This window comes from Oncorhynchus clarkii, chromosome 20 (assembly GCF_045791955.1).
Source record: "Oncorhynchus clarkii lewisi isolate Uvic-CL-2024 chromosome 20, UVic_Ocla_1.0, whole genome shotgun sequence".
In the NCBI taxonomy this organism is placed as follows: domain Eukaryota; kingdom Metazoa; phylum Chordata; class Actinopteri; order Salmoniformes; family Salmonidae; genus Oncorhynchus; species Oncorhynchus clarkii.
The window spans coordinates 40027981-40130910 of NC_092166.1; the positions used below are offsets into that span (position 1 = coordinate 40027981).

The 102930-nt window shown below is 43.7% G+C and overlaps 3 protein-coding genes across 4 annotated transcripts in view; 2 read left to right on the plus strand and 1 right to left on the minus strand.

The window, feature by feature from the left end:
* Window positions 1–3134, plus strand: part of LOC139377082 (acyl-coenzyme A synthetase ACSM3, mitochondrial-like) — a 15869-nt gene extending 12735 nt beyond the window's left edge. The window contains exons 2-8 of the mRNA XM_071120125.1: window positions 1073–1143; window positions 1315–1355; window positions 1511–1621; window positions 1753–1896; window positions 2095–2188; window positions 2447–2527; window positions 3027–3134. Of these exons, the coding sequence (XP_070976226.1) occupies window positions 1073–1143; window positions 1315–1355; window positions 1511–1621; window positions 1753–1896; window positions 2095–2188; window positions 2447–2527; window positions 3027–3134 (650 nt within the window). The remainder of the gene's footprint in view (window positions 1–1072; window positions 1144–1314; window positions 1356–1510; window positions 1622–1752; window positions 1897–2094; window positions 2189–2446; window positions 2528–3026) is intronic.
* Window positions 3135–17613: 14479 nt separating this feature from the next.
* LOC139377425 (MAP6 domain-containing protein 1-like) lies at window positions 17614–24823 on the plus strand. The gene is made up of 3 exons (XM_071120456.1): window positions 17614–18308; window positions 19232–19598; window positions 24392–24823. Exons 1-3 carry the CDS (start codon window positions 17779–17781, stop codon window positions 24467–24469), a joined length of 975 nt encoding a protein of 324 aa, XP_070976557.1. The 5' UTR covers window positions 17614–17778; the 3' UTR covers window positions 24470–24823.
* Window positions 24824–27934: 3111 nt separating this feature from the next.
* On the minus strand, window positions 27935–100984 carry LOC139376351 (YEATS domain-containing protein 2-like). Of its 2 annotated transcripts, XM_071118786.1 has the most exons (30): window positions 100706–100984; window positions 99768–99873; window positions 99502–99599; window positions 95258–95350; window positions 94929–95162; window positions 94515–94648; window positions 90863–91024; window positions 83639–83750; window positions 83006–83050; window positions 82619–82817; window positions 81764–82006; window positions 81208–81369; window positions 75863–75957; window positions 67104–67298; window positions 66188–66416; window positions 65885–66046; window positions 53567–53685; window positions 52303–52452; window positions 44829–45014; window positions 43883–44327; window positions 43558–43692; window positions 43085–43234; window positions 37181–37355; window positions 36763–36839; window positions 36224–36303; window positions 34604–34814; window positions 33472–33707; window positions 31500–31574; window positions 31224–31297; window positions 27935–31101 (listed from the first exon to the last, which is right to left on the minus strand). In XM_071118786.1, exons 2-30 carry the CDS (start codon window positions 99865–99867, stop codon window positions 30993–30995), a joined length of 4485 nt encoding a protein of 1494 aa, XP_070974887.1. In that variant the 5' UTR covers window positions 99868–99873; window positions 100706–100984; the 3' UTR covers window positions 27935–30992. The 2 variants fall into 2 exon arrangements, with proteins under 2 accessions (XP_070974887.1, XP_070974888.1); XM_071118787.1 differs by lacking the exon at window positions 43085–43234 and having other exon boundaries at window positions 100706–100977.
* Window positions 100985–102930: the final 1946 nt, after the last annotated feature.

Consider the following 102930-nt stretch of genomic DNA (forward strand, 5'->3'; position numbering starts at 1 on the left):
GTCCCACTTGTTGTTGATTCTTCACAAAAAAATACATGATGACTTGAGGGGATCTTGGAGACCTGAGAGGTGTTGAATGGGGTTTAAACTTCATAAGACTTTCATGTATCAACTTTATAAATTCTGCCCAGTGTGTACTCAATTTTTCTTCTGTATACATGTACAAGTCCCCCACAAAATGTATTTTATTATTTTATCAAGTTAATACGAAAGTAGTGTTTTCTTTCTCCTTTGCGCAATGGCCACTGGGAAACTTTCCTTTCAACTGAACTCTCAGCATATTCCCAAATGACTTTAAATATCAGATCTGTGTACATAGGGTATATCCTTCTCAAAACCTCACTGACTATGAGAATGTCAAACAACAATAATATCCTCAGACCTGTGAACTTCAACTTTGCAAAATATGTGATATGTGCTTGATGTGTGGGCAAAGAAATAAAAGGATGCTTTCTCATTTAGCCGACAACTTCCCTCGCATGAATATAAGTTGTTATGGAGGAATGAACCAATTTTAACACTTGATTTTGAATCTGACATAGTTGTTATAACAGTTGTTTTAACTCCTAATGACATGCGTTATTATGTCAGTGTTATGACAACATCATCATGATGGCCTTAGGTAGGAGAGCTTACATATCATTCATATTGGCAGAAGGCATTAATTCACAGTTTCAGATTAACCAAAATTGTTCTTTCAGTAGCGTTCTTTAATTATTTCAGGAGTCTGTGGTCTCAACCAGCAGGACACGGTGTCATCAATGTGGTCCATCTCAGAACAGGTGAGCTGGGAAAGATCTAATAGATCAATATTATTGAACAGAGTACAAGAGTACATTGATAGGACCATTGTGGTCCAAATGCATGGCACATGTTGTACAGAAAATGTTTTGAGATGTGTTGCAAAGAAACAGTTATGCATTTTTGGTGCAATACAATACTATGTTTAAGCTTTGTAAGAAAAACACTTTTACTTTCAATGCTGGTATTATCTGATTGTTTCATGTTTCCGCTTCTTTATTTGTCTGTACTTATTACAAGTCCCTAAGACCATAGTTTTGTCCCCTCACAGGTACAGTCCTGCTACCATGCACCTCTCAGCTGACAACCAGGGCCATTCTCCACCGGCTGCAGAGGCCCACTGTGTTATCACAGACGAGTCCCTGGCCTCCCTACCATGCACCTCTCAGCTGACAACCAGGGTCATCCTCCTCCGGCTGCAGAGGTCCACTGTGTTATCACAGACGAGTCCCTGGCCTCCCTACCATGCACCTCTCAGCTGACAACCAGGGTCATCCTCCACCGACTGCAGAGGCCCACTGTGTTATCACAGACGAGTCCCTGGCCTCCCTGCCGTGGCCTCTCAGCTGACAACCAGGGTCATCCTCCACCGACTGCAGAGGCCCACTGTGTTATCACAGACGAGTCCCTGGCCTCCCTACCATGCACCTCTCAGCTGACAACCAGGGTCATCCTCCACCGGCTGCAGAGGCCCACTGTGTTATCACAGACGAGTCCCTGGCCTCCCTGCCGTGGCCTCTCAGTGCTCCAGCCTGCAGCACAAACTGCTGGTGTCCCCCACCAAGAGAGAGGGATGGATGACATTTGGAGATCTGGTGAGGTAATGATACTGAGAGTTTTATCGTAATGGCTCCAATTCACTTTGTCTGATCTATTGGTTGATCTACTCCTTTGATTGCTTGTTACTATCATCATTTCGTCCCAACTTAAAATAACTTTGTCTCGCCATAGAAATGCGTCTAGCGACCATGTGTGTGTGGAGACTCGCAAATATGATCCTATGACCATCTTCTTCACCAGTGGGACCATAGGGTCACCTAAGATGACCCAACACAGCCGCAGCAGCTATGGGATAGGTCTCACTGTCAACGGAAGGTAGTCCCTCCATCATAATCCTAACCATAACTTTAACTACAGCCAATACCCAACCACAACCAGAACACAACCATAAGATGGGTTGAACTTAGATTGCACTGGCACTAATGGCTTTGGACTAAAACCCATTTAAATTAACCCTAATTGAGGTTTGTCTCTATCACCCTCCTTCCCTCCCTCTCTCCTGTCTGTGTGGAGGTACTGGTCGGGCCTGACGGAGAGGGATGTCCTGTGGAACATGTCAGATACATGCTGGGCCAAGTCTGCCTGGAGCAGTGTCTACGCTCCCTGGGTGTCTTCATCCATACAATGCCCCGCCTCAACGTCCTACTGTACTAGAGGTGTGTGTGTGCTTGTGTGTTCATACACCATACGGTCTGAAAACACTTGTTCCCTTACATTACCTCTTTGATGTCAGCACATCTTAGGGAAATATATTACTTCAGATCTGCAGGCACTGGATTTTACCACTAGAGAGCCCTGCAAGACATGTTTTAAAATGTTGCACAAAAAGCATGGTGTCTTAGCTACTCTGTCATTTCACTTCCAGGTATTGATAGCAGGTACCTTTAAGGGCACAAAGATCAAAGCCGGGTCTTTCGGGAAGGCTTCACCAGCGTATGATATGCAGGTAGGTGCAGTCGACCAACCACAGTGTGTCTGTGGCACAGCAACAGTGTTGGAGATGATCAAAGTCATTCATTCATTCATGTGATGTGTGCTAGACCATCAACAAATAATCAATGGGAATGCAATAAAGTTGCCACTTTTTGATACAAAATGCAGACATTGGTGACATGTGTTCCTATCTCAGGTGGTAGATGAAGCTGGTAGTGTCTTGGCCAATGGAGTGGAGGGGAACCTTTTCCCTCTTTACTGAATACACAGTACGAAGGACCACTTCACTGCAAGTCCACTAGATGCCACTACGTCTCCCTGTCTGTTTTCTTCCAATAGGGATGTATTAAACATCCCCAGGATTGATTGACGGGTTATTTGATTGATTGATTGATTGATTGGTCCTTCTATTTGAAATTGATCTGAACTTTCTGAAAAGCATTATGAGATTCAGTGTTGGTTTGTTTCCTTGTAGCTTAATGTTGTAATATTTTGTGTACACATCCATGCAGTGTGACCCTGTGCGGACAGAAGAGTGCTACATTGGGGACTTTGGGGTCGTAATGGATGAGGATGGCTACCTGGGGTTTGTGGGTCGGGCTAATAACGCCACCTCTTAGCTGGGTAATACACTATGGTTGAGTTCCTGCCCGACTACATGTGCAGGCTTTGCATTGCATCAACCAATGATTGTGTGCCATGTTATCTATCGGCTGTGCAGTCGGGCATCAGATTTCTATGTCATCTGATGTGGTTAGTGGATTATGTTAAATACCAACCTAGGCGTTGCAAGAGTTGGCATCTGTCTGGAATGTAGTCAGACAGGAACTCAACATGTCACGACTTCCGCCGAAGTCGGTCCCTCTCCTTGTTCGGGCGGTGTTCGGTGATGTCGGTCCCTCTCCTTGTTCGGGCGGTGTTCGGTGGTCGACATCACCGACCTTCTAGCAATCACTGATCCATTTTTCATTTTCCATTGGTTTTGTCTTGTCTTCCATCACACCTGGTTCCAATCCCATCAATTACTTGTTGTGTATTTAACCCTCTGTTTCCCCTCATGTCCTTGTCGGAGATTGTTTGATTGTATGTGATTGTTCTAGTATATGTTGGTGTGCGACAGGTTTTGTACCCACTTTTGTTATTTTGGTTTTTGGAGTTTTGTCAGCACTTATTAAACGACTCTGTTTATACCAAGTTTGTTCTCCTGCGCCTGACTTCTCTGCCACCAACACGCACCCTTTACACAACCTATATCTGTGGGGAACAAATGTAAATTCTAAATTCTTCTCAGTCCATGTAGAAGGTCAATCTGAGTCTGGGAAACCGAATGAAAATGTTTAGTTGACTATGTCTGGGTTGGTTGTTTAGGTACCATATTGGTCCATTTGATTGAACACCAGGCTGTTGCTGAGTCAGCCGTGGTCTGCAGCCCTAACCCTATCAGAGGTGAAACTGTCACATCCTTTTGCAATATTACAACAACAAAGAAATTACTTCAATCGATGAACAATGTTTTTTTCACTTGTAAATATAAATCAGTGATTTATATAAACAAATTAACTTCACAAAGCAGTGATAGTACTTGGAACATGAAAATCTATTTCTATTAAAAAAATTATAAGGCCACTATAGTATCTACTATATAAACATACAAACCTGTGTGTGCATTTGTGTGTGTGTGCCCCATCTTTCACAATCCATTCAGTTACCCCATGTTCCTCTGAGGTCTTCAACTGAAGTCTACCACTTTTCATGTTCTTCTTCTTCACACGCTTGTTGGAGTTGATGACAGTGTGTACCCAGTCCAGTTATTGTGTGACGGCTGTATAGAACCCTGGGAACTGGACCATCTGACAGCCCACACTCCAGGACACCACCTCCAACAGCACGGTAACACCAGTCACCCCAGCGAAGATAGAATAGTTTAAAATGATATACATTTTTTTTCTCTAGTCATGTTGCTAATCTGTAGGTGATTAAGTGGAAGCAAGATTTCCAACCTTGTCTCAATCAGTCCATCCCTCTCATGGGCCATTGACACATGTATTTCCAACCTTGTCTCAATCAGTCCATCCCTCTCATGGGCCATTGACACATGTATTTCCAACCTTGTCTCAATCAGTCCATCCCTCTCATGGGCCATTGACACATGTATTTCCAACCTTGTCTCAATCAGTCCATCCCTCTCATGGGCCATTGACACATGTATTTCCAACCTTGTCTCAATCAGTCCATCCCTCTCATGGGCCATTGACACATGTATTTCCAACCTTGTCTCAATCAGTCCATCCCTCTCATGGGCCATTGACACATGTATTTCCAACCTTGTCTCAATCAGTCCATCCCTCTCATGGGCCATTGACACATGTATTTCCAACCTTGTCTCAATCAGTCCATCCCTCTCATGGGCCATTGACACATGTATTTGTAACTTGTGACACTGTCTTTTGTGTGTATTCTGTATCTTTCTGTAATGTTTTATGGACACGCTGCTATTTTCCTTGTTTTGCCTTCTTACCAGGTCACCCTCGCAAAAGAGGTTAACAACCTCAATGGGCCTTACCTGATTAAATAAAGGTTCAATAAAAAATAAAATCAAGTAGTGGCAATTTTACGTTTTGAGTAGCAAGTTCTAATTTCTCCCAGCAGAGGGAGACCTCGACACATTCTACTACCACTTTTGCAATGTTAATTTGATATCTGAGTGAGTGACTAACAAAATCTATGGGAGACCCCACGGTCTGTAATTCAACCATGTTTAGATAGCTGGCTAGACTAACTTACCAATTTATTTGAGTGACTGTCAGTGACTGACATAAGAGATAAAAACTGCTGATGCAAAACCAAATTTCAAATTGCACCTTATGTATCAAACTATTCAAACTCTCAACAGTAAGTTGAGACCGTGACTGAGTTGCTAAAAGAATATGTGTGGCTCTAAGCGGTTGCTTATGTCGCTTATGCCCAGGGCCAGCCCTGGTCCCCGGAACAGAACATCATGTGTGTGATAATTCCTTCATAGGAGCTGTTACTGTGTCCTGTAGGTGAAGTTAGCAGCCCTCAGCAGCCCATGTAAGAGGAGCCCCTTCTCTGGTTAGACCGAACCCAGACACCATGCAGTTCTGGCCAACCTCGGCCCTGTCAGAAGGCCCTGGGAAATCCACCAATCCCACCCTGTCCCCTAGCATCGCCTGCCGGATCAGCTGTGACAGAGGCGGGAGCTCTTCAATCAGTGCCTTGCAAAAGTATTCACCCACCTTGGTGTTTTTCCTGTTTTGTTGCATTACAACCTGTCATTTAAATATATTTTTATTTGGATTTCAAGTAATGGACATACACAAAATTGTCCAAATTTGTGAAGTGAAATGAAAAAAATAACTTGTTTAAAAAATAAAAAAAAATGAAAAGTGGTGCGTGCATATGTATTCACCCCCTTTGCTATGATGCCTCTAAATAAGATCTGGTGCAACCAATTACCTTCAGAAGTCACATAATTAGTTAAATAAAGTCCACCTGTGTGCAATCTAAGTGTCACATGATCTGTCACATGATCTCAGTATATATACTGTTCTAAAAGGCCCCAGAGTCTGCTAAACCACTAAGCAAGCGGCACCATGAAGACCAAGGGGCTCTCCAAACAGGTCAGGGACAAAGTTGTGGAGAAGTACAGATCAGGGTTGGGTTATAAAAAAATATCTGAAACTTTAAACATCCCACGGAGCACCATTGAATCCATTAAAAAAATGGAAAGAATATGGCAACATGACAAACCTGCCGAAATAGGGCTGTTGACCAAAACTCACGGACCAGGCAAAGAGGGCATTAATCAGAGAGGCAGCAAAGAGACCAAGGATAACCCTGAAGGAGCTGCAAAGCTCCACAGTGGAGATTGTAGTATCTGTCCATGGGACCACTTTAAGCCATACACTCCATAGAGCTGGGCTTTACGGAAGAGTGGCCAGAAAAGTCATTGCTTAAAGAAAATGGTTAACGAGATACGTGATGCTCCATACACATTACATATTGTAAAATGGAAAGCCTCGCAATCAATTTTCCAACTAACCAGTTCTTGGCGATTCTTTCTTTGTTCTAGATTCTGTAAAAGTGTGTCTTATAAATGTCCATGCCCAGTTGCAGATTGTTCTCCAAAAACCATAGCACATTCAGAAAGATAATAAATCCATGTTTTGTGTAGAGTGAGAAACGCCTCTTGCATGTGTGTAGATGTTTGTTTTGGTGTGACATGCTGTCATCTACAGTAACAGTCAAAAGTTTGGACACCTACTCATTCAAGTTTTTTTTACTATTTTCTACATTGTAGAATAATAGTGAAGACATCATCACTATGAAATAACACACATGGAATCATTTGGTAACCAAAAAAGTGTTAAACAAATCCAAATATATTTTGTATTTGACATTCTTCAAAGTAGTCACCCTTGCCTTGATGACAGCTTTGCACACTCTTGGCATTATCTCAACCAGCTTCATGTGGTAGTCACCTGGAATGCAATTAACAGGTGTGCCTTGTTAAAAGTTCATTTGTAGAATTTCCTTCTTCCCTTAATGCGTTTGAGCCAATCAGTTGTGTTGTGACAAGGTAGGGGTGGTATACAGAAGATAGCCCTATTTGGTAAAGACCAAGTCCATATTATGGCAAGAACAGCTCAAATAAGCAAAGAGAAACAACAGTCCATCATTACTTTAAGACATAAAGGTCAGTCAATTTGGAACATTTCAAGAACTTTGAAAGTGTGGTCGCAGAAACCATCAAGCGTTATGATGAAACTGGCTCTCATGAGGACCGCCACAGGAAAGGAAGACCCAGAGTTACCTCTGCTGCAGAAGATACGTTCATTGGAGTTACCAGCCTCAGAAATTGCAGCCCAAATAAATGCTTCACAGAGTTCAAGTAACAGACACATATCAACATCAACTTTTCAGAGGAGACTGCGTGAATCAGGCGTTCATGGTCGAATTGCTGCAAAGAAACCACTACTAAAGAACACCAATAAGAAGAAGAAACACGAGCAATGGACATTAGACCGGTGGAAATCTGTCCTTTGGTCTGATGAGTCCAACCGCCGTGTCTTTGTGATATTCAGAGTAGGTGAACGGATGATCTCTGCATGTGTGGTTCCCACCGTGAAGCATGGAGGAGGAGGTGTGATGGTGCTTTGTTGGTGACACTGTGTGAAAACTTACAGAAAACGTTTGACCTCTGTCATTGCCAACAAAGGGTATATAACAAAGTATTGAGATAAACTTTTGTTATTGACCAAATACTTATTTTCCACCATAATTTGCAAATAAATTCATTAAAAATCCTACAATGTGATCTGGATTTTTTTTCTAATTTTGTCTGTCATAGTTTAAGTGTACCTATGATGGAAATTACAGGCCTCTCTCATCTATTGAAGTGGGAGAACTTGCACAATTGGTGGCTGACTAAATACTTTTTTGCCCCACTGTATATATACAATTCAAGTCGGAGGTTTACATACACCTTATCCAAATACATTTAAACTCAGTTTTTCACAATTCCTGACATTTCATCCTGATAAAAATTCCCTGTTTTAGGTCACTTAGGATCACCACTTTATTTTAAGAATGTGAAATGTCAGAATATTAGGAGAGACAATTATTTATTTCAGTTTTTTTTTCTTTCATCACATTCCCAGTGAGTCAGAAGTTTACATACACTCAATTAGTATTTGGTAGCATTGCCTTTAAATTGTTTAACTTGTGTCAACTGTTTTGGGTAGCCTTCCACAAGCTTCCCACAATAAGTCTGGTGAATTTTGGCCCATTCCTCCTGACAGAGCTGGTGTAACTGAGTCAGGTTTGTAGGCCTCCTTGCTCGCACACGCTTTTTCAGTTTATGGCTTTGTGATGCCACTCCAATACCTTGACTTTGTTGTCCTTAAGCCATTTTGCCACAACTTTGGAAATATGCTTGGGGTCATTGTCCATTTGGAAGACCCATTTTCGACCAAGCTTTAACTTTTAACTGATGTCTTGAGATGTTGCTTCAATATATCCACATAATTTTCCTACATCATGATGCCATCTATTTTGTGAAGTGCACCAGTCCCTCGTGCAGCAAAGCACCCCCACAACATGATGCTGCCACCCCCGTGCTTCACGGTTGGGATGGTGTTCTTCGGCTTGCAAGCCTCCCCCTTTTTCCTCCAAACATAACAGTGGTCATTATGGCCAAACAGTTCTATTTTTGTTTCATCAGACCAGAGGACATTTCTCCAAAAAGTACGATCTTTGTACCCATGTGCAGTTGCAAACCTTAGTCTGGCTTTTTTATGACGGTTTTGGAGCAGTGGCTTCTTCCTTGCTGAGCGGCTTTTTAAGTTATGTCGATATAAGACTCGTTTTACTGTGGATATAGATACTTTGTACCTGTTTCCTCCAGTATCTTCACAAGGTCCTTTGTGGTTGTTCTGGGATTGATTTGCACTTTTTGCACGAAAGTACGTTCATCTCTAGGAGACAGAACGCATCTCCTTCCTGAGCGATATGACAGCTGCGTTGTCCCATGGTGTTTATACTTGCGCACTATTGTTTGTACAGATGATCGTGGTACCTTCAAGCGTTTGAAAATGGCTCCCAAGGATGAACCAGACTTGTGGAAGTCTACCATTTTTTTCTGAGGTCTTGGATTATTTCTTTTGATTTTCTCATGATGTCAAGCAGAGGCACTGAGTTTGAAAGTAGGCCTTGAAATACATCCACAGGTACACCTCCAATTGACTCAGATGATGTCAATTAGCCAATCAGAAGCTTCTAAAACCATGACATTTTCTGGAATTTTCCAAGCTGTTTAAAGGCACAGTTAACTTAGTGTGTGTACACTTCTGACCCACTGCAATTGTGATACAGTGAATTATAAGTGAAATAATCTGTCTGTAAACAATTGTTGGAAAAATTACTTGTGTCATGCACAAAGTAGATGTCCTAACCGACTTGCTAAAACTATAGTTTGTTAACAAGAAATTTGTGGAGTGGTTGAAAACGAGTTTTAATTGCTCCAACCTAAGTGTATGTAAACTTCCGACTTCAACTGTACATTGCAGTCAATAGGAAAATATGAGTGTCACAGGGTACTTATCAAGAGAACACGTGGTCATCCCTACTGCCTATGCTCTGGCGGACTCACTCAACAGAAAAGTGTGTCCCAGGCTATCCATGCATTTTAAAAACAAGAACATGGTGCCGTCCACTTTGCTTAATATAAGGAATTTGAAATTATTAATTATTTTACTTTTGATACTTAAGTATATTTTAGCAATTCAATTTACTTTTGATACTTAAGTATATTTAAAACCAAATACTTTTAGACTTCTTCTCAAGCAGTATTTTACTGGGTGACTTCCACTTTTTACTTGTGTAACTTTCTATTAAGGTATCTACATTTTTACTCAAGTATGAAAAATTGGTACTTTTTCCACCATTGGCAGTCAATGCGAAAATATGAGTTTCACAGAGTTTATGTTTTTCTCAATATATTGCAGTCAATGGGAAAAGATGAGTGTCACAGGGTTGATGTTTTTCTCATTCAGCTCATGTCTGTCTCTCCTTCACTCTCTACCTTCTCTTTTTCCCCCCTCATTCTCTTCTCTCTCCCAACCTTATTTCACCCCCTCCACCCTCTCTCACCCTGTCCATTTCGCTCTCACCCTCTCTCCCCCTCCCTCACTCTCCACCTTCTCTCTCACTCTCCCTCCCCCCTCCTCCCCCTCCATTCTCTTCCCCTCCTTCTTCCCTCCCTCCCTCCACCTCCGCTCAAGTCTCTTTCCCTCTCCCTGTACCTCCTTCACCCTATTCCCTTCTCTCTCCCTTTCACTCACTCTCCCCCTTCTCTCTCTCCCTCTTCACACCTCCATTCTCTCTCCCTCCTTCTTTCCATGCCTCACCCTCCTCTAATTTCTCTCGCTCCCTCTCCCTCCTCTCTCTCTCCTCTCTCCCACCTGTCTGTCTATTGACTCTCTCTCTCTCTCTCCCCTCCCTTCTCTTTCTCCCCTCTCTCCTTCACCCTCTCCCTCTCTATCTCCCCTCTCTCCTTCACCCTCTCCCTCTCTATCTCCCCTCCCTCACTCTCCCTCTTCTCTCTCTCTCCTTCTTCCCCCTCCATTCTCCCTCTTTCATTCCCTCTCTCCCCTCCTCTCCCCCTCCCCTCTCTCTCACATCCCTCCTTCACCCTCCCCCCTTACTCTCCCCATTTTCTCTCTCTCTTTCCCCCTAAACTGTTTTAAACTTCCAAACTGCCCCCATGACCCCCAATTACTTCACTTCCTGTAATCACAGGAAGCTGAAATTCAATGTACGGCTTTCTGGGGACACTCTTGAACGATGCCCTGAGTTTTAATGTTCAGATTTGGCCAATCAACAGAGGATGGGAGACAGTTGTTTTGTGTAACTGCAGGGAGAGAATGAAGGACCATGTTGAGGATGAATTAAGACACTTCTTGTTGCCACAAGAAGCTGAACCTCAACACAGGGCATCCCTATGAGGTTACAGTTGGTTGTGTGCAAGGACGCTTCGTCATGGTTGCGCACAACCAATCACAACTAGCCTCAACCATTCTGCCAGTGTCACTCAAAAGTATTAACTATAGGTCAAGCTTCAAGTGAGGCCACCTTTCTGTCATGTAGTGGGGGAGGGGCTCATTAATGACTTGTTAGTTGGATTAAGGCTAGGGTTATGTCTAGGGTTGAAGCCCTAACCCTAACCCTAGCTTCATGTCCACTCCCAGCTCAACTCTTTCTCTCAGCATAAACCTAATTTTAGCTTCATATAAACTCCCAGCTCAACCCTAACTCTAACCCTGACCCTAACCCTCACTTAATTTCCACATGTTGACTCAACCCTTCTGCCGATGTCACTCAAAAACACTAATTCAGGCTTCAAGTGAGGCCTACCTTTCTTCCATGTGGTGGGGGAGGGGCACATGAAATAATTGTTAATTGGGTAAAGGTTAGGATTATGTCTAAGGTTGAGGACCTAACCCTAGCTTTATGTCCACATCCCGGCTGAACCCTAAACCTAGCCTCAACTCGAACCCTAACCCAAGCTTCATATCACATCCCAGCTGAACGCTAAACCTAGCCTCAACTCTAACCCTAACCCAAGCTTCATATCACATCCCGGCTGAACCCTAAACCTAGCCTCAACTCTAACCCTAACCCAAGCTTCATATCACATCCCGGCTGAACCCTAAACCTAGCCTCAACTCTAACCCTAACCCAAGCTTCATATCACATCCCGGCTGAACCCTAAACCTAGCCTCAACTCTAACCTAACCCAAGCTTCATATCACATCCCGGCTGAACCCTAAACCTAGCCTCAACTCTAACCCTAACCCAAGCTTCATATCACATCCCGGCTGAACCCTAAACCTAGCCTCAACTCTAACCCTAACCCAAGCTTCATATCACATCCCGGCTGAACCCTAAACCTAGCCTCAACTCTAACCCTAACCAAACTTCATATCACATCCCGGGCTGAACTCTAAACCTAGCCTCAACTCTAACCCTAACCCAAGCTTCATATCACATCCCGGCTGAACCCTAAACTTAGCCTCAACTCTAACCCTAACCCAAGCTTCATATCACATCCCGGCTGAACCCTAAACCTAGCCTGAACTCTAACCCTAACCCAAGCTTCATATCACATCCCGGCTGAACCCTAAACCTAGCCTCAACTCTAACCCTAACCCAAGCTTCATATCACATCCCGGCTGAACCCTAAACCTAGCCTCAACTTTAACCCTAACCCAAGCTTCATATCACATCCCGGCTAGACCCTAAACCTAGCCTCAACTCTAACCCTAACCCAAGCTTCATATCACATCCCGGCTGAACCCTAAACCTAGCCTCAACTCTAACCTAACCCAAGCTTCATATCACATCCCGGCTGAACCCTAAACCTAGCCTCAACTCTAACCCTAACCCAAGCTTCATATCACATCCCGGCTGAACCCTAAACCTAGCCTCAACCCTAACCCAAGCTTCATATCACATCCTGGCTGAACCCTAAACCTAGCCTCAACTCTAACCCAAGCTTCATATCACATCCCGGCTGAACCCTAAACTTAGCCTCAACTCTAACCCTAACCCAAGCTTCATATCACATCCCGGCTGAACCCTAAACCTAGCCTCAACTCTAACCCTAACCCAAGCTTCATATCACATCCCGGCTGAACCCTAAACCTAGCCTGAACTCTAACCCTAACCCAAGCTTCATATCACATCCCGGCTGAACCCTAAACCTAGCCTCAACCCTAACCCTAACCCAAGCTTCATATCACATCCCGGCTGAACCTTAAACCTAGCCTCAACTCTAACCCTAACCCAAGCTTCATATCACATCCCGGCTGAACCCTAAACCTAGCCTCAACTCTAACCCTAACCCAAGCTTCATATCACATCCCGGCTGAACCCCAAACCTAGCCTCAACTCTAACCCAAGCTTCATATCACATCCCGGCTGAACCCTAAACCTAGCCTCAACTCTAACCCTAACCCAAGCTTCATATCACATCCCGGCTGAACCCTAAACCTAGCCTCAACTCTAACCCAAGCTTCATATCACATCCCGGCTGAACCCTAAACATAGCCTCAACTCTAACCCTAACCCAAGCTTCATATCACATCCCCGGCTGAACCCTAAACCTAGCCTCAACTCTAACCCTAACCCAAGCTTCATATCACATCCCGGCTGAACCCTAAACCTAGCCTCAACTCTAACCCTAACCCAAGCTTCATATCACATCCCGGCTGAACCCTAAACCTAGCCTCAACTCTAACCCTAACCCAAGCTTCATATCACATCCCGGCTGAACCCTAAACCTAGCCTCAACTCTAACCCTAACCCAAGCTTCATATCACATCCCGGCTGAACCCTAAACCTAGCCTCAACTCTAACCCTAACCCAAGCTTCATATCACATCCCGGCTGAACCCTAAACCTAGCCTCAACTTTAACCCTAACCCAAGCGTCATACAGTGCCTTGCGAAAGTATTCGGCCCCCTTGAACTTTGCGACCTTTTGCCACATTTCAGGCTTCAAAGATAAAGATATAAAACTGTATTTTTTTGTGAAGAATCAACAACAAGTGGGACACAATCATGAAGTGGAACGACATTTATTGGATATTTCAAACTTTTTTAACAAATCAAAAACTGAAAAATGGGGCGTGCAAAATTATTCAGCACCTTTACTTTCAGTGCAGCAAACTCTCTCCAGAAGTTCAATGAGGATCTCTGAATGATCCAATGTTGACCTAAATGACTAATGATGATAAATACAATCCACCTGTGTGTAATCAAGTCTCCGTATAAATGCACCTGCACTGTGATAGTCTCAGAGGTCCGTTAAAAGCGCAGAGAGCATCATGAAGAACAAGGAACACACCAGGCAGGTCCGAGATACTGTTGTGAAGAAGTTTAAAGCCGGATTTGGATACAAAAAGATTTAAACATCCCAAGGAGCACTGTGCAAGCGATAATATTGAAATGGAAGGAGTATCAGACCACTGCAAATCTACCAAGACCTGGCCGTCCCTCTAAACTTTCAGCTCATACAAGGAGAAGACTGATCAGAGATGCAGCCAAGAGGCCCATGATCACTCTGGATGAACTGCAGAGATCTACAGCTGAGGTGGGAGACTCTGTCCATAGGACAACAATCAGTCGTATATTGCACAAATCTGGCCTTTATGGAAGAGTGGCAAGAAGAAAGACATTTCTTAAAGATATCCATAAAAAGTGTTGTTTAAAGTTTGCCACAGGCCACCTGGGAGACACACCAAACATGTGGAAGAAGGTGCTCTGGTCAGATGAAACCAAAATTTAACTTTTTGGCAACAATGCAAAACGTTATGTTTGGCGTAAAAGCAACACAGCTGAACACACCATCCCCACTGTCAAACATGGTGGTGGCAGCATCATGGTTTGGGCCTGCTTTTCTTCAGCAGGGACAGGGAAGATGGTTAAAATTGATGGGAAGATGGATGGAGCCAAATACAGGACCATTCTGGAAGAAAACCTGATGGAGTCTGCAAAAGACCTGAGACTGGGACGGAGATTTGTCTTCCAACAAGACAATGATCCAAAACATAAAGCAAAATCTACAATGGAATGGTTCAAAAATAAACATATCCAGGTGTTAGAATGGCCAAGTCAAAGTCCAGACCTGAATCCAATCGAGAATCTGTGGAAAGAACTGAAAACTGCTGTTCACAAATGCTCTCCATCCAACCTCACTGAGCTCGAGCTGTTTTGCAAGGAGGAATGGGAAAAAATGTCAGTCTCTCGATGTGCAAAACTGATAGAGACATACCCGAAGCGACTTCTACAAAGTATTAACTTAAGGGGGCTGAATAATTTTGCACGCCCAATTTTTCAGTTTTTTATTTGTTAAAAAAGTTTGAAATATCCAATAAATGTCGTTCCACTTCATGATTGTGTCCCACTTGTTGTTGATTCTTCACCAAAAAATACAGTTTTTTATATCTTTATGTTTGAAGCCTGAAATGTGGCAAAAGGTCGCAAAGTTCAAGGGGGCTGAATACTTTCGCAAGGCACTGTATCACATCCCGGCTGAACCCTAAACCTAGCCTCAACTCTAACCCTAACCCAAGCTTCATATCACCTCCTGGCTGAACCCTCAACTCTTACTGTCCATCTGTGTGTGGATATGTCTGTCTGAGTATTTCATCAACTTACCCATTTCAGCTCTGTCACAAACTTTTTTGCCTTGAATGCAATGTATTGACTTATGCACCAAAATACTGTCTGTGGAGATGGGAAAGTGGAGAGAGGGGTGGGGGAAAGAGAGAGAGAGAGGAGGGAGAAAGAGAGTTTAGGGTGTCGTGTATGTGATGCCTTTTTCTATGCGTCCATACAGTGAAGGTAATCTTACCCCATTGAATGCGATGTATTACCTTATCCATCAACCCTGTGACACTAATCTTTCCCATTGACTGCAATTTATTGACGTAAGATTGAATTGTTTGACACCTATCTTTTCCAATTGACTGCTATGTATTGACATAAGAATCAGCCCTGTGACACTCCTCTTTTCCCATTGACTGCATCAGCTACTCTGACATTTGACCTTGACCCCATTATTTCCCTATTCATTTGTCACATAGGAATGGCTTAATGAACCAGAGGTAACGCATTTCCGGTTTTTAGGACCTCTGTTAAGCTCCCTTCCTCCCATGCCAGCACGCCATCTATAATTGACAAAACAAAAACACATCTCTCCATCTTCAAGTGTATCTAGAGACTTATTTACTGGGTAGTTTCGTTTTATAAGCAATTCAGTCATGATTTTTTTAAATCTCTGGACAGAATGCTGAGAGGTAGCCTAATCACAAGAAACAAGAATGAATTGGGTTTTCTATAGCTACACTGAACAAAAATATAAACGTGTGGTGCTGGTCCCATGTTTCATGGGCTGAAATAAAAGATACCAGAAATGTTCCATACGCACAAAAATAGTATTTATCAAAAATGTTGTGCACAAATGTGTTTACATCCCTGTTAGTGAGCATTTCTCCTTTGCCAAGATAATCCATCCACCTGACAGGTGTAGCATATCAAGAAGCTGATTAAACAGCATGATCATTGAAATGAAAAAAATGGGGAGGCAGGGTAGCCTAGTGGTTAGAGCAGCAACCGGAAGGTTGCAAGTTCAAATCCCCGAGCTGACAAGGTACAAATCTGTAGTTCTGCCCCTGAACAGGCAGTTAACCCACTGTTCCTAGGCCGTCATTGAAAATAAGAATTTGTTCGTAACTGACTTGCCTAGTTAAATAAAGATAAAAAATTTAAAATTACACAGGTGCACCTTGTTCTGAGTAAAATAAAAGGCAGTTTTGTCACGCAACACAATGCCACAGATTTCTCAAGTTTTGAGGGAGCATCTAATTCGCATGCTGACTGCAGGAATGTCAACCAGAGCTGTTGCCAGAGAACTGAATGTTAATTTCTCTACCAATGTCGTTTTAGAGAATTTGGCCGTAGGTCCAACCTGCCCCACAGCTTCTTCGTCTGCAGGGTTGTCAGAGGGGGGAGGTGGGGTGCTGAGGAGTATTTCTGTCTTTAAGAAAGCCCTTTTGTGGGGAAAACCGATTTTGAACTGCATTGTTGGTTAAAGGCTAGTAATTAAGCATTTCACGGTTAGGTAAACAAACACCTATTGTATTCGGTGCATGTGACAAATAACATGTGATTTGATTTGAAAAATGTATTCGGATTGGTTGGGCCTGGCTCCCCAGTGGATGTGACTATGCCCTACCAAGCCCACCAATGGCTGTGCCCCTGCCTAGTCATGTGAAATCCATAGATTAGGGCCTAATGGATTTATTTCAATTGACTGGTTTTCTTATATGAACTGTAACTCAGCAAAAGCTTTGAAATTGTTGCATGTTGCGTTTATATTTTTGTTTAGTATAATTGGTTAATTGACTGGATCTTCAAGCTTCCCTGGTTTATTACATGGATGCCTTTATCTGGGAAAATATGACAACTACCAGAGTATAGAGTCAACAGTTTATTTGCCTGTGGTAACCAGAGGCAACATGAGCAAGAGCTGTCTCATGGCAGCCATGTGGAGGGTTTCACACAAATGCAGATGACTGCAATTACTCCTTATAAAGCCTTGTCAGAGCCATGATGTGATTGACCTCTCAAGTATTATTTTTATACTTCAAGTTTAGACCATATAGCCTCAGCCTAATGTCAGTTTCAGATTTATGTTCAGAGAGCATAGGCTACCATGAGTTTGATTACTTGGCTAATAATGGGTTGTGCATGATCGGCCCATTGTGTTTGATGCAGTTTTGGAATGACAGAGAATAACATATTCTTGCTGAATGTGTAATGGAATAACTTGACCCGAATAGCAATCGCAAAGCTTTGCTCTCTGTTGGACTTCAGATTAATCATTTGCTATAGATTTCTCTGCATCAACTCGAAGCCTTCAGTACCACGTGAGAAGAATGTGCAATGACAGCTTTACGAGCGGCTCCGCTCCCATCTTGGCATTCCAGAGCGGTGGCGTGGAGACAGCACGCTGGCGAAGGTTTGCAGGAATGGGCGCATACACACGGCGGCACTTCTGAATGTAGCTAACGTTTGATAAATATATATATCTTTTTTTTTCAATTTTCCTTATTTTCTTTAATTTGTTCCCCCTTTTCTTTGATTAGCATATTATTATTTTTTATTCGAACCAAATCGCCATGGCTTGGCCGTGCATAAGCAGAGTGTGCTGTCTGGCTCGGTTCTGGAACCAGTTTGATAAATCCGATCTTTCAGTGCCACTGACCATACAGAACTACTCGGACATCACCGACCAAGAGGTACAATCCGTCACCAGGCAGGTACCGACGGACCGGGTTCTGAGGCACAACTATTCCACCACGGAACATCGCGGATCCCCCCAGACACCGGGAGATGCCCCGGGGACCCAGAGGTCATTGAGGGGCCGGAGGGAGCCCAACTTCAAACCCCAGGAGGACTACCAACAAACCGGTGTGCCTTTCTCCACTGTCACCCAGTACAAGCAGGATTACAAACCCTGGCCTATTCCGAAGAAGGAGAATTTCCCCTGGATTAGCAATGTCGGAAAAGGGGGTGAAGTTGGTTCGGATAGCCCCGTGAACAGGAACCCCAATGCGAGCCAGACTAGAGGGGACATGGGGGAGAGAGAGGAGCGGGGCAGACAGAGGTGGGGGGAGCAGGGGACGGTAACCGCCAAAAGCTCTTACAGGTAGGTTCCATCACTCTGACGTCCTTTCAAAACCGCTGTGTTTCTTTCATTTCAGCACCTGGAGCTCTTCACTCACTAAAAAAACATTGATAACCCATTGCGCTCAAACCTAACGATTCCATTCGTGTGCTTCAAGTTTGCTTTAATTTATTAGCTATGCACGCGCTGAAATTCGTTAAATCATTTGGTTGGATTATGTACAGTGGGGCATTGTCCTGAATGTAATCTGCAGTATGCATAATCATGTAATATCCTTTTCAACGGAAATTGCTATCAGGCTAGGTCTTTGTGTTCCGTGTGTGTATGTTTGCGCGAAAAAAATTGGATACATTAAGTGTCATGCTACAGAAATAATCAATAGCTTTAATCTGTAAAATTGGCTGCTGCTGAAGTAGAAACACAGCAAAACGCTTTCGATTATTCATAAACTCACACACTTGTTATAACCCCCCCCCCCCCCCCCATGTTGGACACACTTTTTTATTTTTAAATCCATCATTAAAAAACAAGTTGAAGCTATTCTGCCTGAGATCCTGATGCAATGATAATCCGATGCGGCAGCTAACTTTGAATAATACTGTTGTTTTTTAATTTGATGACAGCATGCCACCATCCTCATTCCCTAGATGCACTAAACTGAAAACGTTTGCCCCATTAACAGAACCCACCTGAGCCCCTCTACCCACTATGCTGTAGCCCCAATCATGTCATTACCATTCAATGATAAGCCTATGTCATTAGGCCTTACCTTGCTCTCTGATTGGTTCCTTCATCATTTGGTTGGTTCGATCGCTAAATGTTCTATGTTAAATAGCCTAGAGTTTAAAGAGCAAAAAGCTAAAGGACAAAACGTTTGTAAAATAAAACTACTTTTGCAGACCGTGAGCGCTCTCTCTTACCCTTCCATCCTCTCCTCCTCGTAGACAGGAGTACAGGCCGTGGACAGGGGCAAGACCAGCCAAGACCACCAGGAAACAACGCCCCCCTGCCCCGTATGCCAGTCCCGGGTCGGGGGTCTCCCACCTCCCTAATGAGACCAGCTACCAAGCCGCCTACAACGGAGGCGGGGAGGCTTTCAGACACACAGAGCTTCACCAGAGGGACCATACTCCCAGCTCCTCCACTGCTGACCTGCTGACCCCCACCTCCATCTCCACCGTCCCCCAAAACACCATAACCCCACTCCAGCCCTACTCCATTGCCACTACCACCCCTATCACCACCACCGCCGGCCTCCAGCAGAGCAGCCTGCCAGAGAGACCTGACCTCAGTATAGGAACCATGGGAGAGGTTAGAGGACCCCTGTTTTTTTGTGTTTCACAGTGTGTTTCAGGGCACAAATCCTGTTTTTCGATGCTATTTCAAATGGGCCGAATCCTTGATGTGAGCAAAGTGGTAGTGTCTCGTCCTATAGAAGTCATTGTATACATCTCTGATGATTTCCTATTCCTTAGATAGTACTATTTCTGGCTAAAGATAAGGCACGTGAAAGACATAGACACTGGATGGGGAAAATAGGGTAAAGATATGGTTTGGGATATAGCTATTGTTCCAGCTAGGTACCAGGTGTTCCCAGTGGAGCTGAGGCATCTCTATGAGCAGCCCATTATTAGCCTGAAAAGGTCATCCTGACACGTTTTTGCAGAAAGTTAAAATGTCACAGTAGCTAATGTTTTTCTCAATACATTGCAGTCAAGGGGAGTAAATTAGGTGATGCAGCATCCCGTCCTGTCCTAAATCTGCTCAAAGTGACCCAGCTGTTTCGGATGATTATGTAACACCCGAACACGGCCAGGCTTATGACATTGACCTGGTTAGAACAGGCATTACATGAGGAGAAAAGAAAGTCAATCATATTCAGACATCTGGTCAATTGGATATGGAGACTCAATCACTGAGATGGTGTGTCAAAGTGGGTTCAGGTGTGGAGAGAGGGAGGGAGTGGGGGGGGGGGGCGGACAGAGATTGAAATGCATATAGACAGAGAGAGAAAGAGCAGTATTATAATTATTCTCCTGTTTTGATCCTAGCGTGACAGGGAGTGGAACTCTTTGGGGAATCTCCAGGGGTTTAGTGCCATCCCCCCGCCCACGCTCCTCTGTGCCATCTGCCAGCGCAGAGTAGGGGAGAACGGTGCTGGCCCTGGCTGGCCTGGACTTACTCGGCTTTTCCGCTTTCACTCGTTGTCATCTATGCCAGAGAGATTAGAGAAAGAAGAAACTCCTGCACACTGCTTGCTAGGAATGTTTCAGTTGTCAATTTAATAACAAGTTGAAATAAACATATTTTTGGCCAATCACATGGGAGAACATGTTTTAGTGTATAGTCTTTCTGTTGTAGCAGTAGCGTAGCCAGACAAAACAGCTAACTTCCTGCAATTCTACACATTTTGCCATGAGGCTGAGAGAAAATGTTGCTGTTTTAAGCTAATTTCCTGCAATTCTACATATTTTGCCATAGGGGAGAGAGGAAAATGTGCAGTTTTATAGATAATCTCATGCTATGTTACACATTTTGCGATGAGGCTGAGAAAACATTTTGCATTTTTAATGCTAAGTAAAGCTAAAAATCTAGGTGTGTTGACTGTGATAAAGGTAGTGGATTGTGAGCTGTTTTATTCACTAAATGAACAAATGAAGTGGGCAGTGGCATGGTGCATATAGCTGTACAAGCACAGTGACATATGCCTCAATGCAGTCATATTTGTGGGGGGTGTGGCTTTCAGTTAGTTATTGTTGGCCACCCATCCCATGAGACTGAATGTCTTTCCAGTGCACCGCTTGCTATTCATTCGATCTGATGCCGTTTGCACGTTTAGGGAAAAAGACAAATAATGTCCCGTTTGGAACACTGACAAGTAGAGAGCATAAAAATAAAAGAACACTTGTTTTTCTGTTCAATCTGATTGGGTGGGGCTGTGCCTTCGCGGCTGTGTTGTAGAAGGCCAGTCCAACAGTGTTTGACAGGCCACAGGATTTAATATGAGATATGTCATCTGTAGGTCATAGTCTATTAATAACCATGGCCCAGAAAACAGGGTGAGATGTGTGTGTGTTCAGGGTCCATGCAGGGAAAGGTACAACACCACAGTAGGCTACAATGTAAGCGCTGTTGTACAAATTGGGTGCAGAGGATTTAACCCCGTCTCCTGCCCAGAAAAGTAGACATCAGATACCAACTACAGGCTATTGTCGTCATATTGGACCCTCTCTCTGTACACCCCCTAACCCATCAATCAACTTCTACTTCAGTAATACCTCCCCTCTAACCCCAAACAACGACCTAGTGCTCCATCCTTTTTATCGGTCACCGAGCAATCTGCCAACACGACGCAAAAGCCATTGGATCTATATTAAACAATCCGGTCCAGTCCCAGCCCCCACACACTGCCAAGTCATTATTGACACCCCAACCCACTAAGCTCTCTGACCACACACACACACACACACACACACACACACACACACACACACACACACACACACACACACACACACACACACACACACACACACACACACACACACACACACACCTCAGGGTATTGTCCATCGACATGATGGGTCAATGGAAACATTTTTCATTGACTCCTCAAGGTCATGGATAGACAAAAGCACAGCTGTGTAACGTTTCCCCGGGTTGTGGGCAACACTAGAGCATAGTGCACAGAGCCATGCATACAGGTAGTGAGTGGTTAGTACCATTACAGTGTGTGCTGATGAACCTCTGAGAAGTTGATCCGCTTTCATAGCATTCACCCACCCATCAAGGGAATTAATTCTGTCGTCCTCATTATGCTTCTGGAACCAAAATCAATAAACTTGATTATGAGAGGGAGTGATTCAAAATGTATATATATATATATATATTTTTTTTTTTTTCAAATTAGCAGTACCCTTACAGTTGAGAAAGAGGCGACAAGCCATTTATTTCTGAAACACATGCAAGCTTTCTGAGTGCTCCATGAATGTTTCTGGTAAACACTTAGACATAAAACTCTGTTCCCATCAATGCGTCTACTGAGAGTGTTTTCTCCCATGAGACATTAAGAATCTTGTTTTTAGCACTGGTGGAGAACATTGCCTGAGCTTTTAAATGTGATATAAAGAGTTTTTTCCCCACTTTGTACCAAAACAGATAAACAGGGGAGAAATGAGGATGTGGTTTACAATGGGCTGCATAAAGAGGATCAAACTGTGCAGACACAAAGCATCCTGCAAATCACCTCCCTTTGCACCCCTTTCCTCACTCTCATCATCTCTCCTTTCGCCCTCCCTCCAGTCCCGCTCCTCTTTTTCTCTCTTCTTTCCTGTTTCCCTGTTCGGTTGAATTGGAACTTTTCCCTTTTCCCACGATGTGTCTGACAACAGCCACTGTCATGAGCCAAACCAGCATGGTTATATCAAGGGAGGGAGGGAGGGAGAAAAAAACAGAGAGTGAGGGATGGAAAGGGTGAGAGGAAGAGAGAGCGATAAAGTGAGCAATAATGAATTATTTGCCATTTTGCCAGTGTGATGCGATGCAGTGGCTTGCAGTCATTTCAGCGTGAATCTCATTTAGGAGAGAGGCAGACCTGGCTGCTATACTGAGTGGAAAAGAGTGTGTGTGGGAGGTGAACATACACACAGATACACAAACACATATGCAAACAGACTGAAGCACACACACACACACACACACACTTTTTTCGAAGCTGCAGTTAGACAAATTTCACGTACAGACACAGCCTCACATCCAGCAAATACAGTAGTAGTCGTATCCTATTTGTCATTGGCTGAAGAGACTGCTACTGAGACCACAGACTATGACTCTGCCAAACAAACCTTCCGTTTGGCCATTGTACCACTACTAATCAGCTGCATTGGAACAGGCAGATCCATATCTAATCATCATATCAAGCCTGGAACACGCTACTTGATGGATGCAGCATGCATACTTCATTTCAGGGTTGAGTGAAGTTCCATTCATGTAGGTTCCGACTGGATGTTCTTTCAGAAAGTAGCATCAGTAGCTTTTGCTGTGATTAATTATGTCTACCCGTCCACTGACAGGAGGGCTGATGCACTATGACTGCACAACCAAACAAGTCACCTCTCATATTATCGTACCATCAGTGCCCAGTTTATTTGGTACACCCATCTAGTACCGGCCGGATCCCCTTTGCCTCCAGAACAGCCTGAATTGTTCGGGGGGGGGGGGTGAATTTCACAAGGTGTGGCGTTCAAAAATTGCTCAGTTGGTATCAAGGGACTTAACGTGTGCTAGGAAAACATTCCGCACACTATTACACCAGCCTGTACCGTTGACACCAGAAAGGGTGGGTCCATGGAGTCATGCTGTTTACGGCAAATCCTGACTCTGCCATCAGCATGACGCATCAGGAACCGGGATTCGTTGGACCAGGCAATGTTTTTCCACTCCTCAATTGCCCAGTGTTGGGGACCGCGTGCCCACTGGAGCCACTTCTTCTTGATTTTGGCTAACGGGTGGAACCCGGTGTGGACGTCTGCTGCAATAGCCCATCCATGACAAGAACCAAAGATTTGTGCGTTTCGAGATGCCGTTCTGCACACCACTGTTGTAATTCGTCATTATTTGCCTGTTGGTGGCCCGCCTGTTAGCTTGCACGTTTCTTGACATTCTCCTTCAACCTCTCCCATCGTTGAGCTGGTTTCGTCCACAGGACTGCCGCTGACTGGATGTGTTTTGTTGGTCGCCCCGTTCTCTGTAAACCCTAGACACTGTCGTGCAGGAAAAGCCCAGGAGGCCGGCCGTTTCTGAGATACTGGAACCGGCACGCCTGTCACCGACGATCATACCACGCTCAAAGTCGCTTAAGTAATTAGTTTGGCCTATTCTAATGTTCAATCGAACAGTAACTGAATGCCTCTATGCCTGCTTTATATAGCAAGCCATGGCCACATGACTCACTGTCTGTACGAGCGAACCATTTTCGTGAACAGGGTGGTGTACCTAATAAACTGGCCTCTGAGTGTATATCACATATCCAATCTGAACAGCACAAGACCTGCATTGCTTGTGATCATCTTTGAATAACCCATGTGTTGTTTGTCTTTTTACAGGAGCAGTTGGTTAGGACTAAGCTCTCTCCCAACCCCTCTGCGGTTTTTCAAAGCGGATCCAGAATCTTCAACATATGACAGGCTCTCCAAATCCTTCTACTGGTTACGGGGGTGTCCAAAGAACCAATTAGGGAATGTTCTCTGTCCATTCCACACTATAACAAAATCTATGCAAAGGAATGTACATCTTCTTAATGTAACCAGAAAGGAAAAGTTAGCTTACAGTATAGTAAATCAGAGATGAGAGTGAATGAGAAACTAGATGTCATAAAACAAGATAAATCATTTTACAATTCTGTTCTATTGCTATGAAAACGTCATTTGCATGAAACAAACTAGTTTGAAATCAGGCTTTTTTGCCGTTGGACACTCCAAGAGAACACGGCTGCTCTGTAATGTGTGTTTGTGTGTACTGTATGTACAGGTATGTGTGTGCACCTGTTGACTTGGAATGATTTAAGTTAATAAATACTTTTTGTACATACTGTTGGATCTATTGAAATGACAAGAAATGTATGCTCAAACTACACTTTGTCCAGAAAGTGTGTTGATTTTTGTTAACGGAAACAAACAAAAAATATTTATTTCATTTCTATTCAATTACTGGTAGGTAACTATTGAGAAAATAGTTGTTTCTGGTGTATACGTTCATTTTGTAAATCTGCTTCAGAAAATAAACAGTGAAATATGATATAATGTACAGTATATTACAATAAAAGAATATTAGGTTATTACCTTCTGTTTGTCCAATTGATGTGGATGTTTCTGCTACACCCATCTTATATCTACAGTATCTATATGATGAACTGTTTTATTTGATCAGGAGCCGTATTCATAAAGCATCTCAGAGTAGGATTGCTGATCTGGGATCCCCCCATATAATCTCACTCATCATGATCTCAAAGCAGATCAGCACTCCTACTCTGGAGATGCCAGATTCATTCTTAAGATAGTGAACCAATATCCAACAGGGTGAACATGAGGGGGTTAGACACATTATCCAACAGGGTGAACATGAGGGGGTTAGACACATTATCCAACAGGGTGAACATGAGAGGGTTAGACACATTATCCAACAGGGCGAACATGAGGGGGTTAGACACATTGTGATGTGAGTGCTATAACACCTTTGATGTGATGGAGCTGAATCTGAGTGAACATGCTGAGAGAGCAGCCTGCATCTCCATAAGTGTAATGATGATTAAAAAAATGGTCATCTATTTAACGTGGCAAGTCAGTTAAGAACAAAATATTATTTACAATGACGGCCTACCCCGGCCAAACCCTCCCCTAACCGGACGACACTGGGCCAATTGATGGGAGTCCCATAGGGTGGCGCACAAGGCCGGTTGTGATACAGCCCAGGATTGAACCAGGGTATGTAGTGACACCTCGAGCACTGCCTTTGACTGCGGCGCCCCTCGGGAGCCCTCGAGTGGCACACCATGTTTTCTTTGTTCCCCTTTTATGTAACATCTTACAACAGTGGAGGAGCACCATGAGGTGTGTGTGGTTTTGCATGCACAAGCAGTTCATGACAAAATCTATGCTCACAGCAACTAAATCAGAAGCAATAATGACTCATTTCCCTGGTCCATCAACATGATCCACAGAATGAAACAACACAACACATAATACTACAGTACATTGTATGACTGAATTCGGTGCCTGTTGGAAATTATACACACGGTCCACAGGATCAGATGCACAACCCCTTTTTCAGATCAGTCCCTTTATCCCAGCCCTAACCTTACAGTAACCAAACCTTACAGTAACCAAACCTAATCTAATCTGGGGCGGCAGGTAGCCTAGTGGTTAGAGCGTTGGGCCAATAACCGAAAGGTTACTAGATAGAATCCCTGAGCTGACAAGGTAAAAAGCGGTCGTTCTGCCCCTGAACAAGGCAGTTAACCCACTGTTCCCCTGAACAAGGCAGTTAACCCACTGTTCCCCTGAACAAGGCAGTTAACCCACTGTTCCCCTGAACAAGGCAGTTAACCCACTGTTCCCCTGAACAAGGCAGTTAACCCACTGTTCCCCTGAACAAGGGAGTTAACCCACTGTTCCCCTGAACAAGGTAGTTAACCCACTGTTCCCCTGAACAAGGCAGTTAACCCACTGTTCCCCTGAACAAGGCAGTTAACCCACTGTTCCCCTGAACAAGGCAGTTAACCCACTGTTCCCCTGAACAAGGCAGTTAACCCACTGTTCCCCTGAACAAGGCAGTTAACCCACTGTTCCCCTGAACAAGGCAGTTCACCCACTGTTCCCCTGAACAAGGCAGTTAACCCACTGTTCCCCTGAACAAGGCAGTTAACCCACTGTTCCCCTGAACAAGGTAGTTAACCCACTGTTCCTAGGCCGTCGTTGTGGATAAGAATGTGTTCTTTAACTGATTTGCCTAGTGAAATATATAATCTAACCTGACCAAAATGTAAAGTTAACTAACATTAACCTGATCTAAGAGTAATGAGCAAAACACTATTGGAACAAATGTGTGCCAGTCAGGGATGCTGAACATGACCATATTATGTCACACAGCTCTGATACCATCACAGAACATGATAACAAGGAGCATCTGTTGACAAACATGGCTCTCTCTGATGTTTGCATGTCGGGTCATTCTGGCTAGTACATGGAAACCTGGCTGTCTCTATCCCTGCCTAGATATCTAAAACAAATACTGCCTCTGATGTTTCCAAAGGTGGGCTCTGTCAGTGACCTTTGTGTTTCTGGCTTCTAGAATAGTAAGTGATATTCGAGGGTCAAAGAAGGCCACTACTTAAGAGTTTAATCCCTCAATGAACCAGATCCTTTGCCATCCTTTCGGGTATAAAAAAAAGGGAGCGAGGCATGGGAGTTGAGCCACACTGAGAATGTAAAGTACTACCATCTGATTCTACCATCCCACCAAAGCCTCCTCAGTCCAGCACCCTGTAATCTCTCAAAATCTACTGCAGCCCTATCACACAGGCTGTGCTAAAAGGAGAGATGGAGAGGTGGAGAAAATGTGGCCCAGTTGGTAGAGCATGGCACTTGCAGCGCCAAGGGCTATGAGTTTGATTCCAACTGGGGCCAACCGTATGATATCATATGCATGCATAGCTGGATGGAATTTTGGATTAAAGCATCCGCTAAATATGATTATTATTAGAAAATGAATGGAACGGGCTGTTACTGCAATTTCAGCTAAAAATGTCAATGCATTTCAGCTGCTTCAAAAACATTGCTCTGCTATTACCATTTATACTGTCGGAATGTTGGCTCAACGAAGCAATTATGTTTACTGTGGGCTGATTCAAGGGCGGCGATGGTCGGACGAGTGTCCTGCTCTACTTCCAGAGGAAGCGGGCGAGATGTAGCAAGTAGGCAAGTTTACATTTGAGTATAATGAGTAGCCGACTGTATTTTTTTTTTAAGTGTGAAGAAGTTCTCAGAGAAAGAGAGATAGAGGAAGGAAGAGGTAGTGAGGGAATCGGGAAAGGGCATCCTGGGGCGGAGGGGGGATAACAAGACGCTAAGTCACTTCAAAAACAACCACAGTTTTATAAACAAGTTTTCCATTTTAATACAAGAATATTGATCATATTTTTGGTGTGCACTGGAAAATGAAAATATAATGGTCAATTGATATTATTTCTACAATACATAAAGTTTGGTCAAACGGGCAAGGTGACCACTCAGTTTAGAGTGAGCACACCACACACTTACCAGATTCATACTGAAACATAACACCTATCATCTTCAATCCTACACAAGCTAAATGTCCACCAACAACCATGTACACACAACATCCAAAATGCATCATATTCAAAGATATTTTCATTAATTCACCTTAACTTTCTCTCACTCTCGTATACAGGTACACAGTACACCCATATTCACACCACATTTACCCCAACACACACACACTAACACAAAAAACATAAATAATGCACACAAACACATTCTAACACACCATAGTAATGACTTTGCTGGTAGCGGGGCTTGATATGAAGTGAACAAACAAAAACAGTCAGTCATACACACAATGTACACAAATACACAGTCATAGTGGTAGGGACATACATACTGTATCGAAAACATAACATTACAAATGCACTTTACCAACAATTGACGGTCAACCCTACTCCAGAGGGGAGTGGACCAAGTAAAAAACACAACGTTAATCTTGGACTCACACAGATGTGGGCCCTCCATTCCTACTGTCCAACACTTCAAGTTATAGCACTCCTTCATTGACATATCCATCTAGCCTGGTCCCAGATCTGTATGTGCATGTTCAGCTCGACTCCTCTGGCTATTGTTGTCATTGCATACATGCTTAGTCGGCTGAAACACACACAGATCTGTGACCAGGCTGATATGTGACACTTGAGAACAGTCTAGACACAAACACAACAGTCAGGATTGGGCCCTGTTGCATTTCAACTCAGTCAATTCAGGACAAGTTTTTTTAATAATCTGTGAGTCTAAAATCCCTCATGGAATAGAATTGAACCAATTGCATTTCTAAATCTTGAATTGACTGAATGAAAAGAACACTGTTTCCCAGAAGAGTACAATGGTATTAAGACTGTTATTGGGGGGGGTCATCGTCTGGTCTGATGTACAGTAGGTCTGTAAGCCACTTTACTCTCCTCCCTGTGACTGTCAGACAGACAATACTTTAATGGCCGAGGCTGCGGATCGGACTTCTCTGGATCTTTCTTCACGACAGCTAAAGGTCCCGAAGCAGAATTCACTACTCTACACAGTCTCTGCTCTACTTGTGCATTTCTCACTGTCGATCGTGAATTATCATTCTTCAAGTTTTACTGGTGACACTTCCACGCGGCATTTGCATCCCGACCATTTGATGTCAACGGAGTTTCAGGAGGATATGCATTTACATCTTCTTGAGTTATAGGGTACAGTTTCAAAGGAACCTACACTGTTGCTTTGAATTAGGCCAGCGAGCAAATTCTCGAGCAGATGGCGTTAACAAACTAGCACAGCCTACATGTGTTTAGTTTCAATCAAAGCACATATTTGGCCTAGTGGCGTGCATTGTTGTGGCCATTTGAGAGAAAAATTCAACCATTTGATTCACACATAATCCTGTTAAAAGGTGAGAGAGAGGACACCAGACACACTGTCCCATAGACATCTATTTTGAAGCATTCGACAATGTTTAAGACCCACAATGTATATAAGGTTTACAAGGTTTATCTCACATTGTGTGGTGCTTTAAAGGGACCAGACTGAGCCCAGCTGTGATTAAGTCAGTGGATACAGTACATTAGTCTGACTGTCCGGTAAACCAGTTATACAATCTAAAACAGATTATGAAAGAAACGGTTAAGCCAGGTATGTTATGATTGATCCCGGGGTCGCATTCAGTAGGGCACAGCGTTATATAAATACTGTTTATTGAGTAGAACAGATATACTGATCTGTCGTCATATAGAGTAAAGCAACGGTATTCCAACGGGGACCCCATTTTCTATCACTAAAATGTCAGGGGAGTGGGGACCCCATAACAAAATAAAGCTAATTCAGAGTCCACAGACGCAGAGACGCGATAGTCCTGCGGCCCACTGTGACACATCTGGATCTACGACCACCATCCGCAGGGGATGCACAGCCTGACTGCGCACCTCCCCCAAATTCCCAACAAACATGGCTCCAGCTATTCATTTGAACTTGGCGACGGTTGGAGAAATAGCCTGAGCAGCGCTGAGAATTGGAAAACGATGAAAGCCAACGGTCCAGTATTCTAGAACTATTGGAGGAAATGTACACGTTTTGGACTCTGCTAAGGGTTTAGAGATCATGTCATATCTTAATGTTCAGAAGGTTGTGGAGTCCTGAATTCCACCCAGGTGTTTGGTGTTGTCTGTGTTCTTGATTCTACTTTATGATACTGAGATATGAAAAGTAGCTGACTAATGGTTTAAAATGTCGGTTGGTGAGATGGTCTTCCAGGGGAGGTCGGAGCATTCCTGCAGCGCTCGGACTGTTTCTCTGTTGTGTTCTTCTGCCGGCCCGACAGTTCAGTTTAACCCCAGAGGCAGGTCCATATGCTCGTTCTGCAGCTCTTACTGCCCGTCTCTCAGCTAGTGAGACTGATGTGAGTAGCCAGTAGTGATGGGGGAAATATCGATACAGTTACATATTGGGACATTATTTCTGATGATATATCGTATCGTTTTGACAATTTCGCAATATTATTATTGCGCTAGCTGTCTGTAACCTGCACCAAAACTCCTTCAAAGTTTGTTCTTCATTTTCTTTTTAAATAGGGAGCCAATTTGTTTTCATCACTTTTATTTCCATGATAAAAACTCATTCTCATGGCTCTCTCTTGTCCCTCGGCAGCAGACATGTGGTGAGCAATATGTTTGGAACATCAAATCGCAATGAAATCACAGTATTGAATTGCAATACATATAGAATTGTGAGAATCGCAATACATATCGTATCGGCGCGTAAGTATCATGATAAATATTGTATCGTGAGGTCCCTGGTAATTCCCAGCCCTAGTAGCCAGTGTGCATGTATCTCTCTCAGTCTGAGTGGCCGTTGTTCTTAGTTAGGTTGTGTATAAGGTTGTGTGTAATCAGTCCTCCTTGGTCATGTAGCCCATGTGTGTGTTGGTGAGGAAGTCACATGTGGGGATGCTGCTGGACGCCTGGTGAATGTTTATGGCTGTGATCTCTCTGGGAGCCCTGAGGACACATCAGGAAGATATTCATTGACCTAATAGTGTATTTAATAGGGACAAATATAATACATTCTCAGTGGTTACTATACCAGCTCAGTGTGTAATGGGAAAATGAGGTTGTCTCACCTGTTCTGGTGGGATTTTACGTGGGCTCCAGCCAGAGCTTCTCTCAGGATGTCACTAGCAAACTGCTCTGTCGCCTACAAAAGACAGAAACACTTATCATACCCTACAATCTACACAACATCTTATATGAGAACAAGAACAAAGACTGGTGCACAGAGGGACACAGGAAAAATGTATTGTCAATCTCGTGAATGATGCCTATCTTTACGTGAGGCCGACTTTCATTCTCATTGTTCATTATGCTGTGTTGTGTTTGAGGCATCTGGAGTAACTAACCTTGAGAATCATGGCCTCGATCACTGGAGCAAAAACATTCTTCTCCACCTCCACCTGCTGAAAGGCCACACCAATCTGATAGAGATGGAGAAAGGAGAGGGTTAGGGGAGAAGGGAGAGCGAAAGAGTGAGACTTAAGTTAGGAGATGCTGTGTCTTGTTACCAGAAGATACTTTACACAGTTGTGCTGATGCTAGGAGTGTATATTTTTACACTCTTTTTCCAGGATTATCCTCATCCCACAATCCTCTAGCATCTTAATACAGCACTGTGAAAGCTGCCGATTTTTAGGTGCTTATCAACTTTCATAGCCAACCTCTAGTCTGCAAAGGACAATTGTCCACTGAGGATTGAATTTCACTGCAAAGTGCACATACTTGGTTTCCTCCCAGGTCTAAATCGGTATACTTATATGGCAAGAAGAAAAGCCAGCACACACTGTGGCCATGGAGGATCAAAGTTGTGCAATCCTAAGTAAGGGTCAACTTCGACCAACTCCCTTATTTGTCGGTGCTGACCAGATACAGTGCCTTGCATAACTATTCACCCCCCCAAAGACAATACTTTGTAGTGCCACCTTTTGCAGCAATTACAGCTGCAAGTCTCTTGGGATATGTCTCTATAAGTTTGGTACATCGAGCCACTGGGATTTTTGCCCATTCTTTAAGGCAAAACTGCTCCAGCTCCTTCAAGTTGGATGGCTTCCTGCTGGTGTACAGCAATCATTAAGTCATACCACAGATTCTAAATTGGATTGAGGTCTGGGCTTTGACTAGGTCATTCCAAGACATTTAAATGTTTCCCTTTAAACCACTCGAGTGTTGCTTTAGCAGTATGCTTAGGGTCATTGTCCTGCTGGAATGTGAATCTCTGTCCAAGTCTCAAATCTCTGGAAGACTGAAACAGGTTTCAGTCAGGAATTTCCCTGTATTTAGCACCATCCATCATTCCTTGAAATCTGACCAGTTTCCCAGTCCCTCCCAATGAAAAACATCCCCACATCATGCTTCCACCAACATGCTTCAATGTGGGGATGGCGTTCTCGGGGTGATGAGAGGTGTTGGGTTTGCGCCAGACATAGCGTTCTCCTTGATGGCTAAAAAGCCCCATTTTAGTCTCATCTGACCCAGAGTACCTTCTTGCATATGTTTGGGGACTCTCCCACATGCCTTTTGGCGAACACGTTTGCCTATGTTTTTCTCTAAGCAATGTATTTTTTCTGGTCACTTCAGTAAAGCCCAGCTCTGTGGAGTGTACGGCTTAAAGTGGTCCTGTGGACAGATACTCCAATCTCCGCTGTGGAGCTTTGCAGCTCCTTCAGGGTTGTCCTTGGTCTCTTTGCTGCCTCTCTGATTAATGCCCTCCTTGCCTGGTCCGTCAGTTTTGGTGGGCGGCCCTCTCTTGGCAGGTTTGTTGTGGTGCCATATTCTTTCCATTTTTAATAATGGATTTAATGGTGCTCTCTGGGATGTTCATAGTTTCTGATATTTTTCTATAACCCAGCCCTGATCTGTAGTTCTCCACAACTTTGTCTCTGACCTGTTTGGAGAGCTCATTGGTCTTCGTGGTGCCACTTGCTTGGTGGTGCCCCTTGATTTTTGGTGTTGCAGACTCTGGGGCCTTTCAGAACAGGTGTATATATACTGAGATCATGTGACAGATCATGTGACACTTAGATTGCACACATGTGGACTTTATCGAATTAATTATATGACTTCTGAAGGTAATTGGTTGTACCAGATCTTATTTAGGGGCTTCATAGCAAAGGGGGTGAATACATATGCACGCACCTGTTAATTTTTTTAAATAAGTTTTTTTTTTCTTCAATTTACTTCATGAATTTGGACAATTTTGTGTATGTCCATTACATGAAATCCAAATAAAAATCAATTTAAATTACAGGTTGTAATGCAACAATATAGGAAAAACGCCAAGGGAGGTGAATACTTTTGCAAGGCACTGTAGCTCCTCACCTGTTGGGCTGTTTCGCTGACAAACTGGGCCGAGGGGCATGGGGCCAGGAAGTACTTGGGCTCGGGGTCCGTTTCCTGTTCCTCTTCTTTGACCTTTAACTTCTGAGAGGGCGGGGTCACACTGACGATGTCTAGGACTTCATCATCATCATCCTCTGGCTCAGTCTTCAGCAGGGTCTGCAGCTGCTCCAACCGCTGGACCAACTCCTCACAGCTACCCAGGGTAGAGGGGCACTCTAAACAATGATGTATACACACAAGTTAACACACACACAAAGGTAGAGGTTCCAAAAACCGAGAATGTACTCTATCTATGTTCTCTATCCGTACACCCTCTGGACGGCACACATACACAATCCATGTCTCAATTGTTATCTCTCAGATAAAAAAAAATAATTATCCCCCTCTTCATCTACACTGATTAAATAAGGGATCATAGCTTTCACCTGGTCAGTCATTTTGTACACAGTGTATATTGCTCTGTACTCCATAGAAGGAGTTGAAGGACAGAGGTTGAATCAATATAAATGGACAATTTAGAGAAATGTAAATAAACAACTTTGGTGTACCGTAAATAAAGACTTCCTTGCTCTTTATATGAATTACATCTTGAAAATAACCATCAGAAAATAGGCTAACAGGTGAGAGCTTTAAACAGGTGAGAGCTTTAAACAGGTGAGAGCTTTAAACAGGTGAGAGCTTTAAACAGGTGAGAGCTTTAAACAGGTGTAAAGGCTGAGCACATCTGTTCCTAACTTTGTATTTAGACATGCAGAGAAAGACAGTGAGAGTGAGTGAGGTAGAGAGAGTGTGTGAAAGAGAGAGAGCCAAAGAGTGTGTGCATTTGGGCCATAGCGATCAGAGCAAAGAACAGAGCTAGGCTGTTTGGGCTCTCAGCCTGGTGTGTGACTCATCAGGCTAGAGGCCTCCTTTTTCCTCCACGCAGGAACAGGAACAATAGACAGAATTAATTAGGACTGCCTGTGAATACCAGGCAGGCCTGCATACTAGCACTAATAACACAGTACATTGACAAAGGTTACAAAATGCCACATAATAGAGTTAGAGGCATGCGCTCTCGCTCTCTCTCTCTCACACACACAACAGCCCTCTTCACCTTCCCCCACCCTACCTGGTTCGTTGTCTATCTGTGTGAGGATGTCCTCTATGGTTCCTTCGTCAGGCCTGCTGCTGCGTAGGGGCTCGGGGTCCGGGGGTGTGTAGCCTCTCTGTCGGCACCACTGGACCACCTCTCTGGTCTTAGGGGGGGTGAGGGCCTGCAGGCGGGGGCAGCGCTCCAATACATCCTGGACCACACGCTTCACTGCTACCGCACGCTGGAGCTACAATGAGACAACCATATCAACTTTATTTCAAGTGCACTCAAATCAACACACAGGTACTTGCCAAAATAATGGAAAAACTTGTGTAAATGAGGGATACAAAGTATTTTGAAAGCAGGTGCTTCCACACAGATGTGGTTCCTGGGTTAATTATGCAATTAACATCCCATAATGCTTAGGGTCATGTATAAAAATGCTGAGCAGGCCATTATTTTGGCTACCATGGCTATGCTCCCATAGGATGACAATGCCCCCATTCACAGGATAGAAGTGGTCACTGAATGGTTGGATGAGCATGAAAACAATGTAAACCATATGCCATGTGATCAAGTCAATAGATATTAACCCAATTGAACACTTATGGGAGATTCTGGAGCGGTACCTGAGAGAGTTTTCCATCAAATAAAACACAAAATTATGGAATTTCGAGGAAGAATGGTGTCACATCACTCCAGTAGAGTTCCAGACACTTGTAGAACCTATGCCAAGATGCATTGAAGCTGTTCTGGTTTGTGGTGGCCCAACGTCCTATTAAGACACTTTATGATGGCGTTTCCTTTATTTTGGCAGTTACGTGTATATACATACTAAATACAAAACAGTCAACACACTTTGCACATTATAATGGAGATAGCTCTGATTGCTTTTTTCTTTCATAATGTCTTTATTAATGACAATCACAATGTAAAACATGGGTCAGAAGACATAGTACAATATAATTAATAGACGAATGACAGCTCTGATTCCTCACAATTCTCAGAAATCACCCTTTATTCTCTTTCAGCACCTGTCACTCAAATATTATTTAGCATATTAATCACATGGAGTCTGTTGATATGGACTAAACAGAGGATTTTAACAAATTGGATTTTAGCTAGACAGCACAGAGCCAGCCCTCTCCAGGGTGTCTTCGGGCATTACTCCCTCTGAACCTCCTTTATGAGTTCATAGGAGATATGAGTTACCATAACAGAGTCAGTAGTAAGCCTCGGGTGGACCATTAACCTCATAATCATCATACTATTTTCCTGGGTAGAATAAGTCTGGGCTCTGGGGCAGGCAGCATAGAACACTGCTGTCTGAGAGACTGACTGTCAGATAGAGAGAAGAAAACCAGTCTAGACTGTCTCCATAGATAATGGGTTTACAGGGGCTCTAGGCAGCATCTGGGGTAAACGTGTGTGTGTGTGTGTATTTTGTAGAGATGAAAGAGGAGGATGATGACGGAGCAAAAATAGAGAGAGAGAAGAATCCGACTGGACAGGGAGACATGAGGTAAGCAGAAAATATGCAGAATCAAAGTCACGTGTAAACACATGCATAAACAACACTAATGAACACTGTTGTACATGTTGTACACAGCCAGACTAACAAACACACAGCCAACAACACAAACAAACAATCTTTACCTCTGCTGCCCTGCGTTTCCCAATGTTCCAGGAGTAATACTGCTCAGTAGACACTGCACAGAACGGATGGGAGTCCTCGGCTGAACAATACAACACAATATTAACCAGACAACACACAGCATACACTATCTACATAATAATAATACTAAGAGATTGGATTTATATAGCGCCATTCTACCAACTAAGGCACTCAAAGCACTTTACATCGTAAGGGGGAAACTCACCCCATCCACCACCAATGTGTGGCAACCACTCGGGTGATGCACCGACGACCATTATGTGCCCGAACGCTCACCACACATTAGATAGTATGGTGGAGAGGTGAGGAGTGATACGCCAATTAAGAATGAGAAATGGGACCAGGTTGGGACTTTTAAACACCCCATGTCTTGCGATAAGTGGCATGGGATTTTTAATGACCACCGGTTTAACATCCCATCCGTCTCACTCAAGCTTTATTTACATGGCACCTGGTCTAAGAAGAATGGATGTAAAGAGAATCAGGAGTGAGAACAAAGACAATGAGGAAGGGAGCTTACTCTTCTCTGGTACGATGAGGGGGGATTTCTTCACCACGGCGGTGAGCAGCTGCATGAGGGTCTCTATGTGTTCCGTGCTGAGGAGCCAGGAGAGGCACAAACACATTACCACTAGCAGGACACCAACAGACTCTCAAGAAAACCCATAGGTCTGGGTGTAGTGCCCAAACCATCCACATCCAATAACCCACTTTGCTTCTGTGGTGTAGAACAATGCTAGTGCTGCTATGCTAACGGTTTGGTGCTTCGTTGTTCGCCAATAGCCCGTCCTTTTCATAGCATATACTGTTTTGTCTGAGATATATCTAAGTAGTCCCTGCTTGTTAGCCAAAGGCCAACGCCATTTATAGTGTAACTGATGTGGTATGAGCTTAGTTCAGGTTTGTAATAACTCATATTGCACCCGAGTTGTCCTTACTTGATGACCTCGACGTGCTGGTGTGAGCTGGTGTCGGCCCCCTGCTCCTGTTTGACTGAGGCGAAGGCAGTGGGAGGAGCAGCTACATGGGTGGAGAAGGCAACAGGGGTTGTTACAGGGGGCGACGGGGCAGGTGTAGCAGAGACGGGTGTACAGACTCCTGGCTCTGTCTTCACTGTAGAGGAGACGGGAGATACAGAGAACGAGATGGGGCTCAAAACACAAACAAGACAAAATGCAACCTTTACAAGGAAGAAGGGGGAGAGAGTGGAAGAGAGAGGTTGAAAGTGTAAAAAGTGGAGGAATTGTTAAGTGGTAGAAACGTGAGGTGAAAAGGAGAGATGGAGAGCTGAATGTGTGGAGGAAAGAGAAAGGAAGGCTAAGGGGCGTCCGGGCGATTCCCAGCCGAAACCGCTTGTAACAGCTTGTGTGTATATCCTTTTTTATTTATTTATATTTAACCTTTATTTAACCATTTATGACAACATTTTGTGACGTTTTTGTTCGTTTTGGACTTTGGCAAGGGTTCTTCGGCAAGCCGAAGTCTACGACCCCTCATTGGCGATTGGTCAACAGTAGGGATTAGTCAATTAAGTAAAAGGGAGGGAGGGAGAGACATTGCTGCATGTGAGCTCTCGCGTTTTTCAACATGTTTTTTTTTTACAAAAAGATAGATTTGGAGTTAGATAAACTTGGATTTTTCGGCAGGGACATACAGGATGCTACCCTCCACAGCATAACCTTCACTCCAGATCAAAACTCCAAACCTGCAACCTAATTTTGGACAAAATTACCTGGAAGGATTACTACTACCAAAGATTCATTTTTCCAAGCTATACAGAGGGTGCTCTGGCAAACAAACAGCAGAGACCAGAGGACACCATCCAACCTGGAACTGAGAAAGACCAGATATAACTTCCAGTAGAACTGAGGTGTGAAGTGAGAGGTGTTGAAGCCTTTGAGCCCAAAAAATGGCAGGAGTCTCACAGGCTACCCCACCCAAATCCAGAGACCTTTGAAGAATGTTCAGTGACCATCCACTGGCATTTTCTATAAGAATTCTGTCTCTAGAAATAAAAGCATCTCCCAAGTGCGTGTGACACCTACTCCCATTGCCTGCTGCACTGCTGCTTGGATTCCACCTGGTGATCTGTTCACCGTCTGCCCTGGCCTGTCTTCCCCTGTCTGGTACAGGTACCCCCATAACACTCTCCCCTCTCTGTTCACCGTCTGCCCTGGTTGTCTCCTCCTGTCTGGTACAGGTACCCCCACCACACTCCCCCCTCTCTGTTCACCATCTGCCCTGGTTGTCTCCCCTTGTCTGGTACAGGTACGCCCACCACACTCCCCCCTCTCTGTTCACCGTCTGCCCTGGTTGTCTCCCCTTGTCTGGTACAGGTACCCCCACCACACTCCCCCCTCTCTCCCGAGCTTTCGCTCGCCTCCAGCACACAGGCACTGTTGGGGCGAGTGACTATAAACTTACAATGGATGTCCCCAAGTCGTAATATATATTTTTTCTTGTGCATTTTGCAATTTGCCCCATGACTCCAGCATGCTTTGTTAACTATGAACTTTCATGTTCACCCAACCGTGGGAAAGACTGTGTTTGTTCCCACACTCGGGATTCTGACTCTTGGCCTCCCATCCCATCCCATTCTAACCACCTCTCGCTGGCTTTGTATTCATGTTACCTGATGAAGTTGCAGTACAATATGATCTTGTTGCCATCTAATGCACATTCAATTGTCATAAACCTACACTGCAGAGCTCTCCCTGTCCTCTGCTGTGCCTTGATTGTTAATGATATCCTGAAATGTGAATGTACACACCGGCCCATCTACTGTTGCCAGCCCCAATTTGGACATGCTTTAACCACCTGACCAAGTCCTAAAGCAATGGGACTCCCTAAATCTTTCTCAGATTATTACCAATCCCACAAGGTATGACTCCAACCACCCAGAAAAGGCTACTCTCCTCAATGTTATCCTCATAAATAATCTTGATAGGTATCGGTCTGGTGTTTTCTGTAATGACTTCAGAAATCACTGCTTTACAGCCTCTGTTCTTAATGGCTGCTCAGTGAAATTACCTGTCCTGATTTGTCATAGACGCTTGCTAAATGTTTTTAATGAGCAAGCCTTCCTTCATGACCTGACGTCTGTAAATTGGTATAGAATCAGCTTGATCCCCTTTGTCGAAGACGCTTGGACCTTATTTTTTTCATATTTTCAGTGGTATTGTTAACAAACATGTCCCCACAAAGAAAATGAAAAACAGGTTCAGGTCCTGGTTCGACCGTTTTTTTGCAGAGTTACACCACCTCAAGAATTGCATTTGGCGAAAGGCTTGCATACTCAGCTGACTGAGTCTTGTTCAGGCTAATGAGAAATAAGTGCACTCAGGCTAACCGGAAGGCCAAAGTTAGTTACTTTAAGGAGCAGTTCTCTCTCTGTGGGTCTAACCCCATGGGGTTCTGGAAAATGGTTAAAGACCTGGAGAATAAACCCTCCTCCTCACAGCTGCCCATGTCCCTTTAAATTGATGATGTGGTTGTTACCGACAAGATGGCTGAGCTCTTTAATCACCACTTCATTAAGTCAGGATTCCTATTTGACTCAGCCATGCCTCCTTGCCTGTCCAACATTTCCTCATCTCCCACCCCTTCTAATGCGATTAGCCCTGATGCCTCTCCCTCTTTTTCCCCTGCCCCGCTACAAAGTTTCTCCCTGCAGGCGGTCACTGAGTCTGAGGTGCTAAAGGAGCTCCTTAAACTTGACCCCAAAAAAACATCTGGGTCAGATGGTTTAGACCCTTTCTTCTTTAAAGTTACTGCCCCTGTCATCACCAAGCCTCTCTCTGACCTTTTAAACCTGTCTCTCCTCTCTGTGTAGGTTCCCATTGCTTGGAAGGCAGCCACGGTTCATCCTTTATTTAAAGGGGGAGATCAAGCTGATCCTTACTGTTATAGGCCTTCTATTTTGCCCCGTTTATCAAAAGTGCTGGAAAAACTTGTCAATTATCAAATGACTGGCTTTCTTGATGTCTATAGTATTCTCTCTGGTATGCAATCTGGTTTCCGCTCAGTTTACGGATATGTCACTGCAACCTTAAAAGGTTCTCAATGATGTCACTATTGCCCTTCTAAGCAATGTTGTGCTGCTACTTTTATTGAATTGTCCAAAGCTTTTGATACGGTAGACCACTCCATTCTTGTGGGAGAAGTATTGGTGTCTCTGAGGGGTCTTTGGCCTGGTTTGCTAACTATCTCTCCCTCAAAGAGTGCAGTGTATAATGTCAGAACATCTGCTGTCTCAGCCAATGCCTGTCACCAAGGGTGTACCCCAAGGCTCGATCCTAGGCCCCACGCTCTTCTTAATTTACATCAACAACATAGCTCAGGCAGTAGGATGCGCTCTCATCCATTTATATGCAGATTATACAGTCTTATACTCAGCTCCCCGGATTTTGTGTTAAACGCTCTACAACAAAGCCTTCTTAGCGTCCAACAAGCTTTCTCTACTCTTAATCTTGTTCTGAACACCTCCAAAACAAAGGGCATGTGGTTTGGTAAGAAGAACGCCCCTCTCCGGTGTGATCACTACCTCTGAGGGTTTACAGCTTGAGGTAGTCACCTCATACAAGCACTTGGGAGTATGGCTAGACAGTACACTGTCCTTCTCTCAACACATATCAAAGCTTCAGGCTAAGTTAAATATAGACTTGGTTCCCTAAATCGTAATCACTCCTCTTTTACCCCAGCTGCCAAACTAACCTTGATTCAGAAGATTACGGAGACGTAAGTTATAGATCGGCAGGTAAGGGTGCTCACGAGCGGCTAGATGTTCTTTATCATTCGGCCAACAGATTTGCCACCAATGCTCCTTATAGGACACATCACTGCACTCTATACTAGAGGTCAACCGATTAATCGGAATGGCTGATTAATTAGGGCCGATTTTTGGGCGCCGACTTTAAAAAATATATATATATATTTTTGTACCTTTATTTAACTAGGCAAGTCAGTTAAGAACACATTCTTATTTTCAATGATGGCCTAGGAACGGTGGATTAACTGCCTTGTTCAGGGGCAGAACGACAGATTTTCACCTTGTCAGCTCGGGGGATCCAATCTTGCAAACTTACAGTTAACTAGTCCAACGCAATAACGACCTGCCTCTCTGTCGTTGCACTCCACAAGGTGACTGCCTGTTACGCGAATGCAGTAAGCCAAGGTAAGTTGCTAGCTAGCATTAAACTTATCTTATAAAAAACAATCAATCATAATCACTAGTTAACTACACATGGTTGATGATATTACTAGATATTATCTAGCGTGTCCTGCATTGCATATAATCTGACTGAGCATACAAGCATACAAGCATCTAAGTATTTGACTGAGCGGTGGTAGGCAGAAGCAGGCGCGTAAACATTCATTCAAACAGCACTTTCGTGCGTTTTGCCAGCAGCTCTTAGTTGTGCGTCAAGCATTGCACTGATTATGACTTCAAGCCTATCAACTCCCGAGATGAGGCTAATGTAACAAGGAACAGCAAGGAACTGAAACGTTAGCTTTCTTACATAGCACATATTGCACTTTTACTTTCTTTTCCAACACTTTGTTTTTGCTTTTTTAAACCAAATTGAACGTTTCATTATTTACCTGAGGCTAAATTCATATTATTGATGTATTATATTAAGTTAAAATAAGTGTTCATTCAGTATTGTTGCAATTGTCATTATTACAAATAAATAAATACAAAATTGGCCGATTAATCGGTATCGGCTGTTTTGGTCTTCCAATAATCGGTATCTGTGTATAAAAATCATAATCAGTCGACCTCTACTCTATACTGGTCATCTCTGTATACCAGTCGCAAGATCCACCGGTTGATGCTTATTTATAAAACCCTCTTAGACCTCACCCCCCCTATCTGAGATATCTACTGCAGCCCTCATCCTCAACATACAACACCCATTCTGCCAGTCACATTCTGTTAAAGGTCCCCAAAGCACACACATCCCTGGGTCGGTCCTCTTTTTAGTTCGCTGCAGCTAGCGACTGGAACGAGCTGCAACAAACACTCAAACTGGACAGTTTAATCTCAATCTCTTCATTCAAAGACTCAATCATGGACACTTACTGACAGTTGTGGCTGCTTTGTGTGATGTATTGTTGTCTCTACCTTCTTGCCCTTTGTGCTGTTGTCTGTGCCCAATAATGTTTGTACCACGTTTTGTGCTGCTACCATGTCGTGCTGCTGCCATGTTGTGGTCATGTGTTGCTACCATGCTGTGTTGTCATGTGTTGCTGCCTTGCTATGTTGTCATCTTAGGTCTCTATTTATGTAGTGTTGTCTCTTGTCATGATGCGTGTTTTGTCCTATATTTTGAATTATATTTATTATTAATCCCAGCCCCTGTCCCGGCAGGAGGCCTTTTGGTAGGCAATCATTGTAAATAAGAATTTGTTCTTAACTGACTTGCCTAGTTAAATAAAAGTGAAATAAAATAAAAATACAAAATAAAAGTGCCTGAGACGACTCGCCCGCATGCACATTTTTTCACTTGAGAAATACTACCCTAAACATCCTAGTCAATTGCCAAATTTCGTTACTAAGATCTCCTCGACAAAAACGTTGAAAATCATGACAGATTTCTTGAGTCATCTTAGATTACTTCTGAGTGTATGCTGGCTACGGCGTCTCAAAATGGACAAACAGAAGTATTGCCACTTTTTTCTCGTTTTTCAAGCGAAGGTCTTTTACGGGAGTATGCGAGAACTTGTTCGGCTCACCTAGCCGAAACATTAAGGGAGGGCCACCCACAGAGAGGAATGAAGGAGGGACAGGAGGATGTTGAAGGAGAGGCAAGAGAGAGGGAGGCGAATGGTGCTCCTCTCACCTTGGGCCAGGGGCAGGGAGGGGGAAGGCGAGGCCTGGGCAGCAGCAGCAGGACTGGGGGAGAATCCAGCTGCAGCCACTCCTGCTCCAGGGGAGGGAGTGGAACTACTACTGGGAGCTGGCCCTTTAGACACATAGCTGGACTGGACTACTACACAGCACGCACGCACGCACACACACACACACACACACGCACACACACACACACGAGGGGACAACAAGAACAAACTCACACATGAATACTGAATGTATAATGAATAAAACAGTGACTTTAGCTGTGAAGGTGACTGCTTTTCTGGCTTTCATGACTACGCTCCAAAACCTCTATATTCACACATGTAGGCCTGGAGCTCAGCTGATGGCTAGACCTCCTCCTCAGTACACAGTGTGTGAGCCAGTTCGTTTAAAGCCCAGGTGCACTGTGTGTGTGTGTGTCTGTGTGCGAGGGGTTTTAATATCGCAACACACACTTACCTCTGTTGACGGGCATGTGTATGGTCTGTACACCTCCTGTGCCCGTGCCCACCCCCAGTTGTTTGGGCTGGTTGGCAGGGACAGTCAGCACTGTCTGCTGGGAGCTGGACCCGCCAGAGTGGATCTTCAGCATACCTGGACAAGACCAGAACACAGGAGACAACTCTTAGCCTGGATGGGGCATTTGGCCACTTAAAGTATCTATTTATCTTAAATCTATGCTTTGTTTTTACACAGGTGATCCCACTGAGAGAAAAAGAGAGACCTGTCCCAAAATAGCAGCAATGCACTTTCTCAAACAACATAATAGATATTCTCTTCCTACCTGATAGGGTAGCAGCAGTCTTTCCTCCCCCAGCCACCATCCCACTGAACAGCGATGCCGCACTGACCAATGACGTGCTGGCGCTCTTGGGCACACCCACTACCATAGAACCCGCCCCTTTGGCCATGCTGATGACGTGCATGTTGGTAATGCTCTTAGCAACGGTAACAACGGTGCCAGAGGTGGTGGGACCCTTTGCCAAGGTGACAGTTGGCGCCGTGGCGCCCTTCTGCATGGTTACCAAACCAGCGGCGCTCTTTGCCATGGTAACAACGGAGGTTGCCGTGGATTTCTTTGCCATGGTAATGGCAGCCGTGGTGTTCCTTGCCATGGTAACGGCGTTAGCGGCGCTGGCGTTCTTTGCGGCGTTGATGACTGCTGCCTGGTTGGCTGCCACCAGGACAGCGTGGGATACAGGTTTGGCCTGAACGGACACCTCCGCTACCTGGAACCAAACAACCACAAACAGCTGGCATTCGTGAAGATGTAGTTACACAGACACAAACAGACAGATTCACACAGTTTTATTGCCAGAAATATCACCACATGGTTTCAGTCTGTGCATGAAATAAATACACTGAGAAAAAACATTTTTTTAGAGAGAAAGAATAATACAGGCTACGGGTAATACACCTTTCTAGTTTCATAACTCTTTCATAATATGTTAGGGTCCACCGCCCTGTGCTCCCCTTCAATGATAAATCCCATTCATTGAAATTAAGAGGCGGACTGATAAAGCTAGGCCATTGGGTTTAGGGAGTTCTAGCTGAAACAAAGGAACGCATTTCTCTCTGGCAAGACGCTAACATTCTAATGAACAGTTCTGGAAGAGCAGAGTTTCAAAATGGGGATCAGGAAGAGAAGCTTCTTGGTTCCATAAAGGACCAGATAATCTTGTTCTGATACAGGGTCTATTCAGAGGTAACCCCAAACTCCTCCCACTCACCGGTTGACTGGCAGTTGCCGTGGCAGCGGCGGTGGAGACAGCACTGGGGGTGGAGCTAGTGGCTGTGATAACTCCGCCCGTCATCCTAAGCATGGTCGTGGCCGGCTTGGACAGGTGGGCCGCTGTCGCCGTGCTTACAGTCTTCACTGAGCCATCAGACAGCTTCACCTGGGACCCGCCCAGCGCCTGTCAATCAACATACAGTCCACACAAATAAATTAGATATAAGAATCAAGAATCAATAAAGTTATAACTTACAGGAAATGCCCTGTATAGCATATAGGAAAAGGTGCAGGACAATATTATCAATGCTTATGCAGAAAATAGACAATGCCTAATTAGAGACAATCTTTCAATAGTAAATTCCACAAGTTCTCCTGCTCTACATTGAGAGAGATCTATGTGATCTACACCGTGCTTCTCTGATGTTTCTGACTGACCCACATGAGGCAGATATGTCCTCAAACGAACTGCACTTAGCGTGACCAAACACACCCGACACAAAGCTCTAGCATGCACTCAAAACCTTTTGTAATAGAATCCAGAGAATTTAGAGCATTGAGCCCCAGTATTATGACGCCACATGATGTGAATACCCAGGCAGGCAGGCCAAGGCCCCAAGGGAACAGAGCGAGGAGCTCAGGACAGGAGGGTCATTTGGGAGAGAGGTGAAAATGGCTATTGTGGTTATGTAAGCTGAAACAGAGTGAACGGTGAGAGTGTCAGACTCTTCTCCTGTAGCTAACAGCAGCACGGATTGGCGCGCGCACAAACACACTGTCCTAGACTGATAGTCTCACACACACTAATACAGTTGTCTCTCACCCAATACTGTCGGTAGATATGCTTCTTAGTACAAAGTTGAACAAGCCATTACACTGTGGACATCATGACATTTCATTATTATCACAAACCCAGAGGCTGCGGTCAATCGATGGCAGCGGCATATATTCTTCAACAAGATCACATCGTGAAAATAGCATTTTATTCATATTAAATAGATCCAGACAGGTTGATTTAGCAAACTTTCTGAATGGAAATATAGGCCTACGGTGGGGCAAAAAAGTATTTAGTCAGCCACCAATTGTGCAAGTTCTCCCACTTAAAAAGATGAGATAGGCCTGTAATTGTCATCATAGGTACACTTCAACTATGACAGACAAAATGAGAAAATGTTTTCCAGAAAATCACATTGTAGGATTTTTTATGAATTTATTTGCAAATTATGGTGGAAAATGAGTATTTGGTCAAAAACAAAAGTTTCTCAATACTTTGTTATATACCCTTTGTTGGCAATGACAGAGGTCAAACGTTTTCTTTAAGTCTTCACAAGGTTTTCACACACTGTTGCTGGTATTTTGGCCCATTCCTCCATGCAGATCTCCTCTACAGCAGTGATGTTTTGGGGCTGTTGCTGGGCAACACGGACTTTCAACTTCCTCCAAAGATGTTCTATGGGGTTGAGATCTGGAGACTGGCTAGGCCACCCCAGGACCTTGAAATGCTTCTTACGAAGCCACTCCTTCATTGCCCGGGCGGTGTGTTTGGGATCATTGTCATGCTGAAAGACCCAGCCACGTTTCATCTTCAATGCCCTTGTTGATGGAAGGAGGTTTTCACTCAAAATCTCACGATACATGGCCCCATTCATTCTTTCCTTTACACGGATCAGTCCTGGTCCCTTTGCAGAAAAATAGCCCCAAAGCATGATGTTTCCACCCCCATGCTTCACAGTAGGTATGGTGTTCTTTGGATGCAACTCAGCATTCTTTGTCCTCCAAACACGACGAGTTTTTACCAAAAAGTTATATTTTGGTTTCATCTGATCATATGACATTCTCCCAATCTTCTTCTGGATCATCCAAATGCTCTCTAGCAAACTTCAGACGGGCCTGGACATGTACTGGCTTAAGCAGGGGGACACGTCTGGCACTGCAGGATTTGAGTCCCTGGCGGCGTAGTGTGTTACTGATGGTAGGCTTTGTTACTTTGGTCCCAGCTTCCTGCAGGTCATTCACTAGATCCCCCTGTGTGGTTCTGGGATTTTTGCTCACCGTTCTTGTGATCATTTTGACCCCACGGGGTGAGATCTTGCGTGGAGCCCCAGATCGAGGGAGATTATCAGTGGTCTTGTATGTCTTCCATTTCCTAATAATTGCTCCCACAGTTGATTTCTTCAAACCAAGCTGCTTACCTATTGCAGATTCAGTCTTCCCAGCCTGGTGCAGGTCTACAATTTTGTTTCTGGTGTCCTTTGACAGCTCTTTGGTCTTGGCCATAGTGGAGTTTGGAGTGTGACTGTTTGAGGTTGTGGACAGGTGTCTTTTAAACTGATAACAAGTTCAAACAGGTGTCATTAATACAGGTAACGAGTGGAGGACAGAGGAGCCTCTTAAAGAAGAAGTTACAGGTCTGTGAGAGTCAGAAATCTTGCTTGTTTGTAGGTGACCAAATACTTATTTTCAACCATAATTTGCAAATAAATGCATTAAAAATCCTACAATGTGATTTTCTGGATTTTTTTCCTAATTTTGTCTGTCATAGTTGAAGTGTACCTATGATGAACATTACAGGCCTCTCTCATCTTTTTAAGTGGGAGAACTTGCACAATTGGTGGCTGACTAAATACTTTTTTTGCCCCACTGTATAGAGAGAATCAGCCAACTCACACACACACACCGCCGGTAAAAGCAACCCTCAATCAAATCTATCAGCGTATGTCAGACATAAGAGCAGATCTTACTTCTTTCCTTAAAACATATGAAAAAAAAACAGGGCCTAACTTGAGGCTTTCCAAAAGTAGGCTATGAGATAATGAATTGACTAGGAAAGTATGAAGGGGACAGCTATGCTATAGTATGAAAATGAAATTGACAATCATTAAAATAGAAACAAATGCATCTATAGCCTATTTATCAGAGACGTTGATTAGAGGGGGAGAGGATTATCAAATACTAAAATAACAAATAAAGACTTTGTTGACTGATAAAATGAATGACAAGCCCAGCTGGGCACTTTCCTACATTTGACATTCGCGAGAAGCAGGTACTTCTATGCGTTCTCAAGGGCGCGCGCTCCGTCAACAGCAGACACATTGCTCATTGCTCACATGGAGCGCGTAAATTATGGTATGAAATGAACCCAAACTTGTTTCTCACAAGCGTTAACAGGTTGTGAACTCTGCAACCAATGTTTCCACTCCGAGAATGAGAATAGTAAATTACTGTAATTAATACATGCATTAACAGAAATGTATGCAACCAAATGAAAGGGATTAGCAGTAAAATGCCTGTTTTACAAACGGTAGACCACCACACGGGCATTCATAATAGTGCATTGCGGGCCGATACTGTATAGCCAAGGCTACTATTCTACTTTGCGGGGATAGAAGGGCGGCAATTTGTGTTTGTCCCGCCTAAGGCGCATTGTCTACTTCACACAACATTAGCGCATTATAGGCCTCAGAGCCAGAACAACCTTGTCGACTGCTGTTGAATAATTAATGAAGTCAGACACATCCAAGCTTTTTTTTTAAAGAACGCCGATGAACTTATTTACCAGCAAGCTATGAAAATGTGCATTGGTTTATATTTACATTTTAAAAAGTCCACACATCAAAGATTTGATTACCGAAGTGCCGTAGCCTATAGCGCTCTACCCCACACATCTAGCAGATTAGCTGCTGGAGCATCAAAGGAAAGTTGTAAAGAGGAGCTGGAGAACGTTTAGTAGACGGATGAAGTTAGCAAAACAAGCTCTTATAATCATTAGTAAACACTCCTGTTATTAGGTCAAGTTTATCTACATGAACCTACAATCAATGGAGGCCTATTGAAACGGTGTTGATGGTTGTTTTATTTTGACTGTCTTCATCCATAACCGTCAGTTAGAGGGTTATTCAATCACTGTCACAGCCCTAACGGTTGGCCTCTGAAAAGGCACTTAGAGTCAATTACTAGCTCAGTTTAGTAGTATTTGCACCTGCTGTTTTGAAGAAGGACTAATCCATAAAAGGAGAAAGAGAAGTTCAACTATATATCCATAGAGGACATAACTACTGCCTGACTCCATACTAAATAGCTTAATCAATTCAGACCACGGCAATGATAAAATATACTGGCAGAGGAGAGGATGAGAGAATGTTTGCAATTAAACGGAGGGAGACACAGAAAGAGAGACAGAGAGAGAAATAATTAGCCAAAGTTAAAGCTCAGACGTCTGCCAAAGGCATAATTATTAGCACTAATCATATAGTCAGGGCAAACAAAAAAAACAGACAACACACACACACATAGGAAAACACACAAGAAATGCCTTTTTTTTTTTAAATGCCTTTTTAAAGCCCACTCAATGAGTCCAATTTATTTTTAGGATACCTACTGGAGAAACACACATTTAATAACATGGTATAGTGTTCTATATCTATGCAAATTATGGCTTAAATCCCTGCCTTTATATCCTCTTGAAGCTACTAGATTAAATGACCATTACTACGATGGTATAATAATGCCTTTAGTGCACCAATGTTGTGCTACAGTGTGTTTGTGCCTGTGTGAGGATAGACGGATATAGAAAAGTTGGCTGGCTATAGATTTATCCCCCAGAACATGCATGGTGTGACCTAGATACAACAAGGCAGTGGGTATCTGTGTGTGTACTGTGTACCCACTGCAACTCACAAAAAGTTGGCAGAGTCTGCCGTTATTTCATGCTTCAAATGCAGTCTGGGCGAGTACCTTATATCATAGCTAGCCATAAAATACAAAAATAAATCCATCGCCCCTCTCAACGATGACATATACAGGGCCTTCAGAAAGAATTCACACCCCTGACTTATTCCACATTTTGTTGTGTTACAGCCTGAATTCAAAATGGATTCCATTGAGATTTGTTTTGTCACTGACGTACACACAATACCATATAATGTCAAAGTGTTGTGTTTTTAGACATTTTTACAAACGAATAGCTGAGGCAATAAGTATTGAGGCAATAAGTATTTAACGTATTATTTTCCCCCTCATCAATCTACACACCATACCCCATAATGACAAAGAGTAGAACTGAAATGTCACATTTAACTAAGTATTCAGACCCTTTACTCAGTACTTTGTTGAAGCACCTTTGGCAGGGATTCATTTTCTTGGTTATGACGAGTTTCTGGGGAGTTTCTCCCATTCTTCTCAGCAGATCCTCTCAAGCTCTGTCAGGTTGGATGGGGAGCATCGCTGCACAGCTATTTTCAGGTCTCTCTAGAGATGTTCGATCGGGTTATTTGGGCACTGGCTGGGCCACTCAAGGACAATCAGAGACTTGTTTAGAGACACTCGTGCGTTGTCTTGGCTGTGTGTTTAGGGTCGTTGTTCTGTTGGAAGGTGAACCGTCGCCCCAGTCTGAGGTCCTGAGCGCTCTGGAGCAGGTTTTCATCAAGGATCTCTCTGTACTTCGCTCTGTTCATCTTTCTCTTGATCCTGACTAGTCTCCCAGTCCCTGCTGCTGAAAAACATCCCCAAAACATGATGCTACCATCACCATGTTTCACAGTAGGGATGGTACCAGGTTTCCTCTAGACGTGACGCTTGGCATTCATGACAAAGAGTTCAACCTTTTACCAGACCAGAGAATCTTGTTTCTCATGGTCTGAGAGTCTTTAGGTGCCTTTTGGCAAACTCTCAAGCGGGCTGTCATGTGCTTTTTACTGAGGAGTGGCTTCCCTCTGGCCACTCCACCATAAAGGCCTGATTGGTGGAGAGCTGCATCTGAAATGTTCTCCACAGAGGAACTCTGGAGCTCTGTCAGAGTGACCATTGGGTTCTTGGTTACCTTCCTGACTAAGGCACTTCTACCCCGATTGCTCAGTTTTGCCGGGTGGCCAGCTCTAGGAAGATTCTTGGTGGTTTCAAACTTCTTCCATTGAAGAATGATGGAGGGGACCTAGTGGACCTTCAACGCTGCCAACATACTTTATGGTACTTCTCCCCAGATCTGTGCCTCAACAAAATCCTGTCTCGGAGCTCTAAGGATAATTTCTTCGACCTCATGGCTTGGTTTTAGCTCTGACGTGCGCTGTCAACTGTGGGACCCTATATAGACAGGTGTGTGCCTTTCCAAATCATGTCCAATCAATTGAATTTACCGCAGGTGGACTACAACAGAGTTGAAAAATAAATTAGCAAAGAATCAGGGAATGCCAAGAGTGTGCAAAGCTGTCATCAAGGCAAAGGTTGGCTACTTTGAGGAATCTCAAATATAAAATATATTTGGATTTGTTTAACACTTTTTTTGGCTACTGGATGATTCCATGTGTGTTATTTCATCGTTTTGATGTCTTCACTACTATTCTACAATGTATAAAATATTAAAAATAAAGAAAAGCCCTTGAATGAGTAGGTGTGTCCAAACTATTGACTGGAACTGTACATGTTTGAGAGAGAGTCTCACCTTTCCACAGAGGGGTCAGTGTGTAGCTCAAACTGCTCAGACGCTACAGACAGAAGTTGGCAGATCGCCTGTACCGACTTCAGAGTCCCAAGACGCTTGTGGGGGTCATAGAACAAAACGGAGAACCCTATTGTGTTCGTGAGAGTAGTTTGTTTGGAGGCCAAACCATTCGGACGCTACAGACGACTTTGTGAGAAGACCAATTTTTGAGATGTCTCATGGTCTGACAAACAACGCTCTAGCTCTGTCATCTTTCACCGCAGATGCGGGAAGTGCGACATAGGCGGATGCGGTGGACTGAGACGCTTAAAAAAAGGCTCTCTCTAGCTTACTTCTATGGGGATTTGTGTATTATGCTAATTGGATTTCCGTGGGGGCTCGGACATCGATCTCCAGAAATGAGCCCATTAAGATGAAAGGCAATATCTTTAGGCCCTGTACATGGTTGGTATCAGGCAGGTGTGCTATGCATCATCACCTGTCTGATGCAGCATGGTGGCTACTTGGCTGAAGCATGGGGTTGCTCCTCTGCATTGTTTACCACAAAGGGCTAATCGTTAGCTAGATCACAGACTCTAAATATCATCGTTGCTTGTTTAATGTCCTAAAAAATATATACTGGCAAGTTTATGCTTTTGATTGGCCGACGCGCTACCCGCAGTAATCTTTTATATTGTCATGCCAGACACAGAGATTGTAAAAACGATGCCAATTGCGCAAACATTTCAGTTGATAAAGAAATCTAACAGCACTTAAAAGTGGGATACCTACTGCTCTTTTCAATAATTGTCATCAAAACTGTTGTCTTTTCCCCGAGACTGAATTTAGGAATGTTGCGCAGTGGCTGGCCTTATTAGAACACATGTGTCTCTGCACAGCAATCAGCAGTGTGAGGGGTTGAGCACTCTTTACAGCCGACAGTTGATATTCAGCTCATAAATAAACAACATAGCTCATTAAGAGCATCTTCCCAGAAGTAACTATGGCTATAGTGTAAGTAACTATGGCCACCATTTTGTGTCTAGACAGTACTGACCTGAGCCAGGATGGCAGCCTTCTGACCCGCTGTGACCCGGATGGCCTGCTGGGTGACGGTCGCAGGGGACGACACTACGTGACCTGTGGAACTGGCCGCGCCCTGTTTCCCCACGCCCTGCGACGCCGGCTGGCCAACCAGAAACGTGCCCTGGAAAAGATCAATCAGAAACAGCTTTGTCGATACGACACTAAAAGATAATATCAACAGCAATGGGTTTTACCATACCATCTGAGAGTTTTTGTTAGAGCTTTTCTTGAAGAGTTTATAAGTATGGACCGGGTTGGTAACATGTATTTGTTGTTTATTAATTGGTTTATTCAACAGTTTGGTAATAAGGGTTGGTGGGATGAATGGGTGGCACATTGTGGTTGATAAATTTGAACATCCTCTTTGGCACAATTAGTCAGCAGTTAGGGAGGAAGATAACAGGGGCGGGTGATTTCTTTAGTTAGGCTGTTTAAGGATGGAGGAGGGGTGTGTGTGTTTGTGTACACAAACACTCGCAAATGTGTGCATGAGCAAGTGTGTGGTTGGCCACATGAATTTGCTGCCACCGACCAGTGGAACGGTGGAAAGGAAGAGGATGTCTAAATGTGTCCGTACTCTCTGCAGGCACACCGATGGCAACGGCTAAAGATTTTCCCAAAGGTTGGACTGACGTGAGAGTGAGAACAGCGAGCGGTGACATGAAATGATCTCTGCCCCAGATTTAGGTTTTCAGGTGGGAGGAAGAGAGGACGCACATACTTCATTAGGAGTTGTTGGAGACGGTATTGTTCTGGAGTTAAGAGCTGGATCAACGGCTCGATAATGAATGAATCTACTTCAGGGATATAGGAAGCAGCAGGCTCAATCACTACTGAAATGCTAAAGATAAGCTTTACTAAAGTAAATTACCCACAGAGAATGTACTTTATAAAGGGAAAAGTCTTCAAATAATCACTACCGGAATACTAAAGACAGACTTTACAAAATGAAAATCCCAGCCTTCATGAACACAAAACAGCAAAAATGTATTCTTTACGAAGAACAAAATCCGCTAGCAAGTAGTCTTTAAAATGAACAGGTGTGATGGATTTCAGAGACTGAAGAGAGTACTTTTATTCTACTCTGAGCACGACATGAGACTCTCCACAAGAATAAGACATGAAAGACAGCAGCTTGTTTCACTCAAAGATGAATCGAAGAGGATACAAGGGTGAACAGAGAGAGAGTGAGAAGATGTGATTATCAGTGTGTGTGTGTGTGTGTGTGTGTGTACCTGTGGGGTCTGTTTGAGGATGTATGATGTGTAGGAGAGGTTAGAGGGCAGGCTGCTGGATGAGGAGGTGGGGGTCTGGGAGCCAGAGCCTGTAGAGGAGCTGCCCTGGGACTGCTGACCTACACACACACAAACACAGAGAGAGACATGGTTCAGCATAATACAACATAAAAGGGTTTAGGTGGTGGGCACGGACGGACCGGCTATAGAGAACATTTCCTGTAATTCTACACATTTTGCCATGCAACTGAGAGAAAATGAAGCTAATTCCCTGCAATTCCATGCATTTTGCCATGGCTAATGCTTTATACTGCTAAATTCCTTGTTTTGGTTATTGTCAATTCTCCCTGGATGTCTAGCTTTTATTTTGGTGATTGAGAATTCTCAAAGATAAATAAAAAATGTATAGGTCCATTATCTTTTCAACATACTTTATATCTTATTTCTCAGCGGGAATTGCGTATACTCACTTCTGAATCCCCACAATGTGTATCAAAGTAGTGTAGTGGAGGTATACGCCGTATCAACTATTAAGGCTGATGGAAAATATCAGAATGTTTAGCTTAAAATTATGATAAACTATCATCTTTTCACATTTTAAGAGCAGCAATGTGCACACAGCGGTAGGCCTACGGGCGAATGCTCCAAAATACAATTTGCTCACTGCAAATGAGTGCGGCCACATGGACAGAGATGGAAATATCCGTTTGAAATTGGTGAGATCTAAAGATGCAACATCATGGGATGCTAATATGACTACGATAAAGCCTTTGGCTGCTAGAAAGTGAAAGAAAGAAAGCCAATAGAACAGGAGAACATTTGAGGAAGTCTTTCTAAAATAATTGCCTCCGTGTTTCTATGGTGGGATTTTGGCTACAGGGTACTTTGAAGCAAGGTAAGACACACCTCATAATATGAAGTAAAACATCCAGGTTTAAAAAAATGAAGGAACAGGAGAAATATAGCGATGCTAACGATAGGCCTATCCGTCTTCTGGTAGATGGAAAGGACGTTCCCAAAAACCTTCTCTATTAAATGTTAACTAGCCTATGCCTACCTGGCAGAATGATGATATGATTACTTGCATCAATCCAGTGGCCATTTGTTTTGCAAAGTCGTGTGCTAAAGAAACGTCGCTTACCAAACAGCAGTGTTCTGTGCCTGCCCACTTCAATTGAATGGTAACTACACTAAAAAAAATCCACTTTTATTAGATTTGTCCCAGACCTCAAAAGTGGTCTCCTGATATGGTTCAAGCATTGCTGTGCATTTTCTTTTTTTTTATGTAATGGAAAAGCAGAAACCTGTGACTTTCTTACTCAGTTGACAGCATCATTTATCCGTTTCAATAGTAGGCCTAGTATTAGTCAGTACAGCTTGGGTTGACCCGACTGTGAAAGACGAAAATGGGATTTATCATTTTAGGTCATTCAGAGTTTATGTCACTGTTTCTCATAGAATTTTTCTACACAGGGTGAAATGCGGAAGACACATTCCAGTTGAATACATTCAGTTGGACAACTCACTAGTTATCCCCCTTTCCCCTTCCCACGCCGGGGGGGGGGGGGGGGGGGGGAGTGCAGTTTGAGTATACCCACTTCTCCGGCACTGCACCACAGGTTTTAGTCGCTTTAGTTAACACTAAAATCATATTTCCAGCCCCCCCAAAGATTTCAATGGCAGAAATATCCCTGATAATACACCCAGAGACCCAAAGATTTTGGGCGGACACATGTTCCAGGACACAGAGAGACATGCTTCAGCATAATACGCCTAGAGCAGGGCTCTCCAACCCTGTTCCTGGACACAGAGAGACATGCTTCAGCATAACACGCCTAGAGCAGGGCTCTCCAACCCTGTTCCTGGACACAGAGAGACATGCTTCAGCATAATACGCCTAGAGCAGGGCTCTCCAACCCTGTTCCTGGACACAGAGAGACATGCTTCAGCATAATACACCTAGAGCAGGGCTCTCCAACCCTGTTCCTGGACACAGAGATACATGCTTCAGCATAATACGCCTAGAGCAGGGCTCTCCAACCCTGTTCTTGGACACAGAGAGACATGCGTCAGCATAATACAACCCTGTTCCTGGACACAGAGACCATCTTCAGCATAATACGCCTAGAGCAGGGCTCTCCAACCCTGTTCCTGGACACAGAGAGACATGCTTCAGCATAATACAAAAAGAGCAGGGCTCTCCAACCCTGTTCCTGAACACAGAGAGACATGCTTCAGCATAATACACCTAGAACAGGGCTCTCCAACCCTGTTCCTGGACACAGAGAGACATGCTTCAGCATAATACACCTAGATCAGGGCTCTCCAAACCTGTTCCTGGACACAGAGAGACATGCATCAGCATAATACGCCTAGAGCAGGGCTCTCCAACCCTGTTCCTGGACACATAGAGACATGCTTCAGCATAATACGCCTAGAGTAGGGCTCTCCAACCCTGTTCCTGAACACAGAGAGACATGCATCAGCATAATACGCCTAGAGAAGGGCTCTCCAACCCTGTTCCTGGACACAGAGAGACATGCTTCAGCATAATATGCCTAGAGCAGGGCTCTCCAACCCTGTTCCTGGACACAGAGAGACATGCGTCAGCATAATACAACCCTGTTCCTGAACACAGAGAGACATGCTTCAGCATAATACGCCTAGAGCAGGGCTCTCCAACCCTGTTCCTGGACACAGAGAGACATGCTTCAGCATAATACGCCTAGAGCAGGGCTCTCCAACCCTGTTCCTGGACACAGAGAGACATGCTTCAGCATAATACGCCTAGAGCAGGGCTCTCCAACCCTGTTCCTGGACACAGAGAGACATGCTTCAGCATAGTATGCCTAGAGCAGGGCTCTCCAACCCTGTTCCTGGACACAGAGAGACATGCTTGTTACGGATACCATTATCCTGTGTGTGTGTGTATCCTGTGTGTTTCTTTTCTCTCCGTCTCCCCTCACAGGTGAAAATCATCACTCCCCAATCAGTCAACAATCCAATCAACAATCTGAAGACACACCTCCTCCTGTTTCCTACCCTATCACAGTTCCTTCCCCATGGTTTAAAAACCCCATCATTTGTTGCTCTAGAGCTCAATCTCTTTGTAAATGCCATGTTGGTAGATCTCTGTTCTTCATAGATTTCAGTAGCTCAATCTCTTTGTAAATGCCATGTATGTAGATCTCTGTGTTTCACTCTCTCGTTGTGTCTTAAACCTCTCTTTTGTTTGAGCACCTCCAAATCACTTTGTCATCTCCTGTGAGTATTGTTTTGGTTATGGTGTTTGTTTGATGCTGGTGGGAAAAGGGGGAAACCAAGACAAGTCGCCCATGGGCATACACTACCCGTAGGTAAACTTTGTTAAACACACTAGTTAGAACTGGGCGGACCACCCACTGTATTTTTGGTTAGTTAGTTAGCTGTTGTTAAAGTAGGCTAGTCTAGCTTAGGGGTGTTTTTGCATATTTGTTTCTTTCCTTGGGTCCAGCTCTGCCCTTTTTCCTGCTCCCCCCCATTACCGTGTGTTTATCAAATAAACCTTGAGTTTGACGGTAGATTTCAGTTGTCCTGGTTATTACGTTCACACTTTTACTTTGTCACAATTATAATTTACATGAGTTATGTTACGGGTCTCATTACCATCCCCCCTAGACTGTCGGGCCAAAAGGGATTCGTAACATAAGTGGGGGCTCATCCGGGATCTGTCTTTACTGACACCCATGCCATAGTGGTATAGTTCAGTGTTGAACGTCATAGCTGAAGTAGCATTAGTGTTTGCTATTTTCGTTGGCTCTTGTGAAGTAGTGTAAGATGGCTACTTTTGATTTGAAGTCCTTTTTGGATAACCCTTCGTGGGAGGTTTTTGACAAATTTCGTAGAGTTGATTTAGTGACCTTGGCTGACCATTATTCAGTATCGATTCCACAGAATGTAGTTAAGTCGGAGGTTAAACAGCTAGTGTTAAATGTATTGTTGGAAGAGCAAGTGCTTGTGTTACCGCTGCCTGAGCATACTACCCCTATAGGGGATGTTGCTGCTCCTGTAAGCCCATTGGTGTCTGATAATGAGGCTAAAACACCAGCCACATTGTCCCATTTTGATCCACGCTCCCCACTGTCAAACGGTGATGCCAGGGGGGATGTCCGTTTAGCACAGTTACAACTAGAGGTGGAAGAGAGAGCCCAAATTAGGCGAGAGACTCTCCAGTTGGAGATGTGTAAAATTGAGGCAGAAAAAGAACGAGAACGAGAACAGAGGCAGATGACGTTTAAAATGCGCCAGATGGAACTGGAGGCAGAGACAGAAAGGCTAGCCTTCGTTCCTGCTGTCACTGTTAGTGAGTCGTCCTCACCAGCTGTGTCCTCAAACACGTTTGACATAAGTAGGCAGATTGCCTTAGTACCTTTGTTCAGAGAGTCGGAGGTTGACTCCTATTTTTGTGTATTTGAGTGTATAGCCGTAGCATTGAAGTGGCCTGAAGAGGTATGGTGTCTATTACTTCAGTGTAAATTAACTGGTAAAGCCCAAGAGGTTTTGTCAGCGCTACCTCTAGAGGACAGTTTGAATTATGAAGTGGTCAAAGCTACTGTTCTTCGTGCCTATGAGCTTGTGCCTGAGGCATACCGACAGAGATTTAGGTCTCATAGAAAGTCTTTTAGTAAGACTTATGTGGAATTTGCTAGAGACAAGGGAAATCTGTTTGATAAATGGCATGCTGCTAGTAAGGTAACTGATTTCAACTCTCTCCGGGAGTTAATCTTGTTGGAAGAGTTAAAAAATTGCTTACCCGAACGCATTGTAGTTTACCTAAACGAACAGAAAGTATCCTCCCTGGCAGAAGCGTCTGTGTTGGCAGACGAGTTTGTGTTGACGCACAAGAGTGTGTTTTCGGCTCAAACTGAGAGTAGAACCACTGAGTTTCCTACCTTGAGCCCTAGTCGACCAGCAGTGGTATATCAAGCACGCCAGAAGACTGAGCGTTCCTGTTTCTATTGTCATAAAGTGGGACATATGATTAATGATTGCTTCCTGCTTAAACGCAAACAAGGGATGCCTCTTCGTGCCAAGCCACCAACAGGTGTTGCTCTAATTCGTACGGTTGTGAGGTCTGCAACAAAACAGGTGCCTCAGGGTAACTGCAGTTTGAAAGACCCAGTCCCCGACCGCAGTTATGAACCATTCATTTCCGAGGGGTTTGTGTCCCTAACGAATGACGAAGCGTCTCAGCGTCCGGTTAAAATCCTTAGAGATACTGGTGCGGCGCAGTCGTTTATATTGTCTGATGTGTTGCCCTTATCTGACGATACATACTGTGGTTCCAGTGTGTTAGTGCAGGGTATTGAAATGGGTTTTGTCCCAGTGCTGTTGCACTTTGTGAAAGTACACTCTGAGTTAATCAGTGGAATATTCAGAGTGGGGGTACGTCCTAAGTTGCCAGTGAAAGGTGTGACCTTTATAATGGGTAACGATATTGCCGGAGGAAAGGTAGTACCCGTATTGGAAGTATTGGATAAAAGTGACCACTCTCTCTCGAATGAGTTGGCACAGAGTTATCCACATGTGTTCCCCGCTTGTGCTGTCACTCGTGCTCAGGTACTACAAGAGGGTGACGTGATAGATTTGTCGAACACTGTTCTGTTCAAAGAGGATGATCAAGAGGATGGATTGTGTGATACCTCTGAGAAGCTGATCACCTCTGACAAACAGCCCAGGAAAGAATTAAAGAACGTTGAACTTATTGCTGATGCAATACAGTTACCAGTCACTCGTGAGCAGCTGATTGCTAACCAAAAGGTTGACAACAAACTTGTTAAATGTTTTTCTAGTGTTGTCTCGTTAGAAGAGGTGAAGAAGAAGAATGTGGCTTACTTCATTGATGGTAATCTCCTCATGCGTAAATGGAAATCCCATGTTGACGCGGGTGGAGATTGGAATGCTGTTTACCAAATAGTGATTCCTACAGCCTTTCGACAAAATGTGTTATCCCTTGCTCATGATCACCAGTGGTCTGGTCATTTAGGAATTACAAAGACGTATGATCGGATCCTTCGACATTTCTTTTGGCCGGGTTTAAAACAAGATGTGGCTCAGTTCTGTCGGACATGCCACACCTGTCAGATAACAGGAAAACCAAATCAGGTTATTCCTCCTGCTCCTCTTTGTCCTATACCTGTCATAGGTGAACCATTTGAGAATGTGGTGGTTGATTGTGTCGGACCGTTACCGAAGACAAAATCGGGTAACCAGTTTTTGTTAACGATAATGTGTATGGCTACAAGATACCCCGAGGCTATTCCTCTGAGAAGGATTACAGCCCCGGTAGTGAGTAAAGCCTTAATAAAATGCTTCACGACATTCGGGTTACCTAAGGTGGTACAAAGCGATCAAGGTACCAATTTCCTATCCAAGCTCTTCAAGCAGGTGTTGAAATCCTTATCAATTACGCACCGTGTGTCAAGCGCCTATCACCCAGAGTCTCAGGGTGCGCTTGAAAGATGGCATCAGACACTGAAGTCTATGCTACGTAAATATTGTTTGGAATCTGAGAAAGATTGGGATGAGGGAGTTCCTCTAGTTTTGTTTGCTGCTCGTGAAACTGTGCAGGAGTCCCTAGGTTTCAGCCCGGCTGAACTAGTGTTTGGTCACACAGTAAGAGGACCAATGAAAGTCCTTAAAGAACAGTTCTTGTCCCAAGAGTTGTGTACCAGAGATGAGAATGTGTTGGACTATGTTAGTCGCTTTCGTGAGCGCCTACACCAAGCTTGTGCTCTTGCAAAGGAAGCTCTGTCTTCCTCACAGAGGAGCATGAAAAGACACTATGATAAAGAGGCTGTTTCTCGTCCACTACAGCCCGGTGACCAAGTACTGGTGTTATTACCTGTTCCAGGATCTTCACTGTCAGCTCGTTCCTCTGGTCCTTATTTAATTGAAAAGAAAATAAGTGAAACTGACTATGTGCTTCAAACTCCTGATAGACAACGGCAATCTCGTGTGTGTCACATTAACATGTTGAAAGCTTACCACACCCGACCCATCACACAGTTAGATAGTTCAAAAACTGAGGAAGGTACTGCAGTCTCCTCTGCTACTACTGCGATGATAGTGGACTGTCATATTGATGATGTAGATGGATTGGAGTTGCGCAATACTCAACAGCAGTGTGTTAGATTGCCCAACTCAGAAATGCTGCTGTCTATCCAGTCAGGTCTGGTTCATTTAACGGATGGACAGGCTAATGATATTGTGAGGCTACTACACAGTTTTCCATGTCTCTTTAATGACGTTCCTACTCGCACAAATGTGTTGGAACATGACATTAATGTTGGAAATGCTACACCTATCAAGCAACACCCATATCGTATCAACGCTTCCAAGAGGAAGATAATGAGGGATGAGGTGAGATATTTGTTGGAGAATGACCTGGCTAAGCCAAGTTCAAGCCCTTGGAGTTCTCCTTGCATTCTGGTTCCTAAACCTGATGGTACGTCCAGGTTATGTACGGATTATCGAAAGGTAAATTCTGTCACAATGCCAGATTCGTTCCCGTTACCCAGACTGGACGACTGTATCGACACTATTGGTGCTGCTAAGTATGTAACCAAGTTGGACCTCTTAAAAGGTTACTGGCAGGTTCCGTTAACTTCACGTGCTTCTGAGATTTCTGCCTTTGTGACCCCAGACAACTTCCTACAGTACTCAGTCATGGCTTTTGGGATGCGAAATGCACCAGCCACTTTCCAACGACTGGTTAACTCCGTATTAGCTGGCGTTCCTAATTGTAGTGCATACCTTGATGACCTAGTGATTTATTCGTCTGAGAGATCATGTTGACTCGCTAAGGGTAGTATGTGAACGGTTGGCAGCTGCTTCTCTAACCCTGAACTTGGCAAAGTGTGAGTTTGGGAAGGCTACTGTTACCTATCTCGGTAAAGAGGTTGGCCATGGACAGGTGTGCCCTGTTGATGCCAAGGTCTTGGCTATAACTGCATTACCTGCACCTACCACCAGACGAGAGCTACGCCGCTTTTTAGGGATGGTTGGCTACTACCGTAGCTTCTGTAAAAATGTCTCTGCGGTAGTTGCTCCATTGACTGATTTGCTCAGTCCGGCTAGATCATTTGTGTGGTCCCCTGATTGTAAGAGAGCTTTTGAATCTGCGAAAGCACTCTTATGTAGTACCCCTGTACTTGCTGCTCCGGATTTTGAACAACCGTTCAAGCTTGAGGTAGATGCTAGTGCCAGAGGTGCTGGTGCTGTTCTACTGCAGCAGGACAAGAGTGGAGTGGATCATCCCGTTTGTTATTTTTCACGTAAATTTAATAAATGTCAAACAACCTATGCGACAATAGAACAAGAAGCTCTTGCTTTGTTGTTGGCTCTGCAATACTTTGAAGTATACATTGGTTCCAGTGCCCTATCAGTGATTGTGTATACTGACCATAACCCCTTAGTTTTTCTCCACCGAATGTACAACCAGAACCAGCGCCTTATGCGTTGGGCGCTGATTGTACAAAATTATAATTTGGAGATCCGCCACAAAAAGGGTTCTGATAATGTGTTGGCAGATGCTTTGTCTCGTGTGTAAAAATTATTTTTGTATGTTTTGGCAAGGTTGACTTAGTTATTATTGTGAGTATTAATTGTAATACTGTGATCGCAATCCCCCCTGGGGTTGTTCTTTTAAGGGTGGGAGTGTTACGGATACCATTATCCTGTGTGTGTGTGTATCCTGTGTGTTTATTTTCTCTCCGTCTCCCCTCACAGGTGAAAATCATCACTCCCCAATCAGTCAACAATCCAATCAACAATCTGAAGACACACCTCCTCCTGTTTCCTACCCTATCACAGTTCCTTCCCCATGGTTTAAAAACCCCATCATTTGTTTGCTCTAGAGCTCAATCTCTTTGTAAATGCCATGTTGGTAGATCTCTGTTCTTCATAGATTTCAGTAGCTCAATCTCTTTGTAAATGCCATGTATGTAGATCTCTGTGTTTCACTCTCTCGTTGTGTCTTAAACCTCTCTTTTGTTTGAGCACCTCCAAATCACTTTGTCATCTCCTGTGAGTATTGTTTTGGTTATGGTGTTTGTTTGATGCTGGTGGGAAAAGGGGGAAACCAAGACAAGTCGCCCATGGGCATACACTACCCGTAGGTAAACTTTGTTAAACACACTAGTTAGAACTGGGCGGACCACCCACTGTATTTTTGGTTAGTTAGTTAGCTGTTGTTAAAGTAGGCTAGTCTAGCTTAGGGGTGTTTTTGCATATTTGTTTCTTTCCTTGGGTCCAGCTCAGCCCCTTTTCCTGCTCCCCCCCCCCATTACCGTGTGTTTATCAAATAAACCTTGAGTTTGACGGTAGATTTCAGTTGTCCTGGTTATTACGTTCACACTTTTACTTTGTCACAATTATAATTTACATGAGTTATGTTACGGGTCTCATTACCATCCCCCCTAGACTGTCGGGCCAAAAGGGATTCGTAACATGCTTCAGCATAATACACCTAGAGCAGGGCTCTCCAACCCTGTTCCTGGACACAGAGAGACATGCGTCAGCATAATACAACCCTGTTCCTGGACACAGAGAGACATGCTTCAGCATAATATGCCTAGAACAGGGCTCTCCAACCCTGTTCCTGGACACAGAGAGACATGCATCAGCATAATACACATAGAGCAGGGCTCTCCAACCCTGTTCCTGGACACAGAGAGACATGCTTCAGCATAATACGCCTAGAGCAGGGCTCTCCAACCCTGTTCCTGAACACAGAGAGACTTGCATCAGCATAATACGCCTAGAGCAGGGCTCTCCAACCCTGTTCCTGGACACAGAGAGACATGCTTCAGCATAATACGCCTAGAGCAGGGCTCGTCAACCCTGTTCCTGGACACAGAGAGACATGCTTCAGCATAATACGCCTAGAGCAGGGCTCTCCAACCCTGTTCCTGGACACAGAGAGACATGCTTCAGCATAATACGCCTAGAGCAGGGCTCTCCAACCCTGTTCCTGGACACAGAGAGACATGCTTCAGCATAATACGCCTAGAGCAGGGCTCTCCAACCCTGTTCCTGGACACAGAGAGACAAGCTTCAGCATAATACACCTAGAGCAGGGCTCTCCAACCCTGTTCCTGCACACAGAGAGACATGCGTCAGCATAATACAACCCTGTTCCTGGACACAGAGAGACATGCTTCAGCATAATACGCCTAGAGCAGGGCTCTCCAACCCTGTTCCTGGACACAGAGAGACATACTTCAGCATAGTACGCCTAGAGCAGGGCTCTCCAACCCTGTTCCTGGACACAGAGAGACATGCTTCAGCATAATACGCCTAGAGCAGGGCTCTCCAACCCTGTTCCTGGACACAGAGAGACATGCTTCAGCATAATACGCCTAGAGCAGGGCTCTCCAACCCTGTTCCTGGACACAGAGAGACATGCTTCAGCATAATACGCCTAGAGCAGGGCTCTCCAACCCTGTTCCTGGACACAGAGAGACATGCTTCAGCATAGTATGCCTAGAGCAGGGCTCTCCAACCCTGTTCTTGGACACAGAGAGACATACTTCAGCATAATACAACCCTGTTCCTGGAGAGCTACCATCCTGTAGGTTCAACCCTGTTCCTGGAGAGCTACCATCCTTTAGGTTCAAGCCTGTTCCTGGAGAGCTACCATCCTGTAGGTTCACAACATCCCTGTTCCTGGAGAGCTACCATCCTGTAGGTTCAACCCTGTTCCTGGAGAGCTATCATCCTGTAGGTTCACTCCAACCCTGTTCCTGGAGAGCTACTATCCTGTAGGTTCAACCCTGTTCCTGGAGAGCTACTATCCTGTAGGTTCACTCCAACCCTGCCCCTGGAGAGCTACCATCCTGTAGGTTCACTCCAATCCGGTTCCTGGAGAGTTACCATCCTGTAGGTTCAACCCTGTCCCTGGAGAGCTACCATCATGTAGGTTCACTCCAACCCTGTTCCTGGAGAGCTACCATCCTGTAGGTTCAACCCTGTTCCTGGAGAGCTACCATCCTGTAGGTTCACTCCAACACTGTTCCTGGAGAGCTACCATCCTGTAGGTTCAACCCTGTTCCTGGAGAGCTACCATACTGTAGGTTCACCCCAACCCTGTTCCTGGAGAGCTACCATCCTGTAGGTACAATCCAACCCTGTTCCTGGGGAGCTACTATCCTGTAGGTCCAACCCAACCCTGTTCCTGGGGAGCTACTATCCTGTAGGTCCAACCCTGTTCCTGGAGAGCTACCATTAAGTAGGTTCACTCTAACCCTGTTCCCGGAGAGCTACTATCATGTAGGTTCACTCCAACCCTGTTCCTGGAGAGCTACCATCCTGTAGGTCCAACCCTGTTCATGGAGAGCTACCATCCTGTAGGTTCACTCCAACCCTGTTCCTGGAGAGCTACCATCCTGTAGGTACAACCCTGTTCCTGGAGAGCTACCATCCTGTAGGTTCATTCCAACCCTGTTCCTGGAGAGCTACCATCCTGTAGGTTCAACCCTGTTCCTGGAGAGCTACCATTCTGTAGGTTCACTCCAACCCTGTTCCTGGGGAGCTACTATCCTGTAGGTCCAACCCTGTTCCTGGAGAGCTACCATCCTGTAGGTTCACTCCAACCCTGTTCCTGGAGAGCTACCATTCTGTAGGTCCAACCCTGTTCCTGGAGAGCTACCATCCTGTAGGTTCACTCCAACCCTGTTCCTGGAGAGCTACCATCCTGTAGGTTCAACCCTGTTCCTGGAGAGCTACCATCCTGTAGGTTCAAATCTGTTCCTGGCGAGCTACCATCCTGTAGGTTCAACCCTGTTCCTGGAGAGCTACTATCCTGTAGGTTCACTCCAACCCTGTTCATGGAGAGCTACCATCCTGTAGGTTCAACCCTGTTCCTGGAGAGCTACCATCCTGTAGGTTCAACTCTGTCCCTGGAGAGCTGCCATCCTGTAGGTTTTCACTCCAACCGTAATCTAGCACACCTGATTCTAATAATAAACTGGTTGATCAGTTGAGCCAGCTAAGTTACAACTGGGGATGGAGTAAAACCTACATATGGGTAGCTCTCCAGGAACAGGGTTGGAAAACCCTGACCTAGAGACTGCTATCCTATACAGACATAAACACCTAAATAAACCTGCATTCATACACCAAAGAGGTGAAAAACCCCATGGCATATTCACTATTCAGTGGGGGTTTGTTTATGTGACAAACTGGATTGGATACAAGGATAGGGTAGGAGAGGAAGAAGAAAATAGGAAATGAAAGGAGAGGAGTTGGTGAGGATAATGAGGTGTGTGTGTGTGTTACCTGCTGAGTTGGAAGCTCTGAGGATGGCTCCCTGGGGAATGAGAAGCAGCTTGCCCTTCCCTGATGGGTTCTTGCTGTTGGTGGTGAGGTACAGCTTGGTGCCCGGGGGCAGGTTGGCAAGGTTTGCCAGGTTGTTGGCTGGCAGCTGGAGGGTAGCCATCACTGTGGAGAGAGAGAGGGGGGAGAGAGTTTGTCTGTCAAGAGTGTTTGTTTGTGTTTACGTGTCTGCATGTCTCAAATAAACAGGCGCCTTTTCCCAATGTTTGTATGCGTGTGAACGAACAAAAGTGAAGTGACCCTCACCTCCGCTCTTTCCTGTTCCCCCTGCGGCCCCCGTTGCCTTAGCAACAACCTGCTGACCCACGATGCTACCAGCCGCTCCGCTGACGATGGCCTTGGCGACCCCCTGGGCGACCACCTGCTTCCCGCCGATCACCTTGGAAACGGAGGGGTTGCCCTTGGCGACCAGGATCTGTCCACTGCTGATGGCCACCTGCTTCACCGCTGCCTGGAGGGCAGGGATACCCAGAACCTGGAGAGGGGGAACATTGGAAATTTAGTTTTACAGTTCAAAGCCTTTGCTCTCTGATACCGTGCTCACTGGCTGTGTGTGTGTGTGCATGTCAAATCAAAATTATGCTTATTGTTCACGTACACATTTTAGCAGATGTTAAAGCGGGTGCAAATAAATGATTATGTTATTTGAGCCAAACAAAGCAGTACAATATCAAACAAGTACATAAACAAAATACAAAAAATGTAGAAATCAATAAATGTCGGTATGAATACAATTAACAACCCAAATAGCACTGTTAGAGTAATCTAAATGCAATCTACACGTATCTACACAGGGTGAATTTACACTAGAAATACTAAGAATGATATGTACAGCAGTAGATATAGAGTGAGCTATTATATTATACATTTGCGGTGAGTATAAACAGTATCATTAAATGCAATGTACAGTAGTAGAAATATTAGAATGAGCTATGTCGAGAATACAGTATTTAAATATACAGTACAAAACCACATGGCAAAATGGATAGAATTCCAGGAATTCTTCCGGACCAGAGTCTGGAATATAAATATATGTATTTAAGTGGTGCGTATAGACAGTATGTGAATAGTAAAGGTGTGTATAGCAGTAGTTACATAGGATGAGCCATGACTAGAAGTTCAAGTGTGTGTGTGTATATGTGTCCGTGTGTGTGTCTGATACCTTGCTGGGTGGGGCCCCTGCCCCGCTGGCCCCTCCTGTCTGTTTCTGTGGCGACATGGAGATCACATGACCTCCCTTCACTGCGACAAATTGCTGCGTTGCTGCGGCGGCGGTCTGCTGGGCTGCCGTTACCGAGGAAACCATTTGCTGCTGGTGCTGAGTGGGAACCTCCCCCGGCTCCTGCTTGATAATGACCTGCAGAAGTCAGAGAAAGAACATTACCACAAGGACTACCAGTGCTAGAAGCAACCTTTTAAAAATTATTCACACCCCTTGACTTCTCCACATTTTGTTGTGTTACAGCCTGAATTTCAAAATGGATACAACTTAGATTTTTCTTGTCACTAGCCTACACACACAATACCCCATAAAGTCAAAGTGGAATTATGGTTTTTACTAATTTTTGTACAAATTAATTAAAAATGAAATGCTGAAATGTCTTGAGTCAATAAGTATTCATTCCCTTTGTTGTGGCAAGCCTAAATAAGTTAATGAGTACACATTTGCTAAACAAGTCACATAAGTTGCATGGACTCAATAATGCAATAACAGTGTTTAACATGATTTTTGAATGACTACCTCATCTCTGTACCTCACACATACAATTATCTTTAAAAGTCCCTCAGTCGAGCAGTGAATTTCAAACACAGATTCAAACCACAAAGACCAGGAAGGTTGTCCAACGCCTCACAAAGGGCACCTATTGGAATATAGGTCAAAATAAAGCAGACATTGAATATCTCTTTGAGCATGGTGAAGTTAAATTAAATGGTGTATTGATGGTGTATCAATACAAGCAGTCACTACAAAGATACAGGGGTCCTAACTCAGTTGCCGCAGAGGAAGGAAACTGCTCAGGGATTTCACCATGAGGCCAATGGTGACTTTAAGACAGATACAGAGTTTAATGACTGTGGATGAATCACAAACATTGCAGAAAGGGTGGCTACTTTGAAGAATCTATAATATAAAATATATTTGGATTTGTTTAACACTTTTTTGGTTATTACATGATTCCATATGTGTTATTTCATAGTTGTGATGTATTCACTATTATTCTACAATGTAGAATATAGTAAAAATAAAGAAAAACCCTTGAATGAGTAGGTGTGTCCAAACTTTTGACTGGTACTGTATATATACTACAACTATTGCAAGACCTGAAAATGGTTGTCTAACAATGATCAAGAACCAATTTCACAGTTTGAAGCATTTTTTAAAAAGAATAAATGGACAAATGCTGGTGTGGAAAGCACTTAGAGACTTACCCAGAAAGACTCACAGATGTAATTGCTTCAAAAATATATATTTTTTAACCCACTTTGAATTCAGGCTGTAAACAGAACAAAATGTGGAATAAGTCAAGAGGTATTAAAATTCTGTCCCCTTCAAAACAGGATAGAAAAAAACAGTAAAGCAAAAAAGAGTGAGCACTCACCATTGGTTAGTTAATACAATAAGTCAATATCATTGTTGTGATTAGGCATTGGTTTTAATAACAGCGACTGACAGATCACAAAGGACCCTGCTTTATTTTCAGCCCCCGCAGAGAGAGAAGGCTTGAGTTTGAGTTTGAGTTTATTTTATTTTTACAGGGACAGTGCACATTAATAAACGTTTTTAGCCAGCCGGCTAAAACGGTTTTAGCCAGCCGGCTAATTTTCAACCGCAGTCCCTGGGCAGGTTATTAAAAACAATTACAATATAGACAATAGCAGCATAGAACAAGCAACACATAGCAACATAGGACAAGCAAGACATAGCATACAGACAGAGCAACATAGGACAAGCAAGACGTATCATACAGACAGAGCAACATAAAACAAAAAGCAGCAAGACAAAATTCATAAAAGCAACAAAGTGTTTCCACACCTCACAAGCTACAGACAACAGACAACATGGAAAGCGGCAACACACAGCTAGGGACCATGTTCACAAATCTGATTGACCTTTAGCCATGTCTTCAAGCATTTTGTGAAAGTGTGATATGTGGTGCAGTTATGTGTGTCTGATGGCAGTGTATTCCAGACATGGGAAGCTCTCACAGAGAATGCAGATTTACTAAAGGTGCTTTTCCTTAGGGGAACTATACAGTCACCTCTCATGGCAGACCTTGTGGATCTGCTGCCATATGTCTGGGTTTTCTGTTTAACAAAAATATTGAGTGGAGGGGGAGCCAGGCCATTAAGGATCTTGAATACAAGACATGCGTCGGTGTATTGCACAAGATTTTGCCAACTCAAGAGCACATGCTTTCTAAGGATGTGACAATGATGATGGCTATTGGGCTTCCTATCAAGCACTTTGAGAGCCTGTTTGTAGACAGACTGAATAGGTCTTAATGTTGTACAGCAAGCTTGGGCCCAACTAGTCAAGCAGTAAGTTAAGTGGGGGAGTATCATAGATTTGAAGTACAGTTTTGCTACCTCTGTAGTCAAACAATTTCGTATAAATCGGAAATTAGCTAGGTTGAATTTGGTTATTTGAATGACCTTTTTCACATGCTTTTTAAAAGAGAGGTTGGAATCAAGTATGATGCCAAGGTACTTAAAATCGGATACCACCTGGAGCTTCTCCCCTGACACATAGACATCTGGCTCAGTAGCATCTGTTGCCCTCTTTGTGAAGAACATGCAAACAGTTTTTTTCACATTGAGATGCAAACACGAGTCACTGAGCCACTTTGTAACCTGGACCATTACAGTAGTGAGTTCTTGTGCAGCTTGTTGTTTGCTCTTTGCATGCACATATATCACAGTATCATCTGCATACATTTGAACTTCAGACCCAGTACAGACAGAAGGCAGATCATTAATGTACAGGCTGAACAGGAGGGGCTTGGTGCTTGGGGGCTTGGTGCTGCCCAGCAGAGAAAGAAACAGTGCTGTGGGTTCAGGTTTGATGCTGAGTATCACAGCAGCACCACGTTCCTGCCTACAGTACTGTCGGAATTCATCTGCCCTGAAATTGGGTTTCATCATCTGTGGAGAGTTTGGGGAGTGGGTTGATTTTATTACAGGGGTTTGACACCATCTCTGTGTGTTTTTTTGGGGTTTTACTATCCTTGTGGGGACCAGAAGTCCTCAAAAGAATAGTACAAGGAACATTCCGACCTGTGGGTCCCCACAAGGAAAAAGGCTATTTCAGGCTTAGGAGTTAGGGATACAATTAGGGTTAGGTTTAAGTTAGGTTAAGGGTTACATTTAGGGGTTAGGGAAACAATTAGGGTTAGGTATAAGTTAGGTTAAGGGTTACATTTAGGGGTTAGGGAAACAATTAGGGTTAGGTTTAAGTTAGGTTAAGGGTTACATTTAGGGGTTAGGGAAACAATTAGGGTTAGGTTTAAGTTAGGTTAAGGGTTACATTTAGGGGTTAGGGAAAGTATAATTTTTAATGGGAATCAATTGTTTGGTCCCCACAAGGAGAGCAAAACAAACACGTGTGTTTAGATATAGAACCTTGCAGTTATTCCCTCTGCAATGCAATTCCCTTTTAGAATGATGTCCCAGTTAAATATCTTGCCAAGTGGCTGCCTACAGCTGCTGAAGATAGCACCCTGGCAGACTGGCACACTATTAATAATACACAGAGCGAGAGAGCGAGAAAGAGAGCGAGAGAGAGAGAGAGAGTGTTGTTCAAGGGAGGGAGTGTCTACAGAGACAGGAAGTCACTATACCACACAGACTGCTGGGTTGGCTCTGACATAAATCTCCTGGAAGCTCAACACTGTTAGGTCTGAACGAGTTCTATGAAAAGTACTCATGACAGGTTAAGACTTTGGTTATCAAAGTCATTCATGGAAGACTCCTGTGTATTCAGGGTTTAAAATGGAAAGGGGCAATCTGCAGTTTAAATAATAACAAGGCATATCCCACCACTTGGGTAAAAAGCTAAGGGGTTGGTGCTGGAGAAATGTAACCACTCTCATACTCATAGACATTGCCAAAAGTATGTGGACACCTGCCTGTCGAACATCACAGTCCAAAATCATGGGAATTAATACGGCGTTGGTCCCCCCTTTGGTGCTATAACTGCCTCCACTCTTCTGGGAAGGCTTACACTAGATGTTGGAATATTGCTGTGGGGACTTGGTTCCATTCAGCCACAAGAGTATTAGTGAGTTCGGACACTGTTGTTGGGCATTTAGGCCTGGCTCGCAGTCGGCGTTACAATTCATCCCAAAGGTGTTAGATGGGGTTGAGATCAGGGCTCTGTGCAGGCCAGTCAGGTTTTTCCACACTGATCTCGAAAAACATTTCTGTTTACAGGTGCATTGTCATGCTAAAACAGGACAGGGCCTTCCCCAAACTGTTGACACAAAGTTGGAAGCATAGAATCGTTGTATTGCTGCAGCGTTAAGATTTCTCTTCACCGGAACTAAGGGGCCTAGCAAGAGCCATGAAAAACAGCCCAAGACCATTATTCCTCCTCCACCAAACTTTACAGTTGGCACTATGCATTGGGGCAGGTAGCTTTATCCCACTCCAGCCAACGCTTGACATTGCGCATGGTGATCTCAAGCTAGTGTGTGGCTGCTGGCCATGAAAACCCATTTTATGAAGATCCATAACAAACAGTTATTGTGCTGGCGTTGCTTCCAGAGGCAGTTTGGACCTCGGTAGTGTGTTGCAACCGAGGACAGACCATTTTTAAACACAATGCGCTTCAGCACTGCTAGTTGATGATAATCCTAGTCATATTAGTAACCCTGCTAGTTGATGACAATCCTAGTCATATTAGTAACCCTGGTAGTTGATGATAATCCTAGTCATATTAGTAACCCTGCTAGTTGATGATAATCCTAGTCATATTAGTAACCCTGCTAGTCGATGATAATCCCAGTCATATTAGTAACTCTGCTGGTTGATGCCAATCCTAGTCATATTATTAACCCTGGTAGTTGATGATAATCCTAGTCATATTAGTAACCAACCCATGCTAGTTGAGATTAATCCTAGTCATATTAGTAACCCTGGTAGTTGATGATAATCCTAGTCATATTAGTAACGAACCCATGCTAGTTGATGATAATCCTAGTCATATTAGTAACCAATGTTAGTTGATGATAATCCTAGTCATATTAGTAACCCTGCTAGTTGATGATAATCCCAGTCATATTAGTAACTCTGCTGGTTGATGACAATCCTAGTCATATTAGTAACCCTGGTAGTTGATGATAATCCTAGTCATGTTAGTAACCTACCCATGCTAGTTGATGATAATCCTAGTCATATTAGTAACCCTGCTAGTTGATGATAATCCTAGTCATATTAGTAACCAACCCATGCTAGTTGATGATAATCCTAGTCATATTAGTAACCCTGCAGGTTGATGATAATCTTAGTCATGTTAGCAACGCTGCTAGTTGATGATAATCCTAGTCATATTAGTAACCCTGCTAGTTGATGATAATCCTAGTCATATTAGTAACCCTGCTAGTTGATGATAATCCTAGTCATATTATTAACCCTGCTAGTTGATGATAATCCTAGTCATATTAGTAACCAACCCATGTTAGTTGATGATAATACTAGTCATATTATCAACCCTGCTAGTTGATGATAATCCTAGTCATATTAGTAACCAACCCTGCTAGTTGATGATAACCCTAGTCATATTAGTAACCCTGCTAGTTGATGATAATCGTAGTCATATTAATAACCCTGCTAGTTGATGATAATCCTAGTCATATTAGTAACCCTGCTAGTTGATGATAATCCTAGTCATATTAGTAACCCTGCGAGTTGATGACAACCCAAGTCATATTAGTAACCCTGCTAGTTGATGATAATCCTAGTCATATTAGTAACCCTGCTAGTTGATGACAATCCTAGTCATATTAGTAACCCTGCTAGTTGATGATAACCCAAGTCATATTAGTAACCCTGCTAGTTGATGAAAATCCTAGTCATATTAGCAACCAACCCATGCTAGTTGATGATAATCCTCGTCATATTAGTAACCCTGCTAGTTGATGACAATCCTAGTCATATTAGTAACCCTGCTAGTTGATGACAATCCTAGTCATATTAGAAACCAACCCATGCTAGATGATGATAATCCTAGTCAAATTAGTAACCCTGCTAGTTGATGATAATCCTAGTCATATTAGTAACCCTGCTAGTTGATGATAATCCTAGTCATATTAGTAACCCTGCTAGTTGATGATAATCCTAGTCATATTAGTAACCCTGCTAGTTGATGATAATCCTAGTCATATTAGTAACCCTGCTAGTTGATGATAATCCTAGTCATATTAGTAACCCTGCTAGTTGATGATAATCCTAGTCATATTAGTAACCCTGCTAGTTGATGATAATCCTAGTCATATTAGTAACCCTGGTAGTTGATGATAATCCTAGTCATATTAGTAACCATGCTAGTTGATGATAATCCTAGTTATATTAGTAACCCATGTTAGTTGATGTATCTTTCTTAATTTCTGTGACATGAAACCGCTCCAGCATACTCTGCACTTTGAGAATGGGGTTTTCCGCTAATTGCATTTGGGAACATTTGCGCACATTCTACAGGCATGTGCACATTCTTACGCTTATAATTGTTGTATGAATTAATATATTTTTCCACCGTAATTACACCAACAATCACAAATTACGGATGAGCTTGCTTTGTAATGTTTATAACACAACACAGTATTACTAGTAAGAAGTTGTGGTATATTACTCAATTCAATTTATTTTCTTTTAACCAGTGTATGTTAAAATAAATTATTTACTTACAATAGTAAAAATTAAACAGATAAACAGTTCTACAACTGAACATCAAGAATCAGTGCCTGCCCAGCCACAAAATGCAAAAGTATAAAATCGTGTGTATAAATGGTTTTTGGAGTGTTCCATGCTCAATAAATCACAACGTACCCCCAAATACTTGAGTCATTAGATGAGACAAAAATGTTCAGCTGCCCCATTAAGGGGCGGGCCATTACCGTGATAAAGGCACTCAGTAGCTGTGTTCGAATACCCATACTAACATATTGTATTCTACATACTTAATGAGTATATACTACATTCTATTTGTTAATTTTAGTATACTGTAAATTAACAGTATCCTTCAGTTGAGCGTACTAGCCCTTCACCCGTCTACCGGAAGTTGATGCTGTTGCTATGCAACCTCTTGCTAGCGCAACAAATTACTAGTTAGACATTTTACGAATTTGGGTGTGTTCTTAAATTCAATCTGAGTGCCAGAGTGCACTCGTAAATTCAGAGTGTTGTCAGATGGTCCGTTTGTGAATTCAGAGCGTTGTCAGATGGTCCGTTTGTAAATTCAGAGCGTTGTCAGATGGTCCGTTTGTAAATTCAGAGCGTTGTCAGATGGTCCGTTTGTAAATTCAGAGCGTTGTCAGATGGTCCGTTTGTAAATTCAGAGCGTTGTCAGATGGTCCGTTTGTAAATTCAGAGCGTTGTCAGATGGTCCGTTTGTAAATTCAGAGCGTTGTCAGATGGTCCGTTTGGAAATTCTGAGCGTTGTCAGATGGTTCGTTTGGAAATTCAGAGCGTTTAGTTCTCGGAGCGCACACTGGACGCTCGGGCCGAGGAGTAGGGTTGATTTGAGCGTTCTGACCTTACAACAGCAGTCAAGCACCCAAGCTAACATCGGCTAGCTTGCTAGACACAAATGAGAAGACTCTGACCATTTTACTCGCCCTAGCAGAGCTGGTTAGGCTGTTTTCATGTTATCTAGAGCGTTGGTGACTAACTGTGCTGCTGGCAACAATTTAATTACGCTTTTTTGCAGATGTTTACTGACACCGGCCATATTTGACGGGTGTTGAGCGCTCTTAAAAATCATTATTCTGCGCTCTAGTAATCAGACGAGAGTGCTCTGAAATCGGAGTAGATAGCCAGAGCGAATTTACGAAAGCACCCATTGAAAACGCACAACGACTATACCATTTAGCTAAACTAAGAATGACGGGAATAACCAAGTCAATAAACGTTGGGTCGTTAGTTAGATAGCCTATAGTTAATATACTGGCAAGTTTGATATATAAGTAGCTAGCTAACATACCGGTACATACTGCTGTAATGATATGCTATGTGGTTCGTAAGGACAGCGTAGTTAACAAATTGTCAACCAACATATGCTATGTTGTTATGAAAAGTCATTACTTTATTACACTGCTTTAACTAATTATGATAAATGTTGAACAATGAACTTGTATCTGCTCTCGTTGTACTTTGTCTGCATATTTCCGCCAAATCTGAAAACGATGTGAAGCCACGCCCATTTCCTGAAGAACTGCATTATGGGCCCTAAAGTAGAGAAATAGTGTCCTCTGCGTATATACTTCATATTTTGGCAAATTTAGTACGACATCCGAGAACTTTTGGCATACTAACTATATCCATACTATGACCAATAAGCATACTATATACTCAATTCACATCACAAATTGCACAGTTAGTGCGGTTAGTATGAGTATTCAAACACAGCTAGTGTGATTCTGTTTATTTGTGTATAATGTGAAGCACAAATAAGCATCTAATGACTCACTTAGCTGTTCTATGAGTTGTCTGAGGCAGGTGTTAGATTACGTGTGTTTTCAAGTGCAATGTTAATAACAATGGTTTTGGTAAACAGTTCTGAGATTTAACAATGCTCCTGTGAAGGTTCTAACAATGAACTTAGCCATAAGATGCTTTTGGGAAATCGGCCCTGGATATTAAACGGTTTTCTTGAATATTTTACAGCGGTGACCCAGCCATTGTCTATGTCAGCTCTGTGTAACTCACCTTGACCCCTGAGGACAGGAAGCTGCCTGTGTGAACCTTGGGGGCCGGAGAGCGAGTCCCCTGGGCCGCAACCGACTGCTTGGCTGTGGGACTTCCTGTAAGACAGAGACCCATCAATCAATTATCAAAAATGTATTTTGGTCACTGCCTGAGACTGGGTCCTGGTAATGACATCTGTCAGGTTCACAGTGATACTGAATTCAAAAGCTTTAGGTGGGTTACAGCACTAAAACAAAGCTATTGAGAGAAAAAGAGAAACTAAGGAAAACTAAGTGAATCAGCTCAAACTCCAACATCAGCTTGAAACAACATGGAACACTTTAAACCCCTCCGCCCGCCCTGGATCAGTTGAAACTAAGCGTTGGTGGATGTATGGGATATGGGAGAGGCTGTGTGGGAGAGCAGAGCACATGACTGGAATGTGAATGGGAGCTACAAAGCGCTGAAGTACAGCAGTGGGAGAATGTGATTTCACTGTGCTCCACTTGAGACTGACACTGATACATTGAACGGCCAAATGCCAACACACACATTCTGTAATTGAATTTACAATGAAGCGTAGCCTAGTCAGTATACACCAGGGATGGGCAACTGGCAGCCCTGTGCACAAAATAATGTAGGCCCCGGATCAAATTACAAAAACAAAAAATATATACAATGCATTCGGAAAGAATTCAGACCCGATTACTTTTTACACATTTTTTACGCTACAACCTCATTCTAAAATGGATTAAATATATTTTTTTCCTCATCAACCAACACACAATACCCCATAATGACAAAGCAAAAACAGGTTTTTAGATAATAATAAAAAAACAACAGGAAAAACATATTTACATAAGTATTCAGACCATTTTGAGACTCGAAATTGAGCTCAGGTGCATCCTGTTTCCACTGATCATCCATGAGATGGTTCTACAAGTTGATTTTAGTCCACCTGTGGTAAATTCAATTGATTGGACATGATTTGGCACACACCTGTCTATATAAGGTCCCACAGAGTCAGAGAAAAAACCAAGCCATGAGGTTGAAGGAATTGTCCGTAAAGCTCCGAGACAGGATTGTGTTGAGGCACAGATCTGAGGAAGGGTACCTAAAAAATTCTGCAGAATTGAAGGTCCCCAAGAACAGAGTGGCCTCCATCTTCCTAGAGCTCACCGCCCAGCCAAACTGAACAATCAGGGGGAGAAGGGCCATGGTCAGGGAGGAGACCAAGAACCCGATGGTCACTCTGACAGAGCTCCAGAGTTCCTCTGTGGAGATGGGAAAACCTTCCAGAAGGACAAACATCTCTGCACCTCTCCACCAATCAGGCCTTTATGGTAGAGTGGCCAGAGGGAAGCAACTCATCAGTAAAAGGCACGACAGCCTGCTTGGAGTTTGCCAAGAGGTCTAAAGGACTCTGACCAAGAAAGAAGATTCTCTGGTCTGGTGAAACCAAGGTGAGCCACCCTTTGCCTTGATGACAGCGTAGCACACTCTTGGCATTCTCTCAACCAGTTTCATGAGATAGTTACCTGGTATGCATTTCAGTAAACAGGTCTGCCTTAAGTTAATTTGTGGAATTTCTTTCCTTCTTAAAGCGTTTGAGCCAATCAGTTGTGTTGTGACAAGATAGGGGTGGTATACAGAAGACAGCCTTATTTGGTAAAAGAATAAGTCCATATTATGGTAAGAACAGCTCAAATAAGCAAAGAAAAACGACAGTCATCATTACTTTAAAACATGAAGGTCAGTCAATCTGGAAAATTACAAGAACTTTGAAAGTTTCTTCAAGTGCAGTCGCAAAAACCGCTATGATGAAACTGGCTCTCATGAGGACCGCCACAGGAAAGGAAGACCCAGAGTCACCTCTGCTGCAGAGGATAAGTTCATTATAGTGAACTGCACCTTAGATTGCAGCCCAAATAAATGCTTCACAGAGTTCAAGTAACAGACACATCTCAACATCAACTGTTCTGAGAAGACTGCGTGAATCAGGCCTTCATAGTTGAATTGCGGCAAAAAAACAACAACTAAAGGACACCAATAATAAGAAGAGACTTGCTTGGGCCAAGAAACTCGAGCAATGGACATTAGACCGGTGGAAATCTGTTCTTCGGTCTGATGAGTCTGATTAAGATTTTTGGTGCTGTGTCTTTGTGAGTCACAGAATAGGTGAACGGATGATCTTTGCATATGTCGTTCCCACCGTGAAGCATGGAGAAAGAGGTGTGATGGTGTAGGGGTTCTTTGCTGGTGACACTGTCTGTGATTTATTTAGAATTCAAGGCACACTTAACCAGCATGGCTACCACATCATTCTACAGCGATACACCATCCATTAGATGACCTGGCCCCCACAATCTCCCGACCTCAACCCAATTGAGATGGTTTGGGATGAGATGGACCGCAGAGTGAAGGACAAGCAGTCAACAAGTGCTCAGCATAAGTAAGAACTCCTTCTAGACTCTTGGAAAAGCATTCCTCATAAAGCTGGTTGAGAAGATACCAAGAGCGTGCAAAGCTGTCATCAAGGCAAAGGGTGGCTAATTTGAAGATTCTTAGATAAACCCAGCAAAAAAAGAAACGTCCTCTCACTGTCAACTGCGTTTATATTCAGCAAACGTAACATGTGTAAATATTTGTATGAACATAACAAGATTCAACAACAGACATAAACTGAACAAGTTCCACAGACATGTGACTAACAGAAATGGAATAATGTGTCTCTGAACAAAGGGGGGGTCAAAATCAAAAGTAAAAGTCAGTATCTGGTGTGGCCACCAGCTGCATTAAGTACTGCAGTGCAACTCCTCCTCATGGACTGCACCAGATTTGCCAGTTCTTGCTGTGAGATGTTACCCCGCTCTTCCACCAAGGCACCCTCCGATCCAACAGGTCCCAGACATGCTTAATGGGATTGAGATCCGGGCTCTTCGCTGGCCATGGCAGAACACTGACATTCCTGTCTTGCAGGAAATCACGCACAGAACGAGCAATATGGCTGGTGACATTGTCATGCTGGAGGGTCATGTCAGGATGAGCCTGTAGGAAGAGTACCACATGAGGGAGGAGGTTTTCCCTGTAACACACAGTGTTGAGATTTCCTGCAATGACAACAAGCTCAGTCCGATGATGATGTGACACACCGCCCCAGACCATGACGGACCCTCCACCTCCAAATCGATCCCGCTCCAGAGTACAGGCCTCGGTGAAACACTCATTCCTTGGACGATAAATGCGAATCCGACCATCAACCCTGGTGAGACCATACTGCGACTCGCCAGTCCTGTCTGGTCCAGCGACGTTGGGTTTGTGGCCAAAGACGACGTTGTTGCCGGTGATGTCTGGTGAGGACCTGCCTTTACAACAGGCCTACAAGCCCTCAGTCCAGCCTCTCTCAGCAGATTGCGGACAGTCTGAGCACTGATGGAGGGATTGTGTGTTCCTGGTGTAACTCGGGCAGTTGTTGTTGCCATCCTGTACCTGTCCTGCAGGTGGGATGTTTGGATGTACCGATCCTGTTACACGTGGTCTGCCACTGCGTGCACGATCAGCTGTCCGTCCTGTCTCCCTGTAGTGCTGCCTTGGGCGTCTCACAGTACGGACACTGGAATTTATTGCCCTGGCCACATCTGCAGTCCTCATGCCTCCTTGCATCATGCCTAAGGCACGTTCACACAGATGAGCAGGGACCCTGAGCATCTTTCTTTTGGTGTTTTTCAAAGTCAGTAAAAAGGCCTTTTTAGTGTCCTAAGTTTTCATAACTGTGACCTTAATTGCCTACCGTCTGTCTGTAAGCTGTTAGTGTCTTAACGATCGTTCCACAGGTAAATGTTTATTAATAGTTTATGGTTCATTGAACAAGCACTGGAAACAGTGTTTAAACCCTTTACAATGAAGATCTGTGAAGTTATTTGGATTTTTACAAATTATCTTGAAAGAAAGGGTCCTGAAAAAGGGATGTTTCTTTTTTGCTGAGTTTATAAAATATGTTTTGATTTGTTTAACACTTTTTGGTTACTACATAATTCCATGTGTGTTATTTCATAGTTTTGATGTCTTCACTATTATTCTACAATGTAGAAAATAGTAAAAATAAAGAAAAACCCTTGAATGAGTAAGTGTGTTCAAACATTTGACTGGTACTGTATATATATTTTTTGGAACTCAGTCAGGGTCTCAATTTACTGTAGAATACACAAGGTGCTATTTCCAACTTAGGTTGTGCATCAGCAGTTTTGCTCTTGTTATGTCAGTCACTCAAACAGCCCGTGTCAGTTAACTTTTTTTTAGATTGGTAAGTTCCTCTAAACAGTGACTTCAACTCATAGTAATCATGGTCGAATTCCCAACCGAGGGTCGCCCATTGATTTTGTTAGTCACTCTCACTCAGACACCATATTAAAAACTACAAACATTTCTCTCCACCTATGGCAAAATGTGTAGAATTGCAGAACATTTGCTGTAAAACTGCACAATTTTCTCTCTGCCCCATACTAATTTCACTTAGGGCCCCCAAAAGGCTAGCGATAGACTCTGACTGCATGTGTGGGTCTGCATGTGGGTACGTACGCACTGCAGCCCCTCATGAGTTCAGATTTTTTTGTGGCCACCACCCCCATCAAAGTTACTGGTATACACAAACCCAAAATAATTCCTCAATCTCACACACAGCCTCCCACGCTGTATACCTGCGAGGGCTATAAATAGCAATCTGACTCACAAGCACACACACACCTCTGAATGTCTAACCCCCCCACCCCCGCACTGTCCAGTAATCTGTCCCGGACACTGAGCCACGGAACACAGCAGTACAGCAGTAGTTCCTGTCACAATGGAAGCCCCTCTCATACCATCAAAAAGTAATCTGTCCCGGACACTGAGCCACGGAACACAGCAGTACAGCAGTAGTTCCTGTCACAATGGAAGCCCCTCTCATACCATCAAAAAGCTGCAGCATCAAGTCATGGTTTATGGAGAGAGAGACAGAAGGAGGGAGAGAGAGAGGAGACAACTGAAAGGGTTCAGGCTTAGAGAATATAGTCAACTGTGGAGGTTTATCAGAGGAGAGGAGAGAAGTAAGAGTGCACTAGATTCAGCCTTGGGATGTTTGTAACGGTGGTGTGTGGGAGGGGAACGTTGGCCCTACAGTGGCCGAGGAGAGCCTACAACACCATTATCATCTGCTGTGTGGGAGGCACAGTCTACAGTACATCCTCACATTGTGCTGCAGGAGCTAACCCAAAAACCTAACCCAAATCATAACTTTAACCATTAGGGAAAACCAGCAAAACTGTTCTTAGATCAGTGTCTAGAATCTAGGGGCAAGAGTGGAGCTGTCGAGCAGAGCATTAGCGTACCTGTGGAGGCGCCGGAGTTCGCTGCCATGCCGATGACCTGGCCGGGCTTGTCGACAATGATGTAAGGGTTGTTGAGTACGGAGGAGCCCTGTTTGGTGTGTACCGGGGTGGAGGTGTGGATACGGGGGAGGGGCGAGTGGCTGGGTGTGGAGATGGGTGAACCTTTGGGATCAAAACAAAATCACAAACAACATGCTCATTATAAAGATATTCATTTTAAAACATGCATTTTTCTAAAGCTCTGTATCTTAAAAAAAAGCCCATGAACAAAAATCGATTTAAAGATTTCCTTAATGTGCTTGTGCCTCACTTTTGAAATTCAAAACCTTTTCAATCTTAAAAGAGACAGTGTTTTAAAACTGAGATTGGCCTATAGTTTCTTAATGTTGGGGGGAATAACGAAACAAATCAAACAAATGTCTCCACTGACACTAAGAGTGGGTCTGACTGACTATGATAACAAAAATCTAAATAACACCATTGAATTATTAATCAACTCACAACCCCTTCCCTCCCCCCACTCCAGTACAGCCAGATCCCATTGGGAGGTAGTTACCTGACACAATCTTACAGCTCATGGTGATTGGCTGAAAGGATTTCCCGGGGGACTCGGAGGGGCTGGGCAACTGTCCCTGGGGGACGATCTTACAGCTGGCCGTGATTGGCTGGAAGGCCGAGTTGCCATGGGAACCCAGCGTGATCTTCTCTGTGACTTTAGGACGGGATGGGGTGCGTTCCGAAGCCGAGGGGGGCGCGCTGTACACCCCAGACCTCCCAGTCTCAGTTTTGACAGGCAGACCTGGACGGAAGGGGAAGATAATAAAGAGAAAGAAAGGGAGAGAGAGGAGTGAGGACGATGATAACCATTAAAATCCACTCTAGGCATAATCTTCATTATAATTATCCTCATCCTGGCACAGAGAGATAGGCAGAGAGAGATTATTTCTCAGTCCAGTCATTAATAATTCACTATAGGCCTGCAGAGGAAAGGATTTAAAGAAACAAAAAAGAGAAATTGTAGAAAATCATGGCACGCTTGGACAGGTCGTGGTTCACTGAAGATGAGAAATTGACATAATTCCAATGGAAACAGCTCCTTGTTCTGCAGTGCACAGTGTGTTCAGATCTTCTTTGAATCTTCTATGATATAGACCAAGGTTTCCTAAACACAGTCCTAGGGTCCCTAGGGTTTGGTTTTCGCCCTAGCACTACACAGCTGATTCAAATAACCAGCTCATCGTCATGCTCTGATTATTTGAATCAGCGGTGTAGTGCTAGGGGGGGGGGGGTATGGCAGGACCCAGTTTGTGAAACCCTGGTGTGGAGTTAAAAGTCTCATTCACATTCTTAGCTGATAGAACAGGTGAATAAAAAGGGGAATTGAATGTATATAACCTCCCATGTATCTCACCTTTCTCTGCGATGGTGGGGTGGTTGTCCTGTGAGAGGGGGAGTGGAGAGCTGCAGCGGCCAGAGAGAAGACCTGGGGTTTGGGGCAGGAAGGATGGGGACGAGGGGCTGGCTTCACGCGGGTGGTGGTGGGCGTGGGAGGAGGAAGAGAGCACATAGTCGTCCCCCAGGGAGTTCCTGTGGAGCTCGACATCCACCACCTGAGAGGAAAGTAAGTTCAAGGGTCAACGTTCACAGTGGTAAAAAAAAAAAAAAAACGGTGTATTCAACACAACGAGTCAAGTTTAAGATCAATGCTGGGGCTATGGTCCCATGAAATGTAAGACAGGTGTCTTGCTAGTAGACTTGATAGAGAAGTTTGAACACAGTAAATGAATAACAGACTCACTGTTTCTGCTCCCAGTGTCTGCAGGCCTGTGTAAGTTCTGTCGAGCTATAGGGAGAGACAGTAAGATTTATTATGCACTTTTATATAGAGAAAGAGAATGACTGAGTAACAAAATAACAGTAAAAAAAAACATTCAAAACTGTGTCAAAAAAGAAGAAACCATATCAGTGAATCTCACTTAAGAAATCAAAAAGCCTGTGAGAACCCTTTAGAACATTCTCAAGTAGCTAGACTAATACAACTTTAAAGAACCACTACACTTAATTGGCATCCAAGAGTCCTCTTTTGAGGAAGACAGAGAGAGACAGAGAGTGGAAGACAGAGTGACGCAGAGAGACAGAGAGTGGAAGACAGAGTGACGCAGAGAGACAGAGAGTGGAAGACAGAGTGACGCAGAGAGACAGAGAGTGGAAGACAGAGTGACGCAGAGAGACAGAGAGTGGAAGACAGAGTGACGCAGAGAGACAGAGAGTGGAAGACAGAGTGACGCAGAGAGACAGAGAGTGGAAGACAGAGTGACGCAGAGAGACAGAGAGTGGAAGACAGAGTGACGCAGAGAGACAGAAGTGCTCCTCTGTGAATGAAACATGCGTTTCCAGTGCAACTAAAGCTGTAATGAATCTACAATCGGACCTTAAGGTGGTGTATGATGTCTATGCGTTTGTTGCGGGGGTCTTTGAAGTGGATCTGGATGCGGACAGGGAACTCCCCCCAGCCTCGACGTGTCAAGTGGAACGGAGGCTCACTAACAACAGACACATTTAGAGTCATGAAAACACACACACTTGGATCAGGGACAAATACATTTTGAATACTTTATGACACACACACACACACACACAGACACACCATGGTTGAGAATAAACATCATCCATGAAAACAACATCATAACTACCCCTTTAAGTATTAAATACAGCCAGACAGAGAAGGTATCCCATCACCCCCTACACTCTTGACTCATTGTTCTTTGTAGACATTCTACCCCAAATTCAATGAGCGGGAGGCTTTCTCTCTCATCTCCTCTCTCTTTGAAGCCTGCGGTTCTCATCCTTGTGGCCCAGAGCCTGAGCTGACTGTGTGTCCGCTTGTGTTTTATTCCCACACTTGAAGACATTGGATGTGTTATAATCAGCAAAGAGCTTGAGCTACAGCTCTGTGGGGTTCAGTAAGTGTGAATCCTCTGCTCAGTCAGTCAGTCGGGATGCATCTATCGGGGTTACAGACTGTGTCTTGTCAGCTAAAAACAGCCAGAGGGCTGAGGATTTTTTTTAAACACTGACTGATACTCTGATTCAGAATGGGGATGTAAAGCAGGATCAACCTGCATGCCGTGTCAGGGCTCTAAGCAATCCGGGGCCTGAAGTATTCTGAGGTATTAGATATTAGTTTTCTGAGTGATTACACTGTCTGTAGGTAAAGGGTGTGTCAGCACGGTTAGTCATAACTCATGTGTACTGTTAACTCCATTTCTGACTCATACTGCTCACACAAATCATAGGAACTAAAGTATATGTTTCAGATGTGTCAGGGGGCTCTGTGCAGAAGTTGCCCTTAGGCACAGGTCTAGGATCAGCTTTCCCACCACAAATCCCAAAGGGCAAGCTGGTCTTAGAGCAGTGTCTAGGGGCAACTTGACCTAACGCCTGTGGGCTGGCTGAAAGGTTTGTCTGCATTGTCTTATGTCACATGGGGCACTATTACTCCAAGGCATTTCAGTTTGATTACTACGATGGGAGTGTTAATTAAGACATTCCCAGCAGAACAGTCCAGAAGAGTTTATGCATATACAGTATGATGAAGACATTGTGTTGTGTTTTTGTTTGTTTTGGACTTCGCCAAGGGGTTTTTCGACTAATCGGGCACAAATAAATGTCTTGAGGCAAGCCAAAGCCGGAAGCCGGTGATTGGTCAACAGTAGGGAATATTCAGTTAAGTCTTTGTTGTCATTAAATGAGAGACGAGTCGTTTTCATGCACATTTTTTCATTGAGAAATACTGCACCAAATATCTTATTTAGATGTAAAATCATGGGACTAAGATCTCCTCTGCAAAAACATTAAAATGAAAAGGAGATTTCTTGAGTTAACGTAGATTTATTCTGACTATTTAGAGGACTATTTGGCTACGGCGTCTCAAAATGGACAAACAGCACTAGTGGCCTTTTCAGTTTTCAAGCTAAAGTTTTTTAGGCGAGTATGCGAGCACACGTTCGGTTCGCCTAGCCGAGCTGAAGCTTGCTGACGCCTTTATCAAGGTATACACTCGGTTCTTCTTGGGTCCAAAAAGCTGGACCCGAATGGACAACCAGACCTAGACCCCAAAAATATGATTATCCGACAACTTTCTTTTCTGGTTAGCGAATAGGCCTTTATATGTTGGCTAGGCCTGCTATAAGTACTATTTGAGAAGGTCCAGAGACAAACATTTCCTAGGTGGCAATGGTCAGGATGGATATCGTCTTTTATCAGCACTGTCGTACAGCGTAGTAACAAACAGTCATCTACAACATAGCAAACACGTTGTTATATAAAATGCCATCTGTAAATACGAATAAAATGGTTAAATTATGAGGCTAGTTGGTTTAGCCAAAGATGAAGCCAACAACCTTCCCGCTAGCCATGATTGGCTGAGATAATGGTCTGCAATATAACACGCTTCTGTCTATTTGAGCTGGTCAGTATGTCTAGGTAATCCTGTCTAACGTGGCAATTGTTTTTTAATGTATCGTGTTAAAACTGCATAAGTGTTGCTCTCCACTTTCTGGAGGACTGAGTTTTGAAATCAGTGGAATTAGAGTTTGGTAGCTAAGGATATGGAGAAAACACCAGTCCCTGGATTACATCTTTAAACGGACAACCATGGCATCCAACCATGAATGATGTTTACGGTTAAGATAGTCTAGCTAACTACAGTAAATGTTGGCAAAAAAACGTAATTAAATTGTTGCCAGCAGCACAGTTACAGTCACCAACGCTCTGGATAACATGAAAACAGCCTAACCAGCTCTGATAGGGCGAGTAAAATGGTCAGAGTGGGGTGTTCTCTCATTATGTGTCTGGAAGTAGCTAGCCAATGTTAACCAGTTAGCTTGGGTGCTTGACTGCCGTTGTGAGGTCAGAACATTCGGATCAACCCTACACATTGGCCAGAGCATCCAGTGTGCGCTCTGAATGTGAAACGCTCTGAATTTATGACGGACAATCTGACAGCACAGTTGCAGTCACCAACACTCTGGATAACATAACAGCATAACCACATCTGCTAGGGCGAATAATGTTCAGTGAGCTGTTCTCTCTCAATTAGATGTCTGATAATAGCTAGTAAGTTAGCTTGGGTCATTGACTGTTGTTAGTACATTCAGATCAACCTTTAAAGAGTTTGGTGGGGCTAAAGCTTAAGAGGATGTGAACGATGTTGAATGGGTGTAGACAAAGAAGGGCTCTCCAATAGTAGAAACAAAACAATCAAAGGCCATTTCCACAAAAGTGAGTTTACAAGTTGATCAACTTTCAAAGCAAAATTACCATTTCCCATTGTTCCTCAACTGTAGTGTATGATATACCATTGTGTAGCTCTGAGTCTCTACTTTTATCCAATGTAAAAAACACTTTCAAATTTTGCTACATAAGACTAATTGAAAGTTAAACAAAAATAATCATCTGAATGCACAGAACGTCACTGTGGGCCATGCAATATTCATGTATAAATCACTCTGGGCCTTGCCCTGCATTAATGAGAGAAATAACACTTTCTGTCTCCTGCCAATGCTTTGAATTATGGCACAAATAGTGCAGGTGTTCATTGGTGAGTCCGGTGCGATATTTGTTTTTAATAAAGTTAATTGTGGAGAAGGCTGATTCACAGTTGTATGTGGTGCCAAACATGGTCAGGATGTATAGTGCCAGTTTCTTGAGAACAGGGACATCAGCTGCAGGCACCATCTTTCCCCAGAAAGTGACAGGGTCACAACCACCAGCCTGCTCCTTCAAAGACACGTTTTATTTCAGCTCAATCAACTCCATTTGCAGTGACGCAACATCTACCCATCAGAAATACCGTTTTTTCTTCTTCTGACAACTTTGTCACATTTGTGACCAAGAAGGGCATCTGGGTGAGCAGCAGCAGTTCTCTTCCAACAGTGATGTCATCAAAGCGAGCCTTGAAGTTCTCCATCAGCTTCTGGATGATATATTGACTTTTATATAATAAAATGTCCGGATTGACCCTTCAAGTTGAGTTTGGCTGCTATAGGCTATGCAGAGCCGAGGTTGGCTCCATTCGGGTCTCTCAGCTTCTGGACCCAAGTTGAGTTTGGCTGCTATAGGCTATGCAGAGCCGAGGTTGGCTCCATTCAGGTCTCTCAGCTTCTGGACCCAAGTTGAGTTTGGCTGCTATAGGCTATGCAGAGCCGAGGTTGGCTCCATTCTGGTCTCTCAGCTTCTGGACCCAAGTTGAGTTTGGCTGCTATAGGCTATGCAGAGCCGAGGTTGGCTCCATTCTGGTCTCTCAGCTTCTGGACCCAAGTTGAGTTTGGCTGCTATAGGCTATGCAGAGCCGAGGTTGGCTCCATTCGGGTCTCTCAGCTTCTGGACCCAAGTTGAGTTTGGCTGCTATAGACTATGCAGAGCCGAGGTTGGCTCCATTCGGGTCTCTCAGCTTCCGGACCCAAGTTGAGTTTGGCTGCTATAGGCTATGCAGAGCCGAGGTTGGCTCCATTCGGGTCTCTCAGCTTCTGGACCCAAGTTGAGTTTGGCTGCTATTAGGCTATGCAGAGCCGAGGTTGGCTCCATTCAGGTCTCTCAGCTGTAGTTACATAGACCCGAGATCCGATGACAAACTAACCGGACCGGAGTGAAAAGTTTGAATTTTGGGTGTTGGTATTTCGGGTTTGGGTGGACTCGTGAATACCTCTAATGTTTACTCCTCAAACAGTCAAACAGAGATTTTTCTGCAACTGAAATCCTTGGACTTACCGCCGTAGCCTTTTTTCCCAGGTTGCCTAAGTCCAAACTGTAAAATAATAATAAAAAATAACCCCATAAATGGGATGGAAAAACCCTTCCAGTGTCAACTTATATATCTAAAACAAGAAAGTATGTAGAAAAGACAATGGACCAATATATTTATTTTATGGAATCTTTGAGAAATAAAAATCACCAAAATAAAAGCTAGACAGGGAGGGAGAATTGAAAATATCAAAAACAATGAATTTAGAAGTATATACAGTGCATTCGGGAAAGTATTCAGACCTCTTGACTTTTTCAACATTTTGTTACGATACAGCCTTATTCTAAAATTGATTAAACAAAACGTTTTCTCGTCAATCTACACACAATACCCCAAAATGACAAAAAGAAAACAGGTTTATAGAATTTTTTGCAAATGTATAAAAATAATAACGGAAATACCTTTACATAAGTATTCAGACCCTTTGCTATGAGACTTGAAATTGAGCTCAGGTGCATCCTGTTTCCATTGATCATCCTTGAGATGTTTGCACAACTTGATTGGAGTCCACCTGTGGTAAAATCAATTGATTGGACATGATTTGTCTCTATAAGGTCCAACAGTTGAACGTGCAAGTCAGAGCAAAAACCAAGCCATGAGGTTGAAGGAATTGTCCGTAGAGCATCTGAGACAGGATTGTGTCGAGGTCCCCAAGAACACAGTGGTCCCATTCATTCTTAAATGGAAGAAGTTTGGCACCACCAAGACTCTTCCTAGAGATGGCCGCCCGGCCAAATTGAACAATTGGAGGAGAAGAGTTCCTCTGTGGAGAATGGAGAACCTTCCAGAAAGACAACCATCTCTGCAGCACTCCACCAATCAGGCCTTTATGGTAGTGGCCAGATGGAAGCCACTCCTCAGTAAAAGGCGCAACAGCCAGTTTGGAGATTGCCAATATCCACCTAAAGGATTCTCAGACCATGAGAAATAGGAATCTCTGGTCTGATGAAACTCTTTGGCCTGAATGCCAAGCGTCACGTCTGGAGGAAACCTGGCAACATCCCTACGGTGAAGCATGGGAGAGGCAGCATCATGCTGTGGGGATGTTTTTCAGCGGCAGGGACTGGAAAACTAGTCAGGATCGAGGGAAAGATAAAATGAGCAAAGTACAGAGAGATCCATGATGAAAACCTGCGCCAGAGCGCTCAGGACCTCAGACTGGGACAAAGGTTCACCTTCAAACAGGACAACAACCCTAAGCACACAGTCAAAATAAAGAGTGGCTTCGGGGCAAGTCTCTGAATGTCCTTGAGTGGCCCAGCCAGAGCCCGGACTTGAACACGATCAAACATCTCTGGAGAGACCTGAAAATAGCTGTGCAGCGACGCTCCCCATCCAACCTGACAGAGCTTGAGAAGATCTGCAGAGAAGAATGGGAAAAACTCCCCAAATAGAGGTGTGCGAAGCTTGAAGCGTCATACCCAAGAAGACACAAGGCTGTAATCGCTACCAAAGATTCTTCAACAAAGTACTGAGTTAATGGTCTGAATACTTATGTAAAAGCAAAAAATAAATACAAAATGTAATACATTTTAGAATAAGGCTGTAAGGTTACAAAATGTGGAAAAAGTCAAGGAGTCAGAATACTTTCCGAAAGCACTGACATTTGTTATTATGTTTGAACATAGCAAAATGCATAGAATTGGCAGAAATTAGCTTTAAAACAGCATGTTCTCTCAGCTCCATGGCAGAATATGTAGAACTGCATGAAACTTCCATTAAAACTGCAACGTTTTCTCTCACCTGCATGGCAAAATTAGTAGAATTGCAAGAAATTTGCTTTAAATCTGAAAAGATTTATCACAGCTCCACGGAGAAATTTGAGGAAATGTTCTCTAAAATTCAGCCTCGCTGACCATAACCCCTGCCAAGCCCACCACCTTAGCCCCTTTTTAATACAGAAAAAACCCTGGTCTACATCTGCACGAGTTAAACCTACATCGTTGTCTGGCCAAATAGAAGTTGTTCAGAAAACTTTGTTTACCTATAAAATTAAATGAAAATGGTGTAAATAAGGGCAAAACTACATCGTAGCTCAGGGATGGGCAAATGGCTCCCCGAATTAATAATAAATAAAAAGGAACTAATTCGGGGGGTCAACTTACTGTTGAAAGTTAGAATATTAGAATACACAAGGTGTAATTTTGAAATTTAGATGTGTATCAGCAGTCACTGACAGTCACTCAATTAGCCCATGTGAGCTAACCTTTCTTTAGATTGCTAAATGAGTCTAGCCAGCTATCTAAACTAGTAATCATGGTCAAATTACCAACCGGGCATGCAGGGTACATTTTGTTAGTCACTCTCACTCAGATATCATATTAACATGGCATATATTAGGGCAACGTGTAGAATTGCAGGAAATGTGTTATAAAATTACTAAATCTTCCCTCCGCACCATGGAAAAATGTGTAGAATTGCAGCAAATTTGCTTTAAAACGGCCAAATATTCTCTACACCCCATGGCAAAATGTGTAGAATTGCAGGAAATTAACTCACTCCGCTGACAAGAGGGGGCTAAAATATTTTGCCCGCAAGGTGGAGGGGGGCCCCCAAAATGTTTTTGCTTTGGGTCCAGCTCTGACTGCATGTGTGGGTACGGATGTGGGTACACAGACCCACATGCCACTGCTGCCCCTCATGATGAGTTCAGATGTTTTGTTGCCACCACCCCATCAAAGTCACCCATCCCTGTCGTAGCTCATCAGATCAAAACATGTTGCACAGAGAGTCTGAATCTGTCTGCTGTTGCCTGAGGCCTGCATTTAAAAACAACACCCCAGTGATCTATTCAATAACAAGACGAGCACTACCTCCAAAGTACAGACACGTGCGCACACACAAACATACCTGACTTCCACCAGGTCATTGGGCTTGTAGCTGGGGTGAAGGAAAAACCAGACTTTCTTGACAAAGTGATCGATGCTGGGCTCTCTTCTGGAGCCTCTGACGTACACCATCCACTTATGGGTGGACTGGTCATTCTCCTCCCGCTTATCAGGAGGGATATACCTGGGAGACAGGAGGGAGATAATATATTTCAGCCATTTATTTAGCAGCCGTTTTTAGGTAGGAATATGTGGCCCCAGGACCCTGGCATTACTAGTGCCACACTCTTACCAACAGAGCCACATACTGTAGGCCCACCAAAGACATCGAGAGAAAGCAAGGAAGGTAGGGAGAAGGGGAAGAAGAAGGAAAGATAAGGGGAGAAAGAGCGAGAGAAAGAGAGAAAAGTAGAGAATAAAAAACAATGAGAAAACAAAGAGGGCAAGAAAGAATCAGAGAGAGACAGGTATGCAGGAAAGGCTGTCTAGCAAAGCTGTCGGTCACTGTGCACGAGTGCCCCGGTTCTGTTTATTTACCTCGGTTGACAGATGGAGGGGGGGAGAGAGTGACAAAGAGAGGGAGCTGCCGCGCGGGGGGAAAGGAGGAGATAGAAAGACAAGCTGAAGCTCAGACAGAGTTCTCTCTTCTCCCTGGGCGGCCTGTAGCCTCGCGGTTAGAGCGTTGGGCCAGTAATGGAAAGTCAATGGTTCGATTACCAGAGACGACAAGGTGAAAAATCAATGGATGTGCCCTTGAGCAAGGCATTAACCCACATTTTCTCCAGTGACGCCTTACTACTGTGGCTGACCCTGTAAAACAACACATTTCACTGAACCGATCCAGTCAGGGCTCTACAGTGCAACAATTTTACTCGCAAATGCATCTAAATACTATGAAGTGCAACCAGGAACCCTGCCGGCATATGTGAAAATAAAACAGCTTTTATTAAAACAACAGTGCACTTAAACCTTTAAAGACTTAATTAGCACTTATATATACATATATACACCACCGTGTAAAAATGATCAACTTGGATTAGCTAACACAACGTGCCAATGGAAAACAGGTGTGATGGTTGCTGATAATGGGCCTCTGTACACCTATGTAGATATGCCATTGAAAATATGCCGTTTCCAGCTACAATAGTCACTTACAACATTAACAATGTGTACAATGTATTTCTGATCAATTTGATGTTATTTTAATTGATAAAAAATTGGCTTTTCTTTCAAAAACAAGGACATTTCACAGTGACCCCAAACTTTAAAACAGTAGTGTATATAGCTAACATTTGAAATACATTTCATAGAGTAAAGCAAGGTGCTAGTACATGATGAAGCTTTTACAGATAGGGAGCCTAGCTACTTAGTTAAGTCAAGAGACATAAGTAATAATTACTGTTTCATGTCACCGTTATGACACACGTCATAGCCTACTTGTTGTGTTCTAGTCGAGTGTCTCCCTGTAACCCCTAAACACAGGCTTGTGATCCAGGGAGAAAACGTGAGTGATCAGGAGTTCTGTATCAAGTCTGGGCTTGCATGACAGGCACCCAGTTACCCAACTGCTCACTGTGATGGGAGGGAACAAAAACAAGGTGTGCTGACTGCCTACTGAGAAACTCAACTGCAGGGATGCAAACTGGTGAGGGCCCAAAAAGGTGACACTATTTGCCTACATGGACACACACAAAAAAATCTGTAAACTGCAAACTGAAAATGTGCCTATTTTCAGAGTCGGGTGGTGACAATACCAACATTTTACAAACAATGTGATACCAGGCCAAGCGAGTAGTATCCTGATACCACAGGGTTTGCCGATGCCCCTCACACTTTTTACTGCATTTTACTGTATAAAATGCTTTCATCCAAAGGCCTACCTGTGATTGGGCAGGAGGAATATAAACGCATAATGATCTGCATTTTCATTGTGGCAGTAAGGAGAAAACACACTGGGCCTATATGAAACCATTGTTAGCCTACTCTTCAGACAACTCACACACATAGCCACACACTCCCTCCCTCCCTCCCTCCCTCCCTCCCTCTTCCTCTCTCACACACACACCACTCTCTCATTCCCTCTCACACACACACACAATGCTCCCAAAACTTAAGCACCAAACAGAATTTAAGGAACATAATTTTTTTTTTAAATGTAGCTTATAATTACATTGACACGGCATATATATATGCATCCTACCTTTGAAGCATGTCCTTGAGTTGGCTACATATCCCTTTTCAGCTTTTCCTGTGCCATCAAAATTTGTGCATAGCCAATTGGTACCATGTTGTTAGCTAGCTAGCCAGGTAACATGACTAAACAAGGTTGTTTGCTATCAAACCAAAAACGTGCGACCAGCAAGTAGTTTAAAACGGCCAGCGACAGGGTTTATAAAATTATATAAAATGTGCGCCAATTGGCGGTAGAAAGGGGAGAAGGTAGCTCCGCTGGTTTGGGTTAGAAACTTGTGGTTTTCAGTGATGTAAAGGTGCAATCATGGCTGTCACTGTTTTTCCTCTATGGCAGTGGCATTCTGCCTAGTCCGACTGGCCTGCTTGTTCCTACAGGAGAAAGTAAAAGGTACGTATCCACCTCCCTCGTGCTGCGAGCCGCCCCAATAATAAAACAAATGTAACAACAGAAAACGCTGTCTGTACACCGCAGCGTGCCATCACGGCTAAACAACATTAAAACTGATGGAGATGAGCAGAAAGAAAAGACAGAGAAGCAGCTGAGTAGACTAAGGGCTGGTTAGGGGATGTGGATGGCTGCTCACAGCTAAATAACATTAAAACTGATGGAGATGAGCAGAAAGAACGGACTGAGAGAAGCAGCTGAGTAGGGTAAGGGCTGGTTAGGGGATGTGGATGGCTGCTCACAGCTAAATAACATTAAAACTGATAGAGATGTGCAGAAAGAACAGACTGAGAGAAGCAGCTGAGTAGACTAAGGGCTGGTTAGGGGATGTGGATGGCTGCTCACAGCTAAATAACATTAAAACTGATAGAGATGTGCAGAAAGAACGGACTGAGAGAAGCAGCTGAGTAGACTAAGGGCTGGTTAGGGGATGTGGATGGCTGCTCACAGCTAAATAACATTAAAACTGATGGAGATGTGCAGAAAGAACGGACTGAGAGAAGCAGCTGAGTAGGGTAAGGGCTGGTTAGGGGCTGCGGATGGCTGCTCACAGCTGTTACACCTGATATTGGATGAAGCACTCATCACGCTCTACACTGGTATTTGTAGACCGCGTAGGGATGCATTCTGTGCTCAGTCATGAACGGGGATATCAGAAAGATACACCATTATATTTAGTGATCACACGGGAGAAAATCTGTTCACGTGTCTCTCTGATTGGTCAATGGGCGATACAGTCTTGGGTCTGCGCACTTTTTTACGGATCTACACGATTCATGTGGATGACCTATTTAGACATCCAAACTGAACATTTTGCCTAAAAGTGATGAGTTTGCAACCCTGCAACTGTATAACAAGGGATTGCAACACACTGCTGTTGTTCATGTCTTCCTGTATCTGTCACAAAGGACTAGAAACATTGTGAAATGATTTAGAAAGTTCACTGTGTCAAAAAAAAGAATGGGACCACTGAAAAGCTCTCAGATTCTACTGAGTAAAAAAAGTGAAACACTCATTGATAACGTCATTCACGTACTTGGAGACATTTCCCACCACGATGGTCTTCTTTATGTAGAGCCTGGAAGCCTCATCTCCTGTATTGTGGTAGGGCACCCTCTGCTCCCCCACGTCTGACGACAGCACACCTGACGACGGGATGCCAAACGTGTCCTACAACAAAGGAGACAGTCATAGTATTCATGTTAGAGGGTGTATCAGAAGCCTTTTACCTCTGCAGTAATAACCACGAGGGTCATCATATGACTGCCTTCCCAAAGGTGCGTCTCAATAATCTACAGTGCTCCCTCTCTTCAGCTCCTTTGCCTCATCTGCATAGGTCTGAAAAGACAGGATGGGTGAATGCAATTTGCTTATAGGGTTTTCAGATCAATACAGATGAAGGAAAGGAGACGGGGAGAGGAAGCCACTTCAGACTCCAGAGTCCACTCACCTTCCCTGTGTTGCGGCCCGGCCTGCGCTCCTGCCTGCCCCTGTCCTCTCTCCAGGCCCCCTCCCCGTCCCTATCCGGCCCCTCACCCTGTTGGGACAGGGACTCAGACTCCGAGGGCCCCAGGGAGTGGGCGTCCGAGCCCTGGTTGAGAGGGGAGGAGGAGCGGGAGGGTGACTCCAGGAAACGCTTGATGGCCGGGTGGTTCAGCACCGCCGGGTCGCTCTTGGATGCCTGCTGGTAAACGTAGGAAAGGAGAGGAAGTTGTAGGATTTATAGTTGTTGAATACAAAGTGGGTACAAATAAAAAATTTGACTTAAAACAACCTTACCTCTTGGAGCTTGGGCACCCCAGCGTTGGCATAGTAATTGGCCACGATACAGGCTCTGAGCTTGTCCATCATTCGCCTGGCCTCATTCAGACGCTGTAACAGACAAATGAACAGCAACACTGAAACTTTCTCCTGCAGTATAAACGTGTAATTAACCTTTCTCCTATAGCATGTAAGTAGCCAAGCGGCTAAGGAGTTGGACCTGTAGCCGAAAGGTGGCCAGTTTGATTCCTAGGCCGGGCCTTGGAAAAAGGGTGGAATTGATCTGGCAAATGGATGGCTGCTGCGTTGGGCCCTTGAGCAAGGCCCTTAACTGCACAACCTGCTCTCCATCCAGGGGCGCTGCACTGCAGCTTGACCATGTGCTCATCTCAACTGTATGTGTGATGTGTGCTGTCTGAGGGTGTTAAGAACGGAGAAGACACATTTCCATTGTTCTCTGTAACATATGGACAATAAAGTAGTATTGTATTAGAGCTGGGAGATATGGACAAAAATTCATATCGCAATAAATGTAACTATTTTGCTCGATACCAACAAATACAACACACTATTATTATTTTTTTATGGACAGTTACTACTTAGCGCATTAGCGGCAGGGGTCTAGACAACATTTTTCCAGTGCCAAGTAAGACAACTGAGATGGTAGCCTATGACTCAAAAGGTAAGCTATTGCATCTAACATATCCAGGAAAAACATGATTGATATTTGGATGTGCAACCTGTCTAAACAGGATCCAAAATGATCCAACTTATTTCTGGCTCTGCGGAGATGAATTGTCCGACATCTTTGTGCATATTGACCTAGGCTACACCTTTTATTCACCACCTGAGGAAGTGAGAACTCTTTAGATAGGTTGATTACTCAAAATATGATATTGTTGCTAGATAGATGAACCAATTAGCTTACATGGCTATCAATAAATACAATGTCTGACAAAAACTTTCAAGCACTAGGTCTAGGCTAATTGATGTAGGCCTATTACCAACAAATGGCATGCTCTGCTCAGCTCCACTCCGCGGGCGTATCACTTTACCCCTACCCATATGGGTCTTACACATCAAGTCAGTACTGGTGCCCCGTCCATATAGTAAAATGATCGTTACTCATTGTGTATTATTTTCTATATTTTTCTCTCTGCATTGTTGAGAATGGCCCGTGAGTGAGCATTTCACTGTTAGGCTACCTGTTGTTTACAAAGACAATTTGGATTTGAACAGCAGGGCCGCACACAAGTGACATTGTGGGTAATTTGCCTATTCCTATTTGCTGTAGCCTATTTCAATAAATGTGCTATATAGATTTGCAAAACAAATATGTAAAAAACTGTTTTTTCATGTCATTATGGGGTATTGTGTGTAGACTGATAAGGAAAATGTTTGATTTAATCCATTTTAGAATAAGGCTGTAAGGTAACAAAATGTGGAAATAGTAAAGGGGTCTGAATACTTTTCAAATGCACCGTATACCCTTAATCCTCCCCCCCAAAAAATACATTCCTCTCTTCACCATACTGCAGCACCCTAACCAAACCCTTACCCTACATCTTACCCTAAACCGGGATGGTATCCTAACCCCATACCGGGTTCATATCCAAATCCCAACCCTCCCCATACACTAACACAACACACTCTTTCCCCTCCATACTGAGCAGCACCCTAACCAAACCCTTACCCTACATCTTACCCTAAACCGGGATGGTATCCTAACCCCATACCGGGTTCATATCCAAATCCCAACCCTCCCCATACACTAACACAACACACTCTTTCCCCTCCATACTGAGCGGCACCCTAACCAAACCCTTACCTTACCTCTTACCCTAAACCGGGATGTTATCCTAACCCCATACCGGGTTCATATCCAAATCCAAATCCCAACCCTCCCCATACACTAACACAACACACTCTTTCTCCTCTTTGAGCCCACCCCTCTCTATATTCATGTATTGTTTAGTCATGTTTAGTTTTGACTCCTATTTAGTTTTTTCTTTCTCATTTCTAAAATTGTAAAGTGACGTTGGGTCCTTGAAACATACTACTTAAGTCTAATGTATTATTATGACCATAAATATTATTATATATCACTATGTTTTAAGGGTACATAATCACGATAGGACAAAGGTTGACATCGCCCAAACCTAGTACCATGAACTCAATATTAACAGGTGAGAAATACAGTTGAAGTCAGAAGTTTACATACACTTAGGTTGGAGTCATTAAAACTTGTTTTTCAACCACTCCACAAATGTTTTGTTAACAAACTATAGTTTTGGCAAGTTGGTAAGGACATCTACTTTGTGCATGACAAAAGTCATTTTTCCAACAATTGTTTACAGACAGGTTATTTCACTTATAATTCACTGTATCGCAATACCAGTGGGTCAGAAGTTTACATGCACTAAGTTGACTGTGCCTTTAAACAGCTTGGAAAATTCCAGAAAATGATATCATGGCTTTAGAAGCTTCTGATAGGCTAATTGACATCATTTGAGTCAATTGGAAGTGTACCTGTGGATGTATTTCAAGGCCTACCTTCAACCTCAGTGCCTCTTTGCTTGACATCATGGGAAAATCAAAAGAAATCAGCCAAGACCTCAGAAAACAAATGGTAGACTTCCACAAGTCTGGTTCATCCTTGGGAGCAATTTCCAAACGCCTGAAGGTACCACGTTCATTTGTACAAACAATAGTACGCAAGTATAAACACCATGGGACCACACAGCTGTCATTCCGCTCAGGAAGGAGACGTGTTCTGTCTCCTAGAGATGTAAGTACTTTGGTGCGAAACGTGCAAATCAATCCCAAAACAACAGCAAAAGGACCTTGTGAAGATGCTGGAGGAAACAGGTACAAAAGTATCTATATCCACAGTAAAACGACTCTATATCGACATAACCTGAATGGCTGCTCAGCAAGGAAGAAGCCACTGCTCCAAAACCGGCATAAAAAAGCCAGACTACAGTTTGCAACTGCACATGGGGACAAAGATAGTACTTTTTGGAGAAATGTCCTCTGGTCTGATGAAACAAAAATAGAACTGTTTGGCCATAATGTCCATCGTTATGTTTGGAGGAAAAAGGGGGAGGCTTGCAAGCCTAAGAACACCATCCCAACCGTGAAGCACGGGGGTGGCAGCATCATGTTGTGGGGGTGCTTTGCTGCAGGAGGGACTGGTGCACGTCACAAAATAGATGGCATCATGAAGTAGGAAAATTATGTTATGGAAGTTAAAGCTTGGTCGCAAATGGGTCTTCCAAATGGACAATGACCCAAAGCATACTTCCAAAATTGCTTAAGGACAACAAAGTCAAGGCATTGGAGTGGCCATCACAAAGCCCTGACCTCAATCCTATAGAAAATTTGTGGGCAGAACTGAAAGAGCGTGTGCGAGCAAGGAGGCCTACAAACCTGACTCAGTGACATCAGCTCTGTCAGGAGGAATGTGCCAAAATTCACCCAACTTATTGTGGGAAGCTTGTGGAAGGCTACCCGAAACATTTGACCCAAGTTAAACCATTTAAAGGAAATGCTACCAAATACTAATTGAGTGTATGTAAACTTCTGACCCACTGGAAATGTGATTAAATAAATAACAGCTGAAATAAATCATTCTCTCTCCTATTATTCTGACATTTCACATTCTTAAAATAAAGTGGTGATCCTAAGTGACCTAAGACAGGGAATTTTTACTAGGATTAAATGTCCGGAATTGTGAAATACTGAGTTTAAATGTATTTGGCTTAGGTGTATGTAAACTTCCGACTTCAACTGTACATGATATACTCACAGAAAGCTGTGCCTCTACTCTAACTAGAACAGTAGTTGTCTTGAAAAATGTATTTTTCCCAATGAATCTCTCCCTCCTCCTCTGTGCGCACAGTGGGGAGAGGAAGAGAGAGTGGCTTGCTCACACAGCAGCCAAAACAGGGACAGGCAGATCATTTCATAGCAGGCTATTAATGTTGACCAAATGATGGTTGTGGAACAATCTACAGGAACGTTGGACAGCACAATCACCGTAAATTACTGAGCAAAATGCTTTGGTAAGTGAAGGTGATTTCGGTGTCAGTCATTTTTGGTTTATCATCCCAGCTCTATATTGTACATTGTAATTGCACACAATTAAAGGTAATAAATATGAAAACAGAGTGTTTGTCTTTGCATGCATTTAAGGTGTTCGTACTTTTGTACCCTCATGGTTCTGACATGATACTCATTCAGTAGATGAAGTTAACAGTTACCTGTCCGATCACTTCGATCTCATGTTCTTTGTTCTTCATCTCCAAAGAGAACTGGTCTTTGATAATGGCCTCAATCTTCTGCACCGTAGCTTCCCTCGCTGGCAAGTTTTAAAAAAGTATGAAAACGCAGACAGAGTGAGCTAGGTCACATGTTAGCATCATCCTAAAGATACTGTGAACCAGTAATTGTCCATACAGCCTAAGTTCACAAGTACAGGAAGGCTTTAATAGTACAATAGCATGTGTGGTAGAACTTCCAGTCTTACCATTTTGTTCCACTACTTTGTGTCGCTTGTTCTCCTGAACCTGTGAGATGTCTTCATAGTCTGGGTCCTTGTCTTCAATCTTCCTCTTGATGCCTGACATGATTGACTGAGAGATAGAGATAGACAACGGCAATGTGTAAATTCAACCGCTGTGCTCTGGTAACCATGTCCCTGTTGCTTGCTCTATGATATATGCTAGATATATTTATCACTAACTAAAATGGAGAAGATGCTGGCAGTAAGCTTTTTTTTTATCTTGTAGCAGCAACAATTGCTGAGTTCTCAATATTATTCCAGGTAATCAAATAACAACCTAGCTTGTTATAAGTTTATTACATTCCCTACATGGTATTTGTGCAGTTCACAAACAATAATGTATGAAATCACTGCACCTGCTAGCCTAGCATGTTAGCTAGCATAATATGTCAAAAGGGGAATAAGTGCTAACGGAAAATAAAAAACATTGCCCGTTTCCAACAACAAACCCCACAAAACATGGCATTCTATTGAATGGTTTTGGATTTTTTCCTTTTCTAAATTATATGTACAGTGGCTAGCTAGATGTTCTAATGTAGCATATATCTAGCTAGTTAGCTAGCTAACTAGCTAGCCAGCCATCTAACTGGGATCTATGCAAAAATGTAGCATTAAGCATAGCTATGCAGGTGCTAAATGCTAGCTAGCATAACATGGAGCAAGTCGGATCACTCTGCTACTCGACCCTGATGTCTAGAAAGGCCTTTGAACTACAGTAACGACGTTATTAGCGAGCAGCTAGCTAGCATTGTTTCGTGGTACACCAGTGATTTGTGAAAACACTTTGCTACCAAACTTGACAATGCAGTCATCTATGGTACATTTACCCATTACGATAACATTATATTGGAATAATTTACCCACTCACACAACATACCCCAATGTTCGACAGTTTACCCTACCTCACGCTCGTGGTGCAGGAACTGGGAGGCGTGCTGGAGAAAGTTGCTAGCAGGCTAACTAGCTAGCTGAACGTGTGTTGTGATTCTGTTTGCAAGCAAGCCGATACGCCCGCTTCTGTAGTTTAATAATTACTTTTCTGCGGACGTTGCTATATAAAGTGAGTTTTCATTCAAAGCTAGCTATCTATGTTTGTTAATGTTTTGCTTGGTTTGTAGAGTCTCGAGCTAGCCCCATGGCATTCGCCTGCAAACAGATGGGCCTTGCGATTCCTGCGATGAACCAGAGGGGGGCACTAGAAAACAGAATCATAATCCAGACTGCACTGAATACAGTGACCTGCCTTACACTGTACAGTAAGTATCCTTATAATAATTTAACTTCAAACTGAAGAAATAGGGAAATAATGTAACTAATGTCATAAAACACATCACACACAATCAAGAAGTTATTGAAACATCTTTACTTTTCTTTTTGGCCCTTTGCTTTCCCTCAAAAGACTGCAGTCAGCTTTACCCACTTCAAATAGTTTGTAAACACACTATACAGTGGCCAAGGGTTTCTAATGCCAAGACCATATCCTACTTGACTTATTTGTTTATAAAATAGAAAACAATCTGGCTTGTGCCACATCTGTTTGGTACAGTAACCCTAACAATATTGTATAAATATGCCCTGAAATGGAATCACCACATATAAATCCATAGGTTCATAACAGTGCATGTGGGTGAGATGAGATGTGAGAAGAATCGCAAACTGGTGCCAAATGTCTGCATCACAGACTGAATTTATTAGATCACACAGTCAAATTAATTGTAAAGATGTCATAGATACAAATTGATCTTCATAAACCTTTGAGACACAGTTTTTATTCTCCAGTATGAAATCCGTGTGGGTTTATTGCTATATAATCTGAGAAAAATGTCTGGGGTTTTGATGTAATGCCTCAACATTAGAATAAAAATAAAAGGAATTGAATCCTGGGCAATAGTGGTATGCTTATCTTAAATAATAATAATCTGTAATCCCGGCATGTTTCAAACTGCCACTATTGTCCTTGTTCCCAATAACTCCAAGGTAACCTGCCTAAATGATTATCTGTGATCTGTAATTAGGAAGTGCTTTGAAAGGCTGGTCATGACACACATCAACACCATCATCTTAGATACCCTGGACCCACTCCAATTCGCACACTGCCCCAACCGATCCACAGATGACGCAATCTCTATTGCACTTCACACTGCCCCAACCAATCCACAGATGACGCAATCTCTATTGCACTTCACACCTCCCCAACCGATCCACAGATGACGCAATCTCTATTGCACTCCACACTGCCCTTTCCCACCTGGACAAGAGAGGAAATAACTATGTGAGAATGCTGTTCAAAGACTACAGTTCAACACCATAGTCCCCTCCAAGCTCATCACCAACCTGGGGAACCTGGGGAACCTGGGACTGAACACTTCCCTCTGGAACTGGATCATAGACTTCCTGACAGAACGGCGGTGAGGGTGAGTGTAGGCAACAACACTGATGATGCGAAGGTGGTAGGCCTGATCACCAACGGGGATGAGAGCCTACAGGGAGGAGGTCAGAGACTTTGCTGAGTGCCATGGCAACAACCTCCCCCCTCCGTCAGTAAGGCCAAGGAGCTAATCGTGGACTACAGGAGAAAGAGGGGAGAGCACGCACCTATCCACATCGCTGGGCTGGAGTTGAGTGGGTCGAGAGATTCAAGTTCCTTGGCGTCCACATCGCTAAGGACTTAACATGATCTACACAAACCCGCACAGTCATGAAGATGGCACGCACCATTGAGAGCATATTGACAGGCTGCATCACTGCTTAGTATGGCAAATGCACCACCCTCGACCACAAAGCACTATAGACGGTGGTGCAGACAGCCCAGTACATCACTGGGACCGAGCTCCCTGCCATCCAGGACCTCTATACCAGGCGGTGTCAGAGGAAGGCGCGAGAAATTTACAAATACTCCAGCCTCCCAAGCCATAGACTGTCCACTCTGCTATTGTCTGGAATACAGTACCAAAGCTTCAACTCTCCGGCCAACAGGCTCTGAGACAGCTTCTAGCCCCAAGCCATAAGACTGCTAAATAGTAAATTAATGGCTACCCGGACTATCTACACTGACCCTATCTTGCACAGGCTATATGCACACGCACACTTACATTACACTGACACTTCATACAACACACACACACAC

Bases quoted from the DNA above. Each gene is read 5' to 3' on its own strand.
- LOC139377425 (XM_071120456.1), top strand. From the start codon at position 17,779: ATGGCTTGGCCGTGCATAAGCAGAGTGTGCTGTCTGGCTCGGTTCTGG. The intron at 18,309-19,231 runs GTAGGTTCCATC...TCCTCCTCGTAG, and splicing joins ACCGCCAAAAGCTCTTACAG to ACAGGAGTACAGGCCGTGGA. The intron at 19,599-24,391 runs GTTAGAGGACCC...GTCTTTTTACAG, and splicing joins GTATAGGAACCATGGGAGAG to GAGCAGTTGGTTAGGACTAA.
- LOC139376351 (XM_071118786.1), bottom strand. From the start codon at position 99,867: ATGTCAGGCATCAAGAGGAAGATTGAAGACAAGGACCCAGACTATGAA. The intron at 66,047-66,187 runs GTGAGGGTCACT...CTCTCTCCACAG, and splicing joins GGGAACAGGAAAGAGCGGAG to TGATGGCTACCCTCCAGCTG. The intron at 53,686-65,884 runs GTAACACACACA...GTGTGTGTGTAG, and splicing joins CAGAGCTTCCAACTCAGCAG to GTCAGCAGTCCCAGGGCAGC.